Source organism: Ceratotherium simum, chromosome 6, assembly GCF_057802395.1.
Source record: "Ceratotherium simum simum isolate JZ-2026a chromosome 6, ASM5780239v1, whole genome shotgun sequence".
NCBI classification, from domain to species: Eukaryota; Metazoa; Chordata; class Mammalia; order Perissodactyla; family Rhinocerotidae; genus Ceratotherium; species Ceratotherium simum.
Window position 1 is genome coordinate 53,097,656 of NC_141905.1, and position 129,761 is coordinate 53,227,416.

Here is a 129,761-nt window from a genome sequence, read left to right on the forward strand (position 1 = left end):
TGAACTGTTGCTCCTAGGGGGAATACAGGATTGGGTGTCTGCAAGCCTCTAGCCACAACATTCACAACACAAAATAAACTTATTTTATGTGTGTTTCTGTTTAAAGACACTTTATTTAATATGCATTGCTGATTCATTAACATTAAACTCGACCAACAGCACCATAACTCATGCCTGAACGAAGCTTATCTAACATATGTATTTTCTCTTTATGGCACATCACAGCTTTCTTATTCTTAGGAACACTAGACAGCACTTCAACACTATGCTTTGGGGCCATTTTAAACTGTGACATTACCAACAAAGGACACAGACATGCGACAGAACATGGCATTATGCATACCACAAAAAGGAGACTTGTTTACAGTGTAAGAGCTGAAACAAGAAAGCAGAGAGTTGCCTTCTTCAGACTCAGCTGGGAATGTGCACATTGGATAACTCAAATTTTTCACCACTCTGTGCATGCATATGTCCACAAATGACTGCAAAATTGCCCTGTGTATTGATTTTGGGGTTACAAATAAATTTTAGCGAGTAGGAAAATTTACAAATAGGAAGTCTACGAATAATGAAAATACACTATATATTTTATTTTTCTCTCATGTAAAAGTCTGGCCCGTGTAGAGTGGTGAGGAAATTTTCCATGATGTTATTCAGGGACCCAAATTCCTTCCATCCTTTTTTTTTTTTTTTTGAGGAAGATTGGCCCTGCACTAACATCTGTTGCCAATCTTCCTCTCTTTCTTTTTTTTCCTCCTCAAAGCCCCAGTACATAGTTGTGTATCATAGTTATAGAGCTGTAGCTCTTCTATATGGGATGCCACCACAGCATGGCTTGATGGGCGGTGAGTAGGTCCACGCCCAGGATCTGAACTGGCAAACCCAGGGCCACCAAAGCAAAACATGAGAACTTAACCACTACACCACAGGGCCAGCCCTAGGTTCCTTCCATCTTGTTGCTCTGCTATCCTCTAGGATATTGTATTCCTCTGCATGGTTAAAGGTGACTTCCTAGAACGTCTATGTTCCACCTCCCAGAAGGGGAAAGGAGAAGAAGTCCAAGACAAGCCATTTTTAAAAAGCATATTGAAATTGGAAGGTGTATGCAATCACTGGCCAAAATTTAGTCATTTGATCACACCAATCTGCAAGGAAGGCTAGAAAATGTCTCTGGCTGGGCAGCACACACCCAGGAAGAAAAGGAGACTAGATTTGGGCCAATAACTGGCAGTTTACCACAAGGAGTAATTAAAAAGTCAGAGGTATGTTTTTAATCCTGAAACTATAGGCAATGTTGTATCATAGGAAGCCTGGGGAGACCTGGGTTCTATTCTACCTCTGCCACTAACAAGCCACTTATCTTCTCTAATATATGCATTTAATGCTATAAATTTATCTCTAAGTACTGCTTTAGCTGCAATGCACAAATTTTGATATGGTCTATGTTCATTTTCAATCAGTTCAAAATATTTTCTAGTTTCCCTTGGGACTTCATCTTTGACCCATGGGTTATCTAGAAGTGTGTTGTTTAATTTCCAAATATTTGGAAAATTTCCAAATCTCTTATTGTTATTAATTTCTAGCTTAATTCCTTTATGATTAGAAAACATACTTTGTGTTATTTAAATTTTTTTAAATGTGTTACAATTTGTTTTATGGCCCAGAATATGATCTGTCTTAGTGAATGTTCCATGTATCTTTGAAAAGAATGTGTATTTTGCTGTTAATGGATGAAGTGTTCCGTAAAAGTCAATTAAGTAAAGTTTGTTGATGATGTTTTTCAGGTCTTCTATATCCTTAATGATTTTCTGTCTTCTTGTTCTTTTAATTACTGAGAGAGAAATGTTGAAGTCTGAAGATACAATTGTGGATTTATCTATTTCTCCTTTAGTTCTATCAGGTTTTGCTTCATGTATTTTGTACCTCTGTTGTTAGGTACATTCACATTTAGGATTGTTAATTTTTTGTAACTCAACGTTTTCATGTTATGTGATGTCTGTCTTTATCTTTTTTCTTTGTTTTAGAGTTTACTTTGTTAGATATTAACATAGCCAGTTGAGGTAGGCAGAATAATGCCCCCTACCAAAGATGTCCATGTCTTAATCCCCAGAATTTTTGAGTAAATTATGTTAGATGGCTATGGGGAATTAAGGTTGCTAATCAACTGACCGTGAGATGAGGTTATCCTGGATTATTTGGGTGGGTGGAACGTACTCACAAGGGTCTTTTTAAGTAAAAGAGGGAGGCAGGAGAGTGAGAGTCAGAGAAGGAGATGTGATGATGGAAGCAGAGGTCGGAGTTAGGACACGCTGACTTTGAAGATGGAAGGAGGCCATGAGCCAAGGAATGTGGGTAGCCTCTAGAAACTGAAAAGACAAGAAAACAGATTCTCCCCTAGAGCCTCCATTGTTTATTTCCTCTCAAGTGGGCCTGCCTGCTGCTTCTAGATTGACCTCTTCAGGGGATCTTGTTTTGGCCTTGAACCTTATCTTGTTGAAGTTTACCCCTAGAATTTTCTTTCAGTCAGCAGAAAGCAGAAAATTAAGGCACATATTCAGGTGACAGTATTCCCAGGCAATGAAATAAGGTAGAAAGTTGGCATTTGATGAGCCTAATAATATTCCTGCACAGCTTTGCTTCCTGCATTGAAAATGCAGGGCAGACTGACAGCAGGGCAAGCACATTGTGACTAGCCATTTCCCATGACTGCTAAACAAATTTATAGCCAAACTGGACCAGTCTCTTAGAGCAGATATCCCTTTCCAGTTAAATAAAATTGAAAGATAAAAATAAATGAAAACAATATCCATAGGAAAGGGGAATATGTTTGTGTATAATAACAAAGGACTGATGGGGGGCGGAGTGCAGAGAGATTTGTTACTGTTATGGGTTGAATTGTGCCCCCCCCAAAATTCAATTAAAATCCTAACCCCAAGCTCTCAGAATGTGATCTTATATGGAAATGGAGTCATAGCAGATGTAATTAGTTAAGTTAAGATGAGGTCATGTTGGAGTAGCGTAGGCCTTTCATAAAGACTGATATCCTTATGAAAACGGGAAATTTGAAGACACACACACACACAGAGAATGCCACATGAAGAAGAAAGCAGAGATCTAAAAGCCAAAGAACGTCAGATGCTACCAGCAAACCACCAGAAGCTAAGAGAGATGAAACAGATTCTCGCACAGCCTTCAGAAGGAACTAACTCTGCCAATACCTTAATGTCAGACTTCCAGACTCTAGAATTATGAGGCAATAAATTTCTGTTGTTTAAGCCATCCAATTTGTGGTACTTTTTATGGCAGCCCTAGCAAACTAATAGAATTATTATTTAAAGAAGTATAAACAGAGAATAAAACTTTGTGGAAGTACTCAGGTGACTTCAATTTTGTGATCACTTCCCACGCAGCTAAAGAGCTTTAGTTTTTGTCCATCAGGAGGGAAGTGGTTAGATAAAACTATACTTATTTTACGTACTATGTTCTATGTACTATGTACCAATGAAAAAACATGAGGTATATTTATATTCACGTGCTAATTTAGAAAGATCTCCAAAATACATTATTATATGAAAAGCAAGTTGTAGGATAATATGCGTAGCATGATTCCATTCATGTAAGAAAGAAAAAATCAACATATTTGTAAATATTTGTATGCAATTGTGTGGAACAATGTCTGAAACTTTACATATACCCTGGATTAGGAATCTCAGCTATAGACCACTGAGAAGTAGTCTGAATATCTATTACATCCAGAGGGAAAAAAACTCTGCTGGTTCCCACAAAATTGTAGTAGTTGGTGGTTACTTCTATGAATAGGACTGGGAGGAGGAAAGAGAGTGAGAAAGTGAATAGAGATTTTCACATTTTAGTCTTCATACATTTATATTTTAGAACATTTTAATGAAAATATCTGTATCGGAGTTTTATTGGTACAATGTTATGGAGGGCAACTTATCAATATCTTTCAAAGTTCTAAGTACATATATCCTTTAACCCACAAATTCCACATGTAAGAATTTATCTTGCAGATATACTTGCATGTGTGCACAATAAAATAATTTCAAAGTTATTTTTATATGTTTATATTAGTTATCTATTGCTGCATAACAAATTGTCACAAACTTAGCAGCTTAAACAGCACACATTTATTATCTCACAGTCTGTGGGTCAGGCACAGCTTCGCTGGATCCTCTGCAATCAAAGTATCAACCAGGGCTGCAGTCTCATCTAAGGCTCAGCTGGGGAAGGACATGCTTCCAGATTCATGTCGTTGTTAGCAGGATTCAGTTCCTTGCAGATGTCAGACTGAGGGCCTCAGCTCCTTGCTGGCTGTCAGCTAGAGTCTGCCTTCAGTTCCCTGCCGCGTGGGCTTCTCCATATGGTGGCTTACTTTATCAAATTCAGCAAAGAAGAGAGGCAATAGAGAGAGTCTACTAGCAAGACAGAAGTTACACTATCATGTGACATAATTACGGAAGTGACATTCCAATGTCTTTGTTGTATTCTCTTGATTAGAAGCAAGTCACAGGTGCTGCCTTCACTCAAGTGGAGGGGATTACACAGGGGTGTGAATACCAGGAGGTGAGGATAGTATAATAAGTAATTATATTTAATATTATTATATACTGTCTGCCACAGTATATAACTTGTAGAGTTAAAAAAATAATAAAGTAAGATAAATATTTACTCTTATTTGAAGAATTTGGATTTAACTTTGATTTCTTTTGGACAGATTTTGTTTTGTTTTGTTGTTTGAGATCATAGGTATTTAGGTTGCAAGTACCAAGAATTTATTGTTTTAATGTAATATGCAATGATATGTTCCAAATGGAAGACCAGAATGTTCAGAATAAAACTATCTCACCTTGTTAAGAAGAGAATGACCATGAGGACTCAATTTCAAGCTTGGGGGTAAGTAGTTGTCACATGGGATCCTTGAATTCTTCCAAAAATTTTCACTAATAATTAACCTCTCTCTCTCCCTCCCTCTCTCTCTCTCTCTGAATATATATATGTATATATTATATATATACATATATATATTTGTTTTACTTAACCATATACATTTGACAGTGTTGCATATCAGTACATGTAGAGATGTTTCATTTTTCGAGGTTTCATTTTTGCATGTGTGTGTGAGGAAGACTGGCTGTGAGCTAACATCCATTGCCAATCCTCCTCCTTTTGCTAAGGAAGATTAGCTCTGAGCTAACATCTGTGCCCATCTTCCTCTATTTTGCATAGGGGATGCCGCCACAGCATGGCTTGATGAGCGGTATGTAGGTCCGCACACAGGATCTGAGCCCGAGAACCCTGGGGCTGCCGAAGCAGAGCGCGCGAAGTTAACCCCTAAGCCACCAGGCTGGCCCCTTGAGATGTTTCATTTTTAAGTGGCTACATAATATTGTATTAGCTTGAACCACAAAAAATTGCTATTTTTTTGTAGGTCAAAAATTGTCAAATACCAGCAGTTTCATATGCTTCAATCTAATATAAATGAATTGCAATTTATTTAACCAATTTCCTATTGATAGTTGTTTGTTTCTAATCTTTTGCCAATATAAACAATGTTGCTATTAATAACTTTTTATGTGTTTCTATGCATACTTATACTAATATATCTTTAAGATAAAGATATAGAACTCCCAGGTTAAAGGGTATGGGTATTTCCAATTTTGATGAAATAAATTACCAACTTGTCCTCCACTGAGGGAATACCAATATGCACTCCCACCAATGTTATCTGGAGCTTGTTTCCTGGAGCCTTCAGCAGCATAGTGTATTTTTTCTGTATGCCATTTTGAGACACAAAATTTTTTATGACTTGTCCAGAATTAGATTTAGAGGCAGAGCTTGGTTTGACATTTTAGATTTAGGTTTACATCATTCATCATTCGTTTTCTCCCCCACACCTGTTTCTTGAGTTACACCAAAGTTTACTTCAAGCTAACATCTCCCAGATATCCAGATCTACACTCATTTTTCATCTTCCTAATGTCTACATTTCCTAATGTAGAAACCTAATTTCTATTGTTGTTATTCTCATTGCTTTTTCTAATGGTTTCATGGTGTTATCCTAAATTCCAGCTTGTTGAAGGCTGGTACTATGTCAGAGAATCCCCACCCCGCTTCCTCAGCATCAGAGTACAGGACATTTGGCACAGCATCAAAAATTATCTATTTACTGTTTCATTAAATTAATTGATTTTAAAATTTACCATTCTGTACGGGAAGGAGAGGTAATATTTATTGGGTACCTGTTATAGCCAAGTGTTGTGTGGTGCTGGGCAATATCCAATATGTCACATAATTTATTCTTCATGATAACCCTGCAAGTTGGCCGTTATCCTTATTTAGCAAGAGAAGAGAACACAACATGGAGAGATTAAGCAACCTTCTCAAAATAACCCAGAGCAAGTTGCAGGTAGAACTGGTATTCAAACCAGCCCTGTCTGGCTCCAATACCAGTGCTTGCCCCCATCACAGGAGCTGCCTGCTGGGGCCAGGACTAGAAGGAGGCAAGTGAGCTGAGTGACGGTGCAAAATATACGGGAGCCCCAACAAACTCAGTAATCAAGATAAATAATATTTTAATGCAATATTTTAAAAAATCAAAATTAATGCAGAACAATCCATGACGAACAAAACACTAGGTTTCAAAATAAAGACTGGATCATTATTACTGATTTTCCTTTTGCCTCAGGCTCCAATATAGCTTCCCACAGCACTGTTACTGATCCTGTCTTTATTTAAAATCATAAGCTGGGTCATTGGATGAAAGTGTTGTTTTAGGAAGATTAATATATTGGTGGTGTGTAGGGCAAACCAAAAAAGACAGAGACTGGAGGACTTGAAATGTTAAAAAGATTTTGCTTAGTTGAGTTCAGAAAAGCAAACTGGGTATGGAGTGCATGGGTGTAATTCTACTCTGTCAGCTCTATGCTAAATAAGTAGGGAAATACAACGAGAACAAGATGGTCCAATGCTTTTAATAAATTCTCTCACTGAGCTGCAGATGCCTTGCTACTTCTGATGCCCCTGCCGATCCCAGCTCTGACAGTAAAGCTGGGTGTGCCCTTGCAACTTTGGCTTCATTGCCAATGGCACCTGCAGGGAAAACTACCCATTTTCCCTCATGTCCATTCTCCTCATTATTTTAGAGATTTTGATCCTGCCTTCTCCCAACAGCAGGTTTAACCTTCCAAATCTTTCTAGAAGTTCCAGATACAGAAAGCTTCTCTATTTCTCTGGCCATTTTGATTGTCTTTCTCTGGATCTTTTCTCACTCCATGATCTTTCTTTGTTTATAATGTGTAGTACACTACACATAGTACTTGTTGATTTTCATGTGTTATCATCTCTATGCAAAACTATCTATAGGATTCTAGAGAGCCAGTAGTGTGTCTTAGGGACCTCAGATTTAACCCAGCCCAACTCCCTCAACGTGCAGGTCGGAGACACTGGAACTTAGCCAAAGTCAGTCTGGAAGCTGAGGATAGGATCTGTCCGTTTCCCTTCCACTGCAAGCAATTGGCCCCTATCAGTCTGTATTCTGTTCCTGAGACAGAGTCCTGATGTAGCTCTTTTTAAAGAGTAAAGGAGCAGAAACAGTAGCAACCTATTCTGTGTACTTAGGCCTGCAGAGTTTGGCCTTTCCCTCTTTCGTAGAGGTAAGTTCATCAGACTGCCAAAGGGCACACAGGAAGGAATTGGCAGTTGTCTTGTATGGAGAGGCAGAGCTATGATTCCTGCTACAATTCTAGACAGTGCTGTTTCATTTCCAATGCCCTTTTCTGATGACGCCCAAATTTTGCCAACCTTTTTTGAGAAAGTGTACATTGGTCCCTATCTTTAGGGATTGGTCTCCAGCTACTCTGAGCTTCCTTTCCTTGGCCAAGATGAATTTTATCTAATGGTCAATGTTACTCAGAATGTGACTTCATAAACCTGGCCTGAAACTATGTGCAATCCAAATGTTTTGCCAATTGTGTGAATTCAAGAATGTGCAGAATAGGTAAAAGATAGTTTCTATTTCCTAGAGGCTGGTCAAAGAGGAAAAAGTTCAGGAGATGTTTGGTATCTATAAGATTGTTGCATTTACCACTATTTTAAAAGGGGAGGGAGTGTAAAGAACAGAAGGTCAGCAAAAAGGTAAAAACCTTATACTTGGGGGGTGCTTAAATGTCTAGTGGGCTCAGGCCTGTAACATAAACGAGTAAAGTCAATTGATAAGATGTGTAGGAGCAGTGAAGAACTCTAGAAAACATGCCTAATCTAAAGGAGGCAGCCAATATTCAGTGTCAGCCAATTGTTGTCATGTAGGAAGGTGGGTCCAATGTTGCTAGCTCTGATTTTTCAAGAGAACTCAGAAATCTGGATTTTTATATAAAATTATCTACTTTGGGGGGTTGATGTTGATTTTTTTTTGAAAATTATCTAATTTTTAGATGCTGGCAACAAATCCAAATTGGAAGGAAGGAAAGGAGGGAGGGAGGAAGAGAGGAAAAGTGAAGGAGAACCACCTGCAGGCCAAACAGAACAGTGATAGGGCCCAGAGGTTGCCAGTTTGTGACTTTTATCTTATGCAGACTTCTTACTTCCTGTCTTCTCCCAACAAGGTATACTCAGAACTAGATCAAACAGTCAGAATTTCCATTGCCCTGCCAATTCTGTAAATCTAGCCATATAGTTTTTATTGAGCTCCTAATATGTGCAAAGTCTATCATTACATCTTATTTAATATGAAATATGTTAACAATTAATTACATGAAACAGAGATACAACTTCCATAATGGTCCAAATGACTCTGACATAAACTTACACTTTAGCTGTTTTTAAAAATATGATCAAAATTAAAGAGAATTGTTTTTTTCAAACCTACTGGAGCATTCAACTTTTACAATTCACTTCTGAATTTAGAAGGTTAATGAGAAAGTTTCAGAACATTAGGCGTCACTCCGTTTAAAAGTAGCACTTCTAAAAGAATTCCAAGGCAACCATCCTGAAAATCTTTCATAGGAGTCAGTTTTGACTCTAAATGGCTTCTATACCTATAGAGGTCACCTATGACACCAAGCAGCATCCAGGTTCATGCTAATTCCGAAGGGAAAAAAGTTGGTAATCTTGTCAACTGATTAGATAAGAAGACACTGAACAATTCAACCTGGCTCAGGTTATCAATTGCTCATGATTACATTTTAATATAAATGTGTTAAACAGTATACGTTGTATCCTGCTTTCCATACGAGATTCACATCATGTCAATCATTGTTTCCCCCTTATTTTTTTCAGCCTCTCTCTGTGTCCATCTCTCTCCCCAGTCTACAGTTTCTGCATATTTAAGGTATGCCTACTTCCGTTTCCACTATTTCTTCTGTTGTTAATCAGAGTCGAGACTCTTCAACATTTTTTAACTTCTTTGCTGTCTCAGATATTCTCCATACCCCTTACACTCTCACCCCAAGCCACCCCCAGCCCAGCCCCATTCTAGAACCTGGACTTTCCTCCACTCTCTATCCCATATCTCTTGGCCTAAATAATGCCCTTAGCTTCCCCTCCCCCTCTGAGCACCTTCTTCCCCTGCCCCCCCACCCCTTCCCCCGATGTCCCTCCCCAGGCCTGCAGCCTCAGCCATTCCAGAAATTGACAAAGAAGTTGCAGAGGGAGCGCCACTCCTCAGCACAGTAGGTCTCCGTGAGCTTCGCGTTTTGGTCCAGTCCGTCAGGGTCGGGCCCTGTCCCCAGGGGTCGCTCCTCGTCGGGGTCCGAGGCTGCCGTCCTCTTGCCGCCTTTGGTCTTCTCAGAGGGCTTCTCTTTGGGCGGAGCGCTCGGGGGAGGCGGGACCCCTGCGGCGGGGCCCGGCGCGGACTCCCGGGGCCATCCCCGGCTCCCGGCCCGGGGCTTGAGATCCCGGGGGAAGCCCGCCGCAGTGGGGCCAGCGGGTGGGGACGGGTAGGGCACTAGTCGCAGCTCGGCGCCGTGGCCCTTCTTGCCGGCGCACAGGCGGGCCCTGAGCGGCGCGGCGTCGTGGCAGGGCCGCGACTTCTTGCGCAGCCGGCCCAGCACCTGCCTCCAGTAGTGCGGGCGGCGGGCGGCGTAGGCGGCGCAGCGCTCCGGCTCCCCGCGGTAGGCGCACTGGTGGCGCGCCCCGTCCGGGCCCTGGCAGCGCAGCAGCAGCTCGCTTCCCGCCGCGGGCCTTGGGGCGGGCAGCAGGAGCTGCCAGCTGCACGCGTGCCCCTCGGGGCTAACAAAGCGGCCCGAGGAGCCAACTGCGGGACCCGGGGCCGGCTCTGCTGCGCTGCCAGCGGGCCCCTTGTCCCTTCGGGTGGCCGAGAGGACATAGCCGCCCAGCAGCAGCAGCAGCGAGAGGGGCGCTCGCAACCTCAGAGGACTCATGGCCCGCGATGTCTGCGCTCAGGTCGGCTCTTCTGGGACCCTTGGGCGCTTCAGTGGTGGCAGGACCAGGAAAGGGACATCCCTTGGACCTGCAGACAGAGGCAGAGACGGCGTCTGACTGAGCCAGGTGCAGCTCTTCGTCCGAGGACATGCACCTGCGAATCTGCCTCCCCAGACTTGGTGGGCGCTGGTTTCTAGTGGGCAGCAACTGCCTGCGAGGGGCCCCTCTGAAAAGTTTCCCTGGGAGAAACCCGCTTACTGTCTAAATAGTCGTTTTGAAACTATTTGTGCTTTGAGGTTTTCTTCTGCGCGCAAATACGAGAGCAAAGAAATGCCTAATAATTACCACCTCCGCTCCTTCCTCCACCCTCTCCCTTCTCCATCCTCCAATAAACTATCTACAAAATCATTTCAGATTATTCTTCGGAAACATGCATTTTGAACTTACCGAGTTCTGGGAGCCGTAGCGGAGCCTGGTTACGGTAAAGGGAATGACGGCATGAAGGATTAGTCTGTTGTAGCCGCCTCCCAGTGAATGAACGTGTTATCAGTGGGACAGAAGGGGCCTCCCCCACTATGCCCCTCCCAGACTTCCCTCGCACTGGCAGACTTCTTACCACCACGCCACAACACCCCCCCCCAAGATGTATGGTAGAAGTGGCAATGTAACATGAAATACAACTCTTGCATTTTGCTTCCAATGTTTAAAATAATCAAGTGAATTTTAACAAATCATTCTTTCCTTTTACATATTTAATCATCCAAAAATAAGTTAAACAGATCTAAGTTTTAAGAGAAACAAAATGAAACAAAACAATTGTCAGTATTCTAAACCAGGCACTATTTACCCTCTATTTTTCATATCACTCTGAGTTCTATATTTTCACCCATCATAGCTGATAGTCTTTCTCATCCTAATAACTTAATAAAAATATTACTACTAATAAAAATATAATATCCCAGTTTATTAACTTACCATTCTGTACAGCAGTTCACTCAGGAGTGGCCATTTGGGCTTTTGATTATTTTTAGGTATTATAAATCAGTTATAAAATTTTTACAAGAATTAGAAGTTTAAAAAATTTATTTGGATTATAGTTGCAAGGTAATATTACCAATTCGAATGATTAATCTGTAAGAATGCGTTCTTGAATCTTGAAAATTTTATATTTATTTATCTTTTATTTATTTATTTTTTCCCCCAAAGCCCCAGTAGATAGTTGTATGTCACAGTTGCACATCCTTCTAGTTGCTGTATGTGGGACACGGCCTCCGCATGGCCGGAGAAGCGGTGCATCGGTGCACATCTGGGATCCGAACCCGTGCCGCCAGTAGCAGAGCCAGAGCACTTAACCGCTAAGCCATGGGCAGGCCCCCTAATGTCTTCTTTTGGACAGTATTTTCTATTACTGAACTCCCGTTGGTATTGTATTTGAACAGTTATAATTTGATTACTACTATAAAAACCAAAATATTTTAGAATTAGGAGAATGTACTTAAATATGTTTTAGCACATATTAAATATATAGTAGTGTATATTGACCTAAGAAAGGAAGTTTTTACCCCTCTGGTGAAATCAGAGAGATTAAATGACTTACCCAACATCACACATTTAGTGATAAAGCCACAAGCCATTTGACTTTCAGTGATCAATGATCTTGACATTTCAGCTTTTTATTTCACTAGTGTCACTTTCACAGTTAGTTATGTCTTAATTACACCAATTCAATTTATACTGAAAAACAATTAGTACCTAAGAAGTTAAGAAATATTAACATAAGTGTCATAAACAAGAGTAGCTTATTAATATATTTCACAGATGGAAGCCTTCTCTTTTCCAGAAAGCCATATTTGTGTTAGCAAAGCACTGATGGGTAGTTACAGGCTTTTGTCTGTTGCTCTGGCATTAGTGTTATCAGCTACTGAACCGAAGTGGAATAGTTTTTCAGCTAAAGAGTGACATCTTGTGACATTCTGCACTAATTACAATGAAAAGGTTTATTATCTGAAAAGTAATTAAGAGATATTCCAAAGAGCATGCTTTCTGTCAGAAACATTGTCCCCAGAAGAAAAATAAGGACACACAGATGTGCTATGCCATGTCAGAAAGGGGTAACTTTTTTTTTTTTTGAGGAAGATTGGTCCTGAGCTAATATCTGTTGCCAATCTTCCTCTTTTTCTTTTTTCTCCCTAAAGCCCCAGTACACAGTCGTATATCCTAGTTTTAGGGCCTTCTAGTTCTTCTATGTGGGACCCTGCCTCAGCGTGGCTTGATGAGCGGTGAGTAGGTCCGAGCCCAGGATCGGAACCGGTAACCCAGGGCTACTGAAGCAGAACGGGCGAACTTAACCGCTATGCCACAAGCCGGCCTGGAAAGGGGTAACTTCTTACCAGAAGTTACTTTTTATAAATGGTGGTAAAATACACATACCATAAAATTTACCATTTTAACCATTTTTAGGTGTAGAGTTCAGTGGCATTAAGTACATTCACACTGTTATACAACAATCACTACCATGGATCTCCAGAACTTTTTTCATCTTCCAAAATTGAAATTATATTCCCATTAAGCAATAACTCATTCCTCCCTTCCTCCACCCCCTGGGAACCATCATTCTACTTTCTGTCTCAATGAATTTGACTACTTTAGATGCCTCATATAATTGGAATTATACAGTATTTTTCCTTTTGTGACTAGCTTATTTCACTTAATGTCCTCAAGGTTCATCCATGTTGTAGCATGTGTCAGAATTTCCTTCCTTTTTAAGGCTGAATAATATTCCATCGTATTTATACACCACATTTTATTTATCTATTTATCATTCGATGGACACTTGGGTTGCTTCCACCTTTCGGCTATTGTGAATACTGCTGCTATGAACATGGATGTACAGATATCTGTTCAAGTTCCTGCTTTCAGTTCTTTTGGGTATATACCCAGAAGTGGAATTGCTGGGTCGTATGGTAATTCTCTTTTTAACTTTTTGAGGAAACTCCATACTGTTTTCCATAGTGGCTGCACCATTTAACATTCCCACCAACAGTGCACAAGGGTTCCAATTTCTCCACATCCTTGACAATACTTGTTATTTTCTGGGTTTTTTTTTTTTTTTTTTTGCCTCTTTTTGTTTTTATAATAGCCATCCTAATGGATGTGAAGTGGTATCTCATTGTGGTTTTGATTTGCATTTCTGTAATGGTTAGTAATGTTGAGCATCTTTTCATGCTCTTATTGGCCATTTGTAGATCATCTTTGTAGAAATGTCTATTCAAGTCTGCTGCCCATTTTTTAATCAGGTTGTTTTTGTTGTTGTTGAGTTACAAGAGTTTTCTTTATATATTCTGGATATTAACCTGTAATCAGACATATGATTTGCAAATATCTTCTCCCATTCTGTGGGTTGCCTTTTCACTCTGTTGATAGTGTCTCTTGATGCCCAAAAGGTTTTCATTTTGATGTAGTCCAAAGGAAGACACTTTTTAAAAATATCATGATGTGAGATATGAAATACATCTTAATATTGATTTCTTAAAAAATAATCTTGTTTGCATCAGTGATACAACAGGCCTGTTTGGATTCATACCATATACCACCTAATAGTTTAGAATGGTGTGAAATTTCTTGATAATTTCAATGATCGACTGCTTAGTCCTGCCCTGTGATTTCTACAAAGGAAAAATCTTATCATAAGGAACAGAGTCTATGTAGCACCTCCTTCCCTTCTTACCCTAGAGAAGGTTAGCTGCAGCACCTGATCCAACAAACTTCTATGGTGAGTGGGGTGGGGTCGGGGGCCTCCTGCCTCTTGGTTTCTTAAGACTACGTAATTCTTCCTGCATGTAAGATCAGCTTTGTACAGTTTAATATGCAAATTTTTTTTGTTTGTTTCATGTGTATTAGCCTAATCTTCCAAATTAAATTGTAAGCTTTTTGGACAAGATAATTTTGTTTACTTCTTTGGTACATAACACAGTGCTCAAGGCAAAAAGTTGATTGCTTGAACACTCATACATTGCTGGTAGGAGTATAAACTGTACAATCACTTTATTTTTTATTATTATTATTTTTTAATTTTATTTATTTATTTTTTCCCCCAAAGCCCCAGTAGATAGTTGTACGTCATAGTTGCACAGCCTTCTAGTTGCTGTATGTGGGATGCGGCCTCAGCATGGCTGGAGAAGCAGTGCGTCAGTGCACGCCCACGATCCGAACCCAGGCCGCCAGCAGCGGAGCGCGCGCACTTAACCGCCAAGCCAGGGGGCCAGCCCTGTACAATCAATTTAGAAAACCGTTTTACATTTTCTTATAAAGTTAAATACACATCTACTCTATGATCCAGCCATTCTACTCCTAGGTATTTACCCAAAGAAAATGAAAATATATGACTACAAAAAGATGGGTACAAGAATGTTCATAGCACTTTATTCGTCATAATAGCCCCAAAGTGGAAACAACCCAATTATCCATCAGCAAATGCATAGATAAACAGATTGTGATACAATCTGTTTATTACTCAGCAATAAAAAGGAATGAACTACTGCAACATGCAACAAAGTGGATTAATCTCCAAACCATAATGTTGAGCAAATGAAGCCAGACACAAAAGAGCCCATATTGTATGACTGCATCTATATGAAGTTATAAAACAAACAAAACTAATCAATGGTGGGAAAAAATCAGAAAAGTGCTGCCTCCGGGGGATGAATGGAGGTTTGTAATGAGGAAGGGATAGAAAGGAAGTTTCTGGGGGTTATGACAATATACTGTATCTTGTAGAGATTCGGGTTATACTTAAGATTTGCATATTTCATTGTATGTAAATTTTACCTAAAAAAGAAGCCAAACCTGTAAACGATTATTAAGCCCAACTTAATGATATCCATGCTGAATTGTTTAGGGATGAAGTACTGATGTTTGCAATTTATTTTTAAATATATAAAAAATAATATGGATGATATGAATAGAGAGAAATGAGTAGTAGTTATGTGATCAAGCTAATACAGTAAAATATTAATTATAGCATCTAAGTGGTAGGTATATGGGTGTTCACTGCATAATTTTTTTCAACTTTACTGTATTTTTGAAAAATTTCATAATAAATATTGGAAAAAATAGAAAATAATAATTTAAAAGTTATGTTCCTACCATTAGGAATTAACATATATTAATATCTTGTCATATTTGCCTTCCACAATTTTTTAAGAAAAAAATGTCACATAACTCTTCTATTTCCATTACCCCTCTCAAATCCCATTTTCCTCCCCACCTAACTCCTAGCCAAGGGTAATCAGCTTTTTTATTATAAGTTTGGGGTATATTCTTTCAATCCACTTGCAATAATTGTATACTTGTTTATGCACATAAATGTAAAACTCCTGTCAAGTATAGTCATTGCAGCTTCATTTATAATAATGAAAAATTGGAAAAACCTAAATAGCAATGAGAAATGAATAAATTATGGATTTTTTGTTCTGTTTTGCTTTGTTTTTTTGGTGAGGAAGATTAGCCCTGGGCTAACATATGTGCCCATCTTCCTCTACTTTATATGTGGGACGCCTGCCACAGCATGGCTTGATAAGCCGTGCGTAGGACTGCACCTGTGATCCGAACCTGCAAACCCTGGGCCGCCGAAGCAGAGTGCGTGAACTAGCCACTATGCCACTGGGCCAGCCCCTAAATTATGGATTTTCATACAATAGAATAGATCTTGAAAACATAATTAATTCATTAATTAAAAACAAGCTTATATGATACTGTTCATTGTTTATGGAACACATACATGTAGCAAAATGATAAAATTATGGACAGGAAGTATACACACAAACTTCATAGTAATAGTTATTTCTGGGAAGGTAGGGAGGAGAATGGGATTAGAGAGTAGTAAAAGACCTCAATTTTACCTTTAATTATCTGAAGCAAATATGGTAAAATATTAATATTTGTTAAACCTGGATGGTGAGTATATGGGTGGATTTTATTCTCTATATTTTTACATATGTTGGAAATAATTCGTAATTTTGAAAATACAAATAGTACTACTTTGTGAGTATAGTTTTTAGAATTCATAAAAATTGTATGGTATTGTAAATATTGTTCTGCATCTTGCATTTACTCAATTTATGGTTTTGAGCTTCATCCATATTGGCATATGTAGATTTTTTGTAGATTGGCATATGTAGTTAATTTACTTTACCTACTGCTGTTGGTAGCCCATCATATGACTATATTACATTTAGTTTATCTGTCACTCTACTGATGGACATTTAGGTCGTTTCCACGTTTTCTCGATGATAAAGAATGCTGCAGTGAACACCCTTATAGAGATCTTTTTGTGTACAAGAGTGTTTCCCTAGACCGGTCATCTTTAAACTGGAGTATATGTATCCCTGAGGACACCTGAAAACTTCTCGAGAAGTGTTTAGCCCTACATAGATTTTTTAAAAATTTAATTTCAAGATCCTCAACGTTCACGTGCATGCTTTCCTCCATATGTTTATCTCAACCAGAGGCCTGGGTATGGACCAGTGTTTGGGGTACTATGCTGGTTCTCCTTTTCCACCTCCTTTCACAATTGCTCTTCTCTCACTTCACTACAGCACGGCATAGTTCTCATCCATATCAAATCTCATTTGAGATTTTATACATAAAATTTAACATATATACATTTTTATATTTTTATTTTTTTAATTTAACCTGTTAATCCATCTAAAATTTATTTTTGTGTTTAGCATTAGGTAACAATATAACTGTAGATCTAATAATTTTGATGTAAAAGTCTAAATAATTTAACTGATAATGTATACTTTTATATGCATATCAAAGTCCCTTTGATCATAGGAGAAGGATAAAGGTAGGTGATGTATCATTCCACTATCTTCCCAGAATCCCCTGCAGTTATAATGGCCAGGTGACACAGCTCTGGCCAATGAGATCTAAGTCTGCTAAGAATTACTGGGAAGATTTTTGCTTTCTTGAGGCAAACACTATGTCTTACTCCTTCCTTTTCCTTCTTTTCCCTGGATGTACGATGACTAGAGATGAAGCAGCCATCTTTTCAGCTCTCCCAGTAGAGCTTGTCTCAGGGGATGCTGACTCCATTCTCATGTCCTGGGTGGTCTAAGGATAATTCCATCCCCACTGCCAGCAGTTAGTTTAGTTATAAGTGTGTGACCCAATTCTGCACACTTTGTGAAGTTTGCTCTCAGCGTCTGGGAAAGTTCTTCTCTGCTCTTAGAAGAGACTCACAGAAAGCCAATCTCCCTCCCCCTTGCCTTGGATGTTTTCCTTTTGCAATACCCAAGTTTTACAGTTCAGTGGGTTCAAGTTTACTTACTTTTTCCCCCAATGGTAAGTATTTTTCTGTGCATTAAGAAATCCTTCCCTACCCCGAGGTCAAAATATTCTTCAATATAGTCTAATAGTTTTAGAGTTCTGTTTTTCATTTTTAGATCTTTAATCCATCTGAGATTTATTTTGGGACATGGTAAGAAGTAGGGATTTGATTTTTTCCTCCACATGGAGAGCCAATTACCCAATATTCTTTGTTCAATAGTTCCTTCTTTTGCCACTGATTTTTGAAGCTACCTTTCTGGTGGTAAAAAATAATAGCTAATATTTATTTACCACGTAGTATTTTTTACACGTAACACGTATCAACTCATTTAATTCTTAAAAACACCTTTACAAAGTACAGGTCCATGATCTGTTATTTACAGTTCTGAAATTGAAAAAGGTCTGAAAACCATACTTTAAAAAAATTCATTTGGCAGCAAAACCTGACCTGCACTGGCATGCCGCTGTTTATAGTCTTTTATTTATTTCTCTTACTATGGCTATTCATACATTTTGCTGCAGAACCATAAATGTATTGATTATAGGCTACTGCCCTAGAAGCTGCTGGGGTATGACATAATACAAGGTATATGCATTGGATTACTTCTCAAAATCTAAAGAATTCTAAATTCAGAAAACCACCTGACAGGGGTTTCAGATAAGGGTGGTGGACCAGTACTATTACCCCCATTTCACAGCTGAGGAAATTGAGACATAGAAGTTAAATAAATTGCTCAAGGTCACAAAGTTAACAAAAAGAATAATCAATGTAGTTAATATTTTTGAGTGCTTGTTGTGGTAGTCACTTGGTTAAATGTATTATATTCATTATCTCATTGAATCCTCACCACAACTCTATGAGGTATCATTATTATCCCCATTTCCCAGATGAAGGAACTGAGGCTTAGAAAGCTTATATAACTCACTTGAACACACAGCTGTTAAGTGTGGTGAGGAAGGGTTTAAACAGAAGTCAGTCTGACATCAATATATTTGATTATTACACTTATCCCTCAGAAATCAATGTATTTGATTATTACACTTATCCCTTAGAAACCTATAATACCAGGCCTTTCCTCTCTTCTAAATGTCATTTAGAACTATATATTTAATTATCTCTTGGATATTAAAGAGTAACATTTTTAAAATGCATGTCAGATCATTTTACTCATGTGCTTAAAACCCTCCTATGACTTTCTACTGCATCTAGAGTAAAATCCAAATTCCTTACAACGGCCCCTTTCGATCTCTCCCAGCTCATCTCCCAACACAGCAGACTTCTCTTAGGCTTTTACACCAGATCTATCCTCTACCTGGAAGGCTCCCCAGGTCTTCCCACAGCTGGCTCCCTTTTGTTATTCAGGCCTCAGCTTACGCACCTCTTTGGTTTTTCCCTAATTACCTAGTCTAGAGTCTCCAATCACCCTCTCTATCCCATCATTACGTTTACATAGCATATAAACATATGTTCTTGTTTATCTTTTTTCTTCCATTAAAATGTAAGTCCAACCGGAGTGGGCACCTTGTCTGTTTTGGTTTCTTTTGAAGCCTAAATCTCTATTACAGAGTTTAGCACATGGTAGGTACTTAATTTTGGCTGAATAAATGAGTGTAGCACACAATCACTAAATAGTACCTGCTTGTTAGTTTCAGTGGTGGGAGATAAATTGAGAATGCGGTGGGAGGAGGCTGTGAAATGTGAAACTACTTGAACATCAGCTGAATCAGATTTTGTCTAATAGTATAGACAGTGCCTAGCAGAGTGTTTCACACAGATCAAGTGCCAAATAAATATTTGCTGAATGAATGAACAACAGTATATATTATTACTAGCTTGGATCTCGGGCAAATTACTTCAACTTTCTGAGCTTAGTTTTCTCACCTCTTAAGTGAAGATTAAAACTTTACAGATTTAAAAGAAACTCATTAGTTAAGGCTGAAGGCTGAAAACATTCACAAGAATAAAATCTCGCTCTGTATTTACTAACAATAAAAAAAAAAAAACCCTTACTTTCCAGGGTTGGCCTACCAATTATATGAGATAATCCATGCCAAATGCCTACCACGTAGCAGGTAGTTTCTTTCCCCTTACATTTACATACTACTTTATGGTTTACAAAGCTCTTGTAAGCTCTTCTAGATAACATGACCTCATTTTATGGATGAAAAATAGACTCAAAGGTTGAGACATAGCTTTTTCAGGTAATGAGAAGCCAATGGGCAAGTTTTACAAGCAGAGGAGTGACACGATAAAAGCAGTGTTTTTTGAAGATTAATCTGTTGGTGGCTTCTAAGATGGGCTCGACTGAAGAAACTGAAGAAATAAGAATGTTTAAAAGCCTAATGAAGCGACTGAATAGCCAGATAAGCCAAAACACACACACACACACACACACACACGGAGTTTCTACATCTAGTTGAGAAAATGACCGTACCAACAACATAAATAATTAAGAAATCAAACTTAGCAAAATGGTTGGCAGAAGGCCTTCCCTCCAACACCTATGCAGAACTTCTGGCAAATACGGCAAACATCTGAGCCGTGTCCTAAGTGCCACTGCAGATCTTTCTTGATTTCACTCCTTCCACTGGCATCGCCACCTGGACTAGAGCATCCTAAGGCCCTTCGGATCATGCTTTCTCTAGAAGCAGTCTGATGAAGATCCGGGCGGTGAAGAATTAGAAACCAAGCTTTTGAACTTCCCGAACCTTGGCTAAATCGCCATTTTTCCTTCTCTAGAAAATAAGGGAACCCTTACTTCTCATTCTCGCCTCGTTTTAAGACTAATGACCCGCTCCAAACGAGCACAAAGAGATTTTTTTCAGGCGCATACCACCACGCCAAACGCGCTCTTACTCCTTTGCCTCTCCGGCCGAGAGGCGCTCCTCGCGGGGTGCTGACGTCACTTCCGGCGCGCTGACGCTAAGTCCGGCGTGCCGACGCCTGCGTCAGCAAAGAGCGGAGCTGGGGGCACCGGGTTTGAAGTCGTGCGGGTCGGAGGACTGCCGCCTCTGCCTCTGTCTCAGACCCCTGCTCCCCAGCCGCGGCGGGGACGAGCTCGGGTAGGCGGCGGGGCAGATGCCCGAGGGCCCGCGCCGGGACGCCCCGCGCCGCACCGGCCGCTCCCTTCTGCTCCGCGGCCTGGGCCTGCGCTGCTCTGCTCTCTGGAAACTAGCGCCTCAGCGGCGCGGCGCGTAGCTCGCGGGGAGCCCCGAACCGCCGGCACCCGGCCATGGCGGTTTCCAGGTGGGTCTCGCTCCTGGCGAGCGGGCGGGAGGGCGGCCCTGGCGAGGCACGGTCTCCTCTTGGTGCCCCCACTCCGAGGAAGGAGCGGTTCCCATTGTCACTGCGCCCGGGCGCCGTCTTCCACAGACTTCAGAGTTCGCTCCTCGGTCTGCGGGGGTTTGGGCTCGGGTTACTCCTCGTAAATCCGTTCAAAAATGTCTTTTTCTTGTTGACTAGAACTCTCCACGGTAGAGCTGGTGTTTCTCTTTCCTCACCATGTTTCTCTTGTCTGGTTTCTCTTCCCTCTTTCAGTTCTAGGAGAGTCTCTTATCTTTCTTAGTATTTAAGGCTGATCCCTAACCTCTGTTTCACGGGAAAACTTGGGTAGTAACTGTCGAAGTTGGGGAGACTTGAATTACTATTATCTAAGTGACCTTCTAATTATGTTAAAAATTTTTATTTATGGCCTTAGGGATGTGTTCTTTCCTGAGGACTTTTCCCTCACGTTATAGTATAAGTCTTCCTTTTGTTTAGCAGTAAACATTTAGCCGTCAGCATTGTAATCTGTGGCAAATTATTGTATTAGCGCCATCTTCCTTAACTTTGTGAAAGATATATCACAAATCTTAAATTATTGTAAAATGTTGCCTATCAACAGGAAAGTTTAGGAAGACCTAAGAAGACGTGTATCTGTGTAGCTATAGAAGGAAAGTCCTCCTTTCCTCCAGTGTGATGGAATGGTGGGAAAACTTTTTGTCAGAGGTTTGATTTTAGTAGATGTGTACATGGAGGTAGGGGATAGTTCCTCTGATAGCAATCAGAAGGATTCACCAAGTTCATTAGCGTTGATGAGGTAAGTTTTTCTGAGAATTGAGTTCTTCTACCACATAGACTGAAGGAAAAAATGATAGTTCAGAAAACAAATAGTTTTCATTCATTTTTCATAATTAATTGAACACATTTCTTGACCACAATGTGTGCTCAAGCTTTACCTGTTTTTCGAGTGAAAGGATAAGCCATCCCTCACAGACTCCCTAGATAACTGATGAAATAGTGTGTGGGAGAAACCCATGGGAGTTAGGTGAAGGGGGTTGCTAGGTACCTGTAGTATGGGGCATCTAATTTTTATTTCACAGATTAATTGAATCCATTCAAGGTGAGGAAAATTCTTATTTTGTGATATATAAAACTCCCTTGAAAATGCAAGTGGTATTTTCAGCATTTGCAAGTATCTTCTAGTTTGTTACCTCCCATATACATACACTGATACATACACTTAATGTGAGATTTGTTTACCAGGTGATACAATGTTTAAGGGAATGAGTAGATCTTGAAATTCCTTTCTTAGAGCCGAGTACGTATATTTTCACAGTATTGGATATAGTTTTATAGAGACAAAATGAAAGTGTTTAGAAAGAGCCTACTCTGTTTGGCCAGTACTAATCTATTTACAGACGTTTAGGGCACCTAAATTTCTGAATGAATGATTGGTTTTTTTGTGTGTGTGTGTGTGAAGAAGACTGGCTCTGAGCTAAAATCCATTGCCAATCCTCCTTTTTTTGTTGAGGAAGATTAGCCCTGAGCTAACATCTTTGCCCATCTTCCTCTATTTTATGTGGGATGCCTGCCACAGCATTGCTTGATGAGCTGTGGGTAGGTCCTCGCCCGGGATCCGAACCTGTGAACCCTGGGCTGCAGAAGCAGAGCGCGAGAACTTAACCACTATGCCAGTGGGCTGGCCCCTAAATGATTGAGTTTTGAAAGCTACTGCCTTTTGTTCTTGATATTGGATTTCAAAAGGTAGTGCTCTTTTTTCTGTAGATTCTTTCTTATTGGCTTTGACAAAATTCTATTAAATTCTGCTCAGAAAAAAAAGCCTTTCATGGTTTTATGAAAGAGCTACTCTGGTGCTTATTTTGGTAATATAATTCAAAGAAAACACTTTTGAGACACCTTCTGTGTTTTGGGGATACTGTCAGTTCTTGTCTGTTTCATTTGCAGATTCACTTTGAACAGCAAACGTTAATTTCAAACTTGCATTCTTTGTGGGCTAAGCACATTTCGTTAGTAACTAAATTTCCCTTCTCTCCTGTTGGTGTATGCTTGTGGAATACAGACTCATTTTAATATTACTTTATGGAGAATAGGTGGAAGATAGTTCAAGAGATAAAAATCTATTTGCCAGAATCAAATCTAAAATATTTTTTGCACTGTTCATATCAGTGTGCATAACTGAAAAGAAGCTATGTAATATTTTTTGCTGCTAGTGCTCTTGGAGCAATCCTGACTCCTAGTGACCCTGAGTACAGCAGAGTGGAACCCTGCCCGGTCTTTTTTGCACCATCCTCTCATCTTCGGCATTATATTGACAGTGCTCTGCTGCTATTCACAGGGTTTTTATGGCCAATTGTTTCAGAAGTGGGTGGCCAGATCCTTCTTCCTAGTCTGTCTTAGTCTGAAAACTCTGCTGAAACCTGTCCGTCGTGGGTGAAATAAGCGGTGGCATAGCTTTCAGCATCACAGCAACTTGCAGCCACCACAGTATGACAACCAACAGACGGGTGATGTGGTTCCCTGACCCGGAAACTGAGGGCCAAGGCGGTGAGAGCTCCAAATCTTAACCTCTAGACCACTGTGTAATATTTTTAGGACCTTGGAAATATTTCCAACAGAAGGGAAATAGTAAGTTGGTACCACTGTTCCCTCAGCTGCCAGGTTTAGAAATCTAGCAATAATATTTGACTTCTCCCTCCCTCCATTCCCCCCATCTAGCCAGTCACCAAACCCAATCCTGTTGGTTCTGCCTTTCTAATGTTTCTCTGGCCAGTCTTTTTTCTTTGCATACCAATTCCTCAATCCTACTCCATACCAGCCAGCATCATCTCTAATTCAAGACACCTGCAGCAGCAGCAGTCACTTGCTCTTCCTGCCTCCCATGGCACCTCTTTCTAATTTATTTTTCACTTTGGCCATATTATTTGCTAATATGCAATTTTTAGTGTGGTCATTTTTCTGTTTAAAACACTTTAATTGTTTTCTGTTGCCTTAGGATAAAGTGCAGATTTCTTAAACATATTGTTACCAGATCCTTTGTGATCTGGTTCCTGCTTCACCTTTTAGCTTCATCTTGTGTCAAGTTCTCTGCATCTCTTTCTCTCTCCTCTTTTCCCCCTCTTCCTTTCATTCCGAATCTGTGTTCTCACCTCCCAGTCTTTACCTCTGGAACATTTCTTGCCTGCTCGCCCCCTCCCCACAAGTCTGGCAAATTCCAACCTCAGTTTTTGAGTCTAAACCTATATGTTGCTTTGTTTGGGAAGCCTTCTTTGATTTTCCTTCATCTGAGCTATTTGCAGCAATGTGTACTTCTATTAATCATAATATTTATCATACTTTGTAATTGATTGTTGAATGGTTCTCCCCCCGTTTGGATTTACATAAGCTCTGTGAGAGAAGGGAATATATCTGATCTTTCTATCCCCAGCAGAGTGCTTGTCTCCTAGTAGGTGCTCAATACATTTTTTTAAAAATGAATGAGTGATTTTGTTTTAATACCTGTCATGACTTTACTGTAACTTATGTATAGTAGAATATTTCCAGTGTTTTTCAGTGAGTGCTTCTGAGTTTAGCTACAGTTTTTCCTCAGGAAGAAAAACTTTCACTACAGCTTTGAATATGGGCAAGGATTATAATTTAAAAAACATAAATATTATCAGAACTATTCTTAAAAGTTTATAGTATAGTACAATTCTGTGGTAGTGTGGCCTTTTATAATACAAATTGGATGTAATGTAACCTTGCATTTTGTGTGATCAAAGTTTTTAGATCCTGCTTATAGTTTTATAAAGGCCTAGTTTTACTATACTTTGAATGGTAAGAATGTGGCAAATTATGAAATGCACGGTCAACTCTTGATCTGTGAGTGAGTTAAATCTTGCAAAAGCAAACAAACAAACTGGGACTCTCCAGAATTGCAAATACAATTATACCGTTTGAAGTTCTCCATAAAATGTAGTGAAATATTACTGAAAAGTGTATGACTCCTTTAGACCCTTAATAAAAGAGACAGTATACAAATGTAGGAGTAGAGAGAACAATGTTATCCTTAAGATGTGAATGCTGGCAAGTCAGCTAAGCTCACTCAGTAGCTACTTGCTCCTATAAAACCAACCTCAGCAAAAATACAAATTAGTATATATTACGGCTTTCAGAATTGCTTGCAAACAGTTGAAATCATAATTGTTAAATCTTTGACTACTGCTGTTTTGCTTTGTGAGCCTTTCTTCCAGTATTATCTGTCACCTAATTGGGGTTGGGCTATCAACAGTAAAGGCAACCTTAGAGGGATTGTTAAGGCTTATTGTGCTCATTACAGAAGATGGTGAATCTGTGACACTGTTGGGTTCCATGGCTTAATACAGATTTTTTTTAAGGTTGTTTTTTCTACCTTTTCCTGTTTATACCACAAAATTGATTGAGTTGACTGTTGTGCATTGACTAGCTAGTATGAACATAGTTTTTCCTTCATCATATAGAGAACATTTAAAAATATAATTTAGAGAATTTTTCCTCAGTGATCTGAGCTATAAAGGTCATGTCTAAAATGCCTAGACAGTAATTATGATTTGACTTCTCTAGAAGCCATACCTTAGGTCTGTGACATACATCTTTGCATTTGAAAATGATGCAGTGTTCAGAAAAGGTTCAGGAAAAAACTGAAACACACCCTCTTATAGAAGAAACAAATCGTTACCTATGAGCAAAACTTTGCTCAGTTTTGTTAATTCTCTCTCTGTACTGCTGATACTTCAGAGAAACATTGTTTCAACAGGCCTATTCTGCCAGATAAAAGGAAGTTTCTTGATGTGGGGGAAGTTCCAGTGGATCCTTCCTACTAACAGGAAAAATGCTAAAATGATCTTAATTACCTATATAGGACAGCACAGGTTTCTTGTGTTTGCTGGTACTGTTCCTCTGTTACTGCTAATTTCAATCCATTATAGGATTGACAGAGGGACTGTTGTAAATTATAATATATCAAAAATTGCATACTTAAAAAAATGTAGGAACAAAAAAGCCAGGAAAGGTAGAGGAGGCATTATAGAAGCTTTTGCATTTAAATCCCTCTGGTTGGGCCGGCCCCGTGGCTTAGCGGTTGGTTGAACGCACTCCGCTGCTGGCGGCCCTGGTTCGTATCCCCGGCGCGAGCCAACACACTGCTTCTCCGGCCATGCTGGGGCCGCGTCCCACATGCAGCGGCTGGAAGGATGTGCAGCTGTGACATACAACTATCTGCTGGAACTTTGGGGGAAAAAAATAAATAAATAAAATTAAAAAAAAAAATAATAATAAATCCCTCTGGTAAATTCCTCTCTATTTCTTTGGGTTATACCTCAAGGTACTTGTATAAAGGTTTTTTGTTGTTGTTGTTTCTAAATTGTGATAAAATACACATAACATAAAATTCACCATTTTAACCATTTTTTTTAAATTTTTATTTATTTATTTTTTTCCCCCAAAGCCCCAGTAGATAGTTGTATGTCATAGTTGCACATCCTTCTAGTTGCTGTATGTGGGACACGGCCTCAGCATGGCTGGAGAAGCGGTGTGTCGGTGCGCGCCCAGGATCTGAACCCAGGCCGCCAGCAGCCGAGCGCGCGCACTTGACCGCTAAGCCATGGGGCCAGCCCATTTTAACCAAAGTGTGCAATTTTGTATGAAGTTTTAAAACCATAGGTATTTCTGCTAAATAACTTAGATTTTATCTTTAAGATAAAGTCATACAAAAGGCATAAGTTGTTGGATCAGGAGTGGAAGTTCAGAAAAAATGTCCTGAAGGAAATAACAGCTTGATTGTACTTTTTCAGCATTCATTTGACAAGTATTTATGGAATGCTTTCTGTGTTCTAGGTGCTGGAGATATAGCAGAGAACAAAAATGAAGTCCCCATTCTCATGGAGTTTATATTCTAGGGTGGGAGATGGGGAATGTAATTTATCTAGCATGCACCTGGCCTCGCACCTGGCTTTGGTGTGGTTTCACATCAGTATATTGATAGTGTTCTATGTGGTATCTTAAATTAATGTACTTTCTTGTTTAAAGAACACAAAAATTAACATAGTTTCAAATTACCCACAATATGAACTAGAAGGTATACATTTTAAAACACCAGTCTAGAGAATTTCATGAAAATTGTTTCCTTTGACCATAACTTTTTTGCTTAATGATAATATGTGGGACTTAGTACATATTAAGTACTAAGTACTTAGTGGTCATATCAGAAATTTATTTTCTTTCCTTATTCCCTAAGTAACACAGAGAAGTAAAAATTAAAATAGTTTCTGTTTTAAATTTTACTGCACTTTTGCTAAATGTAAAAAATGCATAACAAAATGGACAAAGTTAACTGATCATTCTCTTTTAGGTAAAGGTTACAAAGCCACCCTTGTAAGATGTTCTGTCAGTTGACCTTCCACAATTTTTCAGAGATTAAATTTATTCTGAGAATATTGAGATTGGAAGTAGATTGAGGAAGTTATATCTTATACAGTCATGCACGGCATACGACGTTTCAGTAAATGACAGACTGCATATACAACGGTGGTCCAATGAGATTAGTACCATTAGCCTAGGTGTGTAATAGGCTGTACCATCTAGATTTGTGTAAGTACACTCTATGATGTTTTCATAATGATGAAATGGCCTAATGATGCATTTTTCAGAACATAGAAGCAATGCATGATTGTACCTTTTTTTTCATCCTCAAATGGCATAGAAGTGGAAATGCAACATGTATTTGTTTATTAACGATGAATTAGTGATCTAGGACGTGGTAGAAAATCCATATGATTTCTTTCAGGTTCTTCTATATCTATCTTTATGAATTATCAAAATGCAAACAGCAGAAGAGGGGTTAGATTGTAGCTGCCAGCATAACCTCTACAAACTTCCATGTACTCTTTTCTTTTTCTAGGCAGTCTTTAGAGCAGTTGCCTGACATCACACGTTGGTAAACGAGACATGAATCATCTCTTATATAGTTATCTCCCTGAATTAAAATCCAAATTGAAAATGGGCCAGATTTCTTATCATCACTAGATTCATAACTAGTGGATATTGTCAAATATAATTGCCTTATGTTTTATTTAAGTTATTCTTCTACAGTCTTTGGTACTTTCCATTCAGCTTGACATCTGTTACCTCTTTCTCCTCCATCTGTCTATCCTTCAGAGAATGAAGAATGGCATTTTTTCTACTAGCTGTTCTGCAAGAGAAGGTTTAGCCAAAAGAAGTATTGTGGTAAGTACTGTGTTCCCTCAGTCAGCCCTTCTTTTAACTTTCTTTCTCTTCTGACCACCTAGCTTCCTTCAGACCTCTCCCTCACCAAGGGCCCTATCTGCCCTCCGACATAATACTGATCCTGTCTCATGCCCTTTCCTCCTCCCCCACCAGTTCACTACACCAGCCTTTTCCATTGTGGCCTGGCCCTGATGCTTACCTTGCTAGCCTCATAGCTGGCTACCCTGGGGTAACAGGTCAGACTCCCTCTTGTCAGATACTGGTCTGCTTCTCCCTTTGTTCTTCCTTTTGTGTGGTGTCTAATCTGCTGTCCTGAGAGAGGAATGGAGAACTCCAAAAGGGGCTTTGAGTCAAGAGGACCAAAGAAGCAATCTTATGTCCCCATTCCTCTCTTCAGGGAGGCAAGTTTGGCTACCACCAAGGTGGAAGATGTGAGAATAAACAGGCCTAGAACTGGATGAGAGTGTGAGCTGATCTGCTGCCCTCAGGGAAGTTGGCTGGTGGAGGAGCAGAGGTGACAAGACATGGCATTGGGATAAAAGGCTTTGCAGAAAGGAGAGGCAAGAGGAACTGTGTGGCTGTGAGACAGGATCAGCATTAGGTTAGAGGGGAGTCGAAGGTCTTTGGGCAGGAGTGTGGTTCTAATGAAGCTGGGTAGCAGGGGACTAAAGGAAAGTTTAGGAAGGGAAATTATTGAAGGAATACAGTGCCTACTGCATGGTCTCTTTCAGCGTGCTGTTTGGAGCAGGCATAACTACCTTGATGTTCAGAATGCTAAATACTGCTGTGCTGATCTTTTCACTTACTGAAACATTACCTTGGCATCAGTTCTGCTATCTTTATAACTTGTTTTTATGTAATATAGCTATTAGAGATTAAGGATTTTTCTCGAAGCAAAAACAATTGTAATATAGCACACTTTTTCTTCCTAAAAATGTTGCTTAAACTTGCCCCCAAGAAACTTGAACTTGATCTATAATTTTAATTACAGTAAATACTGACTACTCAACAAATATTTGATTACTGTGCAAAGACACTGCAAAGATACTCTGCAAAGTATTGTGAGGGACAAAAAGGATCGGTGAAGGAGATGAATCGTAATGAGGAACATAAGACATCAAGTGACAAATTAATGTAAGAGATGCTACAAAACAAAGCATAATAACCAAAGTGGCTATTCAAGATGAGAATTCCTGTGGATTTTAGAAGAGGAAGTAATTTCTATGGTATAGTTGTCTGAGATGGTTACAAGAGGGTAGAGGACTTTAAATCTTGATGGATGGGAACTAGCTGAAGAATTGAACCAAGAAAAGACATTCCAAGGTGAGGAAACAGTACAGACAAAATTGTGGAAATCATAAAGGTTCATGTTGGGGAGATACTTTTTTGTTTTTGATTACTATCTGATAGGTAAGGGTGAGCCATTGAAAGTTTGAGTAAGACAGTAATTTGATCAAAGGGTGCTTTAGGAAGTAAATCTGGCAATAAGATCATATTAGTATGAGATTATGCTCACTAGGCAGTTGAAAGGGTGGCACTGGAGCTCCCAGACGGGCTAGATTTGAGGATTATTTGTGCTGTGTTATAGTTTAAGCAAATAACAGTAGTTTCCTAAGGGAGAAATTGGTGAGAGATGAGCAGCCAAAGATTGAATCTGGGAGAATGTTCATATTAAGAGTGGTAACAGTAGGGAAACCAAGGAAAGAATTAAGTGTTTGGAGAAGAACAGGGTCATATAATGTTGTGAAAATTTAAGAAGGCAAGTATTTTAAGAATGGGATACTTGCTGATATCAGATGTCATAGAAGAGTCAAGAAAATTGGTTTTACAAAAAAATTGGATTTGGAGCTTACAAGCTCATTGGTGACCTTCAGGTGTGTTATTTCAGTAGTAGACAAAGATAGAAACTTGACTGATAATTAAATTGTGTATGGTGAGGAAATAAGAGAAGTGATTTTAAACACTTCTTCAGGATGCTTAACAGTGAAAAGAAAGTATTCTGGAAGGTGGGGTCAAGCAGTTTATTTTCTTGTTAGAGACTTCTGCATATTTGAAGATAGAAGGGAATGGATTAATAAAGCAGTGATTTAAGATATTGGAGAAAGAATAATTGAATGAAAATAGAAGGGTATGGTATCAAGAAAACAGTAGGACAATATCTAATTCTCGAAGAGGAGTGAGGATTCTCTTTTCATCTGAAACAGGATAAGTATAAAGACCAATTTTTAGAGGTAATGAGGATGAACTTGTGATAATTTGTGTTGCATAGCCTAGAGATCTACTCAGTGAAGTAGTCCATTCCATTTTAAGGAACAGGGAATGGTAATTGGGGCTTGAGGAAAGTGGAAATGGTTGGGGAAAACTTTGAAAACTGTCAATTTTCTTTTAACTTTATACATGGGTATATAAACAGGTTAGTATTATTACTTCCTTAGAGTGTTCATTTTGCAGTCTGCTTTGCTTTTGGTCACAAAAGCAAAAACTGCATCAAGGAAATGGAATTATGAAGTAGTTGAAATCTTTCCAGATTTGCAGTCTAAAGAACTTGGCATCAAATAAGTCAGAGATATGACAAATGTTATGTTATATAAGGGGAAAAAAACTACAAAAAACCCCCACAATGTACCATAATGATGTGAAGCTGTGAAATATGGCTAAATTATTTAGTTTTACCCTCTGAAATAAGAGGGTAAGCAAAGTTAAGTGTGCTTCCCTAAGTCCTCTAACAAGTGACAGAAGTAGGACTTTTAAAGGTCTCCTGACCTCCAGTTTGTTTTCCATTTTACCACTATTTCCTATAGGAAAGTCTTGGTTCTATATGAACTGTACACATACAAGAGAGCTTGATATTGTTATAAAAAATACATGCAGTGTATGCAAATATAAGTCTACTGTAGCATAAGTTTGACCTGACTAATATATTCTTTATAATAAAACTTATTTAGTTTTTGATAATTTTGCCTGCCATAGAATATAGAAGATTTAAAATAAATATTTGTCTTGATACTTAGAGAAAGTTGTTTGTAGATATGTAAGATTTGTTTTTGCAGATTTCATTGAGCATAGACATTCAAAATCATGGTCATGGCAGTATAGAGATAGTAGTTGTGAAGATTCAGAGAGGATTCTCATCAACTTTAACATCACAACAAGTTTTAAAGAAGAAAATAAGTCAAAAGGAATTCTGGGAGTTCTGTATGGGACGGGCGAGGGAAGTCGTTTTATGGGGAAGAGATTTGGGGTCTGACTTAGAACTTTTTAAGAACACCAACTGTCAGAAAAAAAATTTTTCTCCCTTTTGCCTCACTGTCTCTCTGAGTCACTGCTCACCAAATCCTGTAGCAAAAACTGATGAATGAATGGGTAAAGGCAAGTATTTAGATAGCGTTGATTGAATAGGGAGAAATATCATGTCAAAAGGTGGATGTGTCTATGCATGGTATATGTATAAAGTAAATTAATTTTTGCATGTCTTATAAAAATTATTTATAATCACTCTGAGTGCTAATCACTCTGAGAGCCATTCAGTATACTGAAAGGAAAAACTGTGTTGTGTTACTCTTTTTGTCTTTATGTCACTGGCTGTAATTGCCTCAAATATTTTTCTTTTTTCCTTTTTTTTTTTTTTTTTCCAGAAAGATCAGCCCTGAGCTGACATCCATGCCAATCCTTTTTCTCTGTCTCTCTCTCTCTTTTTTTTTTTTTTTTGCTGAGGAAGACTGGCCCTGAGCTAACATCCGTGCCCATCTTCCTCCACTTTATATGGGATGCTGTCACAGCATGGCCTAACAAGTGGTGCATTGGTGTGCCCCCAGGATCCGAACTTGGGCCGCCAGCAGCGGAGCCCACGCACTTAACCGCTAAGCCACGGGGCAGCCCCTTCAAATATTTTTCTTAAACTGTGTCCTCCTTACGTACCCTTAACTATAATATTTGAACCTTGCCTCCTAGCGTTTTGTTGTGAAACAGTTAAAAAGTTTTCGTAATACCCTCAGCCTTCTTGACTGAAAAAGATCCATTTTAGTTATATTTCTTACTAGTTACAATGAGTTTGTGCTTATTAGTGACTGGCTAGTTTGATAAATACTACCAGAAAAAAAAAAAAACCTACCCATTTCATTTGCTCCCTTATAGGTTTTTTTCTTATGAAAGGCTTTCAGAGCTTTCCTTTGTAATTTTTTAGCTCTTTGTGAAAGAAAAAGAATTCCAGAAGTAAAATATGAGCCTCTTTGCAGTTTATTAATGCTTAATGCTCATGGTTAGCTTTGGGACCTTGCTTGCTTCATTTCCTCATTAGATGAAATTTGAAGGTGTATTCGCTGAATCTCCCTGCATATAGGATTGAGCACAGTCAGTATAACCTTGCCCCTTGCCACCTTCCATCTTATTTAAAGTACCCATTTATTCCATATATGAAGCTGCTTTCCTTTCATTACCTGTGGCATCCACTTTGCCTCGCTGAGCCTGATTACTAGTTTGATGGGAGGGCTAGACCTGTATGATATGTGGACAGCTGGTGGTAGTTACTTGTGACTTTGCCTTTCTAAAACTTTAGGATTTTCCTGTATCCGAAAAACAAAGTAACATATTTTCCATTTCTCCCCACTTATTCCAAGTACAAGGCATTGTGATTTTATTCCAGACTTTATTCATTGGATAAGTGGCAGACCTGGGATTTGAAGTGTGCCACTGTGGCGCTGGAATTTGTGCCATTATGCTATGCGCCCTTATAAACTCTTTCCTCGGAGATCTAATCTATTGCCATATCTGTCACTTGTATACAAATGACTCATATACCTATGTACTTTTAGTCTCAACTTTTTCCTGAACTTCAGATCTCTTTTCCACCTTTCCTTTTTGGTCTCTCCTAGCTATCCTGTCACTAGTATACTTGTCATCTTTTCCCATAACATCTCCTCCACTAGTTCTTCCCATTTCTTTTAGTGATATCTTCATTTTCTAAGATTCGTAGTCTCAGAATCCTTTCATTTCCTTGTCATTTCATTTAATTACTATGCTTCTGCAGCATTTCTCCCAACTTCTTTCTAGTTTCTTGCCATGATTGTAGTTCAAGTCTGCACTTTTAGCCTAAAATTCTCTAAAAATTTCCTTCCATTTTACTTCATGCTTCACAGTGCTGCCAGATTAATCTAATAGCTCCAGTCTCATGACTTTCTCAACCTAAGACTTCTTGGTCGAACTCTACATTCCAAGGTCTCCGCAATAGGGCTCTAGCTGCTTTTGTAGCTCTGTCTCCCACTGTTCTCTTAAGTGTACCCTGAATTACAACCAAACAGTGTTATTCACTTCCCTGAATATAGTCTCCTTTTTGGTATTGCTGTGGTCTTATTATTCCCTCTTCCAGATGTTCTTCCCCCTTTCCTTTTCACCACCTCATCTTCACCAGTATTGAAATCTTATTCTACTGTTAAGGTCCATCTCATACACCATTTCTTTTATGAAGCCTTTTCAGTATTACACAGTTGGGGATATAGTATGTACTCCCTCCGTTCCCACTCCTCAAAGCACTTTGTATTTCTTTTCTGACACATATCTTATTGTACCCTGTACTCTAAATTTTTGTGCACTTGCCTTACCCACTCACCCCACCCCCATAGCAGATACCTTGAGAGTAGAGAATTCCTGCAACCCTAGCATAGGTCTTCATTCGTAGATGCTGAATACATTTGTTGACTCACATACGTGTGAGGAAACATGTTTCAGAATAACCATTATATTTTTGTTGTTTTAGGCTTGACCGTCTTTTTATCTTACTGGATACTGGTACTACTCCAGTTACAAGAAAAGCTGCTGCACAGCAACTTGGAGAAGTGGTGAAGCTTCATCCTCATGAACTAAATAATCTCTTATCTAAAGTAAGAACCCTTTTTTTTCCTTTTAGTGTAATACAATTGTAGAAATTTGTCCGTGGATAGGAACATAAAAGTAAAGATAGAAATTGTCTTATTTTATTCTAGTGACAATTTGTAGTCTTCAAATTCCATTAAATATCCTAGTATTTCTCCAAATATATAAGAAATTTTGCTATTTCTTTTTTATTTATTTTTTGTCACAATTAAAACATTTTGTTTTATGCATCACATTTAATTGTTTAAGGAATTGGACAACATAGTACCTTTTGCCTGTGGCACAAATTTGAATCTGACCCAATTTGGTAATGAACTAAATTGTTAATCTAGTTTGTTAGTTGTCTGACTTGTTCTTAACGGCTAATATTACTATGGTTGGCAGTTTTCAAATGGATGAATACTCCTGGGCAGTGATTGAAATATATGAGAAGCTAGTTGTCATTACGTTCTTATTTATCAGCTCTTTGAAAGTAGAGGTTTTCTGCTTTGGTGGATCAGTGTTTTCATAATCCTAGTCCATGTTATTTTCCTAAGCAGTGGCTGTATTTTTACTGAACTCTGTGGGCTTGTAGAAGTGTGGCTGTGTGATATTAAGCAGCAAATTCCATGTGTTTAATTCTCTGGGAGGCAAAGTAAAAACAGGAGGGCTGTGTGTGTGTGTGTAGGAGGGGATGAAATAGAAGATAGGGTGTGGAAGCAATATGATAGCCCAGACACTGGAAGCCCCAAGATACCTCTCTTCCTGTGTCTTTTCATTCTCATTTGTCCCTCCCTGATTTGTATGAGTAGGAGTTCTAAGGCCTTTGTCAGCATATACGAATCTGCACTATATAGTTCCTACCATAAGGTCTAACAGCGACTCTTTTCAACACATTCCCCACTTAGATATCAGAACTTTCTAACCAAGATGTAGATAGACAGACAGTGATTTGACATCTGCAGGCTTCATGTTCTCAGAATGGAGAAGGATGCATGTTAGGCAATATTATATTAATGTGTATGGTAGGGGGATAGAGAGGCATACCCATTTCTTCTCATCCCAGGGGAAGAGATGGAGGACTGAATGAGCTGAAAGTAGAAACATTGAACAAGACTAGTCTGTACTGAACTGAGAAAAGGTTTCCAGCTTTCCAAGTGAGTTCAGGTCTTCTTGAGTCAGACCCCAGCATACTGGCTGCCATCAAATAATTCCAAAAGAGGCAAAGTTTGTCTTTAGTACTGTCTCATCTCCTATCCTCTTTTCTCTGCTCTCAGTGTTTTCCTGTTGCCTTTTGGTTTTGTTTTTTAAACAGCTCTATTGAAATATAATTTACATACCATACAATTCACCCATGTAAAGTGTACAATTCAGTGATTTTTAGCATATTCACAGATATATGCAACCATCATCACAATCTAATTTTAAAACATTTTTTATCTCCCCAAAAAGAAATTTCATGCCTATTAGCAGTCACTCTCCATCACTCCACCTCCCATACCCAGTCCTAGGTAACCACTAACCTACTTTCTGTCTATAGATTTGCCTACTCTAAACATTTTATATAAATGGGTGACCTTATGTGGCTGTTTTCTTTCACATAAAATAGTATTTTTGGGGCCGGCCCAGTGGCATAGTGGTTAAGTTTGATGTGCTCCGCTTTGGCAGCCCGGGTTCGCGGGTTCAGATCCTGGGCGTGGACCTACACCACTCATCAAGCCATGCTGTGGTGGTGACCCACATAGAAAATGGAGGAAGATGGGCACAGATGTTAGCTCAGGGCCACTCTTCCTCAAGCAAAAAGAGGAAGATTGGCAACAGGTGTTAGCTCAGGGCCAATCTTCCTCACCAAAAATAAATAAGTAAATAAATAAATATTTTTAAAAAATAGTATTTTCAAGGTTCTTTCATATTATAGCATGTCTCATTACTTCATTCCTTTTTATTGTCAAATAATATTCCATTGTGTGGAATAGGGATATACTATATGGATATACCATATCTTATTTATCTGTTACTCAGTTGTAGGACACTTGGGTTGTTTCCACTTTGGGGCCTATAATGAATACTGCTGTTATGAAAATTCATGTACAAATTTTTGTATGGATGTATGTTTTTATTTCTCTTGGATATATATGTGGGAGTAGACTTGCTGGATCATATGGTAACTATGTTTAACTTCATGAGGAGCTGCCAGATTGTTTTCCAAACTGGCTCTACCATTTTACATTCCCAACAGCAGTGTATGAGAGATCTAATTTCTTCACATCCTTGCCAACACTTGTTATTAACTGACTTTGAGTATATCCATACTAGTAGTGAGTGTGAAGTGATATCTCATTGTAGTTTTGATTTGCATTTTCCTGATGACTGATGATGTTGAATGTCTTTTCATGTGTTTATTGAGCATTTGTATATCTTTGGAGAATTGTCTATTCAGATCCTTTGCCAATTTTTTAAGTGGGATATTTGTTCTTTTATTATTGAGTTGTAAGAGTTCTTTATATATTTTGAATACAAGCCCCTTATTAGGTGTTTGATTTGCAGTTATGTTCTTCGAGTCTGTGGGTTGTCTTTTTGCTTTCTTGATAGTATCCTTTGAAGCACAAAAGTTATTAATCTTGATGAAGTCAAATTTATCTTTTTTTATTTCACTTGTGCTTTTGGGATTATATCTAAGAAACCCTTGCCTAACCCAAGGCCACAAAGATTTACCCCTATGTTTTCTTGTAAGAATTTTATAGCTTTAGCTCTTAGTCTTAGACTCATGGCCCATTTTGAGTTAATTTTTGTGTATGGTTTGAGGTAGGGGTTCAAAATCATTATTTTGTTGCCCCACCACCATTTGTTGAAAAAAATATTCTTTTCTCATTGAATGATCTTGGCACTCTTGTCAAAAATCAGTTGACCACAGACACAGTATTATTTCTGGATTCTCAATTTTATTCCATTGATCTGTGTCTGTCCTTTAGCCAGTACCACACTGTCTTAATCACTGTTGCATTGTACTAAGTTTTGAAATCAAGGAGTGTGAGTCTACCGATTTTATTATTCTTTTTCAAGGTAGTTTTGGTGATTCTGGATCCCTTGCATTTCCATATAAATTTTAGGATCAACTTATCCATTTCTGCAAAAAAGCCAGCTGGGATTTTGATAGGAATTGTGTTGAATCTGTAGATCCATTTAGGGAGTATTACTATCTTAACAATATTAAGTCTTCTGACCCATGAACATGAGGTGTCTGTCTGTTTATTTAGATATTATTTAATTTCTTTGAACAGTATTTTGAATTTTTTGTAGTTTTTAGCGTACAAATTGAGCACTTCTTTTGTTAAATTTATTCTTAAGTATTTTATACTTTTTGATGCTATTATAAATGGGATTGTTTTCTTAATTTCATTTCAGATTGTTTATTGAAAGTGTATAGAAATATAATTGATTTTTGTATATTGATCTTATATCTTACAATCTTGCTGAATTCACTTATTCTTTCACTTAGTTTTTATAACTTAACTCTTTGCATTAAGTAGTGGAATTTAATGAATAATATACACTTTGCTTTTTAGTGTGTTAAAAGCTAGGTTATTTTTCTAAATGTACTTCAGCATTCTTTTATTAAATTCCTTTTTCCTTTTTTTAAGGTGTACTGATATTTCCTGTGAATGATAGAATCTTGTAAATGATTTTAATAATTCCAAAGTGTTTTATATGATTTTAAGGGCTGCTAAATTCTGAGTTAATTACAAGTAAATTTGTATTTCTCTGTTCTGGCTGCCTTGAACAAACAATATTTTTTGGTATATGACTATTTTATTTTATAATTTTTTAAGGTGTTGATATATTTAAGGAGTACAAATTGGGATACCCGGATTGCGGCAGGACAAGCTGTTGAAGCTATAGTGAAAAATCTACCTGAGTGGAATCCAGTGCCAAGAACCAAACAAGGTGCTTTTAAGTAGAAAAAGTAGTTTGCAGTAAAAACCTAACTGTACTATACATTTTATATTTTAATATAATTTCAATTTTAATTTATAGGCTTAATTTTCATGCTTTTAGGTGCAGGCTTGTCAGGAAATGTCATTGAATAAGGTGATTTTCACCACACTTTTAAAAAAACTAGATAAATAAAATGTTTTCGTGTATATATATTTTAAATTATTAATTCTACAGTATGGTTGATTATTACTTACCTCAAGGAATTTATGTCCTAAAAAGGAAATTAAATCAATACAGTGTAAATATTTGAAACAGTCTGTTTTTTCTTGTTGCTGGGAGAATAGTGTAATTTTTCTAAATTTTATAATTATTTTCTAAATTTAAGCACAGGTTTGTATGGATATTTGGAGGGATAGGTCTTTAGTTTTTTGTGTCCTTTAGAGGTCTTATAGTGGAAATTATTTTTTCTGACTGCCTGTAATGATATTTAAAAATGAATGTATGCTTTTAAAAATTTGTAAACGTGAATATTTTGATAAAGTGAAAATTTAATATGGTGCAACTGGATTTCATTCTGGAGTCATGTTGATAACATCACTTTTATCGTAAGTCTTAGCTTGTCTAAAACTTTTGCTTTAATTTGCTGGCACCAGTTATTTTGAGTGATTGTGTTAATTTGTCTTCTCTCCTCAAATGAAATACATAACCAAAAGAAATTATAACTTGTTTTAGAAAAGAGTGTTTTCTTTTCCAGCTTATCTCTGCTTATTTTGGTATATAGAGCTATTAGAACTCAAATTCTATTTTATAAAACTTATTAAATTAGGTATGCTAGCATTAAAATTTATAGTAAGTAAGGTTGCTTGTCATCACTAGAAAACTTAAAATATTTATAAGTAGTTCCCTTTAAGTCAAGGAATTATATGTTAGTTTACAGATGAATTATATGCAAATACCAGCTAAACAAATCATTAGATCAGTGAACAATTACAGTATATTTTAAAATTTATAGCAGCATAACCTTTTTTTGGGAGGAATACAGAACAGTTTATAGATATTTTTAGGCTTCAGATGGATATATAATTTTAGCAATTTACCAGGAGATTATAATTTGCTCATATTATGAGTAGGTCCTATTGAATGAGTAGTTGCTTTGTATCCTAGATATTCCTCAAATATAGGGAGGGATGATGCTTATTAGTCTTATTTATGAATATATTCTGTAAATATATCCTTGTCTTCCAATTTAGCAGTATAATAAGCTCATGCTGTCACCTTGGTATTTTTAAACTGTTTAACAATAAGTGGAGACAGCATGATATTTAACATACGTATTTCAACATAGGGATGCATTTCTTCATATAACTTCTTGCTTTTGTAGTCAGAAACAGCTATACATACACTCACTAACATTCTGATAGTTTGTAGAGGGGAGCCACCAACTAAATAGTTTATTTGTAAATAACTAAGCGCTGATCATAAATAAATCCACAATAGCTTTTCTACTTCCTTCACCTTTTACTTTTCTTAAAATATTACCCACCCACCCCAAGTAATGCTATTTCTTTAATTCTACGCTTTGGCTATATGATCAAATTAAATATTTTTAAACTTCATCTAGAACCTACTTCAGAAGGTGCTATGGAAGATTCATCTACTACAGATCGATTGAATTTTGACAGATTTGATATATGTAGATTGTTACAACATGGGGCATCACTTTTGGGATCTGCTGGTGCAGAATTTGAAGTACAAGATGAAAAATCAGGTATGTAGTAGTTGTATAGCAGAAAATCTGAAATGTGTGTTCAAACTAATTCATCACTTGGTATGCTATGTATCAGTCATGCAGAAAATCTTACAGATGTTGTGAAATGTAAATTGACTAAAGTTTGCAGTTGCAGGTAGGGCATGGTCTGGTTGGGGAAGGTAACCAGAAGTACTTGGTCTAAAGCTACCATATGAATATTTTTCTTCCATTAAGTGAATATGTACTATGTATATGCATCATTAATAGATACATATTAATATTTCAGCAACCATTTTATTATGTAATATAGAAATTATAAAGTGTTACCCAAGAGTCTCAGTTGAATAGATTTTAAAAGCCAGTATTAGTGTAGATTGTGCTAATGTTTTCACAATTCTGGAAATTTGAGAGGCTGTATGATAGTTTTCTTTTTCTAATATGTTTTAAATATTTAAATAATTGGATCTACTCATGCTGGTGACCAAAGCAAAAACTGAAAACGAAAAATAAATCTTGGATAGGTAATTGTCCCATTATCTTTAAACTTACAGAATCTATCTGGATATAAAATAAATGTTTTGGCCATTCAAGATTGATGCCTTGAGTGGAAAAAACCTTGATGTTTTTAATGGATTTCTGTAAGTAAATAAGTTGCTCTTTTGATTAAAACCAAAACAGAACAGTGTTTTGTTTTGTTGCTGATTAAATTAATTATTAGTCAAAACATATCTATCTAGCTAAGTTAATGAAATGATCTTTAATTTGTTCATCTTAAAAAAGTGTCAAATACCCATTCCCCGTTGGTTAATATGATTTCTGCTGAAGATCTAGTTTAGTTATTTTTGGAGAGAATTAAGAGGAGAATTTGCTTAAGTTCCAGCAAAACATAGTTTTTCTAATAAGGGAGGTAGAAGTCATTTAAAAAAATTTCCAATTTGAAAAAGTTATCTCTAAACAGTAAGTTTGCTGATCTTACTAGTGTAGCCATGGACATCATCTGAGATCGTTGGCCCTTTCCAGGAGTAAAAGTCAGTATCACGTTTGTCACTTTAAACAAAATATGTGTTTGGGTCTTATCCTAGAGATTCTGATTTAATAGATCTGTAGAGAGCTTTAGGAAATTGTATTTAAAAGAAAAAAATGCCACAGGTGACTCTGATGTAACCGGGATTGGGAATCCCAATTTTTTGGGAACTCAGTTTTTAATGCTGATGTGACAGCATGTTGTACAGTGCTCATTTTAAAAACCCTATAATTAGGTTTTCTTTAAATATCTGCTCATCTCTGTTTCTCTCCTCATGTATATGAAGGACACGTACATGATTAGTACAGGTGCTGGTTTAAATTTCCTTTGCAGTTGTGTAGGTTATTTTCCCCAATAGGACTTTCCCTGAATGAGAGGACTAATTTTGGGCTCTGTGTAAGTGTACTGGACTTGTGATCCAGCAGTCTTCATTTTTGGATACCTAGTGTTTTTCCCCCTGGGTAGAGCAGCCTTAAGTTTTTTTAAATAGCTTTATTGAGATATAAGTCACATATCATACAATTCACCCATGTTTAAAGTGTACAATTTAGTGGTTTTTAGTATATTCAGAGATATGTGCAGTCAATTTTAGAATATTTTCAGTACCTCAAGAAGAAACCCCATATCCTTTAGCTATCACTCTCTTGTCTCCCTGCTTCCTTCCTCCATTCCCCAGCAACTTTTTCTCTCTATAGATTTGTCTGTTCTGGACATTTCATATAAATGGAATCATACAATATGTGATCTTCTGTAACTGGCTTCTTTTACCTAGCAGAATGTTTCTAAGGTTTATCCGTATTGTAGTGTATCAGTACTTACTTCATTTTTTTATTCTAAGTAGTTTTTATTACTGTTATAGGATGTATCAGTTTTTTAATTGTGGTAGAATATAGATAATATAAAATTTATCATTTTAACTATTTTTAAGTGTACAGTTAAGTAGTATTAAGTACATTCACATTGTTGTGCAGCCAATCTCCAGAACTCTTTTCATCTTGCAAAGCTGAGACTATCTATACCCATGAAACAATAATTCCTATTCCTCCCTCCCCCCAGCCCCTGGCAACCACTGTTCTATTTTTCTTTCTATATGAATTTGACTACTCTAGGTAATTTATGTAAGTAGAATCATACAGTATTTGTCGTTTTGTGACTGGCTTATTTCACTTAATATAATCTCATCAGGGTTCATCCATGTTGTAGTATGTGTTAGAATTTCCTTCCTTTTTAAGGCTGAATAATATTTGATTGTGTGTTTATACCACATTTTGTTTATCTGTTTACCCATCAATGGACACTTGAGTTGCTTCTACATTTTGGTTATTGTGAATAATGCTGCTATGAACATGGGTATACAAATATCTGAATTCCTGCTTTCAGTTCTTTTGAGAAAATACTCAGAAGTAGAATTACTGGATCATATGGTAATTCTATTTTTAGTTTTTTCGGGAACTACCATACTGTTTTCCATAGCAACTACACTATTTTACATTCCCACCACCAATGCACAAGATTTCCAATTTCTGAACATCTTGCTGTGTTGTGGGGCCTGTGGCTGTTGTATTAAATTAAGAATATGCAGATTATGACCTGCTGAATGAGGAGGCACAAGCCAGCCACACAGGGTCGGCAGGTGGCTCCTTCAGCATCTGAACTCCCACTTTGGAGAAGTGAAAACTCTGGGGATCATTTTGGTTGAAGGCTCAGTTTTAATACATTCACACAAAGGAAGTAAAGTCACAAAATTTATGACTTACAGATCCCAGAAAAGGGGGTTGGGGGGCAGTGAGCTGAGAGAAGCGGGGTAGCTAGCACCTATTATTTATAAGGTGTTTGGGGTGGAGGTCACTAACTTTTTGACGGCTCAACTCTAAGGGGTTATTTTAAATGGTGCCCCAGGAAAAGCAAAGCGGGAACTTGTGGCAGGAATCCTACACTCAAGTCCTTATCTACATGTCCAGACTCTGGGTATGAGGAGGGTTGTCATGCTGTAAAATGCCTAGGCAGCAACTCAAAATAGTTGTTTTCTCATCACACTTGCCAGCACTTGTTATTTTCTGTTTTTTTGATAGCAGCCATCCTAATGGGTGTGAAGTGGTCTTATTTCATTTTATGGCCGAATAATATTCCATTGTATGGGTATCATGTTTGGTTTATCCATTCGTCAGTTGATGACATTTGGGTTGTTTTGGCTATTATGAATAATGCTGCAATAAACATTCATGTACATGTTTTGTTTTGGGTTTTTTTTGGTGAGGAAGATTGGGTCTGAGCTAACATCTGTTGCCAGTCTTCCTCCACTTTTAGTATGTGGGATGCCGCAACAGCATGGCTTGATGAGCAGTGCATAGGTCCGCGCCTGGGATCTAAACCTGTGAACCCTGGGCTGCTGAAGTGGAGCGCGTGACCCAACTACTACGCCACTGGGCCGGCCCCCATGTACATGTTTTTGTGTGGATGTATATTTTCATTTCTCTTGTGTAGATACCTAAGAGTGGAATTTCTGGGTCATAGGGTAGCTATGTTTTACCATTTGAGGAACTAACAGAATATTTTCCAAAGTGCCTCCACCAGTTACATTCCACTAGCTGTATATGAGGGTTCTGATTTCTCCATGTCCTTGCCAGTACTTATTTACTGACTTTGATTATATCCATACTAGTGAGTGTGAAGTGATATCTCGTAGTTTTGATTTGCATTTTCCTGATGACTAATAATGTTGAACATCTTTTCATGTATTTATTGACCATTTGTATATCTTTGAAGAACTGTCTATTCAGATCCTTTGCCAGTTTTTTAAGTGGGATGTTTGTTCTTTTATTATTGAGTTGTAAGAGTTCTTTATATACTCTAGATATAAACCTCTTCCCTGATATATGATTTACAAACGTATTCTCCCATTCTGTGGGCTGTCTTTTCACTTTCTTGATAGTATCCTTTGAAGCACAAAATTTTTTAATTTTGATGAAGTCTAATTTATCTTTTTCTTTTGTTCCTCAAGCTTTTGATGTCATATGTAAGAAGCTATTGCCAAATCTAAGGTCATTTACCCCTACATTTTCTTCTAAGAGTTTTATAGCTTTAGCCTTTACTATTAATTTACTATTGATCCGTTTTGAGTTAATTTTTGTATGTGTTGTGAGGTTATGGGTCCAACTTTGGTCTTTTGCTTGTGGCTATACTGTTGTCTCAACGCCATTTGTTGAAAAGAACTATTCTTTCCCCACTGAATTGTCTTGGCACCCTCGTTGAAAATAGTTGGCCATAGACACGTAGTTTTTTTCTTGGACATCTCAATTCTATTCCATTGATGTCTAGCTTTATGCCAGTACCTCATTGTCTTGGTTACTGTTGCTTTGTGGTAAGTTTTAAAATCAAGAAGCATGAGCTTCCAACTTTCTTCTTTTTCAGGATTGTTTTGGATATTCTAGATCTCTTGCATTTCCATATGAATTTTAGGATCAGTTTGTCATTGTCTGCAAAAAAACCAGCTGGTATTTTGATTGGAATTATGTTGAATCTGTATATCAATTTGGAATTATGTTGAATCTGTATATCAATTTAGGAAATATTACTGTCTTAACAATATAAGTCTTACGATCCATGAACATAGAATGTTTTTCTGTTTATTTAGATCTTCTTTCATTTCTTTCACCAATATTTTGTAGTTTCCAGAATGTAAGTTTTAAGTTTTGCTTTTGATGCTATTGTACACATAATTGTTCTCTTAGTTTCATTTTCAGGTTGTTTCTTTAAATCGTTTTTTTCCCCTCCCTGTTCTATAGATTGGGTACTTTGTATTGCTCTATCTTTAAATTGACTTATACTTTGTCCTATTATCTCCATTCAGCTATTAAGCCCATTTAGTGATTTTTAAATTTCAGGTACTATATTCAATTCTAGACCTATTTCTTTTTTTAAAAAAAAAAAAAGCTTTATTGGCATATTTTGCACATCATAAAATTCACCCTTTTCAAGTGTATGATCTGTTTGGTTCTTTTTTATAATTTCTGTCTCTCTATTGAGTTATCCTGTCTTTTCATCATTGTGAGGGTATCTTCCTTTACTTTGAGCATTTTTATACTAGCTGCTTAAAAAGCTTTTCTTGTTTGTTTTTTTTTTTTTTTTAAAGATTTTATTTATTCATTTTTTTTCCCCCCAAAGCCCCAGCAGATAGTTGTATGTCATAGGTTCACATCCTTCTAGTTGCTGTACGTGGGACTCGGCCTCGCGCTGGACGGAGAAGTGGTGCCTTGGGGCGCGCCCGGGATCCGAACCCGGGCCGCCAGCATCAGAGCGCGCGCGCTTAACCGCTAAGCCACGGAGCCGGCCCAAAAAGTTTTTCTTCTAATTCCAGCATCTGGGTCATCTCAGAGTTGGTCTCAATTAACTGTCTTTTCTTTTGAAAATGGGTTACATTTTGTTGATTCTTTGTATGTCAATTAAGTTTGAATTGTCTCCCTCACATTATAAATTCTATACTGTGCAGGCTGGATTCCATTATATTCTTCCAAAGAGTGTTTTGGTTTGGTTGGGTTGGGTTTCTTTGCTATTTGTTTGTTTTAGCAGGCATTTAACGTGGGGAAACTCGAATCACAAACTCTTTTCTGCTGGGCAACAGCTCAGATCTCAGTTTAGTTTTTAGCTTTAGCTGGACTGTTTGGAATCTGCCCTGTGCATGCATAGTTCAAAATTCAGCCACAGATTTGGCTGAGTTTACAAAGAATTTGGGCCTTCTCTTTGGCTCTCTCTTTTATGGGTTTTCTCTGTCTACTTTCTAGTGGCTATAGTGACCCCTAACTCTCCTTCCTCTAGTTCTTCAAGCCAGAAAGACTGTGGGTTTTTTTATCCAGCTTTTAGCTACCTCGCATATCATGGACTGGGTCTACCGTCAGGTTAAAAACTGCAAAAATGGGGAACTCACCCAGTGCCATGCCCTTTTTCCAGTATTGACAACTCATCCAAGTATATGCCTACTTTTGTTCTTTTTCCAGTGCCTTCAGGTAGTTGTTTTTTTATATTTTGGCAAGAGTTTGTTATCTGTGAAGGAATAGTCCAATAAGAACTTAGTCATTATTAGAAACAGATCATTAGTGATTTTAAAACATTATTTTTTTTTTTCCAGTAGTGTAGAACCATCTCTTGCAACTTATTTTAAGCTCAAATTTTTATTTTTAAAATAATACCTTTTGATCTTTTTTCCACTGAATTATTGAGGGTTTTATTTGGGACATTCAAAATCTATCTACTTGTATGCCTTTATCTTTCTTATTTGGGCTGTTAGCACTATTATGGGCTCAAAATACCTAAAGGCCACACTTGGAATAAGCATATATTTGTTGAGATCTTTTTCTGTCAAATCTAGGTTTTGTTTTTTCAGCCTGGTTAGATCTTTCAGAGAATGTGCAAGGTGGAGCTATAAAATAAAATTGGTTTATTTCCATAGGAATGGATATCATTTTATATATACTCGATAATTGACAGTAGGACAATGGGGGAATCTCAGTGAAAATTGCTATAGTGTTTTGTTAGCTAGAATACTATTTTCCAGTCATGGTTAGGTAATAGAGTTTATGACACATTCAGAGATGGTCAGTATAGTTTGTTTTATTGTCAGGAAGGGTGTTTTAATAGTTTAATTTTTTTTGCATTTGAATCAAGTCTGATGTTCATGTGTTAGAAAACTTCTTAACTGATTTAGAGGAAATATATTTCTTTTCTGTTTAAAGGTGAAGTGGATCCTAAAGAGAGGATAGCACGCCAACGAAAACTATTACAGAAGAAACTTGGCCTTAATATGGGAGAAGCCATTGGAATGAGTACTGAAGAACTCTTCAATGACGAAGATTTGGATTATACCCCGACTTCAGCAGCCCTTATAAACAAACAACCTGTAGGTAAAACCTTTGGTTGGTTGATTGCAAGTAATAATTGAAGGGGTCTGCTTCATTTTGCTATGCAATTGCAATGTTAAAAAAAATACTATCCTCATTGCTGCCTAATGCTGCCATAGTTTAATGTCTTCATAAATTGGATTTCTAATGACAGATTCTAAAGAGACAAAAGTTCAGCCTACCTTGAAGATACTGAACTGTTGGATAAAAGCCATGGTGTACCTTTTAGAGCCACTGGTATTGAAAGATCCTAGTTGTACCAATTGCTGTTTCCTTTATTGTTAAGCGAAGGAAAAAAAAAGTAAGGGAGAGAGTGGGATAATGATACTAGAAATCTTTAGAGCTATGATTCATTCTTTTATTTGTGAAAGTAACAAACATGATAAAAAGAAAATTTTCAACCAATGCAAAAGGGCATATACTATGAAGTCAAAAAAGTTTCTTTCCGATAATTGACAGACACCCATGTCTCCACGCCCTACAGACAACTTTTTAAGTTACTTCTGTATTCTTCCTGAAATTTTCTACGTATATACAAGTATATGTATCTTTTTAAGCCTTGTTTACCTTTTTTCACTTCATATAATTTAATATATCAGTATAGACAATCTGTCTATACTTGATTCATCAACCAAGAATGAATTGATCACATTCTTTATGACAGCTTCATGCTATTTTGTTGTATGGCCATACCATAATTTTGCTCTGTAGTCTTCCTTTTTCTGTATTCCAGTTCCCAGTGGATGCCTGTGTGCTTTTTTTATGCCTCATTTTAAGCTCCAGTAAAACTTGTGGCTCTCTCCTCAGAAAAATTCACATACAAATGAAATATTACCTTTCAAGGGGTTCAGTACTCTTTTCTTTTGCACCTGCAGTATCCTTTAAGGCCCATCCCTTAATGGGCTCCATTAGGAATTCCTGCTTTGCAGTCCTGAAATCTTTATCTTCTCATTTCCTTGGCCTTTCCCTTTACTTAAGTGGAGGATGGTTCTTTTTTTTTTTCTTTTTTTTGGTGAGGAAGATCAGCCCTGAGCTAACATCCATGCCAATCCTCCTTTTTTTGCTGAGGAAGACTGGCCCTGGGCTAACATCTGTGCCTATCTTCCTCCACTTTATGTGGGATGCCGCCACAGCATGGCTTGATGAGCAGCGCCTCGGTGCGTGCCCGGGATGCGAACCCAGGCTACCAGCAGTGGAGCGTGCGCACTTAACCGCTATGCCACTGGGCCGGCCCCTGGAGGATGGTTCTATTTGCCTTTATACTAGCTGTCCTCCAAACCATTAGAATTTGTAAACTATTTTTTAGGGTTGGGGGGTGTGATGATGACTGACTTTTATTTCAGAAAAAAAAACAGCACATAGAAAAAGGAGAAGATTGCAAAGAGGCAGAAAATATAATGACAACTAGGAAAGAATGGAAAGAAATGGGGTACAAAGGGAAGCATAAGATGTAAATAAAAAATAAAGAAGAAAACAGAATAAAATAAAGGAGAACAAAAATGTAGTAATGTACTCACAGTGTGGTAACTGGATATGGTGTAAGAAAATGAATGGGCAGGTGTATTAGAGAAAATGGGCTATAGATAGAATAGTTGGATGTGGGATGGGCAACAGCCAGTTTGGGGTTTACAAGATATGAGTTTGGTTGGCCTTATATGTCACGAACCTTTGGGAGGAGTTGCTTAAGGTTAGTTGTTGCCATAGACTCATCACTGCTGCATTGCCTTGTATATGTGCCAATGGTCCCTGGACCAAGACTGTAGCAAGGTATCCATACCAGTGACCCCAGTTGGTTGTACAAGTGTAAATTTCAGTTGAATCTTAATCAGATAAGGGCGGAAAAGATTTTTGGGCTTGGGCTCAAAGCATTTCTGTCTCACAGACTTTATAATGTCTCCCATGAATGGAAAAGAGCAAAAACAGTAGGCACTGAGTGGTTAAGAGGAAAGGAGCATATGGGCTAAGTTGACTGTAAGATGTTGGACCAATCACTTATGGCTATCATTATTTTTATTTTTTTCAGTAGATGATAATTATCAGTTTCTTTTTGGCATTCTTTATTCTTATAACTTTTGGGTGGTATTATGGTTATTTCGAAGTCTCACCTCTTCAAATCCCTTTGTGGGTTAGGATAATATATTCATGCCACATATGTGACATAAAAAAAGTTAAGAAACACACGAGCCTCTGTTGGGAATTGGAAGAATAGGAAAGAAGGAAGAAGAGAGTGAAATTATGGTACAACCATACAACAGAATAGCATGAAGCTGTCAAAAAAAGAATCAACTTGTATATAGTGAAATTTATAGACTTACTCCTTTTCTGAGGCTGAGACTATGGGTATTTATTTTAATTTCAAAAGTTCAAACTCACCATTCGTTTATTCTTTTAGACTCTCCAGGCAGCTGAATTGATTGACTCAGAATTTCGAGCAGGAATGAGCAATAGACAGAAAAACAAAGCTAAAAGAATGGCCAAGTTATTTGCAAAACAGAGATCCAGGGATGCAGTGGAAACTAATGAGAAGAGGTAGTAATCTTTTTCTGCTTATTTATTTAAAACAATAGTGCTGTATAGCTTAAATCTGTACTTGATTTCTAAAAACATTTTGTCTTTAGCCGTGGAGTACCATTTGGATTGTCTTGTGCAATTGTCAGAGAGTGTCTGCTATTACTAGTATTACTATTACTATTATGCCAGCCCTGGTGGTCTAGTGGTTAAGATGCACTTACCGGTAAGATGCTCCTACCGCAGCGGCCCGGGTTCGTTTTACTGGTCAGGGAACCATACCCCTTATCTGTTTGTTGTCATACTGGGGTGTCTGTGTGTTGCTGTGATGCTGAATGCTATGCCACCAGTATTTCAAATACCAGCAGGGTCACCCATGGTGAACAGGTTTCAGTGGAGCTTCCAGACTAAGATGGACTAGGAAGAAGAACCTGGCCACCCACTTCCAAAAAAAAAAAATTGGCCATGGAAACTCTATGAATAGCAGTGGAGCACTGTCTGATATAGTGCTGGAAGGTGAAAGAATGGCGCGGAGACTGGGCAGGGTTCCACTGTGCTGTGCACAGGGGCACTAGGAGTTGGGATCGACTTGACGGCACCAACACCACCAAAAAAATTTACTATTACTAGGGTCTACGACAACTTCCCCAGAAAAATCCATATATGCAGATTTTTTTTCTTACTAATTATGAGCCCTGAATAAGGGCTGAAGATCTTCCAAGGGGAGCGCATACCAGGCAGAGAGAACAAGCATAAATGCCTTAATCATGAAATATTCAAGAAACAGCAGTTAATGGCTGAGAAGAGTGAACAGAGGTGAGAATAGTAGAGAGTGAAGTGAGAGAGATGGCCTAAAGGCCACAAGTTAAGAATGCTGCATTAGTAAAGTGTGAATTGTCACAGTATTACCTCACCTGTTCCCTAGGCTGAGGGCTAAGTCAAATAGTGAGTAATAATCCACTCTTGTTTACCTAGTCCTATGGTAGGAGAGAACTCTGTGGATAAAATCACTGTCCTCACTTTCTTAATGAGTTAATAAAAGTGATATCTGTGTATAAGCTTGGAGCAGCATTTCTCAAAGGGTGATCTGAAACAGTCCCCTTAGGAGCACTTTGAGAGGTTTGTTGAAATGCAGATTCTTGAACCCCACTCAGCTCCGTTAAATTAGAATCTTTAGTAGTGTTCGAAAAACGTTTGAGTAAATGATGAGTTAATAAAACACGTGAGAGCTTATGAAAATAGAGTTTTGTTGCAGATGACAGAACCTTTGTTGTTCTTTCCATTCATAGAAAGCTAAAAAGTGTTTACAGTGTTTATTTAAAAACTAGGCACAGGGGCTGGCCCGGTGGCGCAAGTGGTTAAGTGCACATGCTCCGCTGCGGCAGCCCGGGGTTCGCCGGTTTGGATCCCAGGCGTACACCGACGCACTGCTTGTCAAGCCATGCTGTGGCGGCATCCCATATAAAATGGAGGAAGATGGGCATGGATGTTAGCCCAGGGCCAGTCTTCCTCAGCAAAAAAAAAGAAGAGGATTGGCAGATGTTAGCTCAGGGCCGATCTTCCTCAAAAAAAAAAAAGCTAGACACAAAATAGGATAAATAATAAACATCTGCTTGGTGTAAATTTTTACTGGGGGTTAAGTTGTCTTTTTTAAGTATAAGATCTTTATTGAGTTGTTAACCACAGTGTTTTTTAAGTTAACAGCTCATTAGGATCATATAGTAAGTAAGTGTTTCTGCTGGCTTTTATTAATGTATATTTCAGTGAATTTTATTCCTGTATATATATGGCATGTTAATGGTAAGGGTTAAGAAGAAAAAAGATATAAAGCAAGGAAGGAACATGTGAAATGTTTTGTGGGGAGAGAGTTTGAAATTTTAGATAGGATGGTCAGAGAGGGATTCACAGAGGTAACTTCAGTAAAGCTCTGGAAGAAGTGAGGATATGAATATTCGGAAAAGACATTTCAAATAGAGGGAATAGCAAGGGCAAATGCCTGGAAGTAGAAACATGCCTAACAGGCCTAACAAGTTTAAGGACAACCAGTGTGGCTAGATTGGAGAGAATTAGGGAAAGAATAATAGGGAATGAGATGAGGGAGGCTCAGATTTCTTTCATCACCTTATAGAAAAAGTAGTTGGACAAATAAATTATACTGTTAAGATGGAGGGAGGGAATATTTGTAGAAAATAATGCTGTATATACCTTAACTGTGCTAATTGTTCCTTTCTGTTAATACTAAATAAAGTAATTTTACTTGTCTTCTCCTTTTATTAGGCTAGCCTTGATATTTTTGGTCTTTTAGTCAGAAAATAACATTTCCTCAAATTTTCTGGACACATTTATCATTGGTCAGTTGTTTGATCCCTATGTTTTTCAAGAACTAGTAAGAGTATAGTGTATTACTCAGTATATTAGTTTTCTCCAAGGTACAAAAGCCTAAAAAAGTTTTGCTGGGTCAGATTTAGGTTGTTAGACTAGAGGAGTTTAAAATAAAATGGAGAGACGCTGGTTGTAGAGAGGAAGAAAAAAAGACTTATTAAATTTGAGATCCAATTTGAAAGCAAGAATTCATTGACTTGTTTTATATTCATCAATAAGAGTAGTAGGATATATTTTGCTCAAAAATTTTTAAGTGGTTAATCTTAGTTATTTGATACATGAAATTTTAAGTAAACCATATAATCAGTATGGCAAAACATTTGTTCAAATGATAGATTCTCTTACATTCATTGTGGTTCACGTTATCTTTTCATTCACTTTTTTAAATGATGACTTTTATTTTTTAGCAATGATAGCACTGATGGGGAACCAGAAGAAAAGAGACGAAAAATAGCAAATGTTGTTATTAATCAGTCTGCAAATGATTCCAAAGTCTTGATTGACAATATTCCAGACAATTCTTCCTTAATTGAAGAGGTACTATTGAAATACCCTACAGTGTCCTTTGAAATTGTTTATAATTTTTTCATACTAATGTGTCAGTAGATAGTATTTAATAATCTGTTAATTGAGAGAAATTTTATTAAAAATCTTGTGTCTTTACTTCATTAATAAAGATTTTAATTATTTAAAATTTTAAAAGCCTGACTATTATTACTAGACCTACAAATAAATACACTTTATTAAATTACTTAAATTATTAGCATAAAATAGACCTTTTGAATTAGTAGTAATTTTGTTTTTCTTATTCAGACAAATGAATGGCCTTTAGAAAGCTTTTGTGAAGAACTTTGCAATGACCTTTTTAATCCCTCCTGGGAGGTAAGATTTCTTCATTACAGTTTCTCTCAGCTCTATTTTCTTTGCTAATGAAGGGAACAACGTCAAGCATAATCTATTTTGTCAGAGTCCTTCCCCTGCGTCCCTCTCAGGACCACTGGTCACGACATTTTGTATCACTCAGCTAAGAAGAAAATTTCAGACTGATTTTCACCTTTCATATCCTTTTTGTCCTATTTCTTTAGTGAATTGTTCATTTCTTTTCATTCTTTTATCTATAATATAAAGACTTGCATATCTCTCCCAGACAGTGAAAATTTCCTTTAGAAGTGGACAATTTTGATTGAGAAGTAGTTTCCAAACCAGCTTTTTAGCCTCAGAAATATTTCTTCAAAGAAAATCTTGAACAGGTTCCAGTATGTACAAGAGATGAAAGTGAAGTTCCTCTGGTTGAAGTTGAGGGTTGGTAGTTTCAAAACATTCTGTCCTGCTTTGGTTGGCCGCTGGATAATTTAAAAAACACTGCTTTTGAAATACCTTTTCACAGCCTTTCTGTTCCTTATTGTACTTCTGTTTAAAGCTGTTCAAGCCTTAATTCAAATGGGGTCTTAAATAAGTGGGTGCAGTGTCAGTGGCTTGTTTGCTCCCTTCCAGATGATACTTCAGAAGGCTATAGGGCTACAGTGAAGCATTAGTCATGAGACATTTTATTTGTATTGTCTTCCTTTGATGCTTAACACTGGTAGCTTTGGAACTTAGTTTTGATGCATTTATTTCTAAAATATTGGTGTTGGGGCTATAAAGAACAATATATGATACTTGCTTTCCTCTCCTTTGCTGTGGATAGTGCTGAATGCAGGTAGGAGGTAGAGGAGTGGCAGCCAAGTAGATTAATATCTCAGAAGGATTTTGGAATAGCTATTTTCTTTCTCTTTTTTTTTTTTTTTTTGAGGAAGATCAACCCTGAGCTAACATCGTGCTAATCCTCCTCTTTTTGCTGAGGAAGACTGGCTCTGAGCTAACATCTATTGCCAATCCTCCTCCTTTTCTCCCCCCCCACCAAAGCCCCAGCAGATAGTTGTATGTCATAGTTGCACATCCTTCTAGTTGCTGTTTGTGGGACACGACCTCAGCATGGCCGGAGAAGTGGTGCGTAGGTGCGCACCCGGGATCTGAACCCCGAGCCGCCAGTAGCGGAGCACGCGCACTTAACTGCTAAGCCACGGGGCCGGCCCAGGAATAACTATTTTCTTAGCTTGATTTGAAAAAAATTCCACATAACCAAAGTTGTGAAATATTAACTGTGTAAGTCTTCTTGGATCGTAAAAGAAAAACACATTCTTGTGAAGTGTCACTTTATTCTAATTTCTTAAAAATCTGATATCCCTTTTTCATAGTGAAGAGAAGTTAAACTCAGTTTCTTAAGCATTTAACCTCTGACATTTACTTCTTGGTTCTTGGTAGGTTCGACATGGTGCAGGCACTGGACTTAGGGAAATCCTTAAAGCTCATGGGAAAAGCGGTGGTAAAATGGGAGACAGCACTTTAGAAGAGGTAGGTGTAGTAAAGCAACAATTATTCACCAAGTTTCAGTGGTTGACCTCTTTTACCAAGACAGGGAAGTAACAGAGCATGTGCCATGAAGTTGAAATGAGAGGTAAATAAGACGAAGAAATAGGGAAAGGTGAATATGAGGGAAACAAAAAAGGTTAGGAAGTAAGTCTATAAATAGAGGAAGAATGAGTTCAGGGGAAAGATTTATTCAGAAACATGGAGTGGAAAAATATGTAGAAGCAAGAGTATTTGAGCAGGATATAATGGATTGGAAAGTAGAGTAAGATAAATAAGTGGATAGTTTAGAGGTCAGTGAGCAGTGTGATTGGTGTAGCATGGAGACACTGGTAATAGGATAGATAATAGATACACGACAGATATAATTTATATCAGAGCAACCTTAAATAGTTTTTTTAATTTCTCTTGGAGTGCAAGAAACATAATAGAATTCATGAATTTTAAAGATTTTAGTATAGTATATCTGAATCTAATTAAACATCAAAGAGGATGTGATTAATATTAAAGATGGTAATTGGGACTAGTCTGTATTTTTGGTTATTGTTCCTATAGCTAAAATAATTTGTCCTGATATTTTGTTTTAGTTTTGGACGTAGTGTGTTTCCCCAACCCCCAATACAAAGTGTAATCTTTGTTACTAAAAAATGATTGTTTTAACAGATGATTCAACAGCATCAAGAGTGGTTGGAAGACTTGGTTATTAGACTCCTTTGTGTTTTTGCATTAGACAGATTTGGAGACTTTGTTTCTGATGAAGTAAGTATCACCTAAGGGAGGCTTTGCCCAATCAAATTTCAAATTCAACAAAATAAGTTTTCTGCAAATATGAGTTTTCTTGTTTTCTCATTTATAGGTTGTGGCACCAGTTCGTGAAACTTGTGCTCAGACATTAGGTGTGGTATTAAAGCACATGAATGAAACAGGAGTTCATAAGACTGTGGATGTGCTGCTTAAGTTACTTACACAAGAACAATGGGAAGTTAGACATGGTGGTCTGCTAGGAATAAAATATGCTTTGGCAGTTCGTCAGGTAAACACTTCAGTTTTTGAAGCATGTATAGGAGAGTTTTTTTCCCTCTTAGTTTACTTTCATTAATTGTATGAAATGGCTTGATTCTTAGTGTTACAGATAAGCCAGTCAGTCCTTCAAGATTTGCCTTTTTGAGGTAGTGTCACAGAGATAGGTGATGCTAATAAGAATTTAAGTATGAATCAAAAGATGGTTAGTTAGGTTTGGAAACCTGTTCCTGTCTCATAGCAAGACCAGTTCACAGCGAGAGTCCTCTTGTGTGATGACAGAAGTAGCCTCTGGAGGCTGGCTCTATTGGGGAAATTGAAAAGAGAGTAGATTGGAATAATGAGAAGCAGAAAGGGATAGCTTCCCCTTCCATCTTTTTTCGTACTCCCTTTGGTTGTTAGCAGCATTGAATGAGAAATAGAAGTTAAGGTTGTAGCACAGGGCTACCTATGTCTGTGTGTTCACACAGGGAATTCCTAGTCTTACCTCGAAAACATGTTCTGTTATTGTAAGTCACACTGAACAATAAAGTACTTGATATTGTTGTAATCTTTTTCAAATGAGATTAGTTACATAGGCTTCTATTGATGTTATTTTTCTTCTCTGTTTATGACTTTTTTAATAAATAAAGATTGAATTTATGCTTTCATATGGCAAATTTAATAAAAAATGTTTAAGCACAAAAATTGTACTACAGAAAATTAATCTGTTTTGATGTACTGTTTTACAGGATGTAATTAATACTTTATTGCCTAAAGTTTTAACTAGAATAATTGAAGGACTCCAGGACCTTGATGATGATGTCAGAGCTGTTGCTGCAGCATCATTAGTACCTGTAGTGGAAAGCCTCGTGTATCTTCAAACACAAAAGGTAAATTAAATATTTTTGCATTTTCTTCCTATAGAATTTGTTTACATTTGGGGTGTAGAGTGTTAGGAAAAACATTGAGTACTTTTTTCTCCTTCATCTTCCATTTTTCTTATGATGGATAGCTCTCTGATGTATGTGATCTTGATTGTATGTCATCCTTGGAAGAGTGACTCTACTTCCCCTTCATGTACAGAATATGCAGGGAACTTCCTTGAGAAGAAAGCAAACATTTCTTATTTATTTTTACTCCTGGTTTTTAGATGTATGAGATTTTTGGGTTTTGGCTTTTGGTTTTTTAATCTGGTCTCATTTTTTGAAGTGCCTCTTTCAAGGTCTGACTTTCTTTTGTGTTATCACAACCAGAACATGTATATTTGGAAGTGCAGCAAGCACTATTTTAAAAGCTCAAAAGCTAATTTGTCTTTTCATGATGATTAGTACTGTTTTAAATAGTCATGCATTGCTTAATGACAGGGGTACATTCTGAGAAATGTGCCATTAGGCGATTTCATCATTGTGCGAACATCATAGAGTGTACTTACACAAACCTGGATGGTATAGCCTACTACACACCTATTATGGAACTATCTTATGGGACCACCGTCATTTATGCAGTCCCTCGTTGACTAAAACGTCCTTATGTGGGGCATGACTGTATATTACAATTACTTTATGTAGAGGGTCATGTGTTGTGTGTCTACATTGTATTGTTTAGTTTTTTACATAGAGTATTGGCCATGTTATTTCCTAAATTGTCTCTCCCATTATGAGCCTGATTAAGAAGGGAAGTGCCAAAGTAGAGTTGAGTGGCATTAAAAAGAGGAGTTAGAGAACTGTTAAAAGGCAAATAATGTCTCATCCTTGACTTTGCTTAAAACTGGCACTATCCAAGGTTATTGAAATTGTATATGTTGATGAATCGGTAGTGACTCCTGGGGTATGATTTGGCATGGCTTGTGAATATTTTGTGTAAAATTAATAACTGTTGATAATTGATCTTATAGGTACCCTTCATTATAAATACATTATGGGATGCTCTTCTGGAACTAGATGATCTGACCGCTTCAACAAATAGTATTATGACTCTTCTTTCATCCTTGTTAACTTATCCTCAGGTCCAACAATGCAGGTAATTATTTCTAGTTAGTGAAATAAAGTAAAAAGTGTTTAGGTATATTTCCAGATAATTAAGCCTAAAAATACAATGGATTAGCACCTTTAAGAACAGTGCTGTAAGTTGGGATGCCAAAGACTACTATTTTCAAGGAGGCCTTTTCTTCTTTACTCTTTAGCCACCAGTACATTTAGGGCAGGAGCTTAAAAAGGTCATATTGCTTATCCTTGGGTTACGTCAGTTATATAATTCTTTATCTTGTTCATCCTATAATAATTAACTTTAGAAATGTAATCATTGCATATTATTTTTACCTCTAGCCCCAGAATATAGAATTTTAGCCTTATTTAGTAACATTTAGTTAACAGAGTTATCACTGAACATCAGCATTACATTTTCCAAAATTTGCTCCTCTGTGAACTTTTTCTTTGTAATGTTCATTTCAGTTGAAATCAGCCCTTGATTTCACAAATTACTCATCAGGAAGGGAATACATAATAATGTAATATAATGTCCAAAGGCAGAGATTGGATGAAGCCAAAAACATAAATCAAAAATTTAAAGTGTCGCCTATTTTCCTAACCTGATATTTGAAATGAAACTCAGCTAATTAATGTATTCTTTACCTTTTGGACTGGTTCCTGAATATTATTGTTTCTATTACTACTACTCTTGGAGATACAGGAGAAAAAATTTGTATGCAACTTTAAAAAATCACAGATGAGAAAATTAATTACCATTCTTTAGCCTAGTGAGGGTATTCAGGGAACATTCATATGATTATTATTTTTTTTTATAATTTGTATGTTTATTGTATATATGTGTGTTTTCAATGATAATGATTATAAATGATTTCTGACTGTGAGTCTATTTCCAGTGAAAATCATAGATGTATGAAAAGCATGTAGAGAATGTTTCAAATAATACTGATCTACTTGTAGTACTTAATGTTAAATTTAGGCTAGCAGGACAGCCCACAAGTTGGAATAGCAAATTAAGTGCCCGTAAAAGCAAATGAAGAGAAAAATTGAAGTGGTAGTACGTATAAGGGATTTTGTAATTTTCAGATGCTTTCATTAGTAATGAAAGCTATAGGGATTAAATGAGTTAACCTATGTGAAAGCCCTTCTCAAGCTGCAAAATGCAAGAGTCCTAAATTATCCCAAATCAGGGATTGGCAAACTTTTTCTATACAGGCCCAGATAGTGATATTTTTGGCTTTTTGGGCCATATGATTGCTGTCAAAACCACTCAGTTCTGCCGTTGTAGCGCAAAAGCAGCCAGACAATACATAAAGGTATCAACATGCCTGTGTTGTAATAAAACTTTATTTTAAAAAACTGGATGGGGTAGACTTGGACTGTGGGCATTAGTTTGTTGACACCTGCCCTAAATAAAGGACTTAGGACTTGTTAAAAAAATTGTCAAGTAGATAGTGTCAGGAAAGCTAGATAATGTAAGAAAATGAAAGAATGTAGTGAAAATTTTATTAATTCAATGTAAAATAATGTAGTTTTTGATTATTTTCTTTTTCAAAATTGCCTCAGAAAATTTGCTTCATATATTGTGATATTTGGCAGATACTTTCCAGCTTATGTAAGAAGAAATGCAGCATGTCATTTGGAGCATGAACAGTTTCACTATTAACAAGACCTTGTTATAATGCTTTTACATATTTTGAGTCTGTTTTATGTCTGTGTGTGCATGTGTTTAATTTGATAAGTAAATTTACTAAATGTGTAAATAAATGTAAGGGATGTTTATACAAACCTAAAGTAATGAAAATAGCGTTAAAAGATAGACTTCCTGAGAGAAACCACGAAAGTACAGATAAATGGTTACACTGACATATTCTTTTTTATTTATGCCTTTTCTACAGAGGTATACATTTCAGATGCAACTTATAAATGATTTTCTATTTCCAGGTAACTTTTATAAATGACTCATGGATGTGAAAGGAATCCAAAGCCTAGACATGGCTTTGCTTGCTTCCCCATTTAAAATCTAATCTGTGAGAAGGAAGATATTTAAGTTTTCCTAACTTAGTAATGCTAAAATCAGGATAACAAATTTCAAAGCTACTACCATACCACCTCTTGCTCATTTGATATGCGGCAGAGATGGCCCCAAAGGGGGATATAAGTTATGTGCATCTAATGGTTACCCATTGGGGTTAGCCATGGGAAAGGAGTAAGGATTAGCAATCCTGAATTTGTGTAGGCTGACTACCAGCTAGGATACATGTCCCATTTTTCTGAATGAGAGCAGATTGAGAATAAGGGAAGTTATATTGGAAAGTTCTAATTTGGTAAAGGTAATCATGGCATTAATGCCATAGAAGAACCTGATGTTAATATTTCTACTCTTCTTTATGACTATGTTTGCTCGGGCTATTCTGGTCCTATAATAGTTTTGAATGAGGGTATTAAATGAATGTTCTTATAAAAATTGTATTATCTTTTTAGAATTTATTCATCAAAAAAGACACTAGGTCCACAGGGAAATGATATTTAGATAATGTATCAACAAAGTTTCAACTGAGAATGAGTACGATTAATTTGTGTCTTCTTTATTAGTATTCAACAGTCACTCACAGTTTTAGTTCCACGTGTCTGGCCTTTTTTGCATCATACTATATCATCAGTTCGAAGAGCAGCTTTGGAAACTCTGTTTACATTATTATCAACACAGGACCAGGTAAGAACTAATAACTATGTATAGTAATCTTGAAATTTATATAAATTAATTTTATAAAATAAATCTGACCACCAGGTTACCCTTGTGACATATCCAAAGATCAGGAGATTGCTGGGCCTAGTAGAAGAGGTATGGTGACCATGTAGACACATAAGAATATAATCACCATGAGGGCAGAAATATTTTAATATTTTGTTCCAGGTCGTATTCCCAGCACTTGGAATAGTGCTTAACACATAGGAGGCCTTCAGTAAATATTTGTTGAATGAAAGATTGGTTGAATAGTCCCTTCCTGTCAGAGACCTGTTATTTAGTCCTTGCTTGCTCTGTGTGATTGACAATTGGATGGTTGGCAGAACCCATCCCAGGTTAGAAGGCTATGTTTGAAGCTCTGCAGTATGACTGCTAAAGACTGATGATCAAATTGCTAGGCACTTGCCTCCTCCTAGGCATTACTCAATCTTAAGAGCATATTTATTTCTAAGGGTAGTGTACTTCAGGAGTCACACATTGAAATGCCTACAGAGATCATTCGGGTAATATCAGTGTGCAAGTGGAATCTGTGATGAGCCGAGGAGTCCTTGCCCTGTCTATAAAAGGTTTACATTCCTATTTTTAAAATAACTCTATAGGTCAAACAAAATACCAGAGTTTAGGGAAATATTAGGAATCCACTCTTCTATCATGCTGTTATTTATAGGTACTACAGTTTGAGCCAGTGATCTTTAAAAAGCAGTGGTTGACTTTTTTAGACAGTAGGTTACAGTGTGGATAAATGTCTGTTTTGTGTTCACTGACCATGCATTTCTGTGTGAATTAGGAATATTCCATGTAGAATTGCTTTAATCTGTAGCATGATATTGTGTTGCACGTCTGTGAATCAGCATCGTAAATTTGTTTTTGTATTATCTTTTTGGTTTTATCAGAATCTTTTGAGGAAAAACTGTCAGGTCTGTTTTATAATCCTCAGTTGATCAGGCGTGGGCTGGTATGACAAAACTGGCATAGGTGCTGAATTTTCACTTCATTTTTGCTTTAGTTTTGTGGGTTTGCCTAAGTGTTCTTGATGTAAGTATTCTTAAATTCACTTTGGATAGGCCTTTTGAAGTTATCAAAGTTTTTGCCTTCTGTTCTTTTTTTTTTTTTAAAGATTTTATTTATTCATTTTTTCCCCCCAAAGCCCCAGTAGATAGTTGTATGTCATAGGTTCACATTCTTCTAGTTGCTGTACGTGGGACTCGGCCTCGGGTTGGACGGAGAAGTGGTGCCTTGGGGCGTGCCCGGGATCCGAACCCGGGCTGCCAGCATCAGAGCGCCCGCACTTAACCGCTAAGCCACGGAGCCGGCCCATGTTCTTTTTTTTTTTTTAAATAGCCTTTAGTTTTAAGAGCAGTTTTAGGTTTACAGAAAAACTGAGCAAAAAAGTACATATGTCCCTCCCCCACACACAGAGTTTCCCCTGTATTTAACATCTTACATTAGTGTAGTACGTTTGTTACACTTGATGAACTAATATTGATACACTATTATTAACTAAAGTCCATAGTTTAGACTAGGGTTCACTCTTTGTTTTGTAGAGTCTATGGCTTTTGACAAATGTACCATATGTATCCATCATTACAGTATCATACAGAATAGTTTCACTGACCTAAAAAATGCCTGTGATCCACCAGGCATCCTTCTTTTGCTCCCTCCAAACCTTTAGCAAACATTGATCTTTTTATTGTCTCCGTAGTTTTGCCTTTTTCAGAATGTCGGATAGTTGGAGTCATATAGTGTGAAGTCATATAGTATGCACATTCATGTGCAGGTTTTTGTATGGACATAAGTTTTCAGTGCACTTGGGTAAATACCAAGGAGCACAATTGCTGGATCATATAGTAAGAGTATGTTTAATTTTGTATGTAAGTGTCTTCCAAAGTGGCTGTACCATTTTGCATTTCCACCAGCAATGAATGAGAGTTCCTGTTGCTCCACATCCTTGCCAGCATTTGATGTTGTCAGTGTTGTGGATTTTAGCCTTTCTAAGAAGTGTGTAGTGGTATCTCATTGTTTCAACATGCAATTCCCTTATGGTATATGATGTTGAGCATCTTTTTATATGCTTATTTGCCATCTGTATCTCTTCTTTAGTGAAGTGTCTGTTCAGATCTTTTGCCCATTTTTAAATTGGGTTGTTTTCTTATTGTTGAATTTTAAGATTTCTTTGTATATTTTGGATACAAGTCCCACGTTTTTTAAGCCTTTCTGTTCTTTATAAGGTGATTAAACCACCTGCAGGCTCTTTTTAGCTTACTTTTGTGCTTTTTATTATTTATTTAGTAATATCAACTTTATTTACATCGTTAGGGAATAAGGTATTTTATTTATCTATTTATTTTTTGTGTGAGAAAGATCAGCCCTGAGCTAACATCCATGCCAATCCTCCTCTTTTTGCTGAGGAAGACCAGCCCTGAGCTAACATCTGTTGCCAATCCTCCTCCTTTTTTTTTTTTCTTTTCTCCCCAAAGCCCCAGTAGATAGTTGTAGTTGTATGTCATAGTTGCACATCCTGGTAGTTGCTGTATGTGGGACGCCACCTCAGCATGGCCCGACAAGCAGTGCACTGGTGTGTGCCTGGGATCCGAACCCAGGCCGCCAGTAGCGGAGTGCGCGCACTTAACTGCTAAGCCATGGGGCCGGCCCCCCGGGAATAAGGTATTTTATATAAATGAATTTTCTACAGAATTGAACATACTATTTTTGCCATCAGAAATAGTTAACCATCGGGGCCGGCCCGGTGGCGCAAGTGGTTAAGTGCTCGCGCTCCGCTTCGGCGGCTGCGGTTCGCAGGTTCGGATCCCGGGTGCGCACTGACCTACTGCTTGTTAAGCCATGCTGTGGCGGTGTCCCATATAAAGTAGAGGAAGATGGGCACGGATATTAGCTCAGCACCAGTCTTCCTCAAGAAAAAAGGGGAGGATCGGCATCAGATGTTAGCTCAGGGCTAGTCCTCCTCACAAAAAGAAAAAAAAAAAATTAATCATTAAAATGATCGACACACTTGATCATCACCTTAAAGTACATTAAACATAAGTTAATATTTTTGGATAAATCAGTCACCAATATTTCTTGTTGGTAATTAGTTTTTTTACTGTGTTTATTATGGTATACTGTGAGAATATTGAGATACATAAAAATTACTGCTGATGATTGAGCTGTTCTTTTTCAGTTGCTTTTTCCTAGTTTTTTTTTTCTCTCAGCTGTCAATTGTGATTTCTCACTTTTGTTAGTCTTATAATGTGGTGTCTCCTCCTGTGTTTTAAAATTTTTACAGTTTAAGTAAGATCCCAAGATTGTTCCAAATCCTCTTTCAATTTTTTAGCCCCTTCCAATTTAATATTGGCTATTAAAATTACATGGTTGAGCTTTATGTTCTGTGATGTTGATTTTCTTATCCAGGGCGTTTTCTTTTTTTGATCTTTTGAATTTGCCTTTACTGGCTTGTAAATGAAGGCGTAGGCCCTAACATTTATAAAGAATTGATGATGATGACTCTTCATCATTTCTTATACCGGAGTTCTGTTGTCTTTGTATGTGATTTGTGGCATGTTAGCCACCACTTTGCATAGACCCTCAATGTTTGTTAAATAAATTTGTATAAAATTCTATGCAGGGTGTTCTGGGAAATTAGAAAAACATCCTACTTCTCCCTAGTTAATATCTGATATCTTCAATATGTGATTTTACAGACATCTCATTTTGATAAATAATATATCAGTTTCAAATTAGGCAAGTATACAGAATGTGTTTTGGAACAAAAGAGCTTTTCCAGTCTATTTCTTTTAGACAGTAAATATATCCTGCTTTCATATTTTCTTTCCAGTTATTTTGGTATGCGCATAATCCTTTATTTTTTGGGTCTTAATGTTTATCGTGTTTCCTATATCCTTTTGTGTTAGTAATCTGTGCCTCTAACTTCTTTTTCTCTTCTTCTTAAAAATTTTTAATGGTATCACTAATGGAATTTCCTCATGTTTCTATCTAGTCTTCTATCGTCTTTTTTTTGTGAGGAAGATCAGCCCTGAGCTAACATCTGATGCCAGTCCTCCTCTTTTGTTGCTGAGGAAGATCGGCCCTGGGCTAACATCCGTGCCCATCTTCTTCTACTTTATATGGGATGCCACCACAGCATAGCTTGACAAGCAGTGCGCCAGTGCGCACCCGGGATCCGAACCTCTGGCCGCCAAAGCAGAGCGCGCGCACCTAACTGCTATGCTACCGGGCCAGCCCCTAGCCTCTATCTTCAGAATATCTTTTCTGAAAGGCTGTAGTGAAACTTAATATTGATTCATATAGATTATTTTGTGCTTTGTTACTGCCCTGAGCTTTGCTTTTCAATATCCTCACTATTGAAGACTGTAGCTATGACACTTATCACTCACTCTTAGTACATTCTGCTTTTGGCCCCCATATATATATCCTTTACTATTTTTGTTTGATTTTTCATTCTGTTTTTTCAAACAATAGTATAAAACCAAACCCTTTTGGAAAAATTTTCTTACTACCACCACCTATTTCTGTTTTTTTAATTTGGGGAAATTTTTTAAGTAGGAAAAAGAGCAGGGAATTATAAAATAACATTCATATATCCATCATCCATAATTGGCATTTGTTATAATTCTGTCTTATTTGCTTCCAGTTTTTGTAATCAAAATATTAAGAATAAGTTGTAGTCCCCTTAGAATATCACTTGTTTTCTAATTTACCCACATTCTTCCTTCTATATATTTGTAAAATATACTATCTTCCTTTTCCTCATAGTTTGCTGCTTAAGATTTGGAATCAGGCTTTGTATCTGTAGTTTCTACACAGTCACAGTATTTCTATTTATTTATTTATTTTATTTTTTTCTCCCAAAGCCCCAGTAGGTAGTTGTATGTCATAGCTGCACATCCTCCTAGTTGCTGTATGTGGGATGTGGCCTCAGCATGGTCAGACAAGTGGTGCGTCGGTGCGCGCCCGGGATCCGAACCCCTGCCGCCAGCAGCGGAGTGTGCACACTTAACCGATAAGCCACGGGGCCGGCCCAGTCGTAGTATTTCTAAAAGGGGAGAATCTGAGTTCAGTCTCAGGATAATTTGGGGGACCATAGCCTCAGGTGCTCACAAACTGATTTTGTGAATGTAATTTGTCGTTGCCTACTACATTAGAATTCAATTCCTATCTTTCTGAGTCTTCTGTTATATGGCTCTTGTCAACCTTTTCCCCTACTATTTCCTAATATATAACCTGTCAAGAAAATTTCCCAAGTCCACCCCTGTATCCTAACTGTAATCATGTCATATTCATTTGATCAAAGTATCTTTGCACTTTCATGCTGAAAGTGATCGTGGGTGAAGGCTCATCACCCACCTTCTACCCTCCCCCACACCCTCCTTCCTAAATATTAGTTCCCTCTCTTCCTCTCTCTGTTTTCTTTCCTTCAGGAAACAGGTCAAATCTCTAGTGCCACAAATTCTATAAATTCCAGCTTCTACAACTCACTGTGATTTTTCTTTATCCAAAGTCATTATACAGTAAAAAACTTATGTATTTAATGGTTATTGTTAATCTTGTGATCCCAGCAACATTATTTGCTTTCTGAGAAGGTATCAGAGTAGACTATGTCTGATGCTTTCATCTGTTATTGTATTCTTTTTGGCGTTGCCTACGATTGATTCGTAGCTACATGTAAACTCTCTTGTAATACAAGTCCATAATCTCTCCTTTGCAATTTTGAAAACCAAAGCTTTTTTGTAATTTGGGTCAACTTATAAAACTACTCATTTGGTGGAAAAATCTGACCATTCTGAAGAGAGACTTATTTATATGTCTTTATCCTATTTAATGCGCCTATTCACAGATTTTGCTGCAGAAATATTAATATATTTTATTCAGGTGCTGCCTCAGACCCTTTTGAGGATATTACATAACATATAGTATATATAACCTTATTATTGTTATAAAATTTGAAAATTTTTTAGTTTTCTTTCTTTTTTTTTTTTTTTGTGAGGAAGATCAGCCCTGAGCTAACATCCATGCCAATCCTCCTCTTTTTTTGCTGAGGAACACTGGCCCTGGGCTAACAATCTGTGCCTATCTGCCTCCACTTTTTTATGTGGGACACCGCCACAGCATGGCCTGACAAGCGGTGCCTCAGTGTGCGCCTGGGATCTGAACCCGGGCCGCCAGCAGCAGAGCACGTGCACTCAACCGCTATGCCACAGGGCCGGCCCCTGAAAATTTTTGAATTTCAAAACACATTTGGCTCCAGGGAATTTGGATGAGAGACGATAGACCTGTGGTGATGATAAAATCTGCTCTTACTTTACCATGCCTTACTTTTTCTGAGCTGCTTTCTATCGCTACTGTTTCCTCTTCAGTGATTTAATGAAGAGATCCCTTAACTAAACAGAGAATCTGGGTGCTATCCTTGGCTGTACCATTTAACTTTATGGCCTTGGTCAAGTTTATTTAACCCTCTGGTGATAATCTCCATTCAGCCTTTCTCAGGGTTATATGAGCCAAGTAAGATAATGTATATGAAAGTGCTTTAAAAATATTAATACTATGCAAATATAAATAATTAACAATACAGATTGTAAGAACAATAATAACACTTTCACTTCTGGGAATTCTTTCCTAACGATTTGGAAATCTTATTTATATTCTGAGATGTAAGAATGATATTTAATAATAGTAATAATAATCCAAGCTATTATTGAGGGCTTCCTTTATGCTATGAACTGTGGTAAGCACTTTACATGGGGTGACTACTGCCATTCCTATTTTGCAGATGAGAGAACTGATGATCAAAAATTAAGAAACTTTCCCAAGCTCATGTAGTTACATAGCTCACAGTAAGCAGCTCAGCTCAGATTCATATCTAATTCTAGCTGACTTGCAGTGTTTAATTTTAAATGGAGACAAAATGGATTAAGTGTCCATTGAATTGCTTTCCCACTTCTGAATATGAAGTCATCTTAATTGCAAACTGAAAAAATGAACCTCATCTTTAAATTACTAGTAGCTCTGTTCTGGTTTCAGTTTCTAACTTCTCAACCTATTCCTTAATAACTCCAGGGTAATTTGGTGAGACTAAACCTGATTATAGCTCAGTGCATCAATACCTTTTGAAGACTGATGCCTCTGTTCCCTTGAAAGTCTTCTGATTATCTTTAGTAATTTTTTGTTTTGTTTTGCATTATGAAACCAGAAGACTTTATAAGGATAAATTTTAATCTTAAAATTTATCCCATCATAAGTATGTATATAGGCATGCATCTCTAAAATGTCCTTAACCACAGTTAATACAGTTATTTAGGAAATCTGACTTCCATTAGACTTCTCTGTGACATACCATGGCATCTGTGAAAATAAATTATTTAATCCCTGTGACTTGATCTGTGATGTTATTATGTAAAAGTATTGGCAAGCCTGGCTTCTTGGGGAACATGAAATAAAAACTTGTATGCAAACTAAACTAGTTTCATTTGGTAATGACTTAAAATCAAGGTGTAACTTTTTTTGCTAAATTAGTAGCTTGGCAATCAAAGTGAAGGAATTTACCACTTTTTTTTTTTAAATTTTTATTTATTTTATTTTATTTTTTCCCCCAAAGCCCCAGTAGATAGTTGTATGTCATAGTTGCACAGCCTTCTAGTTGCTGTATGTAGGACGTGGCCTCAGCACGGCTGGAGAAGCGGCGCGCTGGTGCGCGCCCGGGATCAGAACCCGGGCTGCCAGCAGCAGAGCGCGCGCACTCAACTGCTAAGCCATGGGGCCGTCCCGTACCACTTGTTTTTCCTTTCTGTATTGTCTCTTTAGCCTATGACTGTGTTTATACATGTAAGCGTATATCTATGAATGTATATGTCTATCAGTGAACTACTTTACTGGAATATCTAGATTAACTAGTGTTGATAACCACTCTGTTGTAGCTAGAACTTGACTCTATGATCTAGAAAGATATGCTCCTGGACTTTAATATCTTGTTTAGTCATGTTCTGCTGACTGGATCAACTTTTCCATTCCACTTGTATCACAGTCAGTTTGTGAGTCATTCCAAAGTTTCAGTTACCAATACATACAGCACTGACTTTTGTTTGAAAGGCAAGCTTTAGCATGAACTTATATTTAGCAGGAAGATATACATGGGATTGAGTTGGAATCTGAGGCACACTTAATCTAGGATGTAAGAAAATTTAACATGCATATGTAGAGAAGGAAAGAAAGACCAAAAGAATAGACTTGACTAAGATTTGGGCGTTAGAGATCATTAGCACAATTAGGTATTGACCAGATTTTATAAAGATATTAAAAAGAGAGAGCAAAGTTTAAATATCTAGCTGACTTTCAATAAATATTGGTTCAACAAATGAATAGAACTGGGCATTAGAAATTGTCCAAATATAGTGTTGGAGTTTATTTTTTTGGCAGTGGGCCAAAACAGGATTTCAGACCAAATTAGTCAAAGAATTCAGTGTGATTCATCACTTCGTTGTAGCTTCTTTCCAGATCTTCTTCCTTGCAACCCAAAATCACTTGATATGGAGATAGAAATGATGACGAATTTACCTACAGGTAGGAATCAGGTGTTCATGGTAATGATGATCAGATTGCTACTTTTTTCCGCATCTACCCATTTTGTAGGAGTGCTTATGCGAAGATAAAAGAGGGGGCATAGCAAAAGGGTACTGGCAAGATCTTACTCCACCTAAGATGCCAGTTTTCCCAGTTAGGGATTTATTACCAACTACAATTTTGGAAAATTTTGCATGTTACCAACTACTCCCTGTGACTTTGGACCATTTCTTATAAGCAAGATGGATTTATTCAGCAAATATTTTACTGCCTACTGTGTGCCTGCAATTTTCTAGATACTGATCAGTATGAGACAAGGTCTCTGCCCTTCTATAGGGCTTAAAACAGGAAATTAAACAAGACAGGACAAGACAACTAGACAAGCTCTAATAACATAATGAGGTAAGTATCTGGTCGGGGAAGTAGACGGTTGCTATTGGATCCCAGCTAGTCAGGTGAGTGAAGATCAGGGAAGGTATCCTGCTAAAAGTGAAGTTTAAGCTGAGACCTGAAGGGTGAGTGGGATTTAACCAGATAAAGAGCAAGGTAAGAGTCAGAGGAAGGAACAGTATGTGAAACTCTGGAAGCAAGAGAGAGCATGATGGCACTAAAGAGGAAGTGAAAGAAAATTGGCCTGCTAGAGGGTAGAGTGTGAGGGAGTCTAGATGGCTAGAAGTTTCACCTTGATTTTCAGGTACAGTGAAATGTCTGATAGTCTTGTTTCTGTTGTCATCAACTCTCCTTCTGAGTTCCAGGAAGGCAGAGCACAGGAGGTAACATCACTCTGAATAAAGCAACTGGGGAGAGACTACACCATCCAAGTCACACTAACTAATTGTCAGTCATTTCCCTGAGTTAATTCCCACAAATTCCCTCCCCTCCGTATGATACTGACTACAAAAATGTTGCGGACTACTTTTAGCACTAACACGAAGTGCTAATATTGTGTTAATCATTTAACACAAACCAAAAGAATTTTTTTAAAAGCCCTCTTAAAACATGAATTCACTTATAACTTGAGTTGTAATGGTCCAGATTATAGTTAATTTAAACCTGGTGAAGTAAGCAGTCTGTGGTCGGAATTTTTCTGTATTTTAGTTTACACTGTGTTAGGCTAATACTAAACAGTCATCAGAGTTATACAGACTTTGCCTAAGATTAGGGGGGAAATTTTTTATTAGTAGGGTCCTAGTTAGTAACATACTAAAAGTCCATTGACTATTCAAAAAAATTTTGAGAAGGGGAATCCCACAGTGGATAATCTCTAAAGGACTAAAAATACTACACTACTGTGTCCTGCTCCCCAACCAATGCGATTAAAGAAACAAACCTGTAAATACAAAGCAACAGCATTAGTTTACCTGCCTAAATCAATGCCTACTGGAAGACAGGTGCAAAATTAATGAAAACATGTGGACCAACTTGCAGATTTGCAAGAGACAGATTGTCCCTGGATGGGCCAAATTATACCTTGTGATCTTTTAAGATAATAGTAATAGTGAGCTAAAGCCATGTTACTTTTTGCAACCATATCTAAAAGGAGATGCTTACACAGTTTTTCAGGTGGATTAAATTTGGCCTACAGATGTCTTCTCAGCTGTATCTTGTATTTTCTACTAGGCAGAGTTAATACTTTGTTACTGGAGAATCTGCATTTTTCAAATACTAGTTGCTGTGGTGATGCTGACCTATGTATTCTGGGATGGGTTTTTTTGTTTGAGTTTTTGTTTTCTCTTTGTTTTTTAAAATTTTTTTTTCTTTATTTTATTTATTGACTTTACTTTTTAGAACAGTTTTAGTTCATGGCAGAATTAAATGGTAAGTCCAGAGAGTGCCCATCTACCTCCTTCTCCACCCCAAACACAGCTTCTCCCACCATTAACATCCCACACCAGAGTGGTACATTTTTTACAGTCAATGAACCAACACTGACACATCATTATCAACCTCAGTCCATAGTTTACATTAGGTTTCACTCTTGGTGGCGTACATTCATTCTATGGGTTTTGACAAATGTATAATGACATCTATCCACCGTTATTGTATCATACAGAATAATTTCTCTACCCTAAAATCCCCCTGTGCTCTATCTATTCATCCCTTACTCCCCCTGGTTGTTTTTAATAATTATAAAGTAGAATTTACTAGAGTAACAAAGCTTGTAGCCTGAGAAGACTACTATAATTTATATCACATTTATTGTTTATAAATATAGGGGGAAAAAAATCTTCCTCTATAGACGTGGCTTTGGGATCTACAAGCAACTGTTTGGATTTCCAATGACAGGGTTGGGGTGGGTTAAGAGAGTTGGTAGATAATGTTGGGGGAAAATCAGAAAAAAGAAGAGATTACAAAAGAGTAATCTTAAATTATTTATCGCTATCACAGTTTTCCCAATTCTGTTAAGATTGTCCCTAATTCTCTCCGATGAGAAAAGAAGAGAACTTTTCTTCTTCCCAGCTTCCCTTCTCCTTTCACTGAAAAGTAGTTAATGTGTAGCAAATCAGTGATTAGGATCCCCCAGCTGATGATTTTGTAGTCTGTTTTAAACTTCTTTCAAACCATTTTGAGAACATATTGCTGTGGTCCTGTCTTTGTCATTAATTTTCCATTGGCTAAAATATTATGGGTAGCTTTCTAAATTATGCATTATCCCTAGAACTTCTAGTTTTCTGGAATTTCTGTTAAAATTTTCGAATTTCTCTGTAGTCTCTTCCAGACAAAATATTTCTTGCCTAAAAAAAATTATGGTGGGAGGTGGGTGATAGGTACTATGAACTAATTACTAGAATTTTTCTGTTAGTCTTATTTTAGTGAGCTTGTAATTATTTGAATAATAATAGACAACATATGAGATTCCTTTTCTGAGAACTCTGGGAACACATAGATATTTGGTTAAGCACTATTTGATTGTTTGATTTGCGTGGGCTTTTGAATTGTTGAGAAGTTCCTTAGACTGAGGTTCTAAACCTGGATTTAAGGGAATCCCTAAACCCTCTGAAATTGGGAGCAAAATGTTATGCCTAAGTATGTATGTAATTGTATTTTTCTAAGAAGAGAGTGTGCATAGTTTTCATCAGATTTTCAAAGGGTCCCTGACCCAAAATGGATTAAGAACCTTTGCCTTTAATTTTGTAGTGAACTCAAAGTAGGATTTTCTAGGTTGGATATCATCTTATAATTCATTACTTGCCTTACTGGTGAGCACATAGAACTTAAACTCTGATCATCCAGCACATCAGCAGTAATCTGATCATTTTTCAAATTTCCCTGACAAAGCAGTGATATATGATATAACCAAGGGGATGTTGGTGGTTAGAGTTTGCTTCCATATGGAGGAGGATTTCAACTTATTTGAAGCAAAATTCAGTGTTGTTAATCATGATTAGACTTTCTCCATCTTCCCAGCGATTGTATGCATTTAATTTCTCTAAATCATTGCAATAATAACTGTGGTACTGTTACTCCAAAATCTTGTCAAAATTTATCACCAGTTGAACCTTTCTGATAAAGCCATACAGTCTTTTCATGGTAATACTTCTATTATTTGACTTAAAACTCTTCAAATAAGCTAACACCAAGAATTATATGCTATAGCTTTGATTTTGTTTTTGTTTTCAGAACTCTTCCTCTTGGCTTATTCCTATCCTGCCTGATATGCTGCGACACATTTTTCAGTTTTGTGTTTTAGAAAGCAGCCAGGAAATTCTGGAGCTCATTCACAAGGTACACAGTGAATATATCTGTACTCCTTTTCCCAGTAACTTGGATAGGTTTTTTTAAATGTTCATAATTGCTATACTGTTTTTGGTCAGGGATTTTAAGAAATTTGAAAAGTCCGGAGTTCTGCAAGATAAAACAAGGAAATAGGCTTCTTTTGGAATATAGTAGTTAAGTCCTGGTTAGCCATGTTTCTTCCGCTGATTTTGTGAACTACTAGGCAAGTGTTTTAAGTACTGTCTGATAGCCTCAATACAGGAAATAAAATGAAGGAAAGACTGCTTTCCTCCATCACTTATTTTGCTATTTATCAGTATGCTTATTGATCCTGCAAAGTACCTTTTGGGATTTATTGGTAATATATAATAGAGTCTGATTGTCATAGTTTAGACTTGTACTTTTTTTCCTTCCTTAGCAAGATTGATCATATGTGTTGGAATTGTTAAAGAAGAGGCATTTAATGTATTTAATAATGTTTATGAGGGGAAATAGCACAGTTGTACCTTTAAAACCTGTTAAGTTAGTCTTGAGTTATTGGCCTCTGGGATGGCTCATTGTTAACAGCCTTGGATTAACTGTGGTATTATTTCTACATGTGGGTCCTAGCTCATTTAATGTTAGGCATCAAGAAGGGTACCTTGTTGAGTAAGATCATGAATCAAGACTTTAACTGTTCTTAATTTATACTAGGATATTACCACCTCTAAATTTAGAGGTGTTATCTTGAAGTGTGTGTTGAATATAGGACTGCATTGGTATTGAGCTTTGTGATATATACAAAGTATTTCAGTGACTTATTGAGATTTTGACAATTCTTGTTATTTTTATGGGTATCTTTTATTTTAAATGATTTTCATAAAATACTGAAGAAAATTCTTTGTATTCCTTTTTTAAAACGTTCTTTTGTGGGGCCGGCCCGGTGGCGTAGCGGTTAAGTGCGCACGCTCTGCTGCGGCAGCTCCAGGTTTGCAGGTTCAGATCCCGGGCGCGCACTGACGCACTGCTTGTCAAGCCATGCTGTGGTGGCGTCTCATATAAAGTAGAGGAAGATGGGCACGGATGTTAGCCCAAGGCCAATCTTCCTCAGCAAAAAGAGGAGGATTGGCATCGAAGGTTAGCTCAGGGCTGGTCTTCCTCACACACACAAAAAAAACTTGCTTTTGTATTTTTTTTTGGTATACAAACCTACCAAAAAACAGTATTTAAAAATAAGCCTCTGGGCCGGCCCCGTGGCTTAGCAGTTAAGTGCGCGCGCTCCGCTGCTGGCGGCCCGGGTTCGGATCCCGGGCGCGCACTGACGCACCGCTTCTCCGGCCATGCTGAGGCCACGTCCCACATACATCAACTAGAAGGATGTGCAGCTATGACATACAACTATCTACTGGGGCTTTGGGAGGAAAAATAAATAAATAAATAAAATCTTTAGAAATAAGCCTCTATATTGAATTTTAAAATTAACCTCTGTGCTATTTTGTACTTATTTTTTTCAATTCAGTATCCCTAAAAATAAATATTAGATTTTATTAGCCCTTACTAGAAGAATTTTCACTTTGTTGATCCCCTTTCACTCTGTAGGTTTGGATGGAATTGTTGAGCAAGGCTTCAGTTCAGTATGTGGTAGCAGCTGCTTGTCCATGGATGGGTGCTTGGCTTTGCTTAATGATGCAGCCTTCTCATTTACCTATTGATATAAATATGCTGCTGGAAGTAAAAGCTAGAGCCAAGGTAAGTGTAGAGGGACATAATGTATTTGTATGTTCAGCTCATAATTATTAATATGGTAACCATATAAGAAATCTGTATTGCTTTATTATAAGTGTGATTTCATTAATTTAACATAAGGAGAAGTTATTTTATTAGGACCTTGACAAAAGGCATAGTAATTTTTATCTATTAAAACTTGTGAAAAGAACTGTATTTTACTGGAATTAGAACAAATAAGAGTATTTTTGATGTTACCTATTAAATTTTAATGATTAATCTTTATTATTTTTTTTCCTCCTTCCCTCTAGGAAAAAACTTGTGGTAAGGTGCGTCAAGGTCAAAGCCAGAGTAAAGAAGTACTTCAGGAGTACATTGCAGGTGCAGACACTATCATGGAAGACCCCGCTACCAGGGATTTTGTGGTTATGCGGGCCAGAATGATGGCAGCCAAGTGAGTATACATAAATTCAAAAGTCATTTAACCAAAGATTCCTCTGATATGTCTGTCAGTCTTTCCTCCATCACACTAGTTACAGAGTAAGAAAAAATTAAAGTATAAGAAAACATTTTTAATTTTTTTTAAGTTCTAAGTAAGATTTATATCTTTTTATGAAGATATGATAGGAGTTATGTCTTCCATGGGAAAAGTTATAGCTCTAATAGGGTAAACTTCAAGTAGTTTCTATAGTAACTTCTTTTTTCTACCCCTTAGGTTGTTAGGAGCACTTTGTTGCTGTATTTGTGATCCAGGTATAAATGTGGTAACCCAAGAAATTAAACCAGCTGAATCCCTTGGCCAGTTACTACTCTTCCATTTGAACTCCAAATCTGCCTTACAGAGATTTAGTGTTGCTTTGGTAACCTGTGAATGGGCTGCTTTACAAAAGGTAAGATTTTGCCCCAAAAGTAATGAAGACACATTAAGTAAACCAATTTCCATTAGCTGTTAGGATTATTTTCATTATATTTTACAAACAGAAAAGTGAAAATTTTCTCTGTATAAAAATCCAACAGTTATGGAAAAGTATTCCAAATTATATTGAAACATTGTTTCTGACCTCTTTGCCTTTAACCCCACACTATTTTCTTAGAACCCTCAGTCTTGTACCTGAGACTACTAGCTATGCTCATACTTAATATTTGCTTTTGGTCCTACAATCTGTTAAGAAATGTCCCTCCTAAAAAAACGTGTGTATATGGAGACAGTCCAGAACTGTTGGTCATTCATTCCTCTATAGTATCTCTCTCAGGTATCACTGAAAACTACAAAGGCAAGAGGCTTTGAGTAATAGAGATCCATATGCATGAGTAGTAGCAAGGGCAGAATTTTTAGTCACGGTAGGAATAAAATCTCCACATTTAAACCAAAATCTTCATGTTTCCAAATAAGCCATTCCCTTACAGCCCTTTAACTTTTAACGTCTAGTAAGATGTATGATTTTGTGTAAGACTTGCTTCTGTAAAGCCAAGAAACTCCCTGCTGGTTTTGTTTATTCCATTGACTGGAATTCTGGAAATTTAACTGTCTGCACTTGCTGTGAGAGTTGCTTGTTACTGCCTCTTAGCAGTTTGTCAAAGCTGTGTCTAAAAGTAATTGAGCCATGCTCTATTGCAACTGAGATCCCAGCTTTGCCTCTGGAAAGAAGCAAGGCTCATCTGTTTTTAGGCAGGACTCGATGTGCTGGAGAGGCAGTGATGCTGTGTTTTTGTGCCTCTCAGACTCAGCAGCAAGTGTTGACAGTTCGGTTTCTGGACCCTCACAGAGCTTCTCTGGACTTACTCTGTGAAGCCCAGGCTGATCACCCAGATCCCACAGAACCCCTCATGGCTCACCACTGAGGCCATTCCCCCTCTGGTTGGGCAGGCAGCAACCAGAGAGAGTGGGAAGGGTTAGTTAAATTTGGGGGCAGGTGAGTAGCTTTTAAATTATATATCCATTTCTACAGTATGGCATGTGAAGCTGTGGGTTCAACTGTTAAGAAATCTAATAATGAGTTTTTAAATAACATTTTTAGTGCATGCTAAGTGTTCTTTTCTGACTGATTTCTTTTTACAGTTACATATTTTTAAATCTGTGCTATATATATGTAAACTTGGAATAAATTAAAGTAAGACTAGTTAGGTGGAAAATTTGATGGAATTGTAATAGTTCCATTTGCATGTTCTGTAGTCATTCATATTAAAATTTTAGAGTAGTTTGGGTGTGATACCTTTTCTCTGTGCAACTAACGATGTTGTTCTGGGAGATAAAAGATAGATTCAAAATCAATAGGAATTTAGAACTTGGTAGTTTGCAAGTGAAGATTTATGTATCTCTAGAATTATGTTTATATATTTGCCCTGAATATTTGTTATCTGTTATATTTTAGGAGTGTAAAGCTGTTACCCTAGCTGTGCAGCCACGTTTACTTGATATCCTTTCAGAACATTTGTATTATGATGAAATTGCCGTTCCATTCACACGAATGCAGAACGAGTGTAAACAGCTTATTTCATCATTAGCTGATGCACATATTGATATTGGTAATAGAGTAAACAACAATGTTTTTACAATAGATCAAGCTAATGAGCTGGTAAGTAAAGAATTAACTTTCTTAATTTTAGATAGAGCATGAAATAAAGATTAGAAATTTGTCATGTCATGTTTACCACAAAAACACTAATTTGTTGAATCTATTTTTGGCTTGGTAGCCTGTCATCCCTACCCTTTAGAAGGGTTATTTCATTGTATTGACTTTTCTTGAAGTAAGAGGATGGGGAAGGAAAATTTTTTTTCTTTTTTTTTTTTAACCTCAGAATCTAACAAACCAGTGCACCTGTATTAGAAAAAGCTGTTACAGTTTTCGTCATTTTTTCAGTCTTGCTTAAGACTGGCAGAGTACAGTTTTAACTGTTTCTATACATTCCTATTTCTCCTCCCCCCTCCCAACTCATGAAAATATTCAACCATAAAGAAAAGGTAAGAGAATTACACAATGAACATTCATATACCCACCAACTAGATTCCACAGTTAACATTTTACTAAATTTTCTTTATCACATATATATGCAACTGTCTACCCCTCTATCCAACCATCAATTCATCTTATTTTTTAATGCATTTCTAAGTTGCAGATATCAGTATACTTCAGCATAGGTATATCATTAAAATTCAATATTTGATTTTTTTTTCCTTCTTTTATGAAGTGCACAAATCTTAAATGGACCATTTGATTAATTTTAACAGACGCATACACCTATGAAACCCAAACCCCTATCAAGATACGGACAGTACCATCACCACTTCCCAGTCAATCTCTGTCCCTCCTTGCCCTCAAGTAACCATTATTCTGATTTTTTCCTCCACCGTGAATTACTTTTACCTGTTCTGGAATTTCATATAAATTCTGGAATTTCATATAAATGGAATCATACACTCTGTGCTGTTTTGGTGTAAGGATTTTTTTCAGCATGATGTTTTTTAAATTCATCCATGTTATATTTATAATAACGCAGCAATAAAAAAGAATGAATTTTCTTCCATTGTATAAATATACCACAGCTAGTTTAAGCCTTTCTCCTGTTGATAAACACTTGGGCTGTTCCAAGTTTTTGGCTATTACAAACAAAGCTGCAATAAACATTCTTGTACAAGTCTTTTTATAGACATATATTTTCATTTCCCTTGGGTAAATACATAGGAATGGAATTGCTGGGTCATAGGGTAGGTGTTTGTTTAGTTTTATAAAAAATTGCAGACCTTTTCTCAAAGTGTCTGTATCATTTTACCTTCTAACCAACAATATGTGAGAGTTCTGATTGCTCCACATCATCACCAACATTTGGTGTGGTTACTCCTTTTAATTTTAGCCATTCTGGTGGTTTATGATAGTGTCCTTGTGGTTTTAATTTGCATTTCCTTGATGACTAACATGTTCAATGCTTTTTATGTTTTATTGGCCATTTGTATATCTTCCTTTCTGAAATGTCTGTTCAAATCTTTTGTCTATTTTTAATTAGATTATGTTTTTGTTATTGAGTTGTAGGAGTTCTTTATATATCCTGATGCCAATCCTTTGTCAGATAGATGCTTTCCAAATATTTTCTCTCACTGTGTGGCTTGCCTTTTCATTTTCTTAATGAGGTCTTTGGATGAGCAGATATTTTTAATTTTGATGAAGTCTATTGTTTTCTTTTATGGTTATTGTGCTCCGTAACCTATCTAAGGTACCTTTTCTTATCTCCAAGTGGCAAAGGTATTCACATATATTTTCTTCTAAAACTTTGTAGTTTTAGCTTTTGTATTTAGATTTATCATGCATATTGAATTAATGTTTATGTACAGTGTGAAATCAGTTGAAGTATAAGTTGTAGGTCTGTACTAGGCTCTATTTGTTCAATCTATTTGTCTCTCCATATGCCAGCACCAATGTCTTGATTACTGTACTTAGTAATAATGTACTTAGTAAATACTTAGCTTTGTACTTAGTACTTGAGGTTAGGCAGTATAAATGAGTTCTTCCTTATTTGAGCCGCTTCACTTGTGTTGGTCCCTGTGAAATAGCAGTCTTCATTTCTTATCCCACTTTCTAGTTAAAAAATACAGTAGTTGAAATTTTTTTGTTCTCACCTGTGAAAGAAAGCTAAAATTGCTGCTATTTTTTTCTGAGTTGTTCTTTTGTAAAGTTGTTGTTTTCTAATTGTTGTTGTTCTATTATTTCTCGTTTTCACTTCTCCTCCCCCTTTTTTGCCTGCCTGGAATGACATCTCAAATTTCTATATGGTCTGGGTCCCCTTCCTGCTATTTCTGGTAACATTTTTTTTGTGTGTGTGTGAGGAAGATCAGCCCTGAGCTAACATCCAATGCCAATCCTCCTCTTTTTTGCTGAGGAAGATTGGCCCTGGGCTAACATCCGTGCCCATCTTCCTCTGCTTTATATGGGACGCTGCCACAGCATGGCTTGACAAGCCGTGCTGTGCCTGGGATCCGAACCTGCAAACCCCGGGCTGCCGAAGCAGGGTGCACGTACTTAACCACTGCGCCACCAGGCCAGCTCCACAACGTTTCTTTTTAAAGCTATCAAATGGCCTCTTCTTCAGACTTTTCATATTCAAACTTTTTACTCCCCAATGAAACTACTGTTCTATTTCATCAACTTTATTAGTCCAGTGGTTTTGATCTGGGATATCAGAGTCTCTGGAAGAGAGTATTTGAGGGAAGGGCAATTTTTAAAGGTTAGTCTTGGCCTTGGCTAAGAGCCACTGCCTTTTGTATCTTTCATTGAATCCCTATTTTTCTCATACTTGCCAAATACAGGCATTTCCCTAAGGTCTTTCTTTGTCTCTCATCATTCTCACAGTTTAGTTCTTATCCATGTGCTATGCTATCTTCTCTTGATCTTTTATGTTCTTCTATTAGGCATTTTTACTTGGATATCTTACTGTCACTTCAAACTTAACCAAAACTGGAATTTCTTTTTTTTTTTTAACAGAAAAGTGCCCTTTTTATGCACAGTCACAAATCTTAATATTTCCTTTCACAAAGTCTCATATGTTTATCCTGTCTCTGTTTCCATTGCCACAACCCAGTGAAAGGCCTTAGTACATTATGACTAGGTCCTGACTCATCTCTAAGGCTCCAGGCAGTCTCTGGTCCATTTTGTCCTGCATGCTGTACCAGACTAGTAAAGTCCTTTAGTGCCAGCCTGAATATATCCCTCCCCTGCTTAAAAACATTTTTTTCCCCCTTGATTTTAGTTTTTTCTTTCTTACTTTCAACATCATCTCTAAATTCCTCATTTCTTTTCTCATTATTTCTCAAACTTCTTCCACTTAAGCCTGGTTTGCTTTCCTCTTGCAGAAGTACATCATGCTCACTCACTCTCTGGGCCTCACTCATTCTGTGTTAGAACTCCTGTTTCCTTTGCCAAGAATTCTCTACCCTCAACCCTCTATTCTCATCCCAAGTTCATCTCTTGACATTCCTCCATCTGTACCTTGTGCTCAGGCTATGGTAAGCTGTTTTCAGTTCCTTGGACAATGCCTTGCTTTCCATTCCCTACCTCACTCTTTGCCAAGATGCCCCTACAACTTCTGATTTAGGCGTTCTTAAAAAACCCAGCACAAGTAATAACTTCCTGGCAAGCCTCCACTAATTTTGTTACCTAAGAAGAGTTAAGCAACCCATGTGTTCCCACAGCAACTTGCACTTACCTCAGTTATATGTTACATTGTCTTAATTGTTTACTTATATATCTGTCTCCCACATCAGTTTCTGCATTTTTTGAATGTATAAAAACACTGATCTTACTCATCTTTTAGTATTAATAAATATATGTTGAATGAATGAATGAATTTGGGGTAATCAGAAAGCTTTTTCTGACCTGCCTAGAATCATTTAAAATTGACAGAAGCATAGTGTACTTAGGACAATGGTTTTAAACTTTTAGCAGTGAAACCCTGTTTCAAATAAATCTTATGCAGAACTCAAATAAAACAGACAAAGCAAAGTGGAATGTGTAAGCTAGAAGTGGTATGTGTTCATGTTCCTTTGTAGTGAGCAGATTGACATAGTCAAGCAGATACAGCTCAATTTAAAGTCTTTGGTATTTTATAATGGTAAAAGAAGATCTTATTTGTGTGCCTATTTTGTTTTTCATAATAAGAGGCCAGCATTATTTGTCCATAATGGAATCGTTCATTTCTAAGCCTGAAAAATTAGATTCTCCATTAAAAAAAGTTAGGTTCTTCAGTGTTTCAGGCTTTTCTGACCAGTATTGATCAGACGGATCTATTTATGGAGGCTTTTTGTGATTGCAGTTACCTATCAAACAAGAAGACTATTTTAGCTATGTAAGCCATCACACAATCTTTAGACAGTAATTTAAAAAACATGCTCACAGAAAAACTTGTACATAAATGTTCACAGTAACATTATTCATAATAGCTAAGAGGTAGAAACAACCCAGACGTTCATCTGCTAATGAATGGATAAATCCAATGTGGTATATCCATATGGTGGGATATTATTTGGCAAAAAAAGGGAATGCAATACTGATACATGCTGCAGCATCAATGAACTTTAAAAGCATTATGTTAAATGAAAGAAAACCAGTCACAAAAGATTACATATTTTATTAGTCCATTCATATGAAATGTCCAGAATCGGCAAATCTATAAAGATAGAAAGTAAATAAATCGTTGCGTAGGGCAGGGAAGAAATGAGGAATGATTGCCAATTGGTATGAGTTTTATTTTGGGGATGAGGAGGACGTTCTAAAATTGTAATGGTTGCACAACTCTGTGAATATAATAAAAACCATTGAATTGAACACTTTAAATGGGTGTATTGTATGTGAATTATATGTCAATAAAGTTGTTTAAAAAGTTGTATTGAACAGTCTTTTAATGGGATTTGTAAAGTAGTCTGATGCCATAGGCTTATAGGCTTTAAGCAGGTCTTGGTAATGGAAGAATTAATGATTACTGCACCATTTTCTTTTTTTCCCCCCTCCTATTACCTGGGCATTTTCACCAGAAGGGAGGTCAAAGCAAAAAATGAAAATAATCCAGTTAGAAACACTTAGCCAGAGCTACCCTAAAAGTTTTTGAGTTAAGAATATTTTTCCCTAAAAGGAAGTTTATGAGTTTTGGTATTCCTTAATTAACAGTTCGTTTCTATTTGCTTATAGCTTTCTCATTTCACCAAAGTACTATGGGGGTGTTGAGTGTTTAAGTTTCTCTCAAACTTATTAAATATATTTAAAAGATAGGTCATTTTGTTCTTCTCAAGAGACTGTGTCTTAAAGAATACAGTGCTAATGTTAAATTAAGTCAAATTAAAATCAAGTTTATTGGGAGGTTTTAGACATTTATTTAGTTTACTGAATCTAAAATAATACTACGTATTGTGAAACTTAAAATTAATACAGAAAAGCTTGCTGTCTGCCCTTTAGGAATTTGTAGACTATTTGGGATTGATGTCATTAATAATTTTTAATTTCTCTTTTTTAATAGGTCACTACTGTTTTTAATGAAGTTACATCATCTTTCAATTTAAATCCTCAAGTGTTACAGCAGTTAGATAGTAAACGACAGCAGGTCCAAATGACAGTTACAGAGACCAACCAGGAGTGGCAAGTGTTGCAGTTGAGAGTGCATACTTTTGCTGCATGTGCAGTTGTGAGCTTGCAGCAGCTTCCGGAGAAATTAAATCCTATCATAAAACCATTAATGGAGACAATTAAAAAAGAAGAGAATACACTAGTGCAAAACTATGCGGCTCAGTGCATAGCCAAACTACTTCATCAGTGCACAACAAGAACGCCCTGTCCCAATTCCAAAATTATTAAGAACCTCTGTAGCTCACTTTGTGTGGACCCGTATCTAACTCCTTGTGTCACATGTCCAGTACCAACACAGAGTGGCCAGGAAAATTCTAAAGGTATATATCTAAACTTTTATTTTCATTTACTTATAGGTATAATTTAAGCACAAATCTACTTTATGTTAGAGCTTTTTCCCATTTTGAGAGAATTTGCACATATTGCTAGTCAAATCACATCCCTCTAAACTCAAATAAACTATTCATAAAAGACCTGATATCTCATATAAGATGACTGAAATCTATGAGACAGGTGTTAACCCTCACCTTCTCTTTTAAGACCATCATTGTAGGGTTTACTGTTAACTGGGCTAGAAAACTTAATTGTATCAAATGTTAAATGAAAGTTCTTCCTATAAAAGTGGTTTCTCTAATTCAGTGCATGTCTTATGAGAGAAGCGAACTTTCTTTTTTTTTTTTTTTAATAATTTTATTTATTTATTTTTTCCCCCAAAGCCCCAGTAGATAGTTGTATGTCATAGCTACACATCCTTCTAGTTGCTGTATGTGGGACGCGGCCTCAGCATGGCCGGACAAGCGGTATGTCGGTGCGCGCCTGGGATCCTAACCCTGGGCCGCCAGCAGCGGAGCGTGCGCACTTAACCACTAAGCCACGGGGCTGGCCAAACTTTCTTACCTTTAGCAAATAATGCTTAACTATTCTGTTTTCATCTGGAGAATTTATATGGAAAATAAGAACTGCTCTCTCTGTAGGCTAGTCTCAAGGACCAGTGTTTCTTCACATGCCTTAGTCCTGTATGATTTATTTGTTAATAAGATTTTGGAAAAGCAAATTATTCAAAATGTGATAGATTTACGGCTTTGGTGCAATATAGGTCTTCAAAAAATGCGAATAAACTGGAAGAGGAAAGTGCACATTTTGAATATCAACATCTAAAAAATGTAATAGAGTGATTCCTGCCCCCCCCCCCCCAATGCTATGTGAGGCGGCAATATTTTGCAGTGGTCAGTATTTCTGAATTCATGGTGACTATGGACATTTCTTTTAGAGAGAACTTGCTTGCAATATTTTTTAATGTTTCTTTTTATGCCTAGAAACAATCATTTATTTTTTAAAAATTAATGTACTTTAACTGAAGGCACGGTCATTCTTGCATGTGATATTTCTTACTCTTAACATGATTTTACAACTTTGATTATATTAAGTATGGTCCTATGAAAATATCAAAACATTTAACTTAATGTTATAAATTATTGACTATTTTGTTACCATTTCATTGTCTAAAGAAAATGTCATAGGCCTATAAAAATTGAGGCTTAAAAGATGTAGTTTTAAAATATGTTGTATCTCTTGGAGCAGAAAGCATTTGGTCACCTATATTATGCTTAAAAGTTTATTTAATTTTTTCCTTATTAGGATCCAACTCTGAAAAAGATGGAATGCACCATACTGTCACCAAGCTCAGAGGTATAATTACACTCTATAGGCATCAGAAAGCTGCTTTTGCTATCACAAGTAGGCGAGGTCCTACCCCCAAAGCAGTAAAAGCTCAAATAGCAGATCTTCCTGCAGGAAGTAGTGGAAATATCCTTGTTGAACTTGATGAGGTAAATAGTTTTTTTCTTGGAATACTCTGATTTTTTAAACAACTGTCTTATAGAATGAGAGCTAAATTGTCATATCAGCTTCCAGAATTGTATTTTTATATTTTTAAGTGAAAGACCTGGATTAATAACCTTTTGGAGTACTCCAACAATGTGATCCAGAAAAACTGCAAACTTCGAAGATTTCTCATGCCTTTTGTAATTTTTACCAGCTTAACTTTGATTATCTTCCTAGGCAAGAAACCATACAAGCTACATAAGTCATTCATAAATATAAACTAATTCACTCCTGTAGCAGTGACTGCAGAGATATTATATAACAGTGAAAGCTAACTTTTCTCAATCCTATCCATACCAGGAATTACTGTTGATATTTGGAGGATAAGTTTGTAAGTGTCAAATAATTGTCACCTATCTGAATTTTAGTCACCCTGGAATTTATTAAATGTGTGATGTGAGGTAGGGATCTAAATTTATTTTCCATATGAACAGCCAGTTATCCCACTACTGAATCCTTTCCTCCCTGATTTATAATGCCACCTCTGTTATATATCATGCTTCATTTATGTGAGGATCTGTTTGGGCTTTCTGTTCTGTTTCATTGATCTGCTTGTTCTACAGTACAATCTTCTTTAAAGATGATAAAAAAAAGTGTTGGTTTTTGAAAATCTTACAGTCGCATTATTAATGGAATGAATGCTCTAGGTAGCTCTTTTGGTTGTAAGACATAGGAACTTACCTGAGTTCAGCAGTCAACTATCAGTACTGAAAGACATGTATTTAACATATTTCTGTAAAATATAGGCCTATTCTAAGTTTCTTTTTTTTAATCAAAATCTTAGCTCATTGTCTACATTTCTTTTTCGTTTTCTTTTTTTTTTTGAGGAGGAGCAGCCCTGAGCTAACATCTGCCAATCCTCCTCTTTTTGCTGAGGAAGACTGGCCACGGGCTAACATCCATGCCCACCTTCCTCCACTTTATATGGGATGCCGCCATGCATGGCTTGCCAAGCAGTGCGTCGGTGCGCGCCTGGGTTCCGAACTGGCGAAACCCGGGCCGCCGCAGCAGAGTGCGCACACTTAACTGCTTGCGCCACCGGGCCGGCCCCTACATTTCTTTTAAAATAGTGTATGAATGAAGGCTTTTTCACTAATTATATCCTTCCTATAATTTAATCAAAAATTCACTGTGATTTTGGTATTTAAACCTCTATGGTTTGCATTGCTCTTTCTCCACTTAAAAATAATTTTTAAAATATATATGTATCTTTCTGGGGGGATAGTTTTTTTGTATTTAATTATAATAAAATTACTGCTAAGTAAGAGGTTATTAATCTTGTGGTTAGATTAAATAGATGCCCTTGTTTTGTCCCTTAAGTGCATATAAATTAGGACAGGTCTTTTTATCTCCTTATCTTCTCTCTAGTTGGTAAGTTTCTTTGGGGTAGGGAGAAGAAGAAAAAGGCATGTCACTTAGGACCATCTCTGGAAACAGCACATATTATTTTATTCCTTATCCCTAACCCCAAAAAAGCATTTTACTTTATTTATTTTAATGTAATTATTGAAAAATGTTTATAGTTGTGATAACTATGTCCAATAATTGCTTAATTGGTTAACGGTAACACTACGAATTCTTAGATGGTGACTTTAAAATTCTCTTAATAAACTTTCAAGTGCATTGTACTTTTTCCTGAAATTCTCTTTTCACCTAACATTTAATTTTAGGCCCAGAAGCCTTACCTGGTACAACGGAGAGGAGCTGAATTTGCCTTGACAACTATAGTGAAGCATTTTGGTGATGAAATGGCAGTGAAGTTGCCACACCTCTGGGATGCTATGGTTGGTCCACTGAAGAATACAATTGACGTAAATAATTTTGGTGTGTACATATTTTTCTGAGTTGGGTTTTTTAACAAATTTCAGTGTCTATTCATTATATATATCCTTATAAAATAAAAATGCTTATACCTGTTTATCCCAGACCAGCTAGTAAGTTTTAAAATGGACGGTTGCTAAAAACATTTAATTTATTTTCATGTCATTTTGTATGTTTTTGCTTTTTATTTTTTGTATCACATATTTAGAAAGAGATATTTGAAATAGATCATTATTTTAAACTTCTTTAGTTGCTTTAAGCGTAGTGTCTCAGCACTTAAAGGCATGGCATTTAATTTTAGAAAGCAAAATAGACTTTCCCATGGTAGCTAGGGAGGTGCTAAAACTTTTTATGGGCTCTGGATTTTGAAAAATTATTTGCAAGGTGATGTGCACTTAAATCAATATATTTTAATAGATGGAAAGTCCCTCCTGGAAAAGGGAGATGGCCCTGCCCAAGAATTGGTGAATTCTCTGCAAGTTTTTGAAACAGCAGCAGCATCAATGGATTCTGAGCTTCATCCCTTGGTAACTAACTAATGCAAGTGTAGTTTTCTTCTAATAAAACAAGTGGTCTTATTAAAATAAGTCTTAAGGCCTGACAAATACAACTTTGATGTTATCCGTAGTAATTGCATTTTCTTTTACATGGTGTAACTAGAGTCCTTCTTTATTGACAGCACAACACTTGTGGTCTTTGAAACAGAACTTAGAATATAGGGCTGTGGGGTCAGGGCTCTGATGACATGGAAGCCAGGTATAAACAGGAAAGAAAACTGCAGCCCTCCCTATTCATCCATACCATCTTAATAATACAGCTACAAGAAAGGAAGAGCACGGGTATTCACACCTCTTCCCAAGATAAGTGTAAAGGTAGAAAGAAGTTACCTGCCTAAGATGAAACTAGTCAGTGGCAAAGATAGAACACTAGTTTGTGTCTTTTAACTATTAAAATATTTCTTACAAAAATTGGGACAGGGAGGAAGAAAATAGACTAGAGAATTAATTGTCTGATCTTTCTATAGAAGAAAGTATTATTCTTCCCATATAACTGCAATAGGAAGCTCTCTGCCCTTTATAGCATTGTGAAGGATGCTAGCTCCAATTCTCTATTCATATCTAACATAAAAGGCAGAATCTAGGAGAGAATAGAGAAGAATGATCTTTTTATGTTTATATAGTAATAAAGTATGTCCTTTTATGTGTTAAATTTCACTGATTTATCATTAGTAAAGAAGGACAGAATCTACTCGTATGCTGTTACCCTCCAGGATCAACAACATGCATTCAGCTGAGCTGTAAGGCTAGTCTATTGAGCAGGTATCTGGCTCTCATCAATATTAATCCTGGCGTTCTATGCAGCAGACATTTAATAATGGGATATGTCATGCTATTGTGATCATAATGCCTGTGGTAAGCCAGGAGGTTAAAGTGGAAAATACCTACCAAAGTAAGGTGCCTAGAACAAAATAGGATCACTCAACTCAGTGAATAAAAAGTATGTACCTAAACCTAAGCCAATACTACCAAATTTGGAGGGAACTGGTGATGTGTGGTGTCATTTTCCCAGCCTCAGGAGAATCTTGCAAGTGCCTTTATGATGTGTTCCCTGTTAATTTCGGAAAGAATTGAGTATTCCCTGATGCTCAGAGAGGATATTGAGCAGTGGAGAAGTTCTGCACCTTTTCTTTTTTAGAAGAGTTATATAGTAGTCCCCCCTTATCTGTGGGGGATACATTCCAGTGGATGCCTGAAATCATGGGTAGTACCGAACCCTATATATACTATGTTTTTTCCTGTATATACATATTTGAGGTGTGACAACAAAACTAGCATGAATTTTATAATGCTACTCAGAACAATTTTAAACTTATGAATTGTTTATTTCTGGAATTTTTCTATTTAATATTTTTGGACTATGGTTGACTACAGTAACTGAAACCACGGAAAGTGAAACTGTGGATAAGGAGGGACTACTGTAATACTGAGTTTGGATTTAGATTGACTTTTTTATTGAGGATGTTTTGACAATAACGTTTTGAGGTAGTCAGAGATATTCTTGAATTTAGTCACTTAGAATATTGAGAACCTCTGAGTATGGGCTTATTATAGTTATATTTTAAACAGTAGATTCCCTAATGAGTATTCTGATTGTCTTAAACTTTTTGTTTTTAGTTGGTACAGCATTTGCCTCATCTTTATATGTGCCTTCAGTACCCCAGCACTGCAGTGAGGCACATGGCTGCTCGTTGTGTTGGCGTCATGAGCAAAATAGCTACCATGGAAACAATGAATATTTTTTTGGAGAAGGTTCTTCCATGGCTGGGAGCAATTGATGACAATATCAAACAAGAGGGTGCAATTGAAGCACTTGCCTGTATCCTTTTTTATTTTGACAAACTATTCAGAAATTACATTCATTTTATTTAAGGATGACTAAAGTTGATTTGTTCGATTATGCACATAAATAGCCTGCCTTGTTCAAAAAGAAAACTACTTTTTTACATTTTATTTTGAAGTATTTTTGTATTACATTATAAGTACGTTACAAATATATTTACTTATGAAAATTTTCACACAGTTTGAAGAATAGCTATTAATTTTAAGAGATCTTTGTAATAGACAAAAATAATTTTATGTACTTGAACTGTATATTTAGTAACTGATGTTTATTTGGTTTATTATCAATGTTTTATTAATATTAATCAGATACTATGTAGGTATATTATAAACATTATGTTTCCAAAGTTTGTCATTACTTTGGTGGAAAATGACTAAATGTACTAATAACTAGAAATATACAAGGAAGCTCTTTGCTAAGGGTATGGCATCCACTGACATTCTTTAACTCGAAGTACCTGAAAGATATTTCTAAAAGCAAGAAAGATGGATGGCGATCAAATCAATAGAAACTCTGGTTCAGAAATGCTGAAGATTGCAGGAGGACTGAACTTACTGGGCCTGCTCTGTCCAGTTTATGGTTGTCAAGATCCTGGTGGGAAATTTGGAATTAATCTTTGAGTGACACTGAGTTGTGCTCCCTTGCTTGCAATGTAACTCATGTTATTTTGGTATTGGAATTCTAGAAACCTGTAGGAATTTCTCTCTGAAAAAAATCTTATTAGTAAAGCTTCCTTCAGCCTTTCTCAGAGAAAAAACATAATTTTATACTCCTAATCATGAGACAGTTACATAATGTTTACAAAGGAGCAGCAGTGTTTAAATGCTGTTATAATTGAATCAGAAACCTTGAGAGACAGTTTATTCTCTCATAATACAGAGGAGAAAATGAGGAACCATTTTAGAAGTTACGATCTTAGTGTGTCAGTTTGTATGCAAAAACATCTACCTCAGAACCATTTGGAAATTTCCTTAATAACTTACTCAGGTGTAATGGAACAACTGGATGTTGGTATTGTTCCATATATTGTGCTTTTAGTTGTGCCTGTGTTGGGAAGAATGAGTGATCAGACAGACAGTGTAAGATTCATGGCTACGCAGTGCTTTGCAACGCTAATTAGACTCATGCCACTTGAGGTAAGTTGAAGATATTTTGTTTATGGACTTAATGTTTTCTATAACTTCATCTGTAATAATTTTAACACTTTTTAAAGAACATATGAGGTTAAAAAAAGACATTTTGAGTATGTTTACATTACAAGCACTAAGAATTTCATACTTTAATGGGTAATTCTTTTCTTTAACACACAGGGTTTTAAGTAAACCTATGGTTCCTATAAGAATGATAATTCACTGATGCTATTCTAGAAATAGAATTTTTCCTAAGTATCCCTGGTAACATCTAGGTAAAGATTCTGTGGTGAAGTTTACATGAAAGGTAAATTTGAGAGATGGTAATTGAAAGTGTAAAAAGCAAATGAAGTCTCTGTGGGAGTATGGAGAAAGCAGACTAGATGGCTGAAGTTGGAGAATTTTGGAGTATGTTCATGGGATAGAATAATATATGTAACCAGTGCAGGAAATAGAAGTAGCTCGAAGCAGGGGAAGAGCCAGGACCCTGCCACCAAGCTGCTTAAAATATTTTGATGAGATTTTTGTAATTCAGGAAATAAGTAGATATGTAGTTCATCTATGATGTAGCATATATCAGTACTTCCTTTTTATGACTGAATAGTACTCCATTGTATGGACATACCTCATTTTGTTTATCCATTCACCAGTTGATAGACATTTGGGTTGTTAGCAGCTTTTGGCTATTACAGGTAATGCTACTATAAACATCCACTTATAAAAGTCTTTGTGTGGACGTAGCTTTTATTTTGTTTGAGCATATATATAGGAATGGAATTACTGGGTCATATGATATTTAACTTTTTAAGAAACTGCCAAACTGTTTTCCAAAGTAACTGTGCCATTTTATATTCCTACCAGCAAAGTATTATGAGTGTAAATTGGATAGCCTCTTTGAAAAAAAGTTTGGCTATATCTGATAAAGTTGAAGATTCCCATCCCAATGACGCAGCAAATCCATCCTAAATAATGTACCCTAGAGAAATTCAAACACATAAACCAAGACACAGCTTTAAGAAAATTTATTATAGCATTATTTATGGTAATCTAAAACCACTCAAATATTCATCATTGGTAAATATGTTAACTGTGGATTATTATACCGCAATAAGAATGAACAAAGTATAGACACATACAACAATATTAATGAATCTTTAACATAAGATTCAATTTTTATGAAGTTCAAAAATAGGCAAAAGTATATGGGATGCATACTTAGGTGATAAAGGTATAAAGAAAAATAGGAAGGAGATTGCCATGAAAGTCAGTAAAATGATTACCTCTTGGGGAAAGGAGAGTGGGTTATCACTGAGAAGGAGCATATGGGATCTTCTAGGATGATGGCAGGGCTATTTTTCTTGATCTGGTAATGGTTATAAAGGTCTTTGTTTTATAATTTATTCAACTGTACATTTGTTTATATATTTCTCTACATGAATATTTTATTCCACAGTAAAATAACCACCATGACAAAAAAAAATACTAGACTACTGTATCAAAAGACCCAAGTGTCATTTCCAGAATTGTTTCCATCCTCTAATTCCTAAGTCTTATTCATACCCTTTAACTCTTGGGCCTTGCATCATCTTATCTGTAAACGAAATTGGTTAAACTTAGTCCCCTTGGCCCTTTTCGAATCAGTGAGTGATGGGAAACTATCACCTGTTCTTTGAGCAAAGGAGTAGATGATGAAAGCAATGTTTTAGGAAAATTAGTCTAGTAGCTGAAAGCAGTGTCTTAGGAAAATCAGTTTAATAGTTGTTTGAATGTGGATTAAAATGGAAATGCCCCCCAAACAGAGCCCAGATCCACTGCAAGGTGATAAAGGGTCTAAACTATTTTTTTTTAAAAGGGAGAATAACAGTACTTGATAACAGATTGGCAGAGAAAAGAGATTTTAGACTTTAGAGATTGAGAAAAGATCTATTCCCTTTGATAGATGTAAAAATTACAAGAATGTGATACATATTTTGCTTCTGGCTGTGATAGAAAAACAGGGACCAGACTTATCCTCCCACCTTAACTAGAAAACCAGACAAGGTGAATCAAGCAATGGTTTTCAGATGTTGAACAACAGGCAGCACAGGACAGTGATTCATGACAGAACGAAAACAAACGAAGTACCCTAGCTTACTGCCTGGAGTGAGTTTCCAGGCCATGGGACAGGGAAGTGAAATCTAAACAGCCTAGCAGTCTTGCCAAGTTGAAGAGTCAGAGTTCAGAGTGCAGGGAGGACAAGATGGCTAGAATTTACAAGCAGAGTACCAGAGAGGAGGAAGCCGCACAGAGAGGAAGATCCAGAGGTCCACACAAGGGCAAGAGTATTCATCTGGGCATATGTTTGAGAATGTGTGTTTGAGACTGGGGAAAAAGATCATAGAAAGGAGTAGGTGGGACAATTCCTAGAGCTCATACAGGTCTAGGAATAGTTTGTGTTTCCTACCAAGCTAAGTCAAAAGACCTACCATATAGAGCATCGAGTACAGACCTAAGAAGTATAATGCCTGAGTAGTGGGGCCAAATTAGCCCTTGACAAAAGGCTGATTTGGACCCACTTTAACAAAGCTTAAAAGCAAGCCTTAAAAGGATCAAATTGATTTCAAGTAACTTAACTACATCCCAGAAAAAAAAACTAAAATATTCAAAAGAAAAAAATCCAGCACCCAATAATGTAAAACTTACGATGTTTAGCACCTGCCAGAAAATAACCAGGTATGAAATTACATCCAATAACCAGGAGAAAAGTCAGTCAATAGAAAGAAACCCTGAAGTGACCTAGATAATTGAATTAGTAGACAGGGACATTAAAATACACTCCATATGTTCAAGAAGGTAGAGGGAAGCATGAGTGTAATGAGGAGCAAAATGGAAGATATAAAAACAACCCAAATTGAACTTCTTGAGGGTGGATGGGGTTAATAGCAGATTGGACACTGCAAAAGAAAAGATTAGTGAGTTTGAAGACATAGCAATAGAAACAAGAATGTCATGCAAGTTCATTCCTGTTCTTCATCTTGATTTCCTCTGTTACACCTTCATAGGAAGAATTATGTACTTTTCTGAAATATATACTGTCAAGGATTCAAGGACTATCAACCACTGGTTTGACAGGAGCTCTAATTCCCTGCACTGTTGGTAACTCTTGCCGATTTTATAGGAATTGGAGAGAGGAAGATACTCACAGGAGGGGTTCCTGGCACTGAACCATATTTATGACTCTTGAGCTTAGGGTTTTATTGTTAGGAAATGGACCTCATTTATGGCTTTATATCTGGTTGTCATTTATTAAAAATTCCACGAGGATAAATGTTTGAAGATTTTGTTACCTCTTTGTAAAGCATTGTGCAGAAAGGCCTCATTTTGATGATTGTCATTATGGTATTAGACGTGTTAAAATGTTAGATTATATCTTACTAGATAAAGTTGTTAATTATGAAACCTATTTTCTTTTTTTTTGTGAGGAAGGTCAGCCCTGAGCTAACATCCGTGCTAATCTTCCTCTTTTTGCTGAGCAAGACCAGCTCTGAGCTAACATCTATTGCCAATCCTCCTCCTTTTTTTTTTTTTTTTTTACCCCCAAAGCCCCAGTAGATAGCTGTATGTCATAGTTGCACATCCTTCTAGTTGCTGTATGTGGGATGCAGCCTCAGCATGGCCAGAGAAGCGGTGCATCGGTGCACGCCCAGGATCTGAACCTGGGCCGCCAGTAGCGGAGCGCGCGCACTTAACCGCTAAGCCACGGGGCCTGCCCTGAAACCTTTTAAAAATATAACATGTGGTCATTTTTAAGACTCAGTGTACATACTTCACTCCTCTAATACTGTTTCTGGTGTTATATAGAGTACATATTTTAATTGAATTTAATTGAAATTCTGTTTCCAGAATTTTACATTTCTTAACTTTAGAGATAACCATAGGGCAGTAGTTCTCAAGCTTTTTGGTCTGAGGACCTCTTTACACTTAAAAATTGAAGACCCTAAAGAGCTTTTGTTTATCGTATTTCCTATAATAGAAATTAAAACTGAGAAATGTAAAAAGATTTATTCATTTAAATAATAAACCCAGTAGGTGTTACTATAAGTAACATTTTTTTTTTTTTGAGGAAGATCAGCCCTGAGCTAACGTCCATGCCAATCCTCCTCTTTTTTTCTTTTTTTTCCCTGAGGAAGACTGGCCCTGGGCTAACATCCGTGCCCATCTTCCTCCACTTTATGTGGGACGCCGCCACAGCATGGCCTGACAAGCGGTGCGTCGGTGCAAGCCCGGGATCCGAACCCAGGCCACCAGTAGTGGAGCGTGCGCACTTAACCAGTACACCGTGGGGCCGGCCCTTTTAAAGAGAATCTTTTTTGTGTGTGTGAGGAAGATCAGCCCTGAGCTAACATCCATGCCAATCCTCCTCCTTTTGCTGAGGAAGACTGGCCCTGGGCTAACATCTGTGCCCATCTTCCTCCACTTTATATGGGATGCCACCACAGCGTGGCCTGGCAAGCAGTGCCTCAGTGCGTGCCCGGGATCCGAACCTGGGCCGCCAGCAGTGGAACATGCGCACTTAACCGCTACACCACAGGGCCGTCCCCCATAAGTAACATTTTTTTAATGAAAAATAACCATTTTCTAAAACAAAAGTAAGTTTGTGAGAAGAGTGACATTGTTTGACATTTTTGCAAATCTCTTTTATGCCTGGCCTAATACTAGATAGCTGGATTCTTGTACTTGTTTGAGCATTCAGTCTTTTGCTACGTGTTGCTTGGGTTGAGGTATATGAAGAAAGTCCAGCCTCAGAGATAGGTAGTTGGAAAAGTGAGTAGTATTTCGACCACCTTTTCAAATAATTGTGGATATTCTTTTATCTGATAGCATACCAAAACTCAAAAAGAGAAAGTCTGTTAAATTTATGTGCAGTATAGACTCTAAAATCCTATCAGTGAATGTATAATCTGTCTTATATTAAAATTCATTAGTTTATCTTATACTTTTGAATAGATCTTCTACTCATACATGTTTTGTAAAATTATGCATTGGCCATTTGGAAAATACTAGGTCACTGAGTTATGCAAATCTTTTAAAGGTTGATAACGTTTCATCATACAATAGCAAAAACTCAGATTCATTAATATCACCAATGGAAAATTCTTTTTAAGTACTGGGAAGCCGTCAAGCCCACAGTACCAAGTTTCTCTCTTTTTTTTTTTTTTTTAAAGATTTTATTTATTTTATTTTTTCCCCCCAAAGCCCCAGTGGATAGTTGTATGTCGTAGCTGCACATCCTTCTAGTTGCTGTATGCGGGACTCGGCCTCAGGATGAACGGAGAAGTGGTGCCTCGATGCGCACCCGGGATCCGAACCCGGGCCACCAGCATCGCAGCGCGCGCACTTAACCACCAAGCCACAGGGCCGGCCCCCAAGTTTCTCTTGAAAGCTTGAATTTTATCATTGGCAACAAGTTATGTTAGTTGTTTTTCTTGAAGTGACAGATTTATTTTTGAGAAAATGTCAGGCAAATACTCAAGTCAGAATAACCATAGTTTGTCAGTCCGTTCAAGTAAAATGTTGTTCTATTAAAAAATGGCTAGGTCAGCTCACAATTTAAACAATCTCACAAGTGCTTTCCCTCAACATATTGTACTTGGATATGCAGCAGAAGTGCTTTATGTGTACGTCACGTTTTGTTGCACAGAATGTTAAAAAGATGTGCATTCAAGGGTTGAGTTTTAATAAAATTATTTTTACTGCTTCAAGGACATTCTTAAGTGAAACTATCTTTTAAAAAAATGCCGGGGGCGGGCCCCATGGCGTACTGGTTAAGTGCACGCGCTCTGCTGCTGGCGGCCCGGGTTCGGATGCTGGGCGCACACCAACGCACCACTTGTTAGGCCATGCTGTGGTGGCGTCACATATAAAAAAAAGTGGAGGAAGATGGGCATGGATGTTAGCTCAGGGCCAGTCTTCCTCAGCAAAAAAAAAGAGAAGGATTGGCATGGATGTTAGCTCAGGGCTGATCTTCCTCACAAAAAAACAAAAAATAATGCCGGTGCATGGCTGTGAGGAATACAGTGACTACCAGGCCATTTGGTGCTGTTGCCTTGATTCTTTCTGAGGCACAAGCAGTTTTCCCCACCATTACTTTTGCAGCATCAGTGCAGATGTTAACACACTGAAAAAGCAAACAGTGTCTTTCTTTTATTATGAAATATTTTGACGTCAATGACTTTTTGAAAAGGTCTTGGGGATCCTGAGGGGTCTGCAGACCACATTTTGAGAACCAATACCTTGGGGCATCATAACACTAAAATTGAGAAGCTCCAGTAACAGCATTTTACTTAAAATAATCTATAAAACTTTATTTGCCTCTTTATCAAATAATGTGTGGGGTGAGAAAAATTAAGTTGTAGCTGTGTTCTTTAAAATACCTCAGATGTGTTTAATTAGTAGTCTCATTATAGCACTTTTAATGCCTGTCAAATTCTTTAAACTTATTTGTCTTCCAGTCTTTAAAATTATATTATTTTTGAATTACTTTTTTCTCTGAATTTATATTTTGATAGGGCTTTAAATTATTTTATAATCTCAGGGTGAAAAAATTGTGAGTAAATAGTTTTAATACACTTTAAAAAATCATTTTAGGCAGGCATTCCAGACCCTCCAAATATGTCAGAAGAATTAATCCAATTGAAAGCCAAGGAGCGACACTTTTTGGAGCAATTGTTAGATGGGAAGAAATTAGAAAATTACAAAATTCCAGTACCAATCAATGCTGAACTCAGAAAATATCAGCAGGTAAAGTTTTATACTTATCTTGTAAATATAAATAGTGACTGTTCCTTTCGAGTGTACCTTGAAGAGTTTTTCAAATTGATTTAGTAAAATCTTAGGTTTAGTGTCTTATACCCATTTATTTCTCTTTTGCCTGTAAAATTAACAGATTTTTGATCTGTGCAAACATGTTTTTTACAAGAAAAAAATTTTTATGACCCGTTCACATTTATAATTTTTCTCTTTTTCCCAACCTTTCAGGATGGTGTGAACTGGTTAGCTTTTCTTAATAAGTATAAACTTCATGGAATTTTGTGTGATGACATGGGTTTAGGAAAAACTTTACAGTCCATCTGCATTCTAGCAGGAGATCATTGTCACAGGTAATTTAAAATGTTACTTTAAAAGAAGGCTTCCAGATGCTGAGAAATGTAAATAAGCTGGTTAATTTATTGTGTTTTGCTGTAAAGGGCCCAGGAATATGCAAGATCAAAATTGGCAGAATGTATGCCACTTCCTTCCTTGGTGGTGTGTCCACCAACATTAACAGGGCATTGGGTGGATGAAGTAGGTAAATTTTGCTCCAGAGAATATCTCAATCCATTGCACTATACTGGACCTCCTACTGAAAGAATAAGGTAAGATCTATACAACCAAAAAATGTTTGATCTTTTGCTTTAAGTAGTTTGGAAGAATTAAAATTTATTAAAAATAAATTCTAGTTAGTTTTTTTGGTTGTCAGACATAGAAACTTGTTTTAGAAAGGTGAGTGTACATTGTAAAGATATAATTATCTTTGATGATTGAGACTCATCAAAATTCAAGGATTAAGCCATTGTTAACAATCAATTGGGCTATCTAAGTATTGGAGCTAGGAAACTATAATGAACCAAAACGATTCTCTATGCTCTTCTTGGGACCCTTGTGACCATAGCATCTCCTAGGTGCTTCTGTTCTATTTTCATTTTCTACTCACTTTCTCTAAGAGCTCCCTCTTCCTTCTTTTCTTTCCCCAAAATGATTTTGGTCCACAGTGGCTGCTCTAGCTGCCCTGATACCATAGCAACACTAGAGTTCTATTAGCTTTACCCTTTCTGTGTTAACTAGTACATCTCTTATGTTCCTAAATACAAATTCTGAAGAGTGCAGTCTCGTTGATTTCAGTGTATCTTTTAAAGCATTGAAGTCATAGGTTGCTGATTAGTCCATAGATTTGCTGCCCTTCTGTATCAATAATAGCTAACATATATTGAGCACTTACTGGCCAGGCATTATTCTAAGCAGTTTTACATTTATGTAAAATTGTGTATTGCATATTCTCACAATCACCGTATGAGGTGTGGGTACTATTATTCCCAATTTGCAGATGAGGAGTCTGACACATGTGGCCTGGATCCAAGGTCACTCAGCTAATTAAACTGGCAGAATGAAGATTTGAACACAGGCAGTTCAATAGCTTGCACTCCTTAGGAATTTACTGTAGTGTCTGTTAGAATTCATTCATTTACAGGTGATAGAAACACAACCCAAACTAGCTTAAGCGAACAGGAAATTCATTAATTCACTAAATTGAGAATTTCAGGGATAAATTCTTGCTTCAGGCACATCTAGATTGCTCTCATTTGCTCTTTTTCCCCATGAATAACTTGTTCTATTGGTCTCTGCTGGATTTCAGTCTAAAATTGGTGGATAAGATGACCATGGGCAGTCTTAGACCCACATTCTCCTAGCTTGGCAACTACAGTAAACAGAGATCTCTCTCTCATCATGAATATATCAATACGGAGATGACTTACTGGCCTTGTTTGGGTTGTGCTCCAAACCAGCCTTTGTAGTCAAGGGATAAAATATTGTGAGTGACTCAACCTGATTCAAATGCTTCTCTGTGGTGATTTTGGGGAGATGTGATTGATAGCTGCCCCTGTGCCCCCCAGCACAACATGGAGTAGTGAAGGAATAGTGCCTCCGAGGAAGAGTTGTTGGCAAATAAAGTTAAAATGTCCACCGCATTTTGAGTTAGGTACCTATCTCTTTCTAATCAGACTGAGTTAAAGTCAACAAGGCCAAGTCATAAGTAGAATGGCCTTCAAGTAGCAGAGTCATGGATGTAGAGTAAGCAGAGGGAATGATGGGCTTTGTAGGCAGATTGAAAGCACCTTATACAATGGTAGCTGTAGTTTCTCCTTTGAAATTATACTACAAACTTTGCAGATTCCCTGTTTCCTAATCTTATTTTTAAATACAGGTTACAGCATCAAGTAAAAAGACACAATCTGATAGTGGCTTCATATGATGTCGTGAGGAATGACATAGATTTCTTTAGGTAAGAATTAAAACTTAGTATCAAATGTGATGAGACTCAATATTTTCCTGCCTCAGAGACTCTTCATATAGTTCCTGACATACAGTAAAAGATGCTAAACTTTTTTGTTTATTCTCCCTTAGAAATATTAAATTTAACTACTGTATTCTTGATGAAGGCCATGTCATCAAAAATGGAAAAACAAAATTGTCAAAAGCAGTAAAACAACTGACTGCTAATTACAGGATTATTCTTTCTGGAACACCAATCCAGGTAATTATTTACTTTTTTCTTAATATTTGCCATGTGGAGAGAAGGGCTGGCATTGGGCAGTGAATTAAAGAAGAGGTTGTTTTTTTGTTTTTTTTTTTAGTTTATAGGAATGATAATTTCCTGTAATTATCTTGCTGTTATAATGGTTCCTTTGGCATGTAGCAGTATCTGAGCAAACCAGCTTTTAAAAATCGTATTTAAAATGTAATTTTAGGCTATGTAAATAGAACTCTTGTGTCCGAAGTATGGGAGACATTAGACTCTTTACCACACTGGCGATTCTCCCTCTCCAGTATTATACTACAATCTGACTTAACATTGAAAAGCTAGAGTTGATTCAGAGGTGAGTCATCATATAGTGGAGATGTGAATACCTGAGGTTAGGAGGCAGTTGAAGGGAAGAGATTGCAGAAGTTAATCTTCGAAAAGGAAGGAAACGGGTGAGTATGTCTGTGTCTTCTGATACTTTTGAGAGATTCTGTTATCTTCCAGAGGAATTGATTGCAAATGTTCACACCTAGCGTGGATAGCCAACTCTGATGGGAAGATACCCTCTATCATTCTCCAGTTAGCGAGAGGGTAAATACCAAGTGATCTCTGAGATTCCTTCTGACTCTAAAATAATTGATGGTCCTTTATGTATTTGTTACTTTTCTTTTAAATTTATTTTTGGTAATGGACTGATTATTATAAGTTTTAGGGTTTTATCCATTAAGTGAACACTACAGATTTTAATAACCATAAGAGATAACTTAATTACAAGCATTTAAAAATTTAATAGAAGTAAGAAAAAGTACATTTAAAAGGGAAAAAAGAGGGGCCCAGCCCGGTGGCACAGCGGTTAAGTGCGCGTGCTCTGCTTTGGTGGCCCAGGGTTCACAGGTTCAGATCCCCGGGCACGCATTGATGTACCACTTGTCAAGCCATGCTGTGGCAGGCGTCCCACATATAAAGTAGAGGAAGATGGGCACGGATGTTAGCCCAGGGCCAATCTTCCTCAGCGAAAAAGAAAGGAGGATTGGCATTGGATGTTAGCTCAGGGCTGATCTTCCTCACCAAAAATAAAATAAATACATAAAAGGGAAAAAAGACTCTTTAGACTTGAATTATCAAGATTTGTTTTGCTTCAGTTTAAACTTATATGGAAACTTCACAGTATTTTTAAATAGGTTATTGCTTTCACAACAAAAGAAGGTTTTTTAAATATTTTTGTTCATTTGCTTAAAGGCCCCCTTTCTTTCCGCCTTCCCCACCTGAATAATTTAGTTCTGAAGCTGTAAACTGGGTTTCTGCACCAAAGAGCCAGATTAGCCCAGAGTCGGGGGGCATAGCCTAAGTGGGATTAAAAGGGTGTCTATACGGGAGGGTAGCCCAGCAGGGTGAGGAGGGGTTCTGGAAGGGCTAAAGGGGTGGTGGGATGGTACCTTAGTATCCACACATATTGGGAAAGCATCCAAAATGAAAAAGTGCTGATTTCTTTTTTTTTCATGAAAGAACCTGTGCCTGTTCCTCATGGCCCATAAATACTGGGTAGACTTGACCTATAACCAAACTCTTCTGAGTTTTTCTTTGTTAAAGAATGCTGATGTTGGCCAAATTCTTTAAATCTTGCTGTTAATTTGAGTGTCAGAGTTAAAAGAATCAGAAACATATTCATCCTGCTCTTCTATTTACTACTTGTAATGCCACCAGTGGGATTTAAATAGTATGGACCAAGGCTTATTCTGGTGGAAGAGACTTGAAAATTTCCTCCAAATAGGATAGAGTATTTTCTCCAAGGATGCTGACTTGAATTTTACACATTTAAAATATAGACTTATGCCATATACCTAAAAATGTATTGATAAGGTCTCATCTATGTCATCATAATGGGCTTTCATTAATGTTCCATTTTTTAAGTATAAGGAAATAATCCCAGTATCATATATAACTAGTTTTCCTTTCTTATATTCAGAACAACGTTTTGGAGCTGTGGTCATTATTTGATTTCCTCATGCCAGGATTTTTGGGCACTGAACGCCAGTTTGCTGCTCGATATGGTAAACCTATATTAGCAAGTAGGGATGCTCGAAGTTCCAGTCGAGAACAAGAAGCAGGTATGAAAAAGAGATATAATTATATAGTCTAAGTGAATATAATTTATTCCTAACTTTTTTGAAGCTATTTTCTCTTATTAACAGGTGTTCTTGCGATGGATGCACTGCATCGCCAAGTCCTGCCGTTTCTTTTGAGAAGAATGAAAGAAGATGTTTTGCAGGATCTTCCACCCAAAATTATTCAAGACTATTATTGTACTCTTAGTCCTCTCCAGGTTAGGAATCTGGCGATTTTGTTTGTGGTTGTTGGTAGTATGTTTATTAGTAGAATGTTTTGAATAAGCCACAAAAATATTGAATAAAGGGGATTAGTCTTTGGTTTTATCACTCTAATCTAGCTTCTACTTCTCTAGACTTTAGGAATATTCTTTTTCAAACAGATGTAGATAAGACCTAAATGAATCTATTTGGATATGTGCATTTTGAATAGAGCATTAAAACAAAATCCAGTATCATAGTTGCTTTCTTATATGTCTAGTTAATTTAAAAAGTTGCAGGGTTAAATTGATGAAGAAATAAGCAAATGTTTATAAGGGCCAGAAATCTGCCTATAATGTCATATCCTCACAACAGCATTATAGGTATTGTCAATCCCCATTTTTGCAAATAAGGAAAGTGAAGCTCAGAAAATGTTAAGTAACTTGCTCAAGGTTACATAGCTAATATACATCAGGGCTGAGTTTCAAACCTTGGGAAGTGGAACCTTATCCCTTTTAAAGTATTATTGCATTGCCAATAAATTTTTGAAATAAGGTTTGACTTCTGTACAGTTCTGATTTTGTACATAGAGAACATTATCAGGGGAACTTACTGTATGCCTTTCCTTGTGTAGTATTTTGTAAGGGAAAACTCCCTTGTCTCAGTAAGACATGGCCTATAATCAGAATTGTCTATTTGAGTATTTACTTTATGTTCTAGGTGAGTATATGTCAATCTATTTTAGTATTATGAGTTGATTTAGTATGGTCAAATGAATAAAAGTTATACAGACACAACCAGAAACTCACCTTCTTTCCCCTCCAGTGTTTAGATAGTTAACCTATTAGTCAGCATTTATCTATACAACTTGAGTTTAGTGGGTAGGACATTAATCTAGATGCTAAGAGCTCTGTGTTTATTTATATGATCTACCTCATCTCTTTGGGCCTTCATTCCTCATTTGTAAAAATTGGATTAATATTTCTTGAAAGGAATATTTTAAAGGTAATGAGATGAAGACTTTTTAAAGAAAGTACAATATAGAAAAGTGCCATATGAAAAAAATCTGTGGTGATAGACTGGTGGTGGTATTATAACAGCATAGAACACATTTAAGTAGTCTGGAGGAAGGGAGCTGGGGAAGGAAGTGACATTTGGCATCCACAGGTTTTTATTCTCTGATTTCTGTTCTTTAGCACTCTAGATTTTCTTCCCTTTCACATTATTTTAGCATGTACAAGGCAGAAACCCAGACCCCAGTGTAATGCTTTAAACTTGATGTGAGGGGCCAGCCCAGTTAGGTTCGCATGTTCTGCTTCAGCGGCCTGGGGTTCGCTGGTTTGGATCCTGGGTACGGACCTACTCACTGCTCATCAAGCCATGCTGAGGCGGCATCCCACGTAGAAGAACTAGAAGGACCTACAACTGGGATATACAACTATGTACTGAGGCTTTGGGGAGAAAAAAGAAAAAGAGGAAGATTGGCAACAGATGTTAGCTCAGAGCAAATCTTTCTCAGCAAAATAAATAAATAAATAAAAATTTTAAAAAAACTTGATGTGAGTTCCCCTTTTAGGCAGCAGTACTATTCTTTTACAACTTGGTCTCTATCTTAGGTACCTATAGAATGTACCCATAGGGTCTTCACCACTTCACTTAAGGAAGATTTGTTTGATTTTCTTGTAAGAGTTCAAGTTCTCTTTTATTGATAATGTATTTATCTTCCTGAAAAGAGTGGAAAAATTGAATCTAGTTTTTGGCACCAAACATAATGTGTTATACTTGTTTTCTAAATGTGATTTTAAAAGAATTCACCAAGATGCAGTGGATAATCTAATCACTGGTGAAGTGGTGAATCAGAATTTATTTTCTTTAATAAGGGCTGATTTAAATTGCTGCTCTTATTGGCCTTTGCATTTAGGTTTTGAATAATTGAAAATAAATATACTTACTGTATTCATGGGGGCACTTTTACAGGTTCAGCTCTATGAGGATTTTGCTAAGTCTCGCGCCAAGTGTGATGTTGATGAAACAGTTTCTTCAGCTGCACTTTCTGAAGAAACTGAAAAACCAAAGCTTAAAGCTACAGGCCATGTATTCCAGGTATAGATTACAGTCCACTTCTTAAATGTTGTTGAAGAATGTTCTTCAATGCAGCACTTTTTACGTGGAACACTGAAATATGATTTTATTTAAATTTATTCAATGTTGTGTATACATTCTTGAAAATAGGTAAAAGTACCAAATTATTTTCATATTCATAATTAGTAATTAAATTTTTTTTTTAATTTTTTGTTTATTGCAGTAACATTGGTTTATAACATTGTAAAACTTTCAGGTGTACATCAAGTAATTAAATATTAAATGTACAAAATGCAATATACATTTGTACATTACATGAAAAGAAGAGTTTTAGAACAGAGAATCTTTTGCTTTCCATTAAAAAAAATATTAGAACTCCTACCACAAGGCAGTAATTTTTCTAAGCTCAGTGGTTAATTAAAACAGTGGACAAAACAGACTTCTTCCCTTGTAGAGATGAAAAATGAGTAAGTAAGTAAAATACGTATTATGTAAGAGAAAAAGCAGAGTATGGGGTTATATAGTAAAAGAGTCAGGGTAGTTTTGGTTTTTAATAGAGGGATCAGGGGTGGCCTGACTGAGAAGGTGACATTTGAACAGAGATCTGGAGGAGGACTGAGGCATGCAGATAGGTAGGGGGAAGCAATTCCAGCCAGAAGATACCAAAAGTAGAGAAGTCCTGAGTTAGATGATGCCTCATGTACTTGAGGGAATAGCAAACAAAAAAGAGATAGAAAGTGTTAACTCAACTTTTTTCTTTCCCTTTTGAAATAATCAGCATAGAAAACCTCCCAAACCCCTTGCCACCAATAAAGTAAATACGGTAGTATTTTTAAAGATAGAAAAGGGAAAAGGTGGCTGTGAAGGCTTATACCTCTCCCACAGTTTCTGAGTGCCCAGCAGTCTCTTGAGCCTTGTCAGTGGAGCTTACTGTGCCAAGGGTGAGACCCAAATCATAAGCCAAGTAAAAGGCAAAAGAGAAACAGTGTGGCTGAATCAGAGAAAAGAAAAAAGAAATCCTATAAGGTGGTGATTCTCAAACACAACCACTTGAAATAACTACCTAGCTCCACTTTTCCCTCCCCCATACCAGACCTACAGAATCAGAATACTGTATAGAGGGGAGAGACTTACAGACTTATATGGTCCTCAAGAAATTTTTACACCCACTAAAGTTTGAGAAACCCTTCTTTAGGAAATGATGCCTGGTTCTAGAAGCATCTGTAAGCATTATCAGGCACTTGGAGTGGGAAAGGGTTAGCTATAGAAGCTAATGAGTAAGAAGCTCATTTTCTAGTGGGGGAAACAGACATAAACAGTACAATTTATACAAGTTATAAATGCTCTCAAAAATAAATACAAACTGCACAAGAAGCACAGATGAAGGAATCACACGAGATATTTGAACTGGTTCTTGAAGACTGAGTAGGAGTAGCGACAAGAGGAAGAAAGGCATTCTGTACAGATGGAATAGCATAGGAAAAGATACTGACATAGAAACATTTTTGGCATGTGAAGTGGACTTGTATATACCTTTTTTTACCCCTTAAAGGCATTACAGTACTTACGTAAACTGTGCAACCATCCAGCATTAGTCTTAACACCTCAACATCCAGAGTTCAAGAGTACTACTGAAAAACTGGCAGTTCAGAATTCTTCTCTTCATGATATTCAGCATGCCCCTAAACTCTCAGCTTTGAAACAAGTAAGTAGGTCTTTTAAGTGTTAAATGAGTGTTGTGCATTCTAGACCTGTAACACTAGGTAAATTTGCTTTTTCAAAAGATTACTGATATATTTACTACTTCTTTTATTTTTTAATTTGGTAAAATTTTTGGTATAGCTTTTTTAAAAATTGTGGTAAAATATATATCGCCTAATGTATGCCATTTTAATGATGTTTAAGTGTACAATTCTGTGTCATTAATTACATTTGTAATGTTGTGTGACCATCACCATTATTTATTTCTAAAATTTTTCCATCACCCAAACAGAAACTCTGTATTCATTAAGCAAAAACTTCCCATTCTCCTTTCCCCCAACCCCTGGTACCCTCTTATCTACTTTCTGTCTGAATTTGCCTGTTCTAAATATTTCATGGAAGTGGAATCATACAATATTTGTCCTTTTGTGACTCACTTATTTTCAAGGTTCATTCATGTTGTAGCATGCATCAGTACTTCATTCATTTTTATGACTGAATAATATTCCATCATTATTATGGTAATGATGTATATACCACATTTTGTTTATCCAGTCACGTGTTGATAGACACTTGGGTTGTTCCTACCTTGTGGCTATTGTGAATAATGCTGCAGTGAACATTTGCTTATAAGTATCTGTTTGAGTCCCTCTTTTCATTTCTTTTGGATATAGACCTAGGAGTGGAATTGCTGGATCATACAGCAATTCTATGTTTAACTTTTTCAGGAACCGCCAAACTGTTTTCCACAGTTGGCTGCACCACTTACATTCCCCTCAGCAGTGTGCCAGTGTTCCAATTTCTCCACATCCTTGCCAACACTTATTTTCCTTTTTTTTTTTTTTTAAATTATAGCCATCCCAGTAGGTATGAAGTGGTATCTCATTGTTTTGTGTTGTTGTTGTTTTTAATGGGACAGTGTTTTTGTGTGCGTGTGTGAGGAAGATCAGCCCTGAGCTAACATCCGTGCTAATTCTCCTCTTTTTGCTGAGGAAGAGTGGCACTGGGCTAACATCTATGCCTATCTTCCTCCGCTTTATATGGGACGCTGCCACAGCATAGCCTGACAAGCGGTGCGTCGGTGTGCGCCCGGGATCCGAACCCGGGCCGCTGGCAGCGGAGCGCACGCACTTAGCCACTAAGCCACAGGGCTGGCCCAGTATTTTTATTTTTTTTATTTAAAAAAAATTTTTTTTGAGGTAACCTTGGTTTTTAACATTATGTAAATTTTGGTGTACATCATTATCTCATTGTTGATTTGATGTGCTGTCCCTAATGACTAATGATGCTGAGCATCTTTTCATGTGCTTATTGGACATTTGTATATCTTCTTTGGAGAAATGCCTATTTATGCCCTTTGACCATTTTTTAATTGGATTGTTTGTTTTTTGGTTGAGTTTTAGGAGTTCTTTTACATTCCAGATATTAAGCCCTTATCAGATATATGATTTGCAAATACTTTCTCCCATTCTGTAGATTCTTTTCACTTTCTCCGTAATGTCTTCTGTCATTTCTGATAAGAAATCAGGTGTTAATCTTACTGAGGATACCTTTTACATGATGAATCACTTTTCTCTTGCTGCCTTCAAGATTCTCTCTCTGTCTTTCAATTGTTTGATTATAATGTGTGTCATTGTGGAACTCTTTGAGTTTATTTTACTGGGAGCTGCCTACTCTGCCATTTTGCTCATGTCACTCTCTTGGTATAGCTTTTAAAAATGGAATTTTAAAAAATTCTAAGGTTTCAAAAGGTTAAATTAAAAGAACTGATTTCAAGCACCAAAATGTTAATGCTAATATCATTTAGTTCTAACTAGTCTTAAAAATTAATATCTTACAGTAAAATCTGGACTTTAGTAATTGTTTTAGCTTTCTGTAGTTACTCTGGCCTAAATTTCATTGACCAAACTTTGTATATAAAATGTTCATTATTTTCTTAACATAGCTGATACATTAGATAAAGCTGTAAGATATACTTACTCCAGGAATCAGCTAATTAGATCTATTTTCAAGTAAAAATTGAATTTCATCCACATTTTAATTATACTGCACGCTTTAAATTATTTTTTAGTTTATCTTTTGGTACATTATTTTTTTCCTGCCATTATTACTTGAACTGATCTCTTATTTTAGAGTGCTTTATCACCCTGAAGTGTTTGGAATTCAGATGCTTTAGAACTCTGCAACTTAGGCCCAGATTGTTTCTGGCCATACTCATGGAGGGCTTTTCTAGAACCATTCTTTTCCATTTTCTCAGTTCTTTTCAGCCATTCAGAGTAAAGGTTCTGTCTCAAAGAGAACCTACCTAACCTTTCCTCTTTCCTTCTTTCTTTCCTCCGTTCCTTCCTTCCTCCCCACCTCACCTTTCCTCTCCTCCCCTCCCTCCCTTTCCTCTAAAATATGTACTCTCTGAAATAGGGGAGAGGTCTTACTTGCTTTTTAAAAATCTGGCACTAGAAATATAGAAACAGGTTTATCAGCAAGTAATAGTACCAGAAGTATTTAATATTGCCAGAACCAGAATTTTAAAATTTCAGGAAACTGGAATGAAGAACTGAAACTCTAAGTGAAATTTAATGGAGATAAGCAGAGTCAATTTTAAAAGAAAACACTTAGGTAAATATAGATTCTATCAGACTTGGGAAACATTTCATACAGGGTAAAGTTGAGTTTGATTTGATGGCAAGTTCACTATAAACCTACTAGATGAATTAGTTGCCAGTAAATCTAATATGATCTTAGGTGGGATTAATAACAGTGTAATGGCCAAAATGAGGGCATCATAGTTTCACTGTATTTTATACCAGTCAGACCAAATTTTGAATATCATTTATAGTTTTGGGCACTAAATGGAAGATCAAAATAATCTAGAAACCATTTTATATGAGGAAAAACTTGAAAAACCTAGGGTAATTTAGCCTCTGCTGAAGTTAGGGCAAAATGAAATTAAATTGCTCTCTGGAGAGGCAGCTGGCCTCTCAGACACCCGTATCAGGTGACCTTGGGTGACCATTTTCTAGAGTTTAGTAATCAACTTTTCAAGGCCACAAACTAGATTTTGTAAGGCTACTTGGTGGTCATCACTCTCTCAGGGCAGACTCAGGTTATCAGAGATGATTGGGAAAACCAGAAGGCCAGTTCTGCTGCCGCACAAGAATACTTACATCATATGATCTGTCCATACAACCCAGCAGGATAGCCACACTGAAAGAAGATTATATTAGGAAGATTGTCTGATAAGTGTGGACTTGGAGAAGAAGTCTTAGTTGAATGTTCTTAATATGACTAGTTATCTGGAAAGTTTGTGATATTGCTGCACAAGGGACTGAGATAATTCAATGTGCATGACACGGACATTCTGATAAATTCTGTCTCCAGAACTCCTATTTTATAGCAGCCATGTAGAATATCCCACTGATGATATCACATTCTTTATACTGGGTACCACACAGTAGATCCCACACAGTCATACTCTCATAAAACACCCTAGAGAGGATTTTTAAAAAGAAATTTAGCTTGGTTAGTAATCTGATTACAGATTAGGGGCAAATGGTAGAGATAGTTACATTTATCAAATTTCTTTATTCCACTTGGAGACATTCCTTGGTAGTACACTAAATGCCTACTCTACTCTCAAAGAGGGGAAAACACCTAGGGCAATCTAATAAAAATTTAAAATTTAAGGGCAGTTGGGTAGAAGAGAAAGAACATTTGTTCTTCCCCCAGCATCAAGTTATGACAACACTAGTGAAATGTTATCTACCAGGGAAGCTCATTATAGACTCAATGCCCAAAGTTTTTATTGAGTCTGATCACATAGACTCCCTCTGCCTAGTACATACCAAAATTCTGGACTCTCAGAAAGAAAGCAGCTCTCAGCATAAATCATATTGTTTGCACAACAATTTAAGCACAGTAAGCCACCCTTATCAGTTAGAGAATGATGGGAAGACTCCCAAAATCCAATTTCCTAGACTTCTTTCAGCCAAGCAGGACTTTATAAGAAAAGCAGTTCAGACCTACTGTGTTAACTTTTTTTCTGCACAATACCCTGAGAGTTTTACATTGAATTTGGAGTTTGTCTGGGTGGCCTTTTGGTTATCTTTCCCATCTGAGCTTTTGGTTTTCTAAGTAACTTTCATGAGTAGAAAAGAGAAAGCATCCTGCATTAAGGTCTTACATTTTGAGCAGAATTTAGTATCTAAGATCCTAGGGATGAAGAAGATTACTACTGGGTACATTAGTTTCCCAAACTGATCTAAAAATGATTCTCTTGGATTTTGTTCACTCATTTATTTATTGTACCTGCTGCGTGCCAGGCACTGAACCACTTAAATAGCAGGAAATACAAAAGATCTATAGCAATGTGGTTCTTGCTATTAAAGATCTTGGTCTACAGATGTAGTAGTAAGCTCAGGAATCCAAGAGATCTAGCTAGATGCTGCTTTTGGTTCTTCTTTCTCTTTTGTAATTTTGACTTCTGCCAAATTTAGCTGCTTTATTATGTTTTCTTCATACCGTAGTCTCTCATAACCCTTCACGAACCATTTTGCCTGGGTGTCTTCATTGTCATTACTTTCAATAAACATCTATTGAGGTTCTAGTGAGCCTTAAGGAACTAAGGAGAGGAGAGAAAGGCCGGTTAGAGACCCTTTTGAAGAGGTGACCAGGAAATTCTAAGCCTGAGCACCTCAAAAACTAGTTCCAGATGCTATAGGGTGACAGATTACAGCCAAAATGCTAATCTGCTTTCCAGGTTTAGGTAAGTTTATCCTTTTCTCACCGCAAAGATAAATATTTATCACAGTGAGATTGGTTGCCTACTTTTATTGAACACCGGTATAACAACTGATTCTTTTTTCAAGTTGCTGTTGGACTGTGGTTTGGGAAATGGCAGCACTTCAGAGAGTGGCACAGAGTCTGTTGTGGCCCAGCACAGGATACTGATCTTCTGTCAGCTTAAAAGCATGCTTGATATAGTAGAACATGATCTTCTCAAACCTCACTTACCCTCTGTCACTTATTTGAGATTAGATGGCAGCATACCTCCCGGTCAGAGGCATTCCATTGTTTCACGGTAAGTGGCTTCTAAAACTGTTATAAGTCAAGCTGTAGTCAGTGTATTATTACTTAGATAGAAGTTTGCCTTATGAAATATTTTCTTTGGCTAAATATCTGCATATATGTTTTATTATTATAATTCAACCCAACTAAACCCTTGTTAAAATATAGAACCACAGAAATATAATTGAATAGTAGAAAAAAAATGTGACTGAATTAGGAAAGCACTCTGAAGGGCATGAAAGAAATTTAAGGCATCAACAAAAAATAGATAACTACTTTCCCCTCACCTTTTTGGGGGGTTGGGGTGGGAGGAAGCAAACAAGTAGCTTAGCTAAGATCTCTATCCTGATCCCTATGTCTCTGCTGAGAACGAATTGAAGCTGGCCCAGCTAGGAAGCAGAATTGGTGAGGGTAGTGTTGCTTAAGAGTGGTCTGCACCCTCTGGTTTAGAAATCTCGGGTTGGCTTTTTAAAATTCAGATTCCTAGGTTCTGTCCCAGACCTGCTGACTTCAAGAGTAAGCATTTTTAACAAGCATCCGTAGGAGACTGTTAGGCCCAATACAGTTAGAGACACATGAAGGGGCTTTGGAGGCAGACAGACTCAAATTTGACTCCTGACTCTACTACTTAGAGAGCATTCTCTTGGGCCTGTTTATCATCCACATAGCCTGAGTCTCTCTAAAATAAGGACAATGCTAATAGCCTTTTAGAGCTATTGTAACAAATAACATAATGCATATAAACTACAAAGCCCATTGCTTGACTCATAGTGAGAATGTAATAAATGGTAGCTTGGTAATAATGTTAGTTTTTTTCCTAGAAGCTACTAGAAGTCCTTTGTCAGTATCTTCTAGAATTAGTATAATAGTAGCAACCCTCAACACCCTCATCCTCTACCTTCCCTGACTGATCTAGCCTTTTCCTCCACTTTCCTCTTCTGTTTCCATATGTTAAAGGTTCATAGTTGGGTTTTGTCTTAATTATAGTTAGTGTTTAATTAACAATATATAAGTTAAAAAAGGTAATTGATATAATTCGTTACAAATAAAAGCTATACAGAAAATAAAAATAATAAATTAAAAATTTAAGAGATTAAAGAATGAGAGCAAGTGAGAATTATTCTTTTAAAATTACCAAGCACATGGAATATAAAAAGCAGTCAGCTAAGTGTTTTCAATTTTATTTTCTAATTTAATCATTACAACTACAAAATGGATATTTTTAAAAAATTCTCAGTTAGTCTTTATCTGATTTTTTTTTGCAACTTAGTCTTGATCTGATATCCTAAAATACAACCTAATTGGACTTATTTTTGTATATGAAATTTCTGACATGTTCTAGAACACATTCTTTCGACTACTAAAGATATTATGTATATTAAAAGGAGATAGTTTCATCTCAGGTAGTCACAGAAATGTCCATATCATGGATTTTTAAAGCAGTGTTTTCATTTGTGCTATTAAACAGTTTATTAAACTGCTTAAAATTTATTAAACAGTTTCTGTTATAGGAACCTTAGAAAGAAACGTACTAATTTTTTAATATCTATACTTTTAGGTTTAATAATGATCCATCCATAGATGTTCTCTTACTTACAACTCACGTTGGTGGCCTGGGGCTTAACCTAACAGGCGCAGACACAGTGGTATTTGTGGAGCACGACTGGAATCCCATGCGTGATTTACAAGCCATGGACCGAGCCCATCGCATTGGGCAGGTAAAAAGTCACCACTCACAGGTGTTAACCTGTTCACTGGGAAAAATACTCCCCCCAAAAAGACAGAAAGCTTTGGTTTAAGTTCCAACTCTGATGTTAGTAAGTGTTGTGACCTTAAGCAAGTCCCCTAATTCTGCAGCATGACTTACTCATGCATTAAATGAGGTACTGGGGCTAAGAAAACCTGGGACACTGTCCATTCGGAATATTCTATGATTCTCTACAAACATTTTAAGCTCAGGGAGCCAGATAAATAAAGCAAGCCCAATCCTAATTAGATAGTACCTAAGTACTTAGTACAAGTATATAAGCCACCTGACTTGGTGAACCTCAAAGCTTATCAGTATTTATTTGTGTGCTACAGTTGCTTAAACTTGTTTTTCTCATTCAGAAACGTGTGGTTAACGTGTACCGATTGATAACCAGAGGAACATTGGAAGAGAAAATAATGGGTTTACAGAAATTCAAGATGAACATAGCGAATACTGTTATTAGCCAAGAGAATTCTAGTTTGCAGAGTATGGGGACAGATCAACTTCTCGATCTGTTTACTCTTGATAAGGTAAAGAACTTATACGATTTGCTCTATCTTTAATGCGTGCATTCACAGACTGGGACTCCTTGGTGAAGGTATTAAAGGGAGCAGTAAAAGGAATTCACTTTAGTATCAACTAGACAACCCTCTGAGGGAATTTTTGATGTCCAGATAAAACTCTCCAGGATACTAGATGATGTTTGAAGTTTAACTTTCTGATTGATGTCTCCAGTGTCTTGCCCCAAGGTTTCTTTCCTTAGTCCTTTCTTGCTAAAAGACAGCTATCACTCAGAGTCGGCTAGACCTAGGTCTGCATTTCTTGCCCTGCCTCCTATTAACTGGTGACCCTAGGCAAAATAGCTTCTCTGAGCATCTACGCCCGGGGAAGGATAACAATGCCTGTATTACTATGTGGTTGTGAAGATAAAATGAAATAATATATGTAAGCACTTAGGGTACCTAGTATAGATTCTCAATAAATAGTAGCCATTATTGTTATTGTGGATAATGGAACTAGTACATCAGATAACAATCCATAATCAAAGGATACACCAGCTGAAAATATTGGTCAGTCTAATAATGTAAAACTAATAGGGTTTGATTTAAAGTCCTGTATAGGTTCAGAAAATCAGCTGTATACTCACCAGAAGTTTTGGTGAGAAATGGCCTTATATTATGTAATTAAACTGCCTGTAATAACAGAATTGTAATGTCCAAATCTGAAAGAAAGTAGTTCCACTGTACTCTGTGTGTAAAGCCACATTTAGAATATCATGTCTGGTTCTGGGCACTGCATTTTAAACAGTAATGAATTAGTAAGTCCCCAAAAGATGACCAGAATGGAGGAAGGTTCTTCAATCATGTCATATAAGGAAAGGTTGAAAGAACAAGATATGTGTAACCTAGAAAAAAGAAGGCTCAAAGAAACATGGATTGCTGTCTTCAAATAGCTTTTATTCTGTTTGAAAGAATATTCTTATGGGTGACTTTCACTGAGCAGAACTGGGCTCAGGAGGATGTTGCAGGGAAACAAAGGATTCTATTGGGACAACTGGCAAAATTTGAATGTGGACTATATAATTAGATCATTTTAATGTATCAGTATTAAACTTCCTTATTTTGATCTTTGTACTTGGGTTATTCAAGAGAAGGTCTTTGTTCTTGGGACTACATTGCTGATTCCTATCTAGGGATAAAGGGGCACAATGTCTACAACTTACTCTCAAATGGTTTTGGGAAAAAGCTGATAATTATATATTTGACTAATACATATACATATACACATATGTATATATATAGGGGAGAGAATGACCAAGCCACTGTTGACACAGTGAACAATAAGTTCTTTGTAATGTTCTTATTAATCTTGAAATTCTTCCCAAATAAAAAGCTTAAAATGACAGATAAAATTATTAGAGCTGTGGGAAAGTAGAATAGGCTATCTTATGAGATCATGAACTTCCCCATCACTTGAAGTGTTTAACTGGTTTTTTGTTTTTTTTATGTGAGGAAGATCAGCCCTGAGCTAACATCCATGCCAATCCTCCTCTTTTTGCTGAGGAAGACTGGCCCTGGGCTAACATCCATGCCCATCTTCCTCTATTTTACATGGGACGCCGCCACAGCATGGCCTGACAAGCGATGCATCCGTGCGTGCCCGGGATCCAAACCTGGGCCGCCAGCAGTGGAGCGCGAGCACTTAACCGCTATGCCATGGGGCTGGCCCCTAACTCTGTTGAATAAGTACAGTGTTAGAAATAAGTGTAATATATTACAGGAAAATATAATTTTTGAAGTTAATAATCTTTCATTTTATCTTTCTGCCAATTTTTCTTAAGGATGGCAAAGCAGAAAAAGCTGACACCTCTACTTCTGGAAAAGCAAGTATGAAATCAATTCTTGAAAACCTGAGTGATCTTTGGGATCAAGAGCAATATGATTCAGAGTACAGCCTGGAAAATTTTATGCATTCTCTCAAGTAACTATCAAATATTGTAAATGCAATTGCTGCTAGTTCAGTTACATTTCTGCTGATATTCAGCAAATTTCAAAGTTTATAGTGAACTTTTAGCTCAATGTGTAAATAGATCTGAAGAATATTCAGCATAACGCTGGTTCTTGTTTCACTGGGGGGAACAAGTTATTCTCAAATATTTGCACTGTATTAAATTTAAATGTTAATGTGAAATGGTTTAAATTTTACATGCTGAATAGCTGCAGAGCAGAGGAACCAAACCAGGTTTACATGTGCTACCATGAGGTGTTCTTACTGGGAACGAGCCTCCTATCTTTACCTAGTCACTTTGTACAGGATGATATCCATGAGTACTATAGTGTTCATGTACATTTTTTCTTTTAAGTATAACTTGTTTTTATAAATGATTAAAAATAGGGCTTTTTTTGTATAAAAGCCTCAATGAGCCATAATTTTAAGGATAATGACTACGAATATTGGTCACTCTTGGAACATGAAAATCTTAGACAATGAATTGAACCAGGCCCTTGGTGGAAACCTTTATATATTTAATGCAGATGCATAGTGTTTTTCAAATCTTTAACATCATTTTGTCAACTTTTAAAATATATCAACTATTCTAAATACAGGTAGTGGTCTATTTAAGGCTCTCATAACATCCTATTAAGAGGGTGTTTTTTTTTAATTTATCTAATGGCTAAGATATAGCCAGATTCAGAGAACATATGTACTCAATAGGTTTCAATCATATATATATAATATATTTTTTGTAACTATGAACAACTATATACAGTTTTCCAGAAATAGATTTTACACTGTTTAGAATTCCAAAACCAATGGTGAAAAGACTGTTTATTGTAGTAATGCATGACTGAAGCATAAAAGGGAGAAATGATTCCTTTACATACACAAACATACATAAATAGACATATCTATATGCACAGATCTTACCTATCCTGCATCCAAAAAGGTGCTTGGTATTGGCACTAAAATCATGTAGTTATATTGGGCAGCAATAATAATTGAGCATGAAGCTGATTAACATGTTAGAAAAGTGAGCTCAGTGGTGAGGGTGGGTATATGTATATAGATATGCATGTATGTGTATGTATATAATTTTATAAATTTCACACAAATTAATACATGCCTGTGTGCATATATATGTTTGGGATATATTTGTATATACATGTACAGTTAATAAACATCCCCAGGGTTTGTGGCTGGCCATATACATAGGCATCGGTTTAAAAACCATCAGACCTCAGCTGTAAAATAACAAGTTTTTTGTTTAAAATCATTAAAATGATACTGTTCTGCAGCATTTACACATGGACATTTGTCACATTTCAGTAGCTTTGACAACCATACTGTAACAGTAAACTTAGCATTCCACAACAGAATAAAAATAAGATTGAAACTGTAAAATATATGCAACTGTGTGTTATTTGTAGGAAATGATCACTAGAAAAAGCAAAAGACTAAAATTATTAGTTCAGATATAAAGGTTCTAAAAAAGTGCAACACCTTTTTTCTAATTAAATGGTTGGTTATTTCTTCATTGTTTAGGATTTATATTCGAATTGTACAAGACCAAAAGGAAACTCTTGACTTTATATACAACATCCATTGTACATAGCATAGCAATGGGTAACTGAGCCAGTATCCCTGAGTTGAATTTTTTTTTTTATTAACTATTGATTTGCTATTTCTATAGGCCAGCTATTTAACATAGCTCATAGTAATTGATATTTTCTAAGACTATGTAGAGAGCAATATATCATTAAAGAGATAGGAAGGGGCAGAAGAATTCATACCATAAAAGTTAGTTTTTTTCCAATTTGAAAGGTCAGACAGAGCTGGAAGTCAGATGTTTAGGCAGTTTAAATTTTAAAAGATTAAAATATTTCTAGAAGCATAGACAATAAAATGATAATAGTGATTGTTTCTGAGGAAGAAAAGAGAGTTGGAGGTGAGAGGAAGACTTAGTGTGACTATAACATTTAAAAAATAACCTTTCGTGTTGTGCAAAATTAAATCACACATTCCAGCTTTCCAAATAAACAAAAACACATACAGGTAAGAACTAAGTATGCTCAATTAAGTCTCCCATTTAGAGTCACAGTACTACTGCTTAAGAATAATGGGTACATGGGGAAAACAGAACTGAGTAGTGAATGATATTAAAGACATTTATAGCTGTTAATTTTATGGACGTGATGATATGGTAGTTATGTTTTTTAAAATGTGTGCATATGGGAAACAAAACAAGCATGAGAGTGTTGGTAATATTTTAAGCTGGGTAATGAGTTCATGGATATCCATTGTACTATTTCCCTTTTTTGTGTGTTTATTATAGAAAATTTCAGACTGTTAGAAATAACTATAGTTTGAGATTATCAGTGTCATCAGTAGTGTTTCCTGTAAGAAAGTCTTAAGTTTTTAGCACTAAACAAATATTAAAATTTGGGGTTCTGGGTATAACTTTTGTTATATGTATATATATGTATACATCTACAAACATTTCTCCAAAAAATATTCTAGTCTTTCAACAAGAGCTTATTATAATGGTAACCAGAGTGAAAGTCTCTGAGGTTGGGACTAACTGAACCAATATAATATAGCCTTATTCTTTCTGGATAGTTATACAAACTTATTCAAAAGTAAATACTGTGGTGAAACTGAGAATGTGACCACTTAGAGACAAAAGTGGGGGAACTATAGAGCATGCTGGAAATTATAGAAGTACAAGTGTTCTATCACACATCTGTTCCAAATATTTAACCCCAATACAATCGTATACCTTCTGTTAAAGACAGACCTCCTCAACTTCCCAGAATATGCTTTGGCATTGATGGAATCTAAAGTGAAATTGATTATAGGAATATCTGTTATCAAATGCCAGAGTACTCAGTGTGAATCTATAAAGCAAAAACTTGTGCCAATTAATAGAAAATGTTTGCTATTCACACAAATCAGTGTCAGCCATCTCTAAGGAGACAAAAACTGGCTCCTGCTTCAAGAAAGGGTTCCTACCAGTCTCTGGTAAATTCCCTCAAACCAGTGAAATTCTACTGAAGAATGTAGGGGCTGAGATCCTAATTTCTGTTTAGGAACAAAAGACTTGGTTTCAGGCTTACAGGAGAAAATGGAGCTATAACTAACTTAATCCCCTCCATAAAGCCACAAGGAGCTCATGGATTCAAACAGGACCAGGACAACTGTCCATGAACCCAGAAACACAAAGTCATCTATGAGAAATCAGAATCCCAGGCCTGCACCACAGGTAAGTTTAAGGTCTGAGTTTATGCTAAGTGTAGGAACCACAAATCAAGAAAATGACAAAATCAACTGTGACACCCTAGCAGAAGCAAATACAAAACTGCCTTATAGGAACAGTTTCAGATAGGGTCCCACAGGATTACCAGGGGGGAAAGATTCTAAGATTAAGCTTATGCACACACAAAATCTACAGGAGGCAATGAACTACCAGGAGGAAAAGTCAGCAGATGCAAATAAGAGAGTTACTTCTTTAAGAACTGCAAATAGAATAATCTGAAAGACCATAAAATAATGATTAAGGTACTTAGATATAAAAATAAGGAAAACAATATTAAAAATTAGGCAAATTTGAAAAAGATCCAATAAATGAGAATTTGTGAACTAGAACTGTGAGACTGATTTTACAAAATCACCTACAAGGAGCTATAGAGATGAACTTATAGAAAATATGAAAGACAATGGAAGAAGCTCAAAGACCAGTGAGGAAAAAGGATATCGAAGCCAACAGCTGGTATAGTTATATTAATTTCAAAAAAAGTAGCCTTCAAGGCAAAAGTATTACTTGCAATCAAGAGGGTTGTCTCATAGTAAGAGATTCAGTTAACCAGGAGGTTATAACAACTCCAAATTGATATATACCTTAAAATCCATAAAGCAAAAATAGACAAAGCTACAGAAAAGAAACAGGTAAGTCCGAGGTTACAGTGAGAGATTTTAACACACCTCTTTCAGTAGAACAAGCAGACTAGGAAAAAAGAAAGGCTACAGGATATAGATTGTTTTAATAATATAGTTAACAAACATGACTTAATTGACATAGTATATATATAGCTATACCTAACAACTGCAGAATACATTCTTTGAAAGCTTATGTAGAACTTGACCAAAACTGACCATATGCTGAGCCATAATACAAGTCCTGGTAAATGTCAAGAAATTAAAATCATACATGGTAGCCACTTTCTCCACTCCTATTCAAGAGAGTATAGTATTGGCATAAAGATAGATCAAAGCTATACTTGAGTTCCTTCCCAGGGGAATAAGGCAAAAAAGGAAAGCATAGGGATTAGAAAAGAAAGAAAATTGTTTCTATTTACAATGAATTGTCTATGTAGAAAGTGCTGAAGAATCTACAAAAAAGCTACTAGAAGTAAGTGAGTTTAGCAGGTTCCCAGGATACAAGGTCAATATACAAAAAGTCAACTGTAGGGGCTGGCCCAGGGGCATAGTGGTTAAGTTCGCACATTCTGCTTCGGCTGCCCGGGGTTTGTGGGTTTGGATCCTGGGCGTGGACCTACACACCACTCATCAAGCTGTGCTGCAGCAGCATCCCATATAAAGTAGAGGAAGATGGGCACAGGTGTTAGCTCAGCAACAATCTTCCTCAGCAAAAAGAGGAGGATTGGCAACAGATGTTGGCTCAGGGCCAATCTTCCTCACCACCCTGCCTCAAAAAGTCAATTGTATTTATTTTTATATACTACCATTAAAAAATTGGAACTTGAAATGTTTAAACATACTTTACATGACAGCACCAAAACCTATGAAATACTTAGGTATAAGTCTTACAAAGTAAGTAAAAGGTCTGCATACTGGTAACTACAAAAGGCTGATAAGAAAAATCAAAAAGACCTTAAAAAATGGAGAGATACGCCATGTTCATGGACTGAAAACAATATTGTTAACATTTCAGTTCTCCCAAACTGATCTGTAGACACAAAGCAATTCCAATCAAAATTCCAGGAGGATATTTTGTAGAAATCAGTGAACTGATTCTAAAATTTACATAGAAAGGCAAAGGAACCAGAGTAATCAAAAACAGCTATGAAAAAGGAACAGTTGGAAGACTTAACATTTAAGCCAGATTTTAAAGCTTAATATAAACATATAGAAATCAAGAAAGTGTAGTATTGGCATAAAGATAGGTCAATGGAACAGAAGTAACTGCCTATAAATATTACTGACACTTATATAGTCAATTGATTTTCTACAAAAGTGCTAAGGCAATTAAATGGAGAAAGGATAATCTTTTCAAAAAGTGGCTATCCATATGCTAAAAAAATAAAATAAAAACAAAACTCCAAACATACCTAATACCTTATGTAAAATTTAATTCAAAATTCATCATGGACATACTTGATAAACCTAAAACTGTATAACTTCTAGAAGAAAACATCAAAAAATTTTTGTGAAATTGGGCAAAGATTTCTTAAATATACCAAAAGCATGATCCATAGAAGAATAAATGATAAATTGTACTTTTAAGAAACTTAAGAACTTAACAGTATTTGAAAGACACTTTAGAAATAATGAAGAGCCCCAGAGTGAGAGAAAATATTTCCAAATCATGTATCTGATGAAAGATTTATCTCTTGATTATATCAAGAATATATAAAGAACTCCCAAAACTCAATCAGTAAACAACCCAATTTAAAGACAAGCAAAAGGTTTGAACAGACACATCACCAACAAAGATATACAGAAGGCAAATAAGCACATGAAAAGATGTTCAACATCTTTTCCAATAGGTGTGTAGTGGTGTGTCATTACCATTACACACGTATGAGAATAGTTCAAAATTTAAAAAACTGACAATACAAACTGCTGGTGAAGATGCAGAGCAACAGGAACTCTCATGCACAGCTGTTTGGAATGCAAAGTGGTACAGCAACTTTGGAAAACAGTTTGGCAGTTTCTTATAAAGTTAAACATACACTTACCAATGACCCACCAATGCCATTCCTAGGTATTTACCCAAGTGTAATGAAAACACATGTCCACACAAAAACTTGTACACAAATGTTTATAGCAGCATTATTCATAATAGGCAAAGGATGCAAGCAACCCAAATGTCCATTAATTGACAAATGGATAAACAAAATGTGGTATATCCATACAATGGAATATTATTTGGCCATAAAAATGAATAAAGTACTGATACACACTACAACATGGATGAACCTTGAAAAGGTTATGCCAAGTGAAAGTAGTCAGTCACAGAAGACCACGTATTGTATGATTCCATTCATATGAAACATCCAGAACAGAAAAATCTATAGAGAAAGAAAGAAAATTAGTGGTTGCTTAAGGTTGGGAGTGTGTATAGGTGGACGATAGGTAAAGAGTACAGATTTCTTTGTGAGGTGATTAAAATGTTCTAAAATTGACTGTGGTGATGGTTGCATATATCTGTGAATATATTAAAAACCACTGAGGGGCCGGTCCTGTGGCGTAGGAGTTAAGTGCACACACTCCGCTGCTGGCGGCCCGGGTTCAGATCCCGGGCGCGCACCAACGCACTGCTTGTCAGGCCATGCTGTGGCGGAGTCCCATATAAAGTGGAGGAAGATCGGCACAGATGTTAGCCCAGGGCCAATCTTCCTCAGCAAAAAAGAGGAGGATTGGCATGGATGTTAGCTCAGGGCTGATCTTCCCCACAAAAAAAAACCCACTGAATTGTACACTTAAAATGGGTGAATTATATGGTATGTGAATTATTAAATCTGGCTTGTTTTTTTTTTTTAAAGAGAGTTTCTAGGGAAACCCAAAGACAAGAAGGGAGACAAAAACAAAGACATAGAGGAAACTGCAGCCCCAACACTTACAACTAGAGCAGACATTAAACAGAGCTTAACTCACAGCCAGACAAACATAACATCCCACACAAAGGCCTGTTTACCTCAGCTCCTATTTCCCAACACATCATGTCCAGCTTTCAGCAAAAAATTACAAAACATGCTAAGGCAAGAGAAGATACAATCTGAGGAGACAAAGCAAGCATCACTACCTGACTTACATATGGCAAAGAAAGATTTTGGAATTATTTTGGAAATTGACAATGTGTGATTTGTGTGCCACAGGCTTTAATGGAACAAGTGAATAACACGCAAGAACTGATAGGTAATATAAACCAAGAGACTGAAACTCTAAGAATTAAAAGGAAATGCTAAAAATAAAAAACACTAACTGAAATGAAAAACCTTTGATGGGCTCATCAGTAGACTTGATATTGAGTTAGTGAACTTGAAGATATGTCAATAGAAACTTCCCAAACTGAAATGCAAAGAGGAAAAAGAAAAATGAAAAAGACAATAATATCCAAGAACTGAGGGACAGTTACAAATGGTGTAACAGATGTGTAATGGAATATCAGAAGGAAAAGAGAGAGAGAAAGTAGCAAAAGAAATATTGTAAGTAATAATGACTGAGGATTTTCCAAAATTAACGTCAGAAAGCAAACCACAGATCAGGAAGCTCAGAGAACAGCAAGCAGAGCAAATTCCAAAAAAATCTACACCTAGGCATATCATATTTAAACTGCAGGAAACCAAAGACAGAAAAAGTTTTGGAATAAGCCAGATGAAAAAAACACCTTACCAAGGAAGAAACAATGATAAAAATGACACCAGATTTTTCCTTACAAGCCATGCAAGCAAGAAGAGTGGAGTGAAATATTTAAGTGGTGAAAGAAAAAAACCACCAACTTATGATTCTGTATCAAGTGAAATCATTGTCAAAAAATGAAGGATAAATAAAGACTTTCTCAGACAAACAAAAACTGAGGAAATTTGTCACTGTAGACCTGCCCTGCATACAGTGTTAAATTCTTCAGAGAGAAGGAAAACGATACAGGTCAGAAACTCAGATCTAGATAAAGAAAGGAAGAACATGAAAAGGAATAAATGAAAATAAAACCTTTTACTGTTTTTATTCTTAATTGATCTAATATATAACTGTTCAAAATAATAGCAACAATGTATTTGGTGATTATAGCTTATATATAAGTAAACTGAATGACAGCCATGTTATAAGGGGCAAGAGTGTGGAATTGGAAATACAGTTGTGCACTGTATAATGACGTTTCGGTCAGTGATGGACGATGTGTATGGCGGTGGTCACATAAGATTAGTGCCCTATAACCTGAGTGTGTTGTAGGCTATACATTCTAGGTTTATGTAAGTACACTCTATGATGTCCACACAACAACAAAATCGCCTAACAACGCATTTCTCAGAACATATCCCCATCAAGTGACACGTGACTGTGCTCTACTATAAGGTATTTGCACTACCCGAGAAGCATGGTATGGTGTTATTTGAAAATGGGCTTGGATTAGTTTAAATGTAAACTGCAAACCCTAAGGCCACCAATAAAAAAATTTGTAAAAGAAGTATAATTGACATTCTAAGAGGTGAGAGAAAATGGAATCTTAAAATTTGCTCAAATAAATCCAGAAAAGGGAGTAAAAGAGGGGAAATTTAAAAAGCAACAAAAATGAGAGCAATGAATAAAAAACAGCTAAAAATACGGTAGATATGAATCAAACTATATCAATAGTCACTTTTAAGTGTAAATGGCCTAAATATACCAATTAAAAGGCAGAGACAGAGAGTGGATTAAAAAAAAAAATGAGACCCAACTATATGTTATCTACAGGAAACCTACTTTAATAGAAAGACATACATTAAAAGTAAAATGATGGGATCATCTCATACCCATTAGGATGGATACTATAAAAAAAAAATAACAAGTGTTGGCAAGAATGGGAAGAAATTGGAACCCTTGTGCACTGCTGGTGGAAGTGTAAAACTATGGAAAAACAGTATGGTGGTTACCCAAAAAGTTAAAAATATAATTACCATATGACCCAGCAATTCTATTTCTGAGTATCCAATACATTTGAAAACAGGATCTCAAAGAGATATTTGCACACTCATTTTCATAGCAGTATCATTCACAATAGCCAAGAGGTAGAAGCAACCTAAGTGGTGCATTGATGGATGAATGGATAAATAAAATGTGGTATAGACAAACAATGGAGTATTACTTAGCTTTAAAAAGGAAGAAAATTCTGATATAGTCTACAACATGAATGAAACTTGAGGACAGTCTAAGTGAAATAAGCCAGTCAGAAAAAGACAACTACTGTATGATTCCACTTAAATGAAGTATCTAGAGTAATTCATAAAAACAGAAAGTAGAATGGTGGTTGCCAGGGCCTGGGGAGGAGGAAGTGGGGAGTTGTCACTTAATGAGTATAGAGTTTTGGTTTTGCAGGATGAAAAAGTTCTAGAGATCTGTTGCACAACAATGAATATACTTAACACTACTGAACTGTACACTTAGAAATGGTTAAGATGGTAAATTTTGTGTTATTTTTTTTACCACAATTAAAAATAAAAATTAAAAGAAAGTATAAGATATACCATGCTAACGCAGATCAAAATAAAGCTGCAGTAGTTATGTTAATTTTAGACAAAGCAGACTTCAGAATGAGGAAAATTTTCGGAGATAAAAAAGGGCACTATATAATGGTAAAAGGATCAGTTCTCCAAGAAGACATAACAGTCCTTAAGATGTATGCACCCAACAACAGAGCACCCAAATACATGAGGCAAAAACTGATAGAACTGCAAGCAGCAATAGACAAATCCACTATTATAGTTGGAAGCATCAACATGTCTCTATCAGTAATTGAGAGAGCCAGCAGGCAAAAAATCAGTAAGGATATAGTAGAACTGAATAATACTCAACAGCAAAATATATATATTTGTCAAGCTGACATGGAAAATTGACCAGGATATGCCATATTCTGGGCCATGACACACACTTTAACAAACTTAAAAGAATAGAAATCATAGAAAGTATGCTGTCAGATCACAATGGAATTAACTTGGAAATCAACAGACGAAAGATAGCTGGAAAAATCCCAAAATATTTGGAGATTAAACAACATATTTCTAAATAACACATGGATCAAAGAAGAAATTTCAAGAGAAATTAAAATAATATTTTGAACTAAATGAAAACACAACTTATCAATTTGTGGGATGCAATGAAAGCAGTACACATAGAACAAAATTTATAGCATTGAATGCATACAAATGAAAAAAGACCTAAAATTAAGACCTAAGCTTTCACATTGTGAACAACTTTGTGCCCACAAATTTGATAACTTAACATGAAACAGATCAATTCCTTGAAAAGTACAATCTACCAAAATTCACACAAGGAGAAACAAATACTCTGAATAGGCCCATATCTATTAAGGAAACTGAATCAGTCATTAATAACTTGCCAAAACAGAAAGGACCAGACCCAGATAGTTTCACTGACAAATTCTACCAAACATCGAAGGAAGAAATGATACCAATTCTTTACAATCTTTCAGAAAACAGAAGCAGAAGGAACCATGTGTCAACTCATTCTATGAGGAGAGTATTACTCCCATACCAAACTAGATGAAGAAATTACAAGAAAGGAAAACTACAGACCAATATCTCTTGTGAACGTAGATGCAAAAATGCTCAACAAACTATTAGCAAATCAAATCCAACAATGTACAAATAGAATTATACAGCATGACCAAGTGGGATTTATTCTAGGTTTAAAAGACTGGCTCAACATTCAAAAATCAATATAATTCATTACATCAACAGGCTAAAGAAGAAAAATCATATGATCATTTCAATAGATGCAGAAAAAGCATTTGACAAAACTCAACACCCATTCATTATAAAAACTAGCAAAGTAGGAACAGAGGGGAACTTCTTCAACTTGATCAAGAACAACTACAAAAAACCTACAGCTAACAGCATATTTAAGGCTGATAATCTAGATGCTTTCCCCTTAAGATTGGAAACAAGGCAAGGGTGTCTCCTCGCACCACTCCTATTCAGTATTACACTGGAAGTCCTGGCTAATACAATAAGAAAAGGAAATAAAGGGTATACAGACTGGAAAGGAAGACATTAAACTGTCTTTGTTTGCAGATGACATAGGGTTGTCTATGTAGAAAATCCCAAACAATCAACAAAACACACAACCTGCTGAAATTTATAAGTGATTAAAGCAAGGTTGCAGGATATAAGGTTAAAAAGTTGATTGCTTTCCTATAACCAACATTAGCACCCAAAAATGAAATGCTTAGGTATAAATCTAAAAAATATGTGCGAGATCTATATGAGAAAAACTACAAAATTCTAATGAAAAAAATCAAAGAAATAACAAATAAATGGAGATAAATTTCATATTCATGGATAAGAAGACTCGATATTGTTAAGATGTCACTTCTTCCCAACCTGATCTATAGATTCAATGCAATCCCAATCCAAATCCTAGCAAGTTATTTTGTGGATATTGACAAACTGATTCTAAAGTTTATATATAAAAGAAAACAAACTACTATAGCCAACACAATACTGAAAAAGAACAAAACCATGGGATTGACACTGCCTGACTTCAAGACAATATAAAGCTATAGTAATCAAGATGGTGTGCTTCTGGTGAAAGAATAGACAAATAGATCAATGGAACAAAATAGAGCCCAGAAATAGACACTCACAAATATAGTCAACTGATCTTTGACAAAAACAAACAAACAAAAAAAAAACTGCTCTGCAAAAGACACGATTAAGAGAATGAAAAGATAAGCCACAGACTGGGAGAAAATATCTGCCAAACACATAAGAATTTGTATCCAAAAGTATACAAAGAACTCTTAAAACTCAACAATAAGAAAACAATCAACCCAATATAAAAAATGGGCAAAAGACTGAACAGAGTTCTCACCAAAGATAATACAGATGGCAAATAAGCATACGAAAACATCATACATCATTAGGCAACTGCAAATTAAAACAGTGAGATGCCACCACACATCTATTAGAATGGCTAAAATCTAAAACACTGACAACACCAAATGCTGACAAGGATGTAGAGCAACAGGAACTCATTGCTGATGGGAATACAAAATAGTACAGGAATTTTGGAAAACAGTTTGGCAATCTCTTACAAAGCTAACCATAGTCTTAACCCTATGATCCAGCAATCATGTGCATAGGTATTTACCCAAATGAATTGAAAACTTATGTCCATACAAAAACTGGACATGGATGTTTATAGCAGCTTTATTTGTAATTGCTCAAAACAGGGAGCAACCAAGAAGTCCTTCAGTAGGTGAATGGATAAACTGTGGTACATCCAGACAATGGAATATTACTGAGCACTAAAAAGAAATGAGCTATCAAGCCATGAAAAGACATGGGGAAACCTTAAATATATATTGCTTAGTGAAAGAAGCCAGGCTGGAAAGGCTACATACTGTATGATTCCAACTATATGACATTTTGCAAAAGGCTCAAACTATACAGATAGTAAAAAGATCAGTGCTTGCCAGGGGGAGGGATGAATGGCTGGAGCACAGAGGACTTTTAGGACAGTTAAACTATTCTGTGTGATACTGTAATGGTGGATACACAAGATTATGCATTTGTCAAAAACCATAGAACGTACAACACAAAGAGTGAACTCTAATGTAAACTATGGATTTTAGTTAATTTATCCATATTGGTTGATCAGTTGTAACAAATATGGCACACTAATGCAAAGTGTTAATGGGAAATGGAGGGGGGGATTAAAGGGGGTACATGGGAACTGTACTATTTGATCAGTTTTCTGTGAACTTAAAATTGCTCTATAAAATAAAGTGATTAAAAAAATAGCCACATGATAAAAAAACACCCAAACAATCCAATTAGGAAATGGGTAAAAATAGAGGCATTTCACTGAAGAGGATACAGAAATGACAAATATGCACATGAAAAAATGTTCAATATTATTAGCCATTAGCAAAATGCAAATTAAAACCACAATGGGATACTGCACACCTATCAGAATGGCTAAACTAAAAAGTAGTGACAAAACCAAATGCTGGAGAGGATACAGAGAAACTGGATACTCATACATTTTGGTTGATATGTAAAAAGGTACACCCACTCTAGAAAACAGTTTGGTAGTTTCTTTAAAAACTAAAAATGAAACTACCATACGACCCTGCAATTAATTGCACTCCTGGACATTTATCCCAGAGAAAATGAAGACATGTTCACACAAAAACGTGTGCACGAAGGTTTATAGCAGCTTTGTAATGGCCCCAAGCTAGAAACAATCCAGATGTCCTTCAACAAGTAAATGGTTAAACAAACTATGGTGCATCCCTACTATGGAAGTACAGTCACGCGCTGCATAACAATGTTTCAGTCAGTGACAGACTGCACTGATGGTGGTCCCATAAGATTAGTACCATATGACCTAGGTGAGTAGTAGGCTTTACCATCTAGGTTTGTGTAAGTACATCCTATGATGTTCACATGACAAAATCACCTCAAGACTCATTTCTCAGAATGTATCCCTGTCGTTAAGCAACTGTACTTGGCAATCAAAAGGAACAAACTATTGATACATACAACAACCAAGATGAATCTCGAGAGAATTGTGCTCATTGAAAAAAGCCAGTCCCACAAGGTTATATATTTTATGTTTCCATTTTTATACCATTCTTAAAATGAAAAAGTTATAGAACTGGAGAACAGATTGGTCATTGCCAGGGATTAAGGGGGGTGAGAGTGGGAGGGAAGTGGGTGCTATAGGAGTGTTCTTTGTGGTGACAGAAATGTTCTTTATTTTGTCTGTATCAATGTCAATTTTCTGTCTGTGATATTTAATATAGTTTTGCAGGATGTTAGGGGGAAACTGGGTAAAGAATACATAGGATCTCTCTGTCTTATTTCTTATGACAGTATCTGAATCTACAAGTATCTCAAAATAAAGAAGTTTTAATGTTAAAAAATCAATCAGACTATAACATGGAAGTGGGGCCAAGAGATCCTGGATGTTAATCAAGACTTTATATAAGCCAGTCAGCACACGCACTGAGAGAGTAACTGGCTTTCAATGTTTAATGCTCAGCCATCAACTGCAGAGATTAATGGATGAAATTTTTTAAACTTTATTCTCTACTCCACCTCTCCCTGCACATTGACTTAAAAAAAATCATCCTGGATGTTGGTAGGCCTCAGGAAGAGCAGAAAGGGGGCCTGGAGATGGGAGGGAGGAAGACTGGAAGCAAGGAAATTGATTTTGGGTGATTGGGAAAGCAGGCCAGTCTAGGTGGGTAACTGGTAACAATGACAGCCAGAAAAGAAATCTGGAGTATGAAAAGTGAATTATGTGGAGGTTGCCTAGAAAGAATTCCACTCATTCCAAGCATCAGCTTTTACCTTTCACAGGACCTGTTTTTCGTTTTAACGTTCCATTGAAACATAGAGAAGTGCACAGATCACCATGTGTAGCTCAATGAATTTTCAAACTGAACACACCTGTGTATTCAACATCCAGATCAAGAAAGTCACCAGCACCCCAGAAGCTGCCTTCATGCCCCCTTTCAGTTACTCCTTCAGCCATTTATATAAATAGAATCATCTATTCCGTAGTCTTTTGTGTCTGGCTTATTTTGATCAACATTAAATTTGTGAGATCCTTCTGTAATGTTGCATATACTTATAGATCTTCATTCTCATGTTGTTATACTGTATTCCATTTGGATATACTACAATTTATCCCTTATAATGTTGCAGGGCATTTGGATAGCTTCCAGTTGGGGGCTATATGAGTGGTGCCACTGTGATCATCCTTGTACATGTCTTTTGGGGACATACAACGTCCTTCTGTTGGGCATACCCTTATGAGTGAAAAAGCTGAGTCACGGGATATACACAGATTCAGCTCTTGTAAAACAGTTTTCTAACATGGTCATACCACCTTCACTTCTACCAGCACTTACCTAGATCCTCCCTAACACTTGTATCTTCAGTCTTTTCAATTTTAGTCATTCTTGTGGCTATGTATTGGAATTGCGTTTTGGTTTCAATGATGAGTAATGAAATTGAGCAAAAGGGCCCTGTCTTTTGAAAGGAGAGGTCAGGCACACAAGACAACTCCTCACCTTACGGACCAAAACTTGCCCAGGGAGTTTTTCTTCCGTTTACAAAAAGAGTCTCATTTGGTTTAGGCGTGCACTGAAGTCGACAAGCTGGAATGTTTCTCTTATACGTGACAGTTAGCTCAAACCATCTTAACCAAAGATTTGACCAGTAACAGCAAAGAAGAAAATGACCTGACTTGAGCTGACCCTTGCGGGGCAGGAATGAAACCCTGAGGTGAGTGCACAATGCAGTTACAGCCAAGTCCTCTTTATCTAAATACAAACCATGCCCAAACTCAGAATTTCATTCCCTCCGTAATACCATGTAATGGGACAGAATAAAGATAACTTTCAGTTATCTGTTCCAGTGATAGCTTCATTGCAGCCATTTATTTTGGGGACTGACTCGGATCCCCAGTGTTGACATGAAGATGATTTTCAACAGAAAACATCTGAGAATCAATAGATGCAAAAGGAAGGTTTTTCAGAGCTTCCCTTATCTGACTCTTTAAAGGCAGAAACTTCCGAGGGTGAAGCTGTAATCGCTGCCCCCTCCCCGGGAGTCTCACTGGCCAGAAGGAAGACGGACAAAACGCTCGCACCTGCATAAACAAACATTATCACAAACTTTCTTATCTCCCATTTGTTCCTCTAAAAACCCACTGTCTTTCCTAAAGAAACCATTTGATCTTCCCGTAGAAGCCCTTTCTCCCCCACCCCTTAAGTTAGGTTATAAACCCCTATCTCTAATTTTTGAGGGGGCCGCTTCTTTGGTGCACTCCATATGCATGTGAATAAGCTTTGTCTTTTCTCCTGTTAATCTGTCTCTTGTGAGTTAATTCGCAGGCTCCTAATCTCTGAACCTAAATTGGTAGAGGAAACAGTTTTTCTTCCCAACAATCCTTTGAATTAGGACCCATCAATCTGGACTCCCTTCTCCGCACTAAG

General features: G+C 36.8%; 2 protein-coding genes across 2 annotated transcripts; one reads left to right on the plus strand and one right to left on the minus strand.

Annotated features, from left to right (window-relative positions):
• Positions 1 to 9,613: 9,613 nt before the first annotated feature.
• Positions 9,614 to 10,921, minus strand: FGFBP3 (fibroblast growth factor binding protein 3). Its single transcript, XM_004427824.3, has 2 exons — positions 10,846 to 10,921; positions 9,614 to 10,486 (listed from the first exon to the last, which is right to left on the minus strand). Exon 2 carries the CDS (start codon positions 10,395 to 10,397, stop codon positions 9,630 to 9,632), a length of 768 nt encoding a protein of 255 aa, XP_004427881.1. The 5' UTR covers positions 10,398 to 10,486; positions 10,846 to 10,921; the 3' UTR covers positions 9,614 to 9,629.
• A 9,767-nt stretch (positions 10,922 to 20,688) lies between these two features.
• On the plus strand, positions 20,689 to 116,239 carry BTAF1 (B-TFIID TATA-box binding protein associated factor 1). Its single transcript, XM_004427825.3, has 38 exons — positions 20,689 to 20,977; positions 34,005 to 34,128; positions 37,930 to 38,044; positions 39,657 to 39,803; positions 46,539 to 46,702; positions 49,096 to 49,232; positions 52,001 to 52,130; positions 52,407 to 52,475; positions 53,898 to 53,987; positions 54,666 to 54,761; positions 54,859 to 55,035; positions 55,754 to 55,894; positions 56,899 to 57,023; positions 59,585 to 59,705; positions 71,931 to 72,035; positions 73,605 to 73,754; positions 74,042 to 74,184; positions 74,446 to 74,620; positions 76,103 to 76,306; positions 81,729 to 82,155; positions 83,474 to 83,664; positions 85,390 to 85,543; positions 85,958 to 86,067; positions 87,715 to 87,916; positions 88,928 to 89,076; positions 95,698 to 95,850; positions 96,088 to 96,209; positions 96,297 to 96,464; positions 98,072 to 98,149; positions 98,272 to 98,401; positions 100,356 to 100,497; positions 100,582 to 100,712; positions 102,673 to 102,798; positions 104,330 to 104,482; positions 109,344 to 109,555; positions 111,101 to 111,260; positions 111,652 to 111,822; positions 113,634 to 116,239. Exons 1-38 carry the CDS (start codon positions 20,964 to 20,966, stop codon positions 113,775 to 113,777), a joined length of 5,550 nt encoding a protein of 1,849 aa, XP_004427882.1. The 5' UTR covers positions 20,689 to 20,963; the 3' UTR covers positions 113,778 to 116,239.
• The last annotated feature ends 13,522 nt before the right edge of the window (positions 116,240 to 129,761 follow it).

Coding starts and splice junctions, on each gene's coding strand:
- FGFBP3 (XM_004427824.3), bottom strand. CDS start 10,397: ATGAGTCCTCTGAGGTTGCGAGCGCCCCTCTCGCTGCTGCTGCTGCTG.
- BTAF1 (XM_004427825.3), top strand. Junction 82,156..83,473: donor TGGCCAGGAAAATTCTAAAG/GTATATATCTAA, acceptor TTTCCTTATTAG/GATCCAACTCTGAAAAAGAT. Junction 87,917..88,927: donor TGCAATTGAAGCACTTGCCT/GTATCCTTTTTT, acceptor TAACTTACTCAG/GTGTAATGGAACAACTGGAT.